Source organism: Protopterus annectens, chromosome 7.part0 (genome assembly GCF_019279795.1).
Source record: "Protopterus annectens isolate FY-2018-M chromosome 7.part0, PAN1.0, whole genome shotgun sequence".
NCBI lineage: Eukaryota > Metazoa > Chordata > Ceratodontiformes > Protopteridae > Protopterus > Protopterus annectens.
This window is the reverse complement of record NC_056739.1, coordinates 1,783,954,564-1,784,098,742: the sequence shown is the minus strand read 5'-3', so window position 1 is coordinate 1,784,098,742 and position 144,179 is coordinate 1,783,954,564. Positions and strand designations below refer to the sequence as shown.

General features: G+C 37.8%; 1 non-coding gene across 1 annotated transcript; it reads right to left on the bottom strand.

Annotated features, from left to right (window-relative positions):
• Positions 1 to 82,062: 82,062 nt before the first annotated feature.
• Positions 82,063 to 82,134, bottom strand: TRNAE-UUC. Its single transcript has one exon. It is a non-coding gene; the product is annotated as a tRNA-Glu (tRNA).
• Positions 82,135 to 144,179: the final 62,045 nt, after the last annotated feature.

Here is a 144,179-nt window from a genome sequence, read left to right as displayed (position 1 = left end):
TTCATGTCTTATTTGTAAGCCATGCAGTTATCCCTCATATCAAGAGTACATCAATACCTAGTTGTTCTAATTTATTGATCAGTGTTGTATGTATGACCCTCTCAAATGCTGAAGTTAATTCTATATAAATTACATCACAGCACAATTTTTCATTCATAGCTGTTATTATATTGTTATAGAACATCATATTATAAGTGGTAATAGATCTATTTTCAACATATGCATGCTGATATATGGTTTCAAGTCTCAACCTATCCAGGTCTGACAATAAATTATCCAATGTAACCTTCTCCATTATATTTCCATGACATGAAAGTAGACTTAAAGGTCTATATGACTGGGTTTTTCCTACTCACCTTTCCCTTAAAGACAGGCTTAATAAGCGCATGTCTCCAATCTTGAGGAATCTCTCCATATTTATATGACCTCATAAAGAATAGATATAATAGCATTTTAAGTTCTTGTTGAAGTGTTCTTAGATCATTATTACTAATTCTGTTTCTTCCCTGTGATTAGTTTGGATTCAGTCTGCACAGTTCTTTTTCAGCATAACCTAATTTGATTCCAGTATCTGAGAATACATAGACGTTACTGGGAGGACTCATCAACCCCATTGTGCAGACAACCTTTTTTACATAAGATTTTGTAAATACATCTATAATGTGTTGTGTCTGAGAATACATTTTAGAATCTACACACAGTTTATCAATTTGTGTGTCTTTAGTCTTTACTCCTTCCAAATCTAACATACCTATAAAAAGGTTTCCTATTATGCATAATGTCTGTATATCAATTTTCTTCAAATTGCTTTTGATCTTATCTCACACTATGCTTAATTTGTTTGTCCAGCTTGTTTATTACTGTTTTCAAAGTTGTAGTTTGACTTCTCTTCCATTTTTTATATTTTTTATCTCTCTTAATCAGGTATCTTGTTCTTATGGAAATATATTCCCCTGATTTTGGATGCCTAGATCCCGCTATTAAACTTTTTTTTTTTTTTTTTTTTTGCACTCATACAATTTCATTTACAAACCTTTCCACATTCCATCTGCACTTTCTCCACTGAACACGTGACTCCAGTTATATTTACATAGCGACTCTTTTGCTTCCATATAATCTGTAATTGATCTTCTGTCCATTGGTTTAGATTTCAGTTCGGCAGCATTATCCAGCAACAAATTAACCTTTATAACCCCATGATCACTGCACATCAATGGTGATAAAACCTGACTTGAAGTAACAGTAATCTCTTTAGAAACATTAACAATGTCTAGTATGTTCCATTCTTTGGTAGTATTTTTTTGGTCTATATTAGAACATTGAAATTTCACAAATTCAAATGTTCTAATATCGACCCCTAGTCAGCGAACGCTGAAAATAGCAAAACGACAGAAAACCAAATTTTTTCCTAGGGAAAGAATTTGGTTGTTCATTTCTGTCATTTTGTTATTTTCATCGCTGTGGTGGAAAGTTACGTATCGGGTTCAGGTAAGTGTGCAATTGGGCGCGGGTTAGGTGAGTTAGGGTTAGGGTGTGAGTTAGGTATGTGTGTGATTGTGTGGACATGAGGGTTAGGGTGGGTTAGGTGAGTTAGGGTTAGGGCACGGGTGAGGTGAGTGTGCAGTAGTGATGGACCTTAGGGTTAGGGTTTGGGTTAAGGTAAGTGGATAGTTTTGAGGCTCATCAAAAAGGAGGATGAAAGGGTGTACAGAGAGGAGGTGGCATCTCTAATCAGTTGGTGCATGGGGAACAACCCTGACCTGAATTTAAGCAAGACCAAAGAGATTGCCATCGACTTCAGGAAAAAACACCTGAAACAAACCACGCAGTTCTCAGGATCAATGTTAAGAGTGTGGAGAGGGTTAAGAGTATGAAAATTCTGGGTGTACACATATCAGAAGATCTGTCGAGGTTGAGAAACATCACACAACTGGTCAAGAAAGTGCACCAATGCCTCCACTTTTTAAGAAGGCTGAAAAAAGCTAAGCTTCCTCCTCATATTCTCTCTACCTTCTATAGAGATGCAATGGAGAGCATCCTCACCTGCAACTTCACAGTGTGGTTTGGAAGCTGCCCAGTTACAGAAAGGAAGGTGCAACAAAGAGTGGTGAAGGTTGGAGAGAAGGTAAAAGGTTCCAGTCTTCCATCAATACATCTTTATTCTGCAAGAAGCATCCAAAAGGCCACCAAAACAATACAGAACAACAAACATCCTGCACATGGACTGCATAAGCATCTGACATTAGGCAGGAGATATGGCAGCATCCACTGCAGGACTAAAAGATTCAGTAACAAGCAGGGATCTGGACACATAATAAGTCCATTTTTTATTTATTTGTGCAATATGTACTTACATATACTCCAAGTAAGTGCAATACTTATTTATTAAATCCGTAGTCAGTATTATTTAACTCACTCAAGTGCAATATTAGACAAATAACAGGCATTTCAAAAGAAGAGGGTATCTTTTCATATATAAGTGCTAGTAAATGTCTCTGCTCTCTCTTGTATTGGGAATAGTATTATATTTGTTAGTTATGTTTATTCTTTTACTTGTATGTGTTGTTTTACTTTCCTTTGTAATCTCAAGAACTGAGCTTATGCATACAATTTCATTTAGAATACACGTGTATAGTTCTAAATAGCAGAGTTTACTTTGAATTTCATAGTTTGCAATCATCAGCAAACTTGTTGTGCCAAAAGCTGTCTACTTTGGCTTGGAATTCTGAGAAGTTGATGCCAAACAGTAAGGGGCCCAGCACAGACTCCTTGTGTTCTCCACTGGTGAAAGGTCTACTGCTGGAGGTGGAGTCACCAGTTTTGAAAGTGTGTGTTCTGCTGATGAGCCAATTGGCTACCCATTTAGTAATTTAAGAATTAATCACTATCTGGGATTGTTTCTTAATGATACCAGAGTGGAGAATTGTATCAAAAGCTTTGGCAAGGTTGAGGTAGGCAGTGTGCACTGTCTTACCTTCATCCGTAGCTTTTTTGACTTTCTCAAAGAAGTCCACCAGGATTAGTAAGCATGATCTACCCTTAATGAAGCCAAACTGGTTTGAGTCCAGTGTTTGGTGGTCATCTAAGTCCTTGATGATAAGGTCCATGATAATTTTTCCATGGCCTTGCAGATGAGGCAGGTTAGATTTATAAGTCTGCAGTTTCGAAGGTCAGTGGATGGCCCCCATTTGTGCAGGGGGATTACTGTTGCTGTAGTTCTCAAGCTATAATTAAAAGGAATGCCAAGTCCTGAACTCCTAATGCAGTAATATCTGCTCCATCAATTGTTACAAAAGCATGGTCTGCATTAGCTAGGCTGGCTTGAATTTCAGAACCAGCTTAAAATCAATCAATTAACCATTGCCCATCAAATTCTGCATCAACCTGACAAAACACCTATACTATCTACCCTTATCCACCCCTACCATAACCTAAAATCCCTAAGATCTGCACACAAACTTCTTGTAAATATTGACAAATCAAACAACAAAGCTGGTGATTCCCTCTTTTCCAACACTGTTGGAAAACATTGGAATCTGCTCCCCTCTGAACTTACCACTATTCCCTCAAAATCTCTCTTCAAAAAGAAAATTAAACTCCACCTCAAATCTCAATGGATGTGCCCCTGCACTAATCCTGACTAACACACTATGCCTTCAGACAATTCCCTTTCATCCTTTATCTTACACACTCTCCCTTTTAACCTCCCCTTCAAACAAAAAAAAAAAAAAAAAAAAAATATTTTTATATTAATCTTTTATATTGTTAACTGGATAACCTTGCTTGTAAATTTGTTTTTTTTCTCTTTTTTTGGCTCACTTTTGTATGTACTCTTTGCATATTGTTTTCCCTTACTTTCTTGTAATATAGTAAATGTACTTCTTAAACTCTGAAGCTTAACTCCTCGGGCCTCTACTGAAAATGGACATGTATCCAGCTAGACTAGCCCGGTCAACAAATGTAAAATAAATAAATAAAATAAATAAAAATTACCATTATTCTTATCATTCCCATTGCTTTCATTGAGCATTACATTTGCAAGCATATAAATGTCATCCATCTAGGTTTGTACAGCCACAGCTTGAGCCATGTAGTCAACATCTGTCTTTTTCTTCCTTTTTCTTACAGTAATGTTCCTCAGTCTTTCTATTTTCAATTTAGATTTCTTCCTTTTCATCTGTCCCTTGCCTCTTTTGTCTACCGTCTCTTATGGAAAACTGATGCCTTTTACTGTAGACTTAAAGTTTTCTGATAGAAATATGTTATCATTCCCTGTAATTTGTGTGTTACATAACAAAGCAGTGTCCTTTTTAGTATATATTCTCTTTACTTTACAGACATTTATCAGTTTCTTTTTCTTTAAGGCACCAGGCTCTGCAGAAATTTACCAGTAACACTGTTTATGGAAAAATGCAGTAATAAATTATTAAGGTGCAAAATGAGTAGCAGTACACAGTTCTGCCACAACTGTGAATTAAAATTTGGTCCACCAGGGTTTAAAATAGAAACAGATAGGTTTTACAAGTAATTCTACTTGTGGAAACAGTTTTCTCCCAACTGCTAATCCCAGAACAAACTAAAAAATGCAGTCAGATGGAAGAGAGTAGAAAAGACTAAAGTAGTATTACCACTCAGGTCACAAGTGCACTTAATATAGCAATAACCCACACCTGGGTGTGGGTAATGCTGGATTTACCCACGGTTGGCGTGGTTTGGTCCCGAGGCGAAGCCCGAGGTACCAAACAAAGCCAACCGTGGGTAAATTCAGCATTACCACACCCAGAAGTGGGTTATTGCTATTATACCATGACATTATTTAAGAAAAGAAACTATTACTTTTCTTAAATAATGGCATAGTATAATGCCTGTTTACTGCCCTTCCGCAGATGTCTGGCATCCGCTGCAGTTCTGATGTACTGCGCACCGCGCAGTACATCAGAGTTGTATAACGGAGAAAGCAAGATCTCCGTTGCTTTTTACTGTTTTGCTATGTTAAATGGGTTTAACATAGCGAGACAGTTTTAAAATAAGCAACGGAGATGTCCATTGCTTATTTTAAACTGTCTCGCTATGTTAAACTCATTTAACATAGCGAACACTAAAAAAGCAATGGAGATCTTGCTTTCTCCGTTGCTTTTTTCTGTCTCGCTATGTTAAAAGGGTTTAGCATAGCGAGACAGCTTTAAAATAAGCAACGGAGATCTCTGTTGCTTATTTTAAAGCTGTCTCGCTATGTTAAACCCATTTAACATAGCGAGACAGTGTTTTAAAAGTAGAGTTATACTAATGGAAAAAAGTCCGGGCAACCGGACCTTTTTCCATTAGTATAACTCGATTTACAATGTGCACGCTGGCCAATCAGCGTGCACGTTTTGGGGGGGGTCATGGTATAATACTTAATAGCTACAGATATATGCAGTTTCATATATTTAGATATAGTTATAAATGTGTGCATGTATTATGTGTATGCATGTCTAATATGTGAAGGAGCATGCTTAGAACTGCATCTGAATTGGATGTGTGCCTGCATGCATGCATGTGTGTGCGTGCGTGTGAGTGTAAGTGAGTGTGTGTGTGTGTGTGTGTGTGTGTGTGTGTGTGTGTGTGTGTGTGTGTGTGTGTGTGTGTGTGTGCATTTGACCATAAATGTGCAAGTGCACAGCATTGACTAGTAGGGAAACACTAGCATGGTTAGGTCTAACAGCATAGTGACATGATAATGAGCTGCTATTGACAGGTTGCTTAATGTAGCTTTGTGTCTCTGAATCACAGATTATCACCATCATGGTATTGGATACTATGGCATTGCCTATACAGTATTGAATGTAATTATTTTTGAATCCTGGCCAGTGCCTAATCTGGAAACTAATGGAATGCCATCAAATTTCCTTAGTATATTAGCTGATAATCTGTCTTAGCCTGTTTATTTGAAAAGTGAAGTTTTAGGAAAAAGTCTATTCTCTTAGTTTGAAAAGAAGTCCTTGCACTTTTCATCCATTATCTTTTTTCTTCTCTCTGCTCTGGCATAGATCAGGGAATTTAATAAATTCATAGATTCATAGTGGTTCTAAGGCTAGTGAGTCTTATGACTATTTATGCACATCTAGTACTCTCTCTCAAGCTACAACTTCTTTCTCCAGGAGGGGTATATTTATCACAGTTCAATTCAGTTTGTAAAAAGACACACAGTTATTCAGGGAATGTTTAAGGGAGATAATGAACTGCACTGCTTAACATGTTGAGAAGTTTATTTCAGAGGTTAACGAGGCATTGTGTTAGAAAATTGTCCCTCCACTGTATTTTATTTTTCTGCTAGAAAAGATTCACGTCCCTGGCACTAATCTTGGTGGAACCATTGGAAGAAGATGGAGGGAGTCCAGGACAACCACATCTCTAATGGCACAGTAAACAAGACAGAGACCTCTCCTCAAAATTCTATAATACTCAGAATAAAGGAATAAAGCTTCCAGCCACTCCTGATAACCTAGGGACTTTAAGTCTGTGATTGTTTTGGTCAGGCACCTTTGGGGTCTTTCTGTTTGATATGTTTACTTAGGTACATCCTGATAGAAACACTATACTTGATAACTTGTCTGATCAATGCTAAATATAAAGACAAGAATACCCATTTAGTTCTTGATAATATTTCTTAGCAAGAAGCTGTATTAAATAAAAGGATTTCCTGTCAAATGCTGTCATATGATGGTAAAAAGAGAGGGAGTTCACAGATTCATGACTAGCTTTTGTTTTGAAGTGATGTGCTGTCTATAAAGTTTGATGATGGAAAGGGCTGTCTGCCAAAAGTGATGATACTACACTTTTTATCATTTAGTTGTAGCCCATTTTAACACATCAAGTATTTGCTAGAGAGATTTCATTTTGGAATTTGTAAGAAGGGGAGAACAGTGTATATTTATCTACATACTTTGTTAGCCAGGGATCTTTGTTACTTGACTGGAAATCTAAGAAGTAAATCATAGGATCATAGGAAGTTACTAGGCTATTGGCCCTGAGGCTCTTATATGCCTAGCCACAAGTTTAGCCCATGTATAGACAAATCAGCATCCAATGCCCCTGTCCAGCTGGGACACAGGTGGAATCCCAGGGATGCATTTTCTGTTTCCCATCCAGTTATCTAGGTTGCTCTTAAAAAGGGGTAAAGAGGCACTCTGCTTGATGGGGAGAGAGAGTCTATTCCACAGATGGGGTGCCTCTGGGACACAAATCTGTCGATGTCACAGATCAGGTTGAGGCCGCATGTGCAGGTTACTTGAGTGAAGCATGACTTGCAGATATGCAGCAGTCACATCAAGGCGGGGTCTGAGATTGCCTATTATGCCAGACAGAGTACAGGGATAGGGCTTTTAGCCTATCTGTGTATGGAAGATTTTTGAAGCCCTGGATTCTCCTGGTGAGAAACATCTGTGGTCTCCCCAGCTGCTGTATGTGCTTTGCGAGGTATATGCTTAATGGGGTGTTGTACTCAGTAATGGGCCTTATAAGGGAAGACTACAGGGATGTTATGACCTCCTTGCCCCTGGATGAGATACCCTTACTTAAACAGATGGGCCATGTAAAAAGCATTCCGTACAATGAAAGCAACATGGTGGTCAAAAGTCAGGTTGCTATTAATCTGGGTGCCCAAATCCCTCACGACTGACTGCATGCTTAGGACATTGTTATTAATGTGATAATTTGTGGGGACATCACTTTCTCCAAAGGGGATGCTGATGCATTTTTTTGTATTCAGCTTGAAGCCATGTTTCTGGCACCAGTAATTTTTGTGGGTGAGACCCTCGCGGAGGATGCCCGTGTCAATAGGGGAACTGATAACAGCACCCAGCTTGCAGTCATCTGCAAACCTGGTCAGCCATAGCGCACTGGTTTTGGCCTGCACCTCAGAAAAGTATATCCCAAATAACAGAGTCTCCAAGACAGAACCCTGGGATATGCCACTCAATACAGGTATACTGCTTGAGGTGGCTTCCCCTATTTTGACCAAGTGTGTTCTGTCATTGAGCCAGTTAGCTACCCATCTGGTAGCATATGATTAATGCCTAGTTGAGAGAGTTTATCTATTATATCTGAGTGGGGAATACTTTTGAAGGCTTTGGCCAGGTCAAGGTAGGTGGAGTGCACTGTCTTCCCTTTGTCCATGGCTTTGGTGACTGTCTCAAAAAAGTCAACCAGATTTAACAGACATGACCTCCACTTGATGAAGCCAAACTGTGTGGGATCGAGTGTTTGGAGGTTGCCAATGTCTTTGCTAATGAGGTCCATGATTGTAAAGAGATTACAGTGGCTGTCCTCCACTCAGCTGGGACAAAGCCAATACTTACGCTTTGGTTGTATAGGATGCTTAATGGTGTTGCAAGTTCCTGCCTGAGTTCATGTAGGATGCAGCCTGGGATGTTATTGGGTCCTATGGAGCCTGTATTTTTTGCCTTTGAGAGACCAGCAAAGACCTGATCCCTAGATATAAGGGGAAGGGGGCAGGTACTGGGAATGTCCTGATTTACTGATGGGGGGGGGGCAAAGGGGTAAAATTTTCACTGAATCTGTCAGCCTGCAAGTTTGCTATATCTATGGCATTCGTATATGTGGTATCCTTGACCACCAGTTCTGAACAGATCTGGGTGCTACCTTTGAGATTATGGACATATGTGAAGATGGCCTTATGATTGCCTATAGTAGATGTGGCCAATTTGGACTCAAGGTTTTCTTTGGAGAATTTCACTAGTGATCTTATTTGCTTGTTTAGGCTAAGGAGAAAGTTCGTCCAATTGAGCACCTGCTCCTTCTTGGTCCTGGACAGCAATTTTTTTATTTTGTTATAGAGTTTATTTATTATAGATGTCCACAAGACAAGCTTACTCTTCCTTGTGGAGGATGATTTAGTCCTGTCAGGTATTCCTGATTCCATGCATCTATAAAAATGTTTCTATAGTAATTTGGTATAGTTTTGTATACTGGTGCCAGTTCCTAGAGGGGGGAGGTGCTGTGAAGCTGTTTATGCCATCCTGCAGGAGGCTGAAATCAGCTTTATAGAAGTTTTTTTGTTGGACCCTAGCTGGGGAGGGGGGGGGCAGGAAGATGGTGACTTTCAACATGACCACTTTATGGTCGGATCTTACAAGGGAGGATGATACTGCGGGAATGCTGCAGTGGTTTCTCATGTTGGTTAATACCAAGTCCGTGGGGATATTGACTAGCTGTTCCAAAGCATTTGCATTGACAAAATCGAGGAATCTCTGTGCATTTGTGTTCTGGCATGAGTAGCTCTTCCAGTCTATGTTTAGGTAGTTAAAGTCACCCAGGATCAGGGCAAAGGGTTGAATCTTGATAGATTTAAAGAGGTCTAGATAGGCAGTTTGGGCATCTTGAGTCAGATTTGGGGGCCGGTAGCTAGCTATGATTTGTATAGGGGTATTGTCAATGGTTAACTGCACCTGGAGTGTCTCCTGTGTGTCATACCATTTGACCAGCTTGGAGGTGTGTATGTCTTTAATATATATTGAAACTCTCCCTCCTTTGACTTTATTACCCAGAGTTTGGGGTCTGAATGTATGATAGGATGAGTAATCAGGTATGGCTGGGGTGCTCTCTGCAGCTTTGAACCAGGTTTCTGTGACTGCTCAGATGTCAGCATTTTCCAGGGTTAAGAATGCTTGCAAGGAGTGCAGTTTCGTGTTTAGACTCCTAGCATTTAGCAGCATGACCTTTAATATGCATTCTGTTGAAATTTTTATGTTAGTAGTTTTAACATCATCACTTTTTCTAAAAAAGGCACTATGGGATAGGCAAGTGCCTTTGCCAGAAGCCTGAAGCCCAAATAGGCAGCAACACATGTACCCAAACTACTAATGAAAGAGCACCATTGTAGATCTCTAAATAACCTATGGAGGACAGGTTTAGTTTATAAGGTAAGTATCACTTATTTAGTATTTGCCCATAAATTGCTCCATACTAGCAATACCCAGTCAATATACAAAGGACTGGATGGTATGAAATGTAAAATTGATCTCACAAACCCTCTCGCTGGAAAACACAGAAGAACGAGATAAGTCAAAGGCTGACTATTATGGCGTATACCTGGGGTTTGGAATTCACTAAGACACTATTAGATTTATTTAAGCCATTCACGAAACTCAAATAGTTTCCATCAGTAAATACAGCTTATTTTGCCAGTTCCACTCAACCTGAAATCAGTTACTCTTCCTGGAACTTTCTTGCTGGTTTCACTTCTTTTCTGACAATATTCTCAGGTACAAGCAAGCCATTTAACATTTTTGTTTGTACTGCTAACCTTCACCATCCTGAAAACTGTCATTTCCCATGCTTTCTTTCCTGTCTTATTATTAGTTACTCATATCGTTACACAGCTGTAATCCTTTTTACCTTTCCAATCCCCTCATTCATGTGCAGATTTCTTAATCTACTGCTACATAATTTTCATTGTGCTCTTTCCCCTTTTTTCCTCCTCTCTCTTCTTTCTACCTCACCTCTTCCACTGAATTCATTTTCTGAAGCACTATATAATTTTCCAAGATTCTTCTTAAACAGACTATGTAATATTCTGAGAATTTGTTGTTCTAATATGATTGTACTGCTGTTTTTCTTTTTTGCTCTTATATATCATAGTCATATAGATGCCACATATGGCAGTGAAAGTACCCATTGTAAATTTTCATAATAGGTTCATAGGTTCATAGGTTCATACTAGGCTATCTGCCCGAGGGCATTTACAAGCCTAGCCCATCGTTTTGTGGCTTACGCCACCCCTTTAGTATGGGGAACTATACCCATTATTTTGCTGTGCCTCTGTCGAGCAGTGACACTGAGGTAATCCCTGGGGTATATCTGCGATCTCCCATCCATTGGTCAAGATTTCTCTTGAACAAGGCCAGCGAGGTGCTCTGCCTCACATGTACCGGGATTTTGTTCCACAGCATAGGGAGTCTTTGGGTGATGAATCTATCCCTCCAGCACGTCCTATTAATAGCCGTGTCAAGGTTTAAGTCTCCCGCCTTGTGGCTCTGATGGATCTAGATTTTTGAGGTGAAGCATATTCATCAAATCTGGGTTTGACATGGCCTTGTATGTTAGGCAAAGGTCACCTCTGAGCAGCGGTAAGTTTACTGAATAGAGCTGGAGTTCTTTCAGTCGGGCAGCATAGGACAGATTTTTGAGACCCTTTATCCTTTTGGTGAGGAACTTTGTGGCCTCCAGCTGCTGCAAGTGTCGGGTCAGATACATTCCGAATGGGGCATTGTACTCAATCATTGGTCTGATGAGTGATGAGTAAAGGGAGACTATGACCTCCCTTGATCTAGATGAGAATCCCTTCATGATAAGGTGGGCAATGTAGAAGGTCTTCCTAACTACTTTAGCTACATGGGTGTCGAATGACAGACTACTATCAACCTGGGTCCCCAGGTCCCTGATAACTTCTTCTGTGCTCAGTGGATTGCCACCTATTTGGTAGCTAGGTAACCTTGTTTTTCCCGAAGGGTATGACTATGCATTTTTGGCATTTAACTTTAGGCCGTGGCTCTGGCACCAGTTATCCGCTTCTGTGAGACCCTTCTGAAGGATATCTGTGTCAGATGTGTTTTCTACTATGGCGCCCAGTTTGCAGTCATCTGCAAACTTTGTCAGCCATAACCCTCCTGTGTTTGCTTGTACTTCGCAAAAGTAGATGCCAAACAAGAGTGGGCCCAGGACTGAGCCCTGTGGGACACCACTTGTGACAGGCTTTGAGTCTGACATGGCGCCAGCAGCTCTGACCCTGTGGGTTCTGTCACTCAGCCAGTTTGCAACCCATCTTGTGATGTATGGGTTGACATTTAAGCTGATGAGTTTTTCAATGATACCCGAATGGGGTATTGTATCAAGGCCTTAGCCAGATCGAGGTAGGCTGTATGGACTGCCTTTCCTCATCAATGGCTTTGGTGACTGTTTCAAAAGTCAACCAAGTTTAAAAGGCATGATCTGCCTTTGACAAAGCCAAACTGGGTTGGATCCAAAGTCTGCAAATTCCCTATGTCTTTATTTATGAGGTCCATTATGATCCTCTCCATGGCTTTGCAGATAAGGCTTGTCAAGCTAATGGGCCGGTAATTTCCAGGGTCGGTGGAGGCACCGCCTTTGTGAAGTGGTACCACAGTTGCAGTGCGCCACCCCTGGGTAATGATCCAGAGGTAAGACTTTGATTAAACAGCTGTCCTAGCTGTGGGTTTAATTCCTCATTGAGTTCATGGAGCACACAGCCGGGGACACCATCAGGTCCCATGGATGCTGTGTTTTTTGCTTTGGAGAGAGCAGTTCTCACTTGGGCGCTGGAGATGTTTGGGGCTGCAATCGCTTGGTATAGATATCTCTCCTTTGGGGAGGGGAGAAGTTTGCACTGAACCTGTCAGCCAGTATGTTGGCAATGTCTGTAGGATCAGTAATCTTCACATCATTTTGAACTAGTTTGAGCATATCTGGGAGTTTCCTCCCAGGTTTCTAACATAGCTAAAGAAGGCCTTATGATTGTCTTTGAGTCTTTAGCTATTTTTCTCTCGAAATTTGCTTTGGATGATTTTATGAGAGCTCTTAGTTTTTACTTATAGTGATCAAGGGTGTCTTACCTTTTAAGGATTTTGCTCTATCTTGTAGTAGCTTCCTCCTTTGTTGTAGAGTTTGTTTATGGCTGGGGTCCACCAGACTGGACGCTTGCCTTTGGTACAAAGAGTCTTTGTTTTGCTTGGGATTGCCTTATCCATGCAGTCCTGCAGGTGCTGGTAGAAGGCATTTGTAAGTGATTCAGCGGCTTGAGTACTGTTTTCCGCTCGGGGCCTTAAAGGAGACCACACTAGTCTTTAGAAGTGTGAAGTCGGCTTTTGAGAAGTTCTTTACTGTGGTCTTTTTATTTCAGGTGGGGTGGGATGAGGACCTCCAGCGAGATTAGTTTGTGGTCTGATCTCACCAGTGAGGGGTACACCTCCGTGTTGAACATTGTGCTCCCATGTTCGTGATGATGAGATCAAGTATGTTATCTCCTCTTGTGGGATGGTGACTAGTTGTTCCATGGCATTTGAGTTTATGAATTCCAGGAACTTTTGGGCTAGGGTGTTTGGGCTTGAGTAGTGTTCCCAGTCTATATTAGGGTAATTGAAGTCACCTAGTATGATGGTGTTTGGTGATACATTTATCCCTCTAGTGTTTTCAGGAAGGCCATGTGAGGTTCCTGAGTTTGTGAGGGTGGCCTGTAACATGCTACAATTTGCAGAGCAGTCTTGCCTATGGTTAATTGCACCTGGATGGTCTCCGATGCATCGTATGTTGCCACCAGTCTTGAGGTGTGGGTGTCCTTGATGAATATGGATACCCTCCTTTCTTGGTATTGTCCAGATTTTGGGGCCGGAACGCATGATATGAGGTAAAACCTGATAGCGCTGGGGTGCTCTCAGGAGCCTTGAACCAGGTTTCTGTCACAGCACAGACATCGATGTTCTCCATACTGAGAAGGGCCTCGAAAAGTGCAGCATTTTGAGATTTAGACTTCTGGCATTGAGCAGCATTACCCTTAGTTTTTTCCTTTTTGTGTTCTAGGGTGGTAGGTTTAGAATTTGAGCCTTGCCTAAAAAGGCACTATGGGGTGGCAAGAGCCTTTGCCAATATCCGAATCCCAGGGTGACAGGTGCAAGCCGCCCCTTGAAGCAGCGTGGCTTGTCCAGCATGTCATCCCAGGCAGACAGACACTGGATCCCCTTTGAATGACACCAGTGTTTAAGCCAATTGTTAAAGCTGATCATCTTATCTCTGTATTGTGGCATCATTCTTGGTGAAGGTAGGATACTGCTCAAGGTCAGGGTCATACCTGTCTGGGCTACATAATCAGAGAGCTCCTCAATGTCTCTTTTCATGTAGTCCAAGGAGGTACGCCTCAGGTCGCTTACACCAGCGTGACAATGACTGAGTCATATTTGTACCTGCTGTTGAGAGACCTGAGTGCTTGGCGTTATGTGGCGGATTCTAGCGCCCGACAGGCAGCTTACTGTGACCTTCTCCTTACTCAGTCTGGTGAGCGGACGCCAGTGTGTCTGACTATGGAGTCACCAATGACTAGTGTGTCTGGCATTGTGTTTGGCCTTAAGGGCTGTGACTGTTTGACACTCTGACTGTGAGGTCTATGTGTTGCAGGTGTTGTGTTCTGAGGTGGTGGTTGTTTGGGTGTCTGCTTTGGTGGCCTCTGCTGTTTTGGTAGATTTTTGATCAGAGCCTCGAGTATGTCTTTGTGTGTTTATGTGTATGATTTGAGGTTGTAATGGTAATATGTGAGACTGGGTCTATAGTGTGTGTGGTAACCTTCTCCTCCTGACTGGTCTTGCCAGTCCTATGTTGAGAGAGCTCAGCCTCCAGTTTGGCCGTGATAGTTGCATCTCTCGCATGTATTTGTGTTTTGTGGGAGGAGGAGAGGGTTGTTCAGGTACATGAGGCAATTGTAACATTGCCTCAATATTCCCAGGTTCACCAGCTGAGCAGGAGAGGACACTAGCAACTGATCCCTCGACATGCTAGAAGGAATAGACAAAAAACTTTAAAAAGATTCCGGGGACGTGGGTGACCGAGAAATGGGGTTGCCTTTTTGGGGCACTATCTATGACAAGCGTGCCGTATTAAGCTAATAAGTACTGTAGGAGCACGTGCTACGCTTAACAGATAGAGAATAGTCTACTTGGAGTCAAGTAGAGATGATCTTTTAATTATAGGATACGCTGATTAGATCAGTAGTATAGTTCGAGGAAGGTAGTTTTAAGGGAAAATTTGAAGAGTGGACTTTAGGTAGCCCGAATAGTTTAAACCTGCTTAACCGGGCGCTGCCCTAGTGTGCAACAGTAGCAACTCCGCTGCTAAATCGGCTAAATCGCTTAAAGCGTGCTTTATAGCAGGGGCTGGAAAAGACAGGAAATGACCCAAAATGGCCAACAAACCACAAGTCACTGCCCTAAACCACTCCTCTGAGGACAAATGAAGGAGTTATGGAAATGACCCCTAGTGGCCAATAAAACTACAGTTTCAAGTCAGTAACCACCTCTCCGGGGCAGGGAAGCCGCCCAATGTTAGTCACCGCCACTGATGAACACAGAGACCCTCCTTCAGCCCAAGCCAAAATGGCCTCACAGAAACTTTCAAACAGTTCAGGAACAGCAAGCCTGTAACTGAACTTTTTTAACTCTCAGAAAAGTGGGAAAAAAAGCAAGATTTTTTTTTTGTTTTTGTTTTTACAGAGATAGCAGAGGTTCACAAGTAATATCAAGTTATAATAGTGCAGTAAATGACCCCACACAAGAGTGCTAGGTCAAGGACAGAAAATATGCAAGTTTTAAGAAAAACGATTTAAAATTAAGTGCAAACAGGAAATTCAGCAAACAGCTTTTGGTTGTGCTCTAAATACAGCTACTAATACAGAAATCAAGTTTAACAAGCCAGAAAATGCTCAAGCTAGGCAGCTATGCAGAAAAACTTAGCAAATAAACAGAGAAAAAATACTTAAAATCTCAAAAGTGGCTCCTTCTTCTCTCAGCGTTTTTTCCTCTTGAGGGTGCTTCACCAACAGCCAACAAGCCTGAAAAGACGCTCAAACCACGAGGCAACTAGGTTTTAAGAGAGGAAGATGAAGGAGTTATGGAAATGACCCCTAGTGGCCAATAAAACTACAGTTTCAAGTCAGTAACCACCTCTCCGGGGCAGGGAAGCTGCTCAATGTTAGTCACTGCCACTGATGAACACAGAGACCCTCCTTCAGCCCAAGCAAAATGGCCTCACAGAAACTTTCAAACAGTTCAGGAACAGCAAGCCTGTAACTGAACTTTTTAACTCTCAGAAAAGTGGGAAAAAGCAAGATTTTTTTTGTTTTTGTTTTTACAGAGATAGCAGAGGTTCACAAGTAATATCAAGTTATAATAGTGCAGTAAATGACCCCACACAAGAGTGCTAGGTCAAGGACAGAAAATATGCAAGTTTTAAGAAAAACGATTTAAAATTAAGTGCAAACAGGAAATTCAGCAAACAGCTTTTGGTTGTGCTCTAAATACAGCTACTAATACAGAAATCAAGTTTAACAAGCCAGAAAATGCTCAAGCTAGGCAGCTATGCAGAAAAACTTAGCAAATAAACAGAGAAAAAATACTTAAAATCTCAAAAGTGGCTCCCTTCTTCTCTCAGCGTTTTTCCTCTTGAGGGTGCTTCACCAACAGCCAACAAGCCTGAAAAGACGCTCAAACCACGAGGCAACTAGGTTTTAAGAGAGGAAGATGAAGGAGTTATGGAAATGACCCCTAGTGGCCAATAAAACTACAGTTTCAAGTCAGTAACCACCTCCGGGGCAGGGAAGCTGCTCAATGTTAGTCACTGCCACTGATGAACACAGAGACCCTCCTTCAGCCCAAGCAAAATGGCCTCACAGAAACTTTCAAACAGTTCAGGAACAGCAAGCCTGTAACTGAACTTTTTAACTCTCAGAAAAGTGGGAAAAAGCAAGATTTTTTTTGTTTTTGTTTTTACAGAGATAGCAGAGGTTCACAAGTAATATCAAGTTATAATAGTGCAGTAAATGACCCCACACAAGAGTGCTAGGTCAAGGACAGAAAATATGCAAGTTTTAAGAAAAACGATTTAAAATTAAGTGCAAACAGGAAATTCAGCAAACAGCTTTTGGTTGTGCTCTAAATACAGCTACTAATACAGAAATCAAGTTTAACAAGCCAGAAAATGCTCAAGCTAGGCAGCTATGCAGAAAAACTTAGCAAATAAACAGAGAAAAAATACTTAAAATCTCAAAAGTGGCTCCCTTCTTCTCTCAGCGTTTTTCCTCTTGAGGGTGCTTCACCAACAGCCAACAAGCCTGAAAAGACGCTCAAACCACGAGGCAACTAGGTTTTAAGAGAGGAAGATGAAGGAGTTATGGAAATGACCCCTAGTGGCCAATAAAACTACAGTTTCAAGTCAGTAACCACCTCTCTGGGGGGCATGGAAGCTGCTCAATGCTAGTCACTGCCACTGATGAACACAGAGACCCTCCTTCAGCACAAGCAAAAATGGCCTCACAGAAACTTTCAAACAGTTCAGGAACAGCAAGCCTGTAACTGACTTTTTTTAACTCAGAAAAGTGGGAAAAAACAAGATTTTTTTTTGTTTTTGTTTTTTACAGAGATAGCAGAGGTTCACAAGTAATATCAAGTTATAACAGTGCAGTAAATGACCCCACACAAGAGTGCTAGGTCAAGGACAGAAAATATGCAAGTTTTAAGAAAAAAACGATTTAAAATTAAGTGCAAACAGGAAATTCAGCAAACAGCTTTTGGTTGTGCTCTAAATACAGCTACTAATACAGAAATCAAGTTTAACAAGCCAGAAAATGCTCAAGCTAGGCAGCTATGCAGAAAAACTTAGCAAATAAACAGAGAAAAAATACTTAAAATCTCAAAAGTGGCTCCCTTCTTCTCTCAGCGTTTTTTCCTCTTGAGGGTGCTTCACCAACAGCCAACAAGCCTGAAAAGACGCTCAAACCACGAGGCAACTAGGTTTTAAGAGAGGAAGATGAAGGAGTTATGGAAATGACCCCTAGTGGCCAATAAAACTACAGTTTCAAGTCAGTAACCACCTCTCCGGGGCAGGGAAGCTGCTCAATGTTAGTCACTGCCACTGATGAACACAGAGACCCTCCTTCAGCCCAAGCAAAATGGCCTCACAGAAACTTTCAAACAGTTCAGGAACAGCAAGCCTGTAACTGAACTTTTTAACTCTCAGAAAAGTGGGAAAAAGCAAGATTTTTTTTTGTTTTTGTTTTTACAGAGATAGCAGAGGTTCACAAGTAATATCAAGTTATAATAGTGCAGTAAATGACCCCACACAAGAGTGCTAGGTCAAGGACAGAAAATATGCAAGTTTTAAGAAAAACGATTTAGAATTAAGTGCAAACAGGAAATTCAGCAAACAGCTTTTGGTTGTGCTCTAAATACAGCTACTAATACAGAAATCAAGTTTAACAAGCCAGAAAATGCTCAAGCTAGGCAGCTATGCAGAAAAACTTAGCAAATAAACAGAGAAAAAATACTTAAAATCTCAAAAGTGGCTCCCTTCTTCTCTCAGCGTTTTTTCCTCTTGAGGGTGCTTCACCAACAGCCAACAAGCCTGAAAAGACGCTCAAACCACGAGGCAACTAGGTTTTAAGAGAGGAAGATGAAGGAGTTATGGAAATGACCCCTAGTGGCCAATAAAACTACAGTTTCAAGTCAGTAACCACCTCCACGGGGGGCAGGGAAGCTGCTCAATGTTAGTCACTGCCACTGATGAACACAGAGACCCTCCTTCAGCCCAAGCAAAATGGCCTCACAGAAACTTTCAAACAGTTCAGGAACAGCAAGCCTGTAACTGAACTTTTTTAACTCTCAGAAAAGTGGGCAAAAAGCAAGATTTTTTTTTGTTTTTGTTTTTACAGAGATAGCAGAGGTTCACAAGTAATATCAAGTTATAATAGTGCAGTAAATGACCCCACACAAGAGTGCTAGGTCAAGGACAGAAAATATGCAAGTTTTAAGAAAAACGATTTAAAATTAAGTGCAAACAGGAAATTCAGCAAACAGCTTTTGGTTGTGCTCTAAATACAGCTACTAATACAGAAATCAAGTTTAACAAGCCAGAAAATGCTCAAGCTAGGCAGCTATGCAGAAAAACTTAGCAAATAAACAGAGAAAAAATACTTAAAATCTCAAAAGTGGCTCCTTCTTCTCTCAGCGTTTTTTCCTCTTGAGGGTGCTTCACCAACAGCCAACAAGCCTGAAAAGACGCTCAAACCACGAGGCAACTAGGTTTTAAGAGAGGAAGATGAAGGAGTTATGGAAATGACCCCTAGTGGCCAATAAAACTACAGTTTCAAGTCAGTAACCACCTCTCCGTCGGGCAGGGAAGCTGCTCAATGTTAGTCACTGCCACTGATGAACACAGAGACCCTCCTTCAGCCCAAGCAAAATGGCCTCACAGAAACTTTCAAACAGTTCAGGAACAGCAAGCCTGTAACTGAACTTTTTAACTCTCAGAAAAGTGGGAAAAAGCAAGATTTTTTTTGTTTTTGTTTTTACAGAGAAAGCAGAGGTTCACATGTAATATCAAGTTATAATAGTGCAGTAAATGATCCCACACAAGAGTGCTATGTTAAGGACAGTAAATATGCTAGTTTTTAGAAAAACGATTTAAAATTAAGTGCAAACAGGAAATTCAGCAAACAGCTTTTGGTTGTGCTCTAAATACAGCTACTAATACAGAAATCAAGTTTAACAAGCCAGAAAATGCTCAAGCTAGGCAGCTATGCAGAAAAACTTAGCAAATAAACAGAGAAAAAATACTTAAAATCTCAAAAGTGGCTCCTTCTTCTCTCAGCGTTTTTTCCTCTTGAGGGTGCTTCACCAACAGCCAACAAGCCTGAAAAGACGCTCAAACCACGAGGCAACTAGGTTTTAAGAGAGGAAGATGAAGGAGTTATGGAAATGACCCCTAGTGGCCAATAAAACTACAGTTTCAAGTCAGTAACCACCTCTCCGGGGCAGGGAAGCTGCTCAATGTTAGTCACTGCCACTGATGAACACAGAGACCCTCCTTCAGCCCAAGCAAAATGGCCTCACAGAAACTTTCAAACAGTTCAGGAACAGCAAGCCTGTAACTGAACTTTTTAACTCTCAGAAAAGTGGGAAAAAGCAAGATTTTTTTTTGTTTTTGTTTTTACAGAGATAGCAGAGGTTCACAAGTAATATCAAGTTATAATAGTGCAGTAAATGACCCCACACAAGAGTGCTAGGTCAAGGACAGAAAATATGCAAGTTTTAAGAAAAACGATTTAAAATTAAGTGCAAACAGGAAATTCAGCAAACAGCTTTTGGTTGTGCTCTAAATACAGCTACTAATACAGAAATCAAGTTTAACAAGCCAGAAAATGCTCAAGCTAGGCAGCTATGCAGAAAAACTTAGCAAATAAACAGAGAAAAAATAATTAAAATCTCAAAAGTGGCTCCTTCTTCTCTCAGCGTTTCTTCCCTCTGGAGGGTGCTTCACCAACAGCCAACAAGCCTGAAAAGACGCTCAAACCACGAGGCAACTAGGTTTTAAGAGAGGAAGATGAAGGAGTTATGGAAATGACCCCTAGTGGCCAATAAAACTACAGTTTCAAGTCAGTAACCACCTCTCCGGGGGGCAGGGAAGCTGCTCAATGTTAGTCACTGCCACTGATGAACACAGAGACCCTCCTTCAGCCCAAGCAAAATGGCCTCACAGAAACTTTCAAACAGTTCAGGAACAGCAAGCCTGTAACTGAACTTTTTAACTCTCAGAAAAGTGGGAAAAAGCAAGATTTTTTTTTGTTTTTGTTTTTACAGAGATAGCAGAGGTTCACAAGTAATATCAAGTTATAATAGTGCAGTAAATGACCCCACACAAGAGTGCTAGGTCAAGGACAGAAAATATGCAAGTTTTAAGAAAAACGATTTAAAATTAAGTGCAAACAGGAAATTCAGCAAACAGCTTTTGGTTGTGCTCTAAATACAGCTACTAATACAGAAATCAAGTTTAACAAGCCAGAAAATGCTCAAGCTAGGCAGCTATGCAGAAAAACTTAGCAAATAAACAGAGAAAAAATACTTAAAATCTCAAAAGTGGCTCCTTCTTCTCTCAGCGTTTTTTCCTCTTGAGGGTGCTTCACCAACAGCCAACAAGCCTGAAAAGACGCTCAAACCACGAGGCAACTAGGTTTTAAGAGAGGAAGATGAAGGAGTTATGGAAATGACCCCTAGTGGCCAATAAAACTACAGTTTCAAGTCAGTAACCACCTCCGGGGCAGGGAAGCTGCTCAATGTTAGTCACTGCCACTGATGAACACAGAGACCCTCCTTCAGCCCAAGCAAAATGGCCTCACAGAAACTTTCAAACAGTTCAGGAACAGCAAGCCTGTAACTGAACTTTTTAACTCTCAGAAAAGTGGGAAAAAGCAAGATTTTTTTTGTTTTTGTTTTTACAGAGATAGCAGAGGTTCACAAGTAATATCAAGTTATAATAGTGCAGTAAATGACCCCACACAAGAGTGCTAGGTCAAGGACAGAAAATATGCAAGTTTTAAGAAAAACGATTTAAAATTAAGTGCAAACAGGAAATTCAGCAAACAGCTTTTGGTTGTGCTCTAAATACAGCTACTAATACAGAAATCAAGTTTAACAAGCCAGAAAATGCTCAAGCTAGGCAGCTATGCAGAAAAACTTAGCAAATAAACAGAGAAAAAATACTTAAAATCTCAAAAGTGGCTCCTTCTTCTCTCAGCGTTTTTTCCTCTTGAGGGTGCTTCACCAACAGCCAACAAGCCTGAAAAGACGCTCAAACCACGAGGCAACTAGGTTTTAAGAGAGGAAGATGAAGGAGTTATGGAAATGACCCCTAGTGGCCAATAAAACTACAGTTTCAAGTCAGTAACCACCTCTCCGGGGCAGGGAAGCTGCTCAATGTTAGTCACTGCCACTGATGAACACAGAGACCCTCCTTCAGCCCAAGCAAAATGGCCTCACAGAAACTTTCAAACAGTTCAGGAACAGCAAGCCTGTAACTGAACTTTTTAACTCTCAGAAAAGTGGGAAAAAGCAAGATTTTTTTTGTTTTTGTTTTTACAGAGATAGCAGAGGTTCACAAGTAATATCAAGTTATAATAGTGCAGTAAATGACCCCACACAAGAGTACTAGGTCAAGGACAGAAAATATGCAAGTTTTAAGAAAAAAACGATTTAAAATTAAGTGCAAACAGGAAATTCAGCAAACAGCTTTTGGTTGTGCTCTAAATACAGCTACTAATACAGAAATCAAGTTTAACAAGCCAGAAAATGCTCAAGCTAGGCAGCTATGCAGAAAAACTTAGCAAATAAACAGAGAAAAAATACTTAAAATCTCAAAAGTGGCTCCCTATTCTCTCAGCGTTTTTTCCTCTTGGAGGGTGCTTCACCAACAGCCAACAAGCCTGAAAAGACGCTCAAACCACGAGGCAACTAGGTTTTAAGAGAGGAAGATGAAGGAGTTATGGAAATGACCCCTAGTGGCCAATAAAACTACAGTTTCAAGTCAGTAACCACCTCTCCGGGGCAGGGAAGCTGCTCAATGTTAGTCACTGCCACTGATGAACACAGAGACCCTCCTTCAGCCCAAGCAAAAATGGCCTCACAGAAACTTTCAAACAGTTCAGGAACAGCAAGCCTGTAACTGAACTTTTTAACTCTCAGAAAAGTGGGAAAAAGCAAGATTTTTTTTGTTTTTGTTTTTACAGAGATAGCAGAGGTTCACAAGTAATATCAAGTTATAATAGTGCAGTAAATGACCCCACACAAGAGTGCTAGGTCAAGGACAGAAAATATGCAAGTTTTAAGAAAAACGATTTAAAATTAAGTGCAAACAGGAAATTCAGCAAACAGCTTTTGGTTGTGCTCTAAATACAGCTACTAATACAGAAATCAAGTTTAACAAGCCAGAAAATGCTCAAGCTAGGCAGCTATGCAGAAAAACTTAGCAAATAAACAGAGAAAAAATACTTAAAATCTCAAAAGTGGCTCCCTTCTTCTCTCAGCGTTTTTCCTCTTGAGGGTGCTTCACCAACAGCCAACAAGCCTGAAAAGACGCTCAAACCACGAGGCAACTAGGTTTTAAGAGAGGAAGATGAAGGAGTTATGGAAATGACCCCTAGTGGCCAATAAAACTACAGTTTCAAGTCAGTAACCACCTCTCCGGGGCAGGGAAGCTGCTCAATGTTAGTCACTGCCACTGATGAACACAGAGACCCTCCTTCAGCCCAAGCAAAATGGCCTCACAGAAACTTTCAAACAGTTCAGGAACAGCAAGCCTGTAACTGAACTTTTTAACTCTCAGAAAAGTGGGAAAAAGCAAGATTTTTTTTTGTTTTGTTTTTTACAGAGATAGCAGAGGTTCACAAGTAATATCAAGTTATAATAGTGCAGTAAATGTCCCCACACAAGAGTGCTAGGTCAAGGACAGAAAATATGCAAGTTTTAAGAAAAAAAAAACGATTTAAAATTAAGTGCAAACAGGAAATTCAGCAAACAGCTTTTGGTTGTGCTCTAAATACAGCTACTAATACAGAAATCAAGTTTAACAAGCCAGAAAATGCTCAAGCTAGGCAGCTATGCAGAAAAACTTAGCAAATAAACAGAGAAAAAATACTTAAAATCTCAAAAGTGGCTCCCTTCTCTCAGCGTTTTTTCCTCTTGAGGGTGCTTCACCAACAGCCAACAAGCCTGAAAAGACGCTCAAACCACGAGGCAACTAGGTTTTAAGAGAGGAAGATGAAGGAGTTATGGAAATGACCCCTAGTGGCCAATAAAACTACAGTTTCAAGTCAGTAACCACCTCTCCGGGGCAGGGAAGCTGCTCAATGTTAGTCACTGCCACTGATGAACACAGAGACCCTCCTTCAGCCCAAGCAAAATGGCCTCACAGAAACTTTCAAACAGTTCAGGAACAGCAAGCCTGTAACTGAACTTTTTAACTCTCAGAAAAGTGGGAAAAAGCAAGATTTTTTTTTGTTTTGTTTTTACAGAGATAGCAGAGGTTCACAAGTAATATCAAGTTATAATAGTGCAGTAAATGACCCCACACAAGAGTGCTAGGTCAAGGACAGAAAATATGCAAGTTTTAAGAAAAACGATTTAAAATTAAGTGCAAACAGGAAATTCAGCAAACAGCTTTTGGTTGTGCTCTAAATACAGCTACTAATACAGAAATCAAGTTTAACAAGCCAGAAAATGCTCAAGCTAGGCAGCTATGCAGAAAAACTTAGCAAATAAACAGAGAAAAAATACTTAAAATCTCAAAAGTGGCTCCTTCTTCTCTCAGCGTTTTTCCTCTTGAGGGTGCTTCACCAACAGCCAACAAGCCTGAAAAGACGCTCAAACCACGAGGCAACTAGGTTTTAAGAGAGGAAGATGAAGGAGTTATGGAAATGACCCCTAGTGGCCAATAAAACTACAGTTTCAAGTCAGTAACCACCTCCGGGGCAGGGAAGCTGCTCAATGTTAGTCACTGCCACTGATGAACACAGAGACCCTCCTTCAGCCCAAGCAAAATGGCCTCACAGAAACTTTCAAACAGTTCAGGAACAGCAAGCCTGTAACTGAACTTTTTAACTCTCAGAAAAGTGGGAAAAAGCAAGATTTTTTTTTGTTTTTGTTTTTACAGAGATAGCAGAGGTTCACAAGTAATATCAAGTTATAATAGTGCAGTAAATGACCCCACACAAGAGTGCTAGGTCAAGGACAGAAAATATGCAAGTTTTAAGAAAAACGATTTAAAATTAAGTGCAAACAGGAAATTCAGCAAACAGCTTTTGGTTGTGCTCTAAATACAGCTACTAATACAGAAATCAAGTTTAACAAGCCAGAAAATGCTCAAGCTAGGCAGCTATGCAGAAAAACTTAGCAAATAAACAGAGAAAAAATACTTAAAATCTCAAAAGTGGCTCCTTCTTCTCTCAGCGTTTTTTCCTCTTGAGGGTGCTTCACCAACAGCCAACAAGCCTGAAAAGACGCTCAAACCACGAGGCAACTAGGTTTTAAGAGAGGAAGATGAAGGAGTTATGGAAATGACCCCTAGTGGCCAATAAAACTACAGTTTCAAGTCAGTAACCACCTCTCCGGGGCAGGGAAGCTGCTCAATGTTAGTCACTGCCACTGATGAACACAGAGACCCTCCTTCAGCCCAAGCAAAATGGCCTCACAGAAACTTTCAAACAGTTCAGGAACAGCAAGCCTGTAACTGAACTTTTTAACTCTCAGAAAAGTGGGAAAAAGCAAGATTTTTTTTGTTTTTGTTTTTACAGAGATAGCAGAGGTTCACAAGTAATATCAAGTTATAACAGTGCAGTAAATGACCCCACACAAGAGTGCTAGGTCAAGGACAGAAAATATGCAAGTTTTAAGAAAAACGATTTAAAATTAAGTGCAAACAGGAAATTCAGCAAACAGCTTTTGGTTGTGCTCTAAATACAGCTACTAATACAGAAATCAAGTTTAACAAGCCAGAAAATGCTCAAGCTAGGCAGCTATGCAGAAAAACTTAGCAAATAAACAGAGAAAAAATACTTAAAATCTCAAAAGTGGCTCCCTTCTTCTCTCAGCGTTTTTTCCTCTTAGAGGGTGCTTCACCAACAGCCAACAAGCCTGAAAAGACGCTCAAACCACGAGGCAACTAGGTTTTAAGAGAGGAAGATGAAGGAGTTATGGAAATGACCCCTAGTGGCCAATAAAACTACAGTTTCAAGTCAGTAACCACCTCTCCGGGGCAGGGAAGCTGCTCAATGTTAGTCACTGCCACTGATGAACACAGAGACCCTCCTTCAGCCCAAGCAAAAATGGCCTCACAGAAACTTTCAAACAGTTCAGGAACAGCAAGCCTGTAACTGAACTTTTTTAACTCTCAGAAAAGTGGGAAAAAAGCAAGATTTTTTTTTGTTTTTGTTTTTTACAGAGATAGCAGAGGTTCACAAGTAATATCAAGTTATAATAGTGCAGTAAATGACCCCACACAAGAGTGCTAGGTCAAGGACAGAAAATATGCAAGTTTTAAGAAAAAAAAATGATTTAAAATTAAGTGCAAACAGGAAATTCAGCAAACAGCTTTTGGTTGTGCTCTAAATACAGCTACTAATACAGAAATCAAGTTTAACAAGCCAGAAAATGCTCAAGCTAGGCAGCTATGCAGAAAAACTTAGCAAATAAACAGAGAAAAAATACTTAAAATCTCAAAAGTGGCTCCCTTCTTCTCTCAGCGTTTTTCCTCTTGAGGGTGCTTCACCAACAGCCAACAAGCCTGAAAAGACGCTCAAACCACGAGGCAACTAGGTTTTAAGAGAGGAAGATGAAGGAGTTATGGAAATGACCCCTAGTGGCCAATAAAACTACAGTTTCAAGTCAGTAACCACCTCCGGGGCAGGGAAGCTGCTCAATGTTAGTCACTGCCACTGATGAACACAGAGACCCTCCTTCAGCCCAAGCAAAATGGCCTCACAGAAACTTTCAAACAGTTCAGGAACAGCAAGCCTGTAACTGAACTTTTTTAACTCTCAGAAAAGTGGGAAAAAGCAAGATTTTTTTTTGTTTTTGTTTTTACAGAGATAGCAGAGGTTCACAAGTAATATCAAGTTATAATAGTGCAGTAAATGACCCCACACAAGAGTGCTAGGTCAAGGACAGAAAATATGCAAGTTTTAAGAAAAACGATTTAAAATTAAGTGCAAACAGGAAATTCAGCAAACAGCTTTTGGTTGTGCTCTAAATACAGCTACTAATACAGAAATCAAGTTTAACAAGCCAGAAAATGCTCAAGCTAGGCAGCTATGCAGAAAAACTTAGCAAATAAACAGAGAAAAAATACTTAAAATCTCAAAAGTGGCTCCCTTCTTCTCTCAGCGTTTTTTCCTCTTGTGGGGTGCTTCACCAACAGCCAACAAGCCTGAAAAGACGCTCAAACCACGAGGCAACTAGGTTTTAAGAGAGGAAGATGAAGGAGTTATGGAAATGACCCCTAGTGGCCAATAAAACTACAGTTTCAAGTCAGTAACCACCTCTCCGGGGGGGCAGGGAAGCTGCTCAATGTTAGTCACTGCCACTGATGAACACAGAGACCCTCCTTCAGCCCAAGCAAAAATGGCCTCACAGAAACTTTCAAACAGTTCAGGAACAGCAAGCCTGTAACTGAACTTTTTAACTCTCAGAAAAGTGGGAAAAAGCAAGATTTTTTTTTTGTTTTTGTTTTTACAGAGATAGCAGAGGTTCACAAGTAATATCAAGTTATAATAGTGCAGTAAATGACCCCACACAAGAGTGCTAGGTCAAGGACAGAAAATATGCAAGTTTTAAGAAAAACGATTTAAAATTAAGTGCAAACAGGAAATTCAGCAAACAGCTTTTGGTTGTGCTCTAAATACAGCTACTAATACAGAAATCAAGTTTAACAAGCCAGAAAATGCTCAAGCTAGGCAGCTATGCAGAAAAACTTAGCAAATAAACAGAGAAAAAATACTTAAAATCTCAAAAGTGGCTCCCTTCTTCTCTCAGCGTTTTTTCCTCTTGACGGTGCTTCACCAACAGCCAACAAGCCTGAAAAGACGCTCAAACCACGAGGCAACTAGGTTTTAAGAGAGGAAGATGAAGGAGTTATGGAAATGACCCCTAGTGGCCAATAAAACTACAGTTTCAAGTCAGTAACCACCTCCGGGGCAGGGAAGCTGCTCAATGTTAGTCACTGCCACTGATGAACACAGAGACCCTCCTTCAGCCCAAGCACAAATGGCCTCACAGAAACTTTCAAACAGTTCAGGAACAGCAAGCCTGTAACTGAACTTTTTAACTCTCAGAAAAGTGGGAAAAAGCAAGATTTTTTTTTGTTTTTGTTTTTACAGAGATAGCAGAGGTTCACAAGTAATAGCAAGTTATAATAGTGCAGTAAATGACCCCACACAAGAGTGCTAGGTCAAGGACAGAAAATATGCAAGTTTTAAGAAAAACGATTTAAAATTAAGTGCAAACAGGAAATTCAGCAAACAGCTTTTGGTTGTGCTCTAAATACAGCTACTAATACAGAAATCAAGTTTAACAAGCCAGAAAATGCTCAAGCTAGGCAGCTATGCAGAAAAACTTAGCAAATAAACAGAGAAAAAATACTTAAAATCTCAAAAGTGGCTCCTTCTTCTCTCAGCGTTTTTTCCTCTTGAGGGTGCTTCACCAACAGCCAACAAGCCTGAAAAGACGCTCAAACCACGAGGCAACTAGGTTTTAAGAGAGGAAGATGAAGGAGTTATGGAAATGACCCCTAGTGGCCAATAAAACTACAGTTTCAAGTCAGTAACCACCTCCGGGGCAGGGAAGCTGCTCAATGTTAGTCACTGCCACTGATGAACACAGAGACCCTCCTTCAGCCCAAGCAAAATGGCCTCACAGAAACTTTCAAACAGTTCAGGAACAGCAAGCCTGTAACTGAACTTTTTAACTCTCAGAAAAGTGGGAAAAAGCAAGATTTTTTTTGTTTTTGTTTTTACAGAGATAGCAGAGGTTCATCTGTAATATCAAGTTATAATAGTGCGGTAAATGACCCCACATCAGAGTCCTAGGTCAAGGACAGAAAATATGCAAGTTTTAAGAAAAACGATTTAAAATTAAGTGCAAACAGGAAATTCAGCAAACAGCTTTTGGTTGTGCTCTAAATACAGCTACTAATACAGAAATCAAGTTTAACAAGCCAGAAAATGCTCAAGCTAGGCAGCTATGCAGAAAAACTTAGCAAATAAACAGAGAAAAAATACTTAAAATCTCAAAAGTGGCTCCTTCTTCTCTCAGCGTTTTTTCCTCTTGAGGGTGCTTCACCAACAGCCAACAAGCCTGAAAAGACGCTCAAACCACGAGGCAACTAGGTTTTAAGAGAGGAAGATGAAGGAGTTATGGAAATGACCCCTAGTGGCCAATAAAACTACAGTTTCAAGTCAGTAACCACCTCTCCGGGGCAGGGAAGCTGCTCAATGTTAGTCACTGCCACTGATGAACACAGAGACCCTCCTTCAGCCCAAGCAAAATGGCCTCACAGAAACTTTCAAACAGTTCAGGAACAGCAAGCCTGTAACTGAACTTTTTAACTCTCAGAAAAGTGGGAAAAAGCAAGATTTTTTTTTGTTTTGTTTTTACAGAGACAGCAGAGGTTCACAAGTAATATCAAGTTATAATAGTGCAGTAAATGACCCCACACAAGAGTGCTAGGTCAAGGAGAGAAAATATGCAAGTTTTAAGAAACGATTTAAAATTAAGTGCAAACAGGAAATTCAGCAAACAGCTTTTGGTTGTGCTCTAAATACAGCTACTAATACAGAAATCAAGTTTAACAAGCCAGAAAATGCTCAAGCTAGGCAGCTATGCAGAAAAACTTAGCAAATAAACAGAGAAAAAATACTTAAAATCTCAAAAGTGGCTTCCTTCTTCTCTCAGCGTTTTTTCCTCTTTGAGGGTGCTTCACCAACAGCCAACAAGCCTGAAAAGACGCTCAAACCACGAGGCAACTAGGTTTTAAGAGAGGAAGATGAAGGAGTTATGGAAATGACCCCTAGTGGCCAATAAAACTACAGTTTCAAGTCAGTAACCACCTCCGGGGCAGGGAAGCTGCTCAATGTTAGTCACTGCCACTGATGAACACAGAGACCCTCCTTCAGCCCAAGCAAAATGGCCTCACAGAAACTTTCAAACAGTTCAGGAACAGCAAGCCTGTAACTGAACTTTTTAACTCTCAGAAAAGTGGGAAAAAGCAAGATTTTTTTTGTTTTTGTTTTTACAGAGATAGCAGAGGTTCACAAGTAATATCAAGTTATAATAGTGCAGTAAATGACCCCACACAAGAGTGCTAGGTCAAGGACAGAAAATATGCAAGTTTTAAGAAAAACGATTTAAAATTAAGTGCAAACAGGAAATTCAGCAAACAGCTTTTGGTTGTGCTCTAAATACAGCTACTAATACAGAAATCAAGTTTAACAAGCCAGAAAATGCTCAAGCTAGGCAGCTATGCAGAAAAACTTAGCAAATAAACAGAGAAAAAATACTTAAAATCTCAAAAGTGGCTCCTTCTTCTCTCAGCGTTTTTTCCTCTTGAGGGTGCTTCACCAACAGCCAACAAGCCTGAAAAGACGCTCAAACCACGAGGCAACTAGGTTTTAAGAGAGGAAGATGAAGGAGTTATGGAAATGACCCCTAGTGGCCAATAAAACTACAGTTTCAAGTCAGTAACCACCTCCGGGGCAGGGAAGCTGCTCAATGTTAGTCACTGCCACTGATGAACACAGAGACCCTCCTTCAGCCCAAGCAAAATGGCCTCACAGAAACTTTCAAACAGTTCAGGAACAGCAAGCCTGTAACTGAACTTTTTTAACTCTCAGAAAAGTGGGAAAAAGCAAGATTTTTTTTTGTTTTTGTTTTTACAGAGATAGCAGAGGTTCACAAGTAATATCAAGTTATAATAGTGCAGTAAATGACCCCACACAAGAGTGCTAGGTCAAGGACAGAAAATATGCAAGTTTTAAGAAAAACGATTTAAAATTAAGTGCAAACAGGAAATTCAGCAAACAGCTTTTGGTTGTGCTCTAAATACAGCTACTAATACAGAAATCAAGTTTAACAAGCCAGAAAATGCTCAAGCTAGGCAGCTATGCAGAAAAACTTAGCAAATAAACAGAGAAAAAATACTTAAAATCTCAAAAGTGGCTCCCTTCTTCTCTCAGCGTTTTTCCTCTTTGAGGGTGCTTCACCAACAGCCAACAAGCCTGAAAAGACGCTCAAACCACGAGGCAACTAGGTTTTAAGAGAGGAAGATGAAGGAGTTATGGAAATGACCCCTAGTGGCCAATAAAACTACAGTTTCAAGTCAGTAACCACCTCCGGGGCAGGGAAGCTGCTCAATGTTAGTCACTGCCACTGATGAACACAGAGACCCTCCTTCAGCCCAAGCAAAATGGCCTCACAGAAACTTTCAAACCGTTCATGAACAGAAAGCCTTTAACTGAACCTTTTTAACTCTCAGAAAAGTGGGAAAAAGCAAGATTTTTTTTGTTTTTGTTTTTACAGAGATAGCAGAGGTTCACAAGTAATATCAAGTTATAATAGTGCAGTAAATGACCCCACACAAGAGTGCTAGGTCAAGGACAGAAAATATGCAAGTTTTAAGAAAAACGATTTAAAATTAAGTGCAAACAGGAAATTCAGCAAACAGCTTTTGGTTGTGCTCTAAATACAGCTACTAATACAGAAATCAAGTTTAACAAGCCAGAAAATGCTCAAGCTAGGCAGCTATGCAGAAAAACTTAGCAAATAAACAGAGAAAAAATACTTAAAATCTCAAAAGTGGCTCCTTCTTCTCTCAGCGTTTTTTCCTCTTGAGGGTGCTTCACCAACAGCCAACAAGCCTGAAAAGACGCTCAAACCACGAGGCAACTAGGTTTTAAGAGAGGAAGATGAAGGAGTTATGGAAATGACCCCTAGTGGCCAATAAAACTACAGTTTCAAGTCAGTAACCACCTCCGGGGCAGGGAAGCTGCTCAATGTTAGTCACTGCCACTGATGAACACAGAGACCCTCCTTCAGCCCAAGCAAAATGGCCTCACAGAAACTTTCAAACAGTTCAGGAACAGCAAGCCTGTAACTGAACTTTTTAACTCTCAGAAAAGTGGGAAAAAGCAAGATTTTTTTTTGTTTTTGTTTTTACAGAGATAGCAGAGGTTCACAAGTAATATCAAGTTATAATAGTGCAGTAAATGACCCCACACAAGAGTGCTAGGTCAAGGACAGAAAATATGCAAGTTTTAAGAAAAACGATTTAAAATTAAGTGCAAACAGGAAATTCAGCAAACAGCTTTTGGTTGTGCTCTAAATACAGCTACTAATACAGAAATCAAGTTTAACAAGCCAGAAAATGCTCAAGCTAGGCAGCTATGCAGAAAAACTTAGCAAATAAACAGAGAAAAAATACTTAAAATCTCAAAAGTGGCTCCCTTCTTCTCTCAGCGTTTTTCCTCTTTGAGGGTGCTACACCAACAGCCAACAAGCCTGAAAAGACGCTCAAACCACGAGGCAACTAGGTTTTAAGAGAGGAAGATGAAGGAGTTATGGAAATGACCCCTAGTGGCCAATAAAACTACAGTTTCAAGTCAGTAACCACCTCTCCGGGGCAGGGAAGCTGCTCAATGTTAGTCACTGCCACTGATGAACACAGAGACCCTCCTTCAGCCCAAGCAAAATGGCCTCACAGAAACTTTCAAACAGTTCAGGAACAGCAAGCCTGTAACTGAACTTTTTTTAACTCTCAAAAAAGTGGGAAAAAGCAAGATTTTTTTTTGTTTTTGTTTTTACAGAGATAGCAGAGGTTCACAAGTAATATCAAGTTATAATAGTGCAGTAAATGACCCCACACAAGAGTGCTAGGTCAAGGACAGAAAATATGCAAGTTTTAAGAAAAACGATTTAAAATTAAGTGCAAACAGGAAATTCAGCAAACAGCTTTTGGTTGTGCTCTAAATACAGCTACTAATACAGAAATCAAGTTTAACAAGCCAGAAAATGCTCAAGCTAGGCAGCTATGCAGAAAAACTTAGCAAATAAACAGAGAAAAAATACTTAAAATCTCAAAAGTGGCTCCTTCTTCTCTCAGCGTTTTTTCCTCTTGAGGGTGCTTCACCAACAGCCAACAAGCCTGAAAAGACGCTCAAACCACGAGGCAACTAGGTTTTAAGAGAGGAAGATGAAGGAGTTATGGAAATGACCCCTAGTGGCCAATAAAACTACAGTTTCAAGTCAGTAACCACCTCTCCGGGGCAGGGAAGCTGCTCAATGTTAGTCACTGCCACTGATGAACACAGAGACCCTCCTTCAGCCCAAGCAAAATGGCCTCACAGAAACTTTCAAACAGTTCAGGAACAGCAAGCCTGTAACTGAACTTTTTAACTCTCAGAAAAGTGGGAAAAAGCAAGATTTTTTTTGTTTTTGTTTTTACACAGATAGCAGAGGTTCACAAGTAATATCAAGTTATAATAGTGCAGTAAATGACCCCACACAAGAGTGCTAGGTCAAGGACAGAAAATATGCAAGTTTTAAGAAAAACGATTTAAAATTAAGTGCAAACAGGAAATTCAGCAAACAGCTTTTGGTTGTGCTCTAAATACAGCTACTAATACAGAAATCAAGTTTAACAAGCCAGAAAATGCTCAAGCTAGGCAGCTATGCAGAAAAACTTAGCAAATAAACAGAGAAAAAATACTTAAAATCTCAAAAGTGGCTCCTTCTTCTCTCAGCGTTTTTTCCTCTTGAGGGTGCTTCACCAACAGCCAACAAGCCTGAAAAGACGCTCAAACCACGAGGCAACTAGGTTTTAAGAGAGGAAGATGAAGGAGTTATGGAAATGACCCCTAGTGGCCAATAAAACTACAGTTTCAAGTCAGTAACCACCTCCGGGGCAGGGAAGCTGCTCAATGTTAGTCACTGCCACTGATGAACACAGAGACCCTCCTTCAGCCCAAGCAAAATGGCCTCACAGAAACTTTCAAACAGTTCAGGAACAGCAAGCCTGTAACTGAACTTTTTAACTCTCAGAAAAGTGGGAAAAAGCAAGATTTTTTTTTTGTTTTGTTTTTACAGAGATAGCAGAGGTTCACAAGTAATATCAAGTTATAATAGTGCAGTAAATGACCCCACACAAGAGTGCTAGGTCAAGGACAGAAAATATGCAAGTTTTAAGAAAAACGATTTAAAATTAAGTGCAAACAGGAAATTCAGCAAACAGCTTTTGGTTGTGCTCTAAATACAGCTACTAATACAGAAATCAAGTTTAACAAGCCAGAAAATGCTCAAGCTAGGCAGCTATGCAGAAAAACTTAGCAAATAAACAGAGAAAAAATACTTAAAATCTCAAAAGTGGCTCCTTCTTCTCTCAGCGTTTTTTCCTCTTGCAGGGTGCTTCACCAACAGCCAACAAGCCTGAAAAGACGCTCAAACCACGAGGCAACTAGGTTTTAAGAGAGGAAGATGAAGGAGTTATGGAAATGACCCCTAGTGGCCAATAAAACTACAGTTTCAAGTCAGTAACCACCTCCGGGGCAGGGAAGCTGCTCAATGTTAGTCACTGCCACTGATGAACACAGAGACCCTCCTTCAGCCCAAGCAAAAATGGCCTCACAGTAACTTTCAAACAGTTCAGGAACAGCAAGCCTGTAACTGAACTTTTTTAACTCTCAGAAAAGTGGGAAAAAGCAAGATTTTTTTTTGGTTTTGTTTTTTCAGAGATAGCAGAGGTTCACAAGTAATATCAAGTTATAATAGTGCAGTAAATGACCCCACACAAGAGTGCTAGGTCAAGGACAGAAAATATGCAAGTTTTAAGAAAAACGATTTAAAATTAAGTGCAAACAGGAAATTCAGCAAACAGCTTTTGGTTGTGCTCTAAATACAGCTACTAATACAGAAATCAAGTTTAACAAGCCAGAAAATGCTCAAGCTAGGCAGCTATGCAGAAAAACTTAGCAAATAAACAGAGAAAAAATACTTAAAATCTCAAAAGTGGCTCCCTTCTCTCAGCGTTTTTTCCTCTTTGAGGGTGCTTCACCAACAGCCAACAAGCCTGAAAAGACGCTCAAACCACGAGGCAACTAGGTTTTAAGAGAGGAAGATGAAGGAGTTATGGAAATGACCCCTAGTGGCCAATAAAACTACAGTTTCAAGTCAGTAACCACCTCTCCGGGGCAGGGAAGCTGCTCAATGTTAGTCACTGCCACTGATGAACACAGAGACCCTCGTTCAGCCCAAGCAAAAATGGCCTCACAGAAACTTTCAAACAGTTCAGGAACAGCAAGCCTGTAACTGAACTTTTTAACTCTCAGAAAAGTGGGAAAAAGCAAGATTTTTTTTGTTTTTGTTTTTACAGAGATAGCAGAGGTTCACAAGTAATATCAAGTTATAATAGTGCAGTAAATGACCCCACACAAGAGTGCTAGGTCAAGGACAGAAAATATGCAAGTTTTAAGAAAAACGATTTAAAATTAAGTGCAAACAGGAAATTCAGCAAACAGCTTTTGGTTGTGCTCTAAATACAGCTACTAATACAGAAATCAAGTTTAACAAGCCAGAAAATGCTCAAGCTAGGCAGCTATGCAGAAAAACTTAGCAAATAAACAGAGAAAAAATACTTAAAATCTCAAAAGTGGCTCCCTTCTTCTCTCAGCGTTTTTTCCTCTTGAAGGGTGCTTCACCAACAGCCAACAAGCCTGAAAAGACGCTCAAACCACGAGGCAACTAGGTTTTAAGAGAGGAAGATGAAGGAGTTATGGAAATGACCCCTAGTGGCCAATAAAACTACAGTTTCAAGTCAGTAACCACCTCCGGGGGGCAGGGAAGCTGCACAATGTTAGTCACTGCCACTGATGAACACAGAGACCCTCCTTCAGCCCAAGCAAAAATGGCCTCACAGAAACTTTCAAACAGTTCAGGAACAGCAAGCCTGTAACTGAACTTTTTAACTCTCAGAAAAGTGGGAAAAAGCAAGATTTTTTTTGTTTTTGTTTTTACAGAGATAGCAGAGGTTCACAAGTAATATCAAGTTATAATAGTGCAGTAAATGACCCCACACAAGAGTGCTAGGTCAAGGACAGAAAATATGCAAGTTTTAAGTAAAAAACGATTTAAAATTAAGTGCAAACAGGAAATTCAGCAAACAGCTTTTGGTTGTGCTCTAAATACAGCTACTAATACAGAAATCAAGTTTAACAAGCCAGAAAATGCTCAAGCTAGGCAGCTATGCAGAAAAACTTAGCAAATAAACAGAGAAAAAATACTTAAAATCTCAAAAGTGGCTCCCTTCTTCTCTCAGCGTTTTTTCCTCTTGCAGGGTGCTTCACCAACAGCCAACAAGCCTGAAAAGACGCTCAAACCACGAGGCAACTAGGTTTTAAGAGAGGAAGATGAAGGAGTTATGGAAATGACCCCTAGTGGCCAATAAAACTACAGTTTCAAGTCAGTAACCACCTCCCCGGGGGGCAGGGAAGCTGCGCAATGTTAGTCACTGGCACTGATGAACACAGAGACCCTCCTTCAGCCCAAGCAAAAATGGCCTCACAGAAACTTTCAAACAGTTCAGGAACAGCAAGCCTGTAACTGAACTTTTTAACTCTCAGAAAAGTGGGAAAAAGCAAGATTTTTTTTTTTGTTTTTGTTTTTTACAGAGATAGCAGAGGTTCACAAGTCATATCAAGTTATAATAGTGCAGTAAATGACCCCACACAAGAGTGCTAGGTCAAGGACAGAAAATATGCAAGTTTTAAGAAAAACGATTTAAAATTAAGTGCAAACAGGAAATTCAGCAAACAGCTTTTGGTTGTGCTCTAAATACAGCTACTAATACAGAAATCAAGTTTAACAAGCCAGAAAATGCTCAAGCTAGGCAGCTATGCAGAAAAACTTAGCAAATAAACAGAGAAAAAATACTTAAAATCTCAAAAGTGGCTCCTTCTTCTCTCAGCGTTTTTCCTCTTGAGGGTGCTTCACCAACAGCCAACAAGCCTGAAAAGACGCTCAAACCACGAGGCAACTAGGTTTTAAGAGAGGAAGATGAAGGAGTTATGGAAATGACCCCTAGTGGCCAATAAAACTACAGTTTCAAGTCAGTAACCACCTCCGGGGCAGGGAAGCTGCTCAATGTTAGTCACTGCCACTGATGAACACAGAGACCCTCCTTCAGCCCAAGCAAAATGGCCTCACAGAAACTTTCAAACAGTTCAGGAACAGCAAGCCTGTAACTGAACTTTTTAACTCTCAGAAAAGTGGGAAAAAGCAAGATTTTTTTTTGTTTTTGGTTTTTACAGAGATAGCAGAGGTTCACAAGTAATATCAAGTTATAATAGTGCAGTAAATGACCCCACACAAGAGTGCTAGGTCAAGGACAGAAAATATGCAAGTTTTAAGAAAAACGATTTAAAATTAAGTGCAAACAGGAAATTCAGCAAACAGCTTTTGGTTGTGCTCTAAATACAGCTACTAATACAGAAATCAAGTTTAACAAGCCAGAAAATGCTCAAGCTAGGCAGCTATGCAGAAAAACTTAGCAAATAAACAGAGAAAAAATACTTAAAATCTCAAAAGTGGCTCCCTTCTTCTCTCAGCGTTTTTTCCTCTTTGAGGGTGCTTCACCAACAGCCAACAAGCCTGAAAAGACGCTCAAACCACGAGGCAACTAGGTTTTAAGAGAGGAAGATGAAGGAGTTATGGAAATGACCCCTAGTGGCCAATAAAACTACAGTTTCAAGTCAGTAACCACCTCCGGGGCAGGAAAGCAGCTCAATGTTAGTCACTGCCACTGATGAACACAGAGACCCTCCTTCAGCCCAAGCAAAATGGCCTCACAGAAACTTTCAAACAGTTCAGGAACAGCAAGCCTGTAACTGAACTTTTTAACTCTCAGAAAAGTGGGAAAAAGCAAGATTTTTTTTTTGTTTTTGTTTTTTTACAGAGATAGCAGAGGTTCACAAGTAATATCAAGTTATAATAGTGCAGTAAATGACCCCACACAAGAGTGCTAGGTCAAGGACAGAAAATATGCAAGTTTTAAGAAAAAAACGATTTAAAATTAAGTGCAAACAGGAAATTCAGCAAACAGCTTTTGGTTGTGCTCTAAATACAGCTACTAATACAGAAATCAAGTTTAACAAGCCAGAAAATGCTCAAGCTAGGCAGCTATGCAGAAAAACTTAGCAAATAAACAGAGAAAAAATACTTAAAATCTCAAAAGTGGCTCCCTTGTCTCAGCGTTTTTTCCTCTTGGAGGGTGCTTCACCAACAGCCAACAAGCCTGAAAAGACGCTCAAACCACGAGGCAACTAGGTTTTAAGAGAGGAAGATGAAGGAGTTATGGAAATGACCCCTAGTGGCCAATAAAACTACAGTTTCAAGTCAGTAACCACCTCCGGGGCAGGGAAGCTGCTCAATGTTAGTCACTGCCACTGATGAACACAGAGACCCTCCTTCAGCCCAAGCAAAAATGGCCTCACAGAAACTTTCAAACAGTTCAGGAACAGCAAGCCTGTAACTGAACTTTTTAACTCTCAGAAAAGTGGGAAAAAGCAAGATTTTTTTTTGTTTTGTTTTTTACAGAGATAGCAGAGGTTCACAAGTAATATCAAGTTATAATAGTGCAGTAAATGACCCCACACAAGAGTGCTAGGTCAAGGACAGAAAATATGCAAGTTTTAAGAAAAACGATTTAAAATTAAGTGCAAACAGGAAATTCAGCAAACAGCTTTTGGTTGTGCTCTAAATACAGCTACTAATACAGAAATCAAGTTTAACAAGCCAGAAAATGCTCAAGCTAGGCAGCTATGCAGAAAAACTTAGCAAATAAACAGAGAAAAAATACTTAAAATCTCAAAAGTGGCTCCTTCTTCTCTCAGCGTTTTTTCCTCTTAGAGGGTGCTTCACCAACAGCCAACAAGCCTGAAAAGACGCTCAAACCACGAGGCAACTAGGTTTTAAGAGAGGAAGATGAAGGAGTTATGGAAATGACCCCTAGTGGCCAATAAAACTACAGTTTCAAGTCAGTAACCACCTCTCCGGGGCAGGGAAGCTGCTCAATGTTAGTCACTGCCACTGATGAACACAGAGACCCTCCTTCAGCCCAAGCAAAATGGCCTCACAGAAACTTTCAAACAGTTCAGGAACAGCAAGCCTGTAACTGAACTTTTTAACTCTCAGAAAAGTGGGAAAAAGCAAGATTTTTTTTGTTTTTGTTTTTACAGAGATAGCAGAGGTTCACAAGTAATATCAAGTTATAATAGTGCAGTAAATGACCCCACACAAGAGTGCTAGGTCAAGGACAGAAAATATGCAAGTTTTAAGAAAAACGATTTAAAATTAAGTGCAAACAGGAAATTCAGCAAACAGCTTTTGGTTGTGCTCTAAATACAGCTACTAATACAGAAATCAAGTTTAACAAGCCAGAAAATGCTCAAGCTAGGCAGCTATGCAGAAAAACTTAGCAAATAAACAGAGAAAAAATACTTAAAATCTCAAAAGTGGCTCCTTCTTCTCTCAGCGTTTTTCCTCTTTGAGGGTGCTTCACCAACAGCCAACAAGCCTGAAAAGACGCTCAAACCACGAGGCAACTAGGTTTTAAGAGAGGAAGATGAAGGAGTTATGGAAATGACCCCTAGTGGCCAATAAAACTACAGTTTCAAGTCAGTAACCACCTCTCCGGGGCAGGGAAGCTGCTCAATGTTAGTCACTGCCACTGATGAACACAGAGACCCTCCTTCAGCCCAAGCAAAATGGCCTCACAGAAACTTTCAAACAGTTCAGGAACAGCAAGCCTGTAACTGAACTTTTTAACTCTCAGAAAAGTGGGAAAAAGCAAGATTTTTTTTTGTTTTGTTTTTACAGAGATAGCAGAGGTTCACAAGTAATATCAAGTTATAATAGTGCAGTAAATGACCCCACACAAGAGTGCTAGGTCAAGGACAGAAAATATGCAAGTTTTAAGAAAAACGATTTAAAATTAAGTGCAAACAGGAAATTCAGCAAACAGCTTTTGGTTGTGCTCTAAATACAGCTACTAATACAGAAATCAAGTTTAACAAGCCAGAAAATGCTCAAGCTAGGCAGCTATGCAGAAAAACTTAGCAAATAAACAGAGAAAAATACTTAAAATCTCAAAAGTGGCTCCTTCTTCTCTCAGCGTTTTTCCTCTTGAGGGTGCTTCACCAACAGCCAACAAGCCTGAAAAGACGCTCAAACCACGAGGCAACTAGGTTTTAAGAGAGGAAGATGAAGGAGTTATGGAAATGACCCCTAGTGGCCAATAAAACTACAGTTTCAAGTCAGTAACCACCTCTCCGGGGCAGGGAAGCTGCTCAATGTTAGTCACTGCCACTGATGAACACAGAGACCCTCCTTCAGCCCAAGCAAAATGGCCTCACAGAAACTTTCAAACAGTTCAGGAACAGCAAGCCTGTAACTGAACTTTTTAACTCTCAGAAAAGTGGGAAAAAGCAAGATTTTTTTTTGTTTTGTTTTTACAGAGATAGCAGAGGTTCACAAGTAATATCAAGTTATAATAGTGCAGTAAATGACCCCACACAAGAGTGCTAGGTCAAGGACAGAAAATATGCAAGTTTTAAGAAAAACGATTTAAAATTAAGTGCAAACAGGAAATTCAGCAAACAGCTTTTGGTTGTGCTCTAAATACAGCTACTAATACAGAAATCAAGTTTAACAAGCCAGAAAATGCTCAAGCTAGGCAGCTATGCAGAAAAACTTAGCAAATAAACAGAGAAAAAATACTTAAAATCTCAAAAGTGGCTCCTTCTTCTCTCAGCGTTTTTCCTCTTGAGGGTGCTTCACCAACAGCCAACAAGCCTGAAAAGACGCTCAAACCACGAGGCAACTAGGTTTTAAGAGAGGAAGATGAAGGAGTTATGGAAATGACCCCTAGTGGCCAATAAAACTACAGTTTCAAGTCAGTAACCACCTCTCCGAGGGCAGGGAAGCTGCTCAATGTTAGTCACTGCCACTGATGAACACAGAGACCCTCCTTCAGCCCAAGCAAAATGGCCTCACAGAAACTTTCAAACAGTTCAGGAACAGCAAGCTTGTAACTTAACTTTTTTAACTATCAGTAAAGTGGGAAAAAGCAAGATTTTTTTTGTTTTTGTTTTTACAGAGATAGCAGAGGTTCACAAGTAATATCAAGTTATAATAGTGCAGTAAATGACCCCACACAAGAGTGCTAGGTCAAGGACAGAAAATATGCAAGTTTTAAGAAAAACGATTTAAAATTAAGTGCAAACAGGAAATTCAGCAAACAGCTTTTGGTTGTGCTCTAAATACAGCTACTAATACAGAAATCAAGTTTAACAAGCCAGAAAATGCTCAAGCTAGGCAGCTATGCAGAAAAACTTAGCAAATAAACAGAGAAAAAATACTTAAAATCTCAAAAGTGGCTCCTTCTTCTCTCAGCGTTTTTTCCTCTTGAGGGTGCTTCACCAACAGCCAACAAGCCTGAAAAGACGCTCAAACCACGAGGCAACTAGGTTTTAAGAGAGGAAGATGAAGGAGTTATGGAAATGACCCCTAGTGGCCAATAAAACTACAGTTTCAAGTCAGTAACCACCTCTCCGGGGCAGGGAAGCTGCTCAATGTTAGTCACTGCCACTGATGAACACAGAGACCCTCCTTCAGCCCAAGCAAAATGGCCTCACAGAAACTTTCAAACAGTTCAGGAACAGCAAGCCTGTAACTGAACTTTTTAACTCTCAGAAAAGTGGGAAAAAGCAAGATTTTTTTTGTTTTTGTTTTTACAGAGATAGCAGAGGTTCACAAGTAATATCAAGTTATAACAGTGCAGTAAATGACCCCACACAAGAGTGCTAGGTCAAGGACAGAAAATATGCAAGTTTTAAGAAAAACGATTTAAAATTAAGTGCAAACAGGAAATTCAGCAAACAGCTTTTGGTTGTGCTCTAAATACAGCTACTAATACAGAAATCAAGTTTAACAAGCCAGAAAATGCTCAAGCTAGGCAGCTATGCAGAAAAACTTAGCAAATAAACAGAGAAAAAATACTTAAAATCTCAAAAGTGGCTCCCTTCTTCTCTCAGCGTTTTTTCCTCTTGCAGGGTGCTTCACCAACAGCCAACAAGCCTGAAAAGACGCTCAAACCACGAGGCAACTAGGTTTTAAGAGAGGAAGATGAAGGAGTTATGGAAATGACCCCTAGTGGCCAATAAAACTACAGTTTCAAGTCAGTAACCACCTCTCCGGGGGGGCAGGGAAGCTGCTCAATGTTAGTCACTGCCACTGATGAACACAGAGACCCTCCTTCAGCCCAAGCAAAAATGGCCTCACAGAAACTTTCAAACAGTTCAGGAACAGCAAGCCTGTAACTGAACTTTTTAACTCTCAGAAAAGTGGGAAAAAGCAAGATTTTTTTTGTTTTTGTTTTTTACAGAGATAGCAGAGGTTCACAAGTAATATCAAGTTATAATAGTGCAGTAAATGACCCCACACAAGAGTGCTAGGTCAAGGACAGAAAATATGCAAGGTCTAAGAAAAACGATTTAAAATTAAGTGCAAACAGGAAATTCAGCAAACAGCTTTTGGTTGTGCTCTAAATACAGCTACTAATACAGAAATCAAGTTTAACAAGCCAGAAAATGCTCAAGCTAGGCAGCTATGCAGAAAAACTTAGCAAATAAACAGAGAAAAAATACTTAAAATCTCAAAAGTGGCTCCTTTCTCTCAGCGTTTTTTCCTCTTGAGGGTGCTTCACCAACAGCCAACAAGCCTGAAAAGACGCTCAAACCACGAGGCAACTAGGTTTTAAGAGAGGAAGATGAAGGAGTTATGGAAATGACCCCTAGTGGCCAATAAAACTACAGTTTCAAGTCAGTAACCACCTCCGGGGCAGGGAAGCTGCTCAATGTTAGTCACTGCCACTGACGAACACAGAGACCCTCCTTCAGCCCAAGCAAAATGGCCTCACAGAAACTTTCAAACAGTTCAGGAACAGCAAGCCTGTAACTGAACTTTTTAACTCTCAGAAAAGTGGGAAAAAGCAAGATTTTTTTTGTTTTTGTTTTTACAGAGATAGCAGAGGTTCACAAGTAATATCAAGTTATAATAGTGCAGTAAATGACCCCACACAAGAGTGCTAGGTCAAGGACAGAAAATATGCAAGTTTTAAGAAAAAAACGATTTAAAATTAAGTGCAAACAGGAAATTCAGCAAACAGCTTTTGGTTGTGCTCTAAATACAGCTACTAATACAGAAATCAAGTTTAACAAGCCAGAAAATGCTCAAGCTAGGCAGCTATGCAGAAAAACTTAGCAAATAAACAGAGAAAAAATACTTAAAATCTCAAAAGTGGCTCCCTTCTTCTCTCAGCGTTTTTTCCTCTTGGAGGGTGCTTCACCAACAGCCAACAAGCCTGAAAAGACCTGAACAGAATATATTGATGCTTTCATAAGTGCAAATGGCTAAATGTGCTTCCCTAATTAATCGAGTAGATCATTTTGACAGGATATCCCCAAAGGTACAGATAATAATGTTTAAGAACAATGCTATATACTAGTATTATAATCGCTGATAATTAGTAGTTTGTTAAGGAACTATAGTGACAACAAACCATTTAACATTTGTATTTTGTCTAAAATAATTCATCAGTAATCATAATTTAAGTGTTATAATATTCATTATTTATTAATGAGTGATTGGTGGTACAGTGTTGCAGAGACTAGAATTGTCAGCTCACATCAAGAGGTTCTCTGGTTCAGTTATTGGCTGGGTGTCCCCTGCATTCATATGTGTTTCCTCCAGGTACTCCAGTTTCCTCCCACATTCCAAAGGCATGCATCTGGAGTGATTCTGCACAGGCCTCCACTGAAAATGGTCTCTATCTCAGTTGGAATTTAGTGGTAAACAAATGTTAAAAAAATATTTGAAACAGAAGTTACTAAAAAATTACACTTATAACATGTATTTCTTTTACTAAAGTTCTTCTTTTAAATGGTAGAATTATGGAAAATACAGTTTGCATATATCACTGGGTATGGATAAACTTACATCAGTATCTACATATCCACCATATTGACAAACTGCAGATAAGCATGGTCCTGCATTCTCAGCAATCATCGACAGACAGAGCTTTTCTCTCTGGCTTCCACGGAAAAGGGGACATGCCATGTTAGTCAAACTGTTAGCAAAATATGCAGTTTTTGCAGTACTCTTGCCATCTTCTCCAGCAGAAAGACATTTTGATAAACACAACATTATTGTATACTAACTCATTACACTTAAATTCTATAGCAATTAAGACTGGATAATCTTCATGCTCACTGTTTTGTTATAGTTTAGTTACTCATGCAAGTTAGACTACATATGTCATGTTCTTTGTAGTACAGGAATGTATAGTTTTAACATGCAATAAGTATTTACATTTAATATGAGGATTTTGATCAGATCTCCAGTCATAACCTTTTATGTGCGTTCTTGACATCAACATCAAGATTCACCTCTTCAGCAAGGGTCTCTGATCATAATGTTTGTATTTTATGACGCTTTCTCTGCTCCTTGTACCACCAGTTAAAGAAAAACAAGTGCAGGATGTTGAGGTGTTTTAACAGCTTTGACAGCTGAAAAACACTTGATGCAGGAGCCCAGACATTGGGCAGATATACACAGTTCATCTGATTACTGGATGCTTTTAAAAACTTTAACATTTCACTTTGCCACACTTTTTTGAGCTAGCACAATGTATAACAACTTTTAAAGTTATCAAAATGGTTTGGACATTGTTTTGAGCCACTGTGGCATCCCCTATACTACCTAACTTTTCTGCAGCACGCATACTTGCATATTTTCTAGAATTACACATTTAATTTTTGGCTCTTCACTCATCTCACTGGAAATACTACATTCCTGATGTTGGCAGCATCAGAGTAAGAGTGTAATATTGTCAATTAACTATTTATTTTTCTGCGGAACTCAATTTATTCAATACCGCAAGGCAGATATTCGGAACATGTTCTGTAGCAATGGGAGATCATGCTAAGCATTTATGTTTAAAGTAATTCTTTTTCAGCATTACATAGACTGTCAGAATAGAAACTGATTTCTTCTAGGGCTCAAATGACAAGGTGAAACAGTGACGGCTACTTGATGCACATTTTTCCGCAGGGTCTTCTGCTGCTGGATAGGAAGTAGTTCACTGCCAGCATATTCCTCAAAGTGTACGGACAGAATACATAACCTGACTGACAGCATCTTTCTCAGTGATGAGCTCACTGGAGCTAGGAAAACATCCATTGCAGGTACAAATTACCCCAGAGCAGGAAAGATAATTCAAACGATGGCCTGAATGGAACTTCCTCTAATGTATAAGTATTGATACTACTTATAATTTTGCATTCACAGTAATAAATTCTATAGGGGGTACACTGTGACATGTGACACTGAGATCAATATGGTATAACTAAAAGAATGGGGTAAGGATTCCAGTCATAGACAGACTATATGACATGTCCCAAATTGATGTTTGTAGGGATTCCAGTCATAGACAGACTATATGACATGTCCCAAATTGATGTTTGTAGGGATTCCAGTCATAGACAGACTATATGACATGTCCCAAATTGATGTTTGTAGGGATTCCAGTCATAGACAGACTATATGACATGTCCCAAATTGATGTTTGTAGGGATTCCAGTCATAGACAGACTATATGACATGTCGCAAATTGATGTTTGTAGGGATTCCAGTCATAGACAGACTATATGACATGTCCCAAATTGATGTTTGTAGGGATTCCAGTCATAGACAGACTATATGACATGTCCCAAATTGATGTTTGTAGGGATTCCAGTTACAGACAGACTATATGACATGTCCCAAATTGATGTTTGTAGGGATTCCAGTCATAGACAGACTATATGACATGTCCCAAATTGATGTTTGTAGTGGAATGGAGGGAATGGCAGGTATGTAGCTGAAGAAGAAACGGAAGTGGCTACATGACAGTGGCTTTGAAGACAATGAACCTGGCAGGATCAGCCAAAGGTATGATACTGTAATGAACTGAAGTAAGCAGTACCTCATATCCCTGTCAGTAGCACTGCATGAGTGTAGGTTGCATGATTTGTGAACATGATGAAGGAGGAAGAAAGAGCACAGTGAGGGCAATCCTAGTACTTTATCCACGTCACAAGAAATACGTTAAGTCCTGTATAGGCAATTTGTCACAAGAAGAAGCTGCCAATGCCTCTCATTAAATTCAGTACCAAACCACTGCTATGACTGTGTTCTGCTGATAAGTAATACCTTCTCTTGCCATCAAATTCAAGTTTCAAGTAATACCAAAATTCTGCACTAGGTTCAGAGAAACCTACATACTAAGTAGGTTGAAAAGGGTGCTATGAACAGCATGCCAGGAGCCACAGAAAGTGACTCATTATTCATCCCTGCATTTTGTCCACTAACTATCTAGAAATTGAGAACCTACCAAGGACTAAGAAGAACAAACAGGCATGATGATGTATTACTATTACATGATAAATATTTAGTTTTCAAGTAATTATTTTGGGGATTTCACTTCTTAGCAGAAGAAAAGGACCAAATGTGATATATGTTCAACAGTATTGTGCTGAATATTTTAAATAAATGATAAGCAACTGCATTTAAAATAATTTAATGTTTCACACTACATTGTTAGAATTATGTATTTTGTGCTGTAGTAGTCACAGTCAAAACTAATTAATTCTTCATACTCTTTAGACTGACAACATTTCTTCTGCAGTAATACACCATTTAGTAAAGAACCCATATTACACACATTTTGAAGATTAAAGTTATACTTCTAATCCATTCAAAGCATTTCAGTTTAATGCAACTGCACTACGTTAGTTTGCCTGGCAGAACAGAAATGCTCTAGCGGTATACCTTTTTCTTCAGCACCTAGCTGTATACTTTAATGTTAACTGCTTATTTTTGCAGGTACCCTGTCGTGTGAGGCTCTACAATTAAAACATGCAGCACACTTTTATTACTCTGCAATGCCCTGCACCTGCTATCTGTTTGGTATGCGGAGCAGAAGCTATTCATATTTAATATGATTCTTCTGTGACACTTTGCACATTTAATTTTTGTCCCTGACTTTCAGCAATGGAGATAATATTTGCATAAAGTCTGTAGTTTGCAGTGCAGACACTGGTTCCTAAACACTTACTGTTTTTTTTTTTTTTGGAAATCTTGGGAATCTAACCTAATTCTGCTAGAAGTAATCTTTACATGTTCAGAATTGTGTTATCATTATACTAGTCTCCACAGAGAACTAATTAATTAATATCTGTGTGTTTATACATGCCAGGAGTACAACTGTCAACTGTTAAAGGTGTATGAACATATCACAAAGGAGAAGCCTAATGCTTGTTTTTTGTATATTGACAGCTTCTCCAGTTCTTGTTATTTACATTACACTAACAGGGTGTGCGTAATAAGATTGTCAGTCACTATTTTAATTTAATTTAATTCCTTCCTGTCAGCTTTATCAGGATATTATTTTCTATAACTCACAATGCAGTTAATGATGCTTTATTCTACATATTTATTTCTGCAGTGCACACTACTTTTCAATATAAAAACATTATGCTGTATGAATTATTATTTTCTTATTATTTTCTTTTGTGCAGCAAACTACACATCTAATTTAGTTTTAACAGCTTTCATTAAAAAAAAACACACTTTGTCCTGCCTGCAATTTGTCTCTCCTACTCCCTCACTCTTTTTCTGTCACTCTGCCCCCCCTTTTGTTACCCTCTTCACCTCCCTCTTGTTCTGCCACATTGCTGCAGACTATTTTTAATACAAGTTGTCTTAACAGCATGTGAAATACCTGCTTGCACATTATATATGAAATATAAAGTGATTAGAAGTGCAATGGCTATTTTATCATTTAGAGTTGCATCACATACGACTCTCTCACTATTGTTATTTCTATTTCTGATGCTTCTTGCATAGCTACCCACTGAATATATGCATATATGCATATTTCTTTTTGACAATAAATTACCTAAGGATATATTTACACTGTTTGATATTACACTGTGCTCATGTCACATAAAACTGCAGATACTTAGCAGGATTCAGAAGTAAACTACATCATACTCAAGCTATATTTCTGTAGCTGTCAGATACAGGCAAGGTACTAGGGATTTAAAGACATGCCTCGTAGGGGAATGTCCAGTGCAGTATGCAGCAGAATTTAACTGGATGTCAATATATACAAATGAGAAAAAGAAAAGAGGTACTGTAATTCAGAGATATTGCAGATATAATACACTGAAATAAAACAAACACATTTGAACATTATGCATGAGAAAAATAGCAGCATGTAGAGCAGAAAGTGAAACATTATGATAAGGCCTGGCATTGATTAGCAATATCTTTTCCTACATGCAGTAGAGAGACCCGTGTTGATAAGAAGTGCTGTAGAAAAATAGCTGTAACTCACACAGCTACCTAAAATGCACAAAGCTAACAATAAATTGTGCAGCACAGCCTGCTGAACATTGAACTACTAAAAAGTCTGCAACCCATGACCGCCAAATGCAGAGATATGGTATAGAAAAAAATGCATAACCAACAGAACCAAAGGGAACAAAGTCACACTTTCTATGTAGTACTCGCTAGGAAAACAAACATTGCAATTCATTGCTTGTACTGTGGTAGCTGCACAGCAGAGCAAAATACATGGAAACATGTCACATGAGCTAGTAGTCATCATACGCGTAGATGACTAGGGACATCACACTGGCAAGTAAAACAGTGAAGTGATTGTGACACACATGAAGTGTGACAAAATATCTGACATCAATGGGGACTGTACAGCCATAAAATAACAAACACAGTGTACCATACATTTCAAAGAACAATCCACAGAATGTACATCATTCTGCTCCACAGGGTGTACAGGCATGTTCTATGGGTTTTTCTTACAGAGTTTTATGGGAGTTCCCTACTGTCCTATTGGTTGCTTTTAATGATATTTCTGGAATATTCTGCTCAGAAATAATATGATATGAATCACTTTACTGGCTGGATATCTGCAGCTCAAGGTCTTGTATTATTAATAGATTAATGAAATACTTCACTTCTGAATACTGCATGGTGTCCTAGACTGGAGCTGTTTGTGATTGTGCAGAATGCAGATGCAAAGGTGCTACACTGGGCACGTCATGGAATGACAGGTCTCATAGCTCAAGAAACAGCCACTCTTCCTTGTCTACCATCAGAATTTGCAGATGTATTTACCACAATTTCACATCCATTAGCACCTACCTCTGCCAAGTCTGGCAGAAATTACTTTACTACCTTCATGATGATGTACTTCCTAGTAGCCAACTAATGAATGACATTCATGGTAGCAAAATAGATTTGAATGGCATTCTTCTCTGTCTCTTCATTTATTTTTAATTACCTCTGTACTTCTGGATGGAAGTTTGCAATTCAGTTCTGGGTTGTAATATACAGTCACTAATGGATAGTAAGTAAAGTCCCTACACTAATTCCTGGCACCACAATATGGCCAATATTATCAGACACTTTTGTAGTGCTTATGTCAGCCAAATAGACTACATCCCAAGCAATGGAAGATGCAAAAACCTAGTTACTATTAGTGCTTCCTGAGCAAAAATACTAAGTAATTACATACACGGTAAGATTCCATAAGACGTTAACATGTGAAAATGCTGTATTCAGTGCAACATTTAAAACAATTTGAGCAATATAGCTAAAATAATCATATCTGGAATAGATACACAGACCTGCTGCAATCCTGATGTACATTGATAGGCAACAATAAGGATAAAATACACATAACCAACATAACTCTCAACTCTAGTGCAAGAAATCTTGACAAAGACTAAATAATGGGAGGACAAAGGACCAAAATAGGGGCAATTTTTTCAAATTGCCCTTATAAGCTTAGAAAGTTGTTAGAGTAATAGGTTTTGTGTTAGCATGCATTTTCTGATGGATGTAAAAACTGATACTCAAATCTGTGTCATTATTTAGTGACCTCAGTGATTTGTCAGAAAACCACAAATATTATGATAAACAGATAAAAAAATGAGGCAAAAATCAGGATATTCTGAAAATCTGGACAGTTGAGGGGTATGATAACCAAAGAATAGTAATTGACCACAGCTCTTCTGTAGGATTCCCTATGAATGACAGAGACATGGTGATTCAAAAGGAAACTTCAATCACACCTGATCAGGAAAACAGATGACCCCAAACCAGCACCATCATCAACATATACTAATCAAAACATTCAATTTGCACACAAACAGCAACCTACTGTGCCTACAGATCAACAAGAACACTTATAATCAAAGTCAGATTTAATTATTGTGATCAGGCAGTAAATGCTGATCTGCTAGTCACTAAGGACATATATAGTGAGCATTCTGCACATATATTTGTAAAACATGCATACACTACATAGACTCAACTGATTATCCTGGTAGACACAGGTCCTTTGATCACCACCCGTATCAACAGAATACCACCACCACTATCACCATTCTACATCCATCAGGATGGATTCTTGATACCTTAGTCTTAGGCAGAGAGATAAAAGGCCTCTACATCAGTCTGCTGCCTTGAAGGCCTTTTGCAGGCATGAACAATACTGTAACCAATCCTGCTATGCTACTGCAGGAAAGTACTACCATTGTCATAACATGTGGCAGCAAGCCATGCAACCATATCTGAGATGGTCCACCTTTGTCCAATAATAGCTCACAATCCCAATGGGACTGTAGAAGGACTGAATGTTCAAAACAGTGAAGTTTTTCTGCCTTTGGTACTGTTTGCCATTTTACAGTTAGTAACCTTCAGAAAGTAAAAGGCCAAAGAAACACCTAACTATGTGTTGTGTAACACACATTTTTTCAGTTTGCCACAGCCACCAAACATTTGTATCATAGCAGTTTTGTGCTAAAAGTCATAGGCTGCCTAGAGCAGCATAGCTGATTAAATAGGCAATGATACAACATGTCTAACAGTATAATAGGAGGCATGCTGTACACAATCAACAGCAAAGTAAGCAGAACTCAAATACTGACCAGTCCATTACAATGTTAATGTAGCGATTACAATTTATTTTACTCAGTCTCAGAATGCCAGCTTTAATATCACTAATGTTTCCAAAGAAACCAAAGAAAAACTGAACACAGTTATTCAAAATGGTTATCAATCATTTTTTTCATGCATTTTATACTAAGCAGCTACATACATACATAGTTCATAAGTATGCTTGCTGTGAATAGAGTCATTGCTGGAGTGTTGTGCTAATGAGATAGGAAGGTATTTCAGCAGACAAAGCTATCAAAGTTCTGACTACTTTTTAAAGTAATATTTCTTTTTGGTATTGTTTATTCTATTTCATAATTATTGTTAGCAAAGTGTAAGAGTGGAAAAAAATAGAATCAAAAGCAATAAAACTGGAAAGTACTGTCGATGCATGTGACTCAGTAATTCATCTTGTAACGTACATATTACAAGGTGAGTTCACTCTGGACTAGGCACTAAGTTTTAAGTCTCTGCAGAAAATAGATTTCCTCACTTAAGTCTTTCCTTAAGTTCCATAAGTCTCTGGTCTGCATTCAATAAACCCTACATGACTTGCTAAAAACATGTGTATGTTGTGGTACAACACATACACCGAAGCTCACTGATTGTATCCAGTAAGAGGCTCTATACAGTATGAACAGCTGCACAAACATGGTAAACATCATGGAATGCTTATTACAGCATAAGCAGCTGAATTGTATGCTAATCAACCAATCCAAGATGGAGGAGCTATTCAACAAGCTATAATGCAATCATATATACTCAGTGTAGGTTTTGGTCTTGAGTTCCAAAACCTGTTGGAATACAGCCATGGTACATTACACGGAAAGAATGTTAGGGGCTGCTGATGCTCTTCTGCATGTGTATGTTCAACAGACTCAACTCTGTGCTGCTGCTGCTGCTAATAGACCTCAGCCAAGAAGGAGAGGGGTGTTTAGACCCTGTTCAATGTTTCATGGTCTGCATAAGTTGAAAATAGCAGACCACTACAGGGTCTGTAGAGACATATTATGACAACTCTGCTTCCTCAGTTGTTCTTAACTGAGAGCAAGTCGAAACTGAGGAGAATCAATACCGCTAGAGACTAAGGTATGTGTAGCACTTAGAATTTTAGCTATGAGAACCTTTCAGAGACCAGCAGGGGACACACTGGGAGTGTCACATGGATTGGTATCCTGGATCCTACATCAATTCCAAAATGCTAGACCATTCCATTGACTACATACATTCCCCCCAAGCACAGAGCTACAACTGTGCAGGATTTCTACCCTGTAGCACACTTTCCTGAAGTCCTGGATGCCAGAGACTGCATGCACATTGAAATCAAAGCACCAGCCAGGGAACAGGGAAAGGTCTACATAAACACAGGATCATAGGAGGTTACTAGGCTAGTGGCCCTAGGGCCCTTACAAGCCTAGCCAAGTACAATCCAACCTCTGTTCCTTAGTATATCAATGTATTGAGTAGAGCTAAGTCAGCAACTATTTCTTCTATCCAAGAGGGACACAGGTGAAACTTCTACGGTGAATTTTTGGTCTCCCATCCAGTCATCCAAATTACTCTTAAATAGGGTCAACAAGGGTCTCTGTCTCACCCGAATTGGAAGTATATTTAAAAGGAGTGGCAGCAAGTCCTGTTGATGTCACATACTAGGTTGAGGTCCCTATAGTGAGTGTATTATGTACCCTTTGACGCATGAATGTGCAACATTTCCATTAGAGCAGGATCTGCAACTAGCTTATGTGCATGGCACAGGTTGCCTCTGAGCAGTCTGTATGACACAGATTACAGCGATAATGATTTCAGTCTGTCTACATAAGACATATGCTGAAGACCCTGAATTTTCTTTGCAAGAAACCTTTGAGGTCTCTGTAGTTGCTGTAGGTGTCTGGCAAGGTGCATACCAAAGTGATCATTGTACTCTATTACTGAATTGATGAATGAAGAGTACAGGGGGGTTATTACTTCTTTGTTCTGGAAGCGATACCCTTACTTATGAGATGAGCAATGTAAAAAGCCACCTGCAATCCGCCTGATAATATATGGTTTGTTCTCCAGCTGGGTGAGTTTATCAGTGATGCCTGAGAGGGAAATAGTGCCAAAGGCCTTGGCCAAGTACAGGTAGGCTGTGTGCATTGCTTTGTCTCCATCCAGGACTTTGGTGACTATCTCAAAAAAGTCAACTAAGTTCAACAAGCAGGATCTCCCTTTGATGAAGCCAGAATGGGTCAGGTTGAGTGTTTGGAGGTTCCCTATTTCTTTGTTGATAAGCTGCACAATGATTCTCTTCATAGCCTTGCAGATAAGGCTGGTCAGTTTTATGGGTCTATAGGTCCCAGGGTCAGTGAAGATGCCTCCCTTATGTAATGGGATGACAGTTGCTGTTTTCCATTTAGCAGGGCAAAATCAGTGCTTAGGCTGTGGTTGAAGAGAGTACCCAGCGGTACAACTAATCCCTGTCTTAATCCATTTAGAATGCAGCCTGGGATATTACCAGGTCCCACAGAGGCCGTGTTTTTGTCTTTGTCGAGAGTGTTTAAAACCTGCTTCTTAGATACTAGGTGGAGGGCAGGTGGTAAGGATGCTTTTGGGAATACATGGCTGGGACAGCAGGGAAAAGCTTTCACTGAACCTGTCAGCTAGCAGATTTTCTATTTCTGTGGGTTCTGTGTATGTGATGCTCTTTACAACCAACTCTGTGCTGCTCTGGGTTTTTACCTTAAGGTTTTGGACATAGCTAAAGAAGGCCTTGGTTAGCCTTGGCAAAGGAGACTAATTTGGATTCATAGTTGGCTTTGGACTGCTTTACAAGGTGTCTTATTTGCTTGTTTAAGTTGAGGAAGGAGTGCGTCCAATTAGGAGAACATTCCTTCTTAATCTTGGACAGCAATTTCTTTCTCTTGTTGAATAGCCTGCTAATGGTGGCTGTCAACCAGGCAGGTTTGTTCTTTTCTGAGGATCTTGCTTTGGTCCTATCAGGCATGGCTGAGTCAATGCTTTTGTATAGATTTTTACACAAGGCATTGGTGTAAATCTCAGTATAAGTGTCTTTGCCATCATTGAGGGCAGGGGCTAGGAAGCTATTAATGCTATCACATAATAGGTTGTAGATGGCTTTAGAAAAGTTTTTCAGTTTAGCTGCAGCTAATGGGAGGGCAGATGTTATTAATACTTCTAAAGAGACTGATTTATGATGAGGTCTCACCAGGGAGGGCCGCATACATGGGATGGAGCAACGATCACACATGTTAGTGAGCACCAGACACAGAATGTTTGGGCCCCTTGTTGGGGTGTCAACCAACTGGTCCAGGGCATTTGAGCTGATAAAGTTTAACAATCTTTGGGCAAGTGTGTGTGAGTACATATATAATTTCCCAATCTATGGATGGGTAGTTAAGGTCACACATAATCATGGTGTTTGTTGTATCTTGAGCGATTCAAGTAGATCCAAGAATGGGTGTCTTGGTTCATAGAGGGGGTCCTATAGTTAGCAATAACTTGGAGAGTGGGTCTTACCTACAGTCAACTGAACCTACAGTAGGTTGAGGGAATCATTCTGTTTGACCAACCTGGAGGTGTATTTATCCTTCATGTATGTTGATACTCCAACTCCTTTAGAGCTCATACTTTCAGTATGTGGTCTGAATGTGTGAAATGCATTATAACCTGGTATGGCCAGGGTACTTTTCACAGCCTTAAACCAAGCCTCTGTGACTGTACCAGATGTCAGCATCTTCTAAGATAGGAGCTGCTTCCAGTGAGTGCAGTTTCAAATTTAGACTCCTAGTGCTGAGCAGCATAACCCGGAGGTTGTTTCCACTCCATTAACTGCCTGATCATGTGTAATGCTAAAGGGGTATCATCCTGAATGAGTGTGATGTCAGTTACCACAACTCCCATATCTGGAGCAACTCTCAGCTCTTCCAGAGGTTTTCCTCAGGGGATATCCCACAAGGACATTTAGTAGGGGATGCAGGGGAGGCACTTGAACCATGGTTGATGACGCCCAACAGAAATGCACACATGCATCTACTGAAGAATGTTATAATAACGCACATGTTCAAACAAAAAATATCATAGAGTGTGTGTTTGGGCTGCAGTTCCATTCACTAGATACATCGGGGGGGGGCTGCAATATGATTCCCAGTACTTGTGCTGAAATTTTCATTGTCTGTGCAATTCTTCACAATATTATCCTGAGAAAACAGCTTCAAAAGGGAAACCATGGGGAAGGAGTACACACCCCACCACCACTGGCAAGGTTGCCACACAATACAAAAACCTGTAAGAAAGAATTACAATTTTCAAAATAGCATCACAAACACATTTATACTAAACTCCCAGTCAGCTATGCACCCTGTGCATCAGAAAAAAGACATATGTATACCTGAATCCAAAATATAGAAACAAGGAGATAGCACAGTTACCATCATTTGTATATGGTGTTTTTTTTAATGGAGGGGTGCAAAAACAGGCAGTCAGAAATGTAGCTAATTATCAAAAGGCCAATGATACAGAATGAGCTGCAAACCTCAAAAATGGCTCATGTACCTGGTGTGTGTGTGTGTGTGTGTGTGTGTGTGTGTGTGTGTGTGTGTGTGTGTGTGTGTGTGTGTGTGTGTGTGCATGCATGTGTGTGTGAGTGTGTATGTGTGTGACTGAATGTGTGTAATGTACACAACAAATGAGAAACAGGTGGATGTATACATGCATTCATGACAGCTTATAGTTTAAGAAGCTATATTTTAAAGTTATATCTGAACATTGCCAGCAAAGAAGGAAATCCCAAGTCCACACTTTGCACACCAGTCTCATAACAGTATATGTTGCCTGCATCATATAATGATGATGCCATCCTCTATAAAGACCACTATGACAAGGAAAACTTCAGTGATGGCACATATATTAACTAATGTGTTATGTAGATGGGAAAATAGTTAACTAAGGGTTCAGTTTCCACAACAGCCCAATTGTGTATGAGTCTGTATGTGTAAGCATGTGTGTGCACAGTCAAAAGAACATGAATCTGTGTCCTATTGTCAGCAATCAAGTCTCACAGAGAACAAAAAGATTTGCAGTCGTACATGACTTTACAGCCATTTCATACAGACCTCCCATCATCTTCATCCAAGCATACACTGATGATGTCATCTGCATTAAAGTATTCTGCAGCAGATGAAAAGTCAGACTTGTGCTGTAGCACTTGCATTAAGTACTAGGTTCTGTGTTCAATTAGGCAGGAGTTATAATCTCACTGCAATAAACCTCTGTGTGTTTGTGTTCCATTAGCTGTCATTGCAGAGGCAATTTCAGAGCAGCTTGTGAGACACTCCTCCTAACATATTTTTCTCAACACACACTGATGATGTCAGCTGCTATAAAGTGTCATCTGATACTGTCAAAGTCAGACCTGCTATTCACTTGCATTAAAAACTGTGTGTTTTAGATAGGTAGGTAGGGGCTGTAATCTCACTACAGTCAACTTGTTTTTGTGTGTGCATTTGTGTTCAATTAGCTGACATTGTGGAGGCAATTTTAGAGCAGCATGTATAACACTCCTAACATCTTCTCAACACACACTGATGATGTCTCCTCTAAAAAATGCACTCTGACACTATTTAAGTCAAACTTGTGCTCTGTTGCTAATGTTAAGTACTGTGTTCTCCAGCTTCAGTAACTAGATAGGGGTTCTAATATCATAGCAGTCTACTTCACAGAGACAATTTTACATCAAGATGTGACTCCACATCTGTGTCAGGCACTCTTCCAAACATCTTCTTCTTAGCATACAGTGATGCTATCAGCTTCTATAAAATCCACCATGACACTATTAAAGTCAGACATATTACATTGTATTGAATCCAGCTTCTATACCTACGTAGGCTTAATGTTCACATCTGACCTCCGTCAATTGTTGTGTGTGTGTGGTTGGTGGTATATTACAGTCATTGTATGATCTTTTGAGTCTTTTTTTATTTGAATCCCACTCCAGTAAACTTTTAACATAGCCTCATGAATCTAAGATCCCATTTTCACTCTGCTCATGTAACATCCTTTCTACAGAAGTCTGGATGATGCAATCCCCTCAAAAATGTAAGCACACATCATGAAGCAGATTCCTTCCATAACCTACTACAAGCCAGCTCCAGACTACTAGATGTGTAATTGTTAATTCTGTCATGGGGTGGCGCACAAGTCACATATGGACAGACTCAGTATGTAATACAATCAAACACGTACACAAATATGCAAGTTACCTTATTATCTTCCATCATATAGATATAGCAATTGTTTAAATCCCATAAAAATACCTATATTTTGTGTGGTGTTGGTCATTAGCCTAGTAATGTACTATGACCCTATGAACATTGCACATGTCAAAGCTGCTGTCATTCACATGTGCTATATTGAGATGTGTATGTACAGTAGCCTTACAACAGTCTATTCCAATCTGTGATTTGAGATAATATATTTTTGGCAGCTGCTGCCATTTGATTGCATGTTCCTTCCATAATAGTTGTATTTATATACCCCCTGAGAACTGGTGACATGGAAAGATGCTATGTATGCTGTTGCCTTACTAAGGCATGAGTTTTTGCAGTGCAATATAGCAACATTCTACCCAGTTCTCATTCAACCAAAAAAGTGACACATGCTGTATGTTACAGGTGTCTATGTGTATACCTACCATCATTAAATGCTGTGTGAAATACATCCGTATAACATCATACTTATTACATTGGCACAAACATCTTGCTTCATCCAGATGTTGTAATTCTGTTATATGAACAGACATATAAGTAATTCAGATTCAATTGCAACCTTGGTGAATTAATTGCATGTTTTGTGCTAAGCCTACATGGAGTTTATTGAATCCACATATTTGTTTAGTTATGAATATTCATTTTTGAAAAATTGGTTCTATTAGAAGTAACAAAATTAAGTTATAATTTGACATATACAATTACCTTCTATTTTCCAGCACAAGTAAACATAGCCTCATCTAAAATTTATCTTGGTTATGAGACAGAATATGGTGGTTCTTCAAGATGAAAACATTGGCAGCAATTACAGTGTCTCTGACAGGTGGATGAACACATTCTCATTTAGTGAATAGTCAAGCCTTTTATTCTCATACACTTTTCCTAATTTGCAAAGATGACCCTGGTTTTACCTGAAAAATCTTTTAAATGTGATTTTGCAGCAAAGTGATGAGGAATTAAGTCACTAAAATCAGCAAAACTATATTTAGAGACATATTATTTAGAAAATAACTCTTAATATAAATATATTTATTGTAACAGCTTTCTAAGTGAATACAATTAATAAATAATAACTGTCTATGGTTTGGGGTCATGCCTCTAATTACTGTTGGCTTTATCCTTGATTAAGTAAACACATAAAACAATATGTTCATTTGTAAAAATTGTATGAATTAAAGAAGCATTTTATTCATTTTGCTGTATTTCAATATTTTTTTTTCAGTATCCAGCTATTGATCTGTTTTGAACTTTACTCTTTTTGTATGAATTAAATCATTCTCTATAGCAAGGAATCATTACTAAACTGTACTTTAAAAAATTAAAGTTATAAATGCACGTGCATTTTTTTTAAATTAATTCATATTGCTGAATCTCCAATATAAAAAATACAACTAACTTTGTATTTTGGAATATGTCAGAACTTTTATTTCTTAATATATGAACTTGTAGCAATAATTAACAAATGGCAATGAAACATGCTCATAGCACAAGAGTGTTACAGAATTAATATAATGAACCACGCTACTGCAACTTTCATATACCAATAAGCATTTCTTTTATTTTTTTCTGTTTAAAAATAGATGAATATAGGTGTAAACAAAGAGGAAATTTTTAAACAACTAGAAATATAAACATAAACACATCTGGGGAAAAGTAGGATATCTTTGAATAAGTATTTAATTTAGAATATTTCATCTGCCTTTGCATTTATATGGTGAATATGACATACAAGAAATTTGCTGCAGGCTGCATTTATATTGCTGTTTTCATTACTGTTAAAGGTTATTAGGCTTAGCTAACCAGGGTTGTTGTGAACTTTAGTAAGTTGGGCTAGTATAATACATTGTTCTGATTGTCCTTTTTGAAGAAAGTGAAATATGGAGATCATCTGTCAAGAGCTTTTTCCACTGTCACTCATCTTTATGCAACTTCTGATTCTGACTTATAAACCAAATTCATAATGTGCGAGCATTCAGATATAGAGGGTGAGGTAGTTCTTTTCCAGTGTTACCTGATAGACTGCTTGGCTGTTATGGATGTTACATGAAGAAAGAGAATTGTTAACCTGTTTTCTAATTATTTTTATTTAAATATTTACAGAGTGTCACATTGCAGTCTTTCCTCTAATATTAGGGAACTTTTTATATTTTGACTAGTTTTGCACAGGAACATTTATTTAGTTGGATAACAGATTAATGGTAGGAGAAAGTTATATATTACATATAATATAGTTTGATAAATAGTACATTCTTTGAGGTAGTAGCGTTAGTAAGTAGTGGGTAGTTTTAGAATGATGGTTGAGGGTGGTTTGTATGATTATCTCATCAAACCAGGAATATTTTATTCCATGATAGGTTTAGTAAACAGTTTTATACTTACACTGTTGTTAGCTAGTTTTTTTATTTTTGTCTACAACAAAACATTTGAAAATTGATTTTAGTTCTTTGTTTGTCAAAATCATTATTTAACCTTTTTAAAAAAATACACACTAAAATAACCAAATAGCAAAAGAAGAACTTAAACTTATAACTAAAAAAAACTTTAAAGGCTATGAGGAATAAAACAGAGGCCACACAGGTATTGAGCACTTTCATTCTTTAATGGTACAACAAACTTAATCAGAAATAAAACACTTTGTAAAATGCAATACTTTAAAATAAGGTGCAAAACAAAAACTGTAGCATAGTAGCCAACAAAAGTAATCATTTGGAGAATTTAAAAGTCAACTTTAGAATAGCCTATGAGAAAAAGGCAGATAAAGTTTGTAGGATGTATAGCAGTGCAAAGCACATTTAACATTAAGATTTTCATTTATACCTGGTGCAGCTTCAGTGTTTAGAAGCTGCCATTTAAGTTCTCTTAATTTAAGGAAGGAGTCACAGTCACCAAAAATACATCTACCTGTCCTAACACAATAAATTTGAAATAGGAAAAACTTGTGCAAAGGGTTCAGTGTTTTCCTAAAGCATTTCTATCATATCTGAAATGTATGGCCACATTATGCTCCTTAATGCAGTCCAACAATTGTCTACATCTCTTTCCAATGAAAAAGGGATTACAAGTCTCACAAATGCCCATGTAAACAACATTACTACTAAATGTTATTTTCATGAACATTTTAGAGCATAAATTTATTTCTTTGAATGCTAATGGATTAAATAATCCCATGAATAGAGGCAGCTTATTTAAATATCTTAAAATTAATAAAGTAAATATTTTTTGCAAGAAATGCATTTATTGAAATAAGAATCACAGTATAAATCCAAAAGGAAAGACACTATGACACTTTGGAAGAAATCTTCAACTATGCCTATAATAGTTGACTCTTATTCAATTATCTTATTCAATATCAATGGTAGTTCTTAAGATTGATAAGAATCTGTATACATTTGTAGATGTGTATTGGATTCTGGGAATTGTTTCTAAAGTGGCAAAGAAATATTTGAATATCCTAACGTCATATGCAAAAGGAGAAAATTTACTGGCTGGTGATTTTAACTGTATTTTATCAGAAAGTGATACCCCTATGGACACAAAAATTTAAATTTCTGGAACCACAAAATAAACTATTTCACTAGCTTAATGAATTTAAGAGATATAGCACATGAATTAAAATTAGTAAATTCCCTTAATTATACTCATTATTCTTACCAACTTGTTACTCAAAGAAATACAACATTTTGGAGCTAGTAGATTACATTGAAAATTAATGAAGCAGCAATAATTTTATGCCCATTGTCAGATCATAATGCCATTATTTTTAAATTTTCTGTAAAAAATCTAATGATTTAGATTGCTGGCAAAGAATTTCAGCATATATAATAAAAATTAAAGGTTTTAAAGAGTGTTTTTAAAGGGAAAAAAACTTGTTTATGGATTTTAATAATAATATGGGGATAACAGATGATATTTCTGTTGCACTTTAAAAAACTATTTATATAGTAAGGTTAAGAGTTGGTTCCATTATTAAAAAAATAAATGGGGTAATGAATTAATTCATCTACAACCAAAGTTTGATAATTTTAAAGATGAATTTAAAATCCCATGATAAAAATAAAAATTTAGAATTTAAGGAGTTGAATCAGAAATACATATAAATATTAAATCATAAAGTCTCAATAAATATAGAAAGGTGTAAATTACAGTCTTACTCTGTTAATCCTAAAAATTGCATAGGTTAGCTATTAGAAAAAATAAATAACATAAACCATATTAAAGACATTTCTTATAAATTAACAAAACTAAAAAAGCAATAGATATAAAAGATATATTAGAAGGTTTTAGGAAACATTATGAAATAATCAAAAATAGTAAATCAACTTCGGATAATAGTGATATTACTGATAGTTTTTGAAGGATAATATAAAACATAAACTATCAAAAGAAGAAAAGACTAGTTTAGGTAAATCAATTTATTTTAGGGTGTTGAAGGAACTAATTAAGAATTTAAAAAGTTACAAAGCCTCTCGTTTGGATGGAATAATTTCTGAGTTTTATAAAGCATTCCCTGATTATATTTTAAAGGTACTATTAAATCCATTTGATGAGATCAAAAACACATTGATGTTTCCTCTTTCTTGGAAATACTCACTGATATTCCTTATCTTAAAGCAAGAAAAGGATATTAAGTTATGTTTATCATATCAACCCATTTCTCTTTTAAATGTTGATTGCAAAATGTTTATGTCCATAAAAGCAAAAATATTAAATCATATAATATCAAATCTAGTTGAAGATGATCAGACTGGTTTTATCTTAAATAGGAAAGCATGATATAACATCATTAGATTCTTATCTTTGATAGATGCTGGCAATAAGAATAAAAAATAACTCTCAATAATACATTTAGATGTTGCCAAAGCTTTTGCCTCAATAAATTGGATATCCTTGCATAAAGTGCTTAAAGAATATAACATTGCCTTAGATTTTATGGAGGCAATAATGACACTATATGATAACACACTCTCTCTCTCTTTTTTTAATGTGATCATTTTTATCTAGTTCTTTCAAAATATTAAAAGGAACTAAACAAGAATGACCATTATCACCTTTACTGTTTGCTTTGTCAATAGACGCCTTTGTATCTACATCAGAAATAATAGACAGAGGGTGTTTCCATTAATGATAATTATACTTCAAAAATGCAGTTATTTGTGGATAATATTTTACTAACAAGTGGCAATATTGAATCTTTAGTAGAACACATTCTTAATTCAATAAAATACTTTGAAAAGGTTTCATGTCTAAAATGTAATCATAATAAAACAGAAACTTTGCTGTTAATAAGACAATAAATTTCCTTTTAAGGAGTAATAAGAAATTCAGCTGCGAAAATAACCAGCTTAAATATTTGGGAATCATCATAACACCTAGTTGGGATGAATTGTTTGTTTCTTTTAGCTTTTTCCCGGTTACGAGTTGCCACAGCGGAACTCCGGTCCACTAATGATTGGCATTAGATGTTTATGTGCTGGCTTGCCGGGCCTAAGGCACAACCTTCAATGAAGGAACGCCCATTCATGCATGTCACCACACAGAAGATGCTCTAACTGAGAATCGAATGGGCAACATCTAACTGTGAAGCGACAACACTACCACAGCATCACCACCGCAGCACCTACCTAGTTGAGATGAATTAATATGTATAAATTATAGAATTTTAATTAATGCATTATTAAAATTAATTAAAATCTTGAATAAAATGTTATTTTCAATTGAAGATAGACTGCCGCTGATAACAATGATAATTCTGCCAAAAATGTTATTTTTTTATTCTGTCATTGATTCTTCTTCATCTTAAAAAAAACTATTAAATAGTTAAAATCTTTGTTACTTAAGTTTTTATGGTATCCCAAAAAACAAAAATAGCTTTTGATTGGCCTGTAAAAAGTTGGGAGGAGAATGGGATTGGATTTTCCAATATTGAATTATATGCTAAAGCTACTGTTATAGATTTAGTAAGTCACTGGTTAAATTATTCTTATACTTCAAATTGGCAATTAAAAAACAAAACTATTTTAATCTCAAATACAATTGCTGAATTGAATACAAGTTTTCCTGCAGGCATTAATACAATTTATTGGGTTTTAAAAGACTATTGTATGAATTCCAGAAGTTTATCTGTTTGTCTGTCTAGTATTAATTACATTTTAAATATGTTTAAAAAAGAGATGGACAGTACAGTAATTATTTTGTCAAACATTTACTAATTCTGATGTTTCTTATAGCTTATACTAATGGATGTTTGGATTCTTTTAATGATAATAAATTAATATATCTTGAAGAAAATAATTAAAAATTTTGGTTTCAATTCATGGATGGAAAAATATGTACAGTTGATCAGCTTTTGGCTAGTTATAGTATAAACAAAAACAACTGGCTAAACATACAAAGTTTAAGGGAATTTCTTTATAATAATTTAAAAAATTACATTAAATTTGAATTCTAAACCTATTCCAAAAATGTTTTTTTTTTTTTTTTTATTTAACATTTGCTTACCTGGAAAGTCTGACTATGTTCCACAGAGCCTGTTTTCAGCATAGGCCCAGGGAGAAATGCTCCATTTTGGAATGTTGGAATTCTTTTTTAAAATTGGTAGTGATGGAATTAAAACATGTCTCATTTAATTTAATTTACAGGATATTAAGAACAGAATTTGTAGTTTTTGATACATCTTTGGGGAATATTCAACTAAAATTAATAATGAAATCTTTTCAGAAGCCAATAATTCTTGGCTAGCATGCCTTCTGTGTGGAGTCTGCATGTCCTCTCTGCATTCATGTGGGTATTTTCCAGCTACTCTAGTTTCCTCCCACATTTCTCCCTGGGCCTCTACTGAAAATTGACTTTGTTCTACGTTGGACTTTCCTGGTAGACAAACATTAAATAAACAAATAAATAAATAATAGAAAATTATACTTGAAATCCATAAGTACCACAACTTTGTCACTCTATTGGAGAATTTTTACTTGGAGATTTTTGCATAGATGTTTTCTAATACCTCATAAAGTAAGCGTGATTTATAAGAAAGAACATTTAAAATGGAGGTAGGATGAAGTTTTAGAGGCAAATTGGTTGCATATGTTTGTAGAGTGTCAAATGAATATTCCATTCTAGGCAGAATTTTAAAACTTTTGTCAAAGCTATATGGTTTGACAATGGCACCATTACAAACTCTTTGATTTTGTTTAATGTTCAAATCCCAGATTCTGTATCAAAAACTCAAGTGCCTCTCCTTTAGGCTACTCTTGGTTATTGCTCAGAAAGTCATCATGATGAATTAGAAAAGTAAAAATATCTCACTTTCTGAGTTTATTTCCTTAGCAAACAATGTATGTAATAAAGAATTACAGACTATGTATAACCAAACATCAAATGTCACACATAGGCAGTTATCATGGAATAAAACTTAGAGACTTATTGGAAAAGTCTTGATGGTTTTGTTTAATGTTAAATTGAGTTGTGGAGCCTGTATATATTTTATGTATTTTTAGCTGTTAATTTTTTGCTATAAATTTGTTTCCTGTTCATTAAAAATTCAGTAAAAATTTTAAAAAAAGAACATGGAGTATTTTAGAACTTCTGAAAAAACCCACTATGATGATTTTTTTATCTGAATCAGTGCCCTGAATAAATTCCTGTTTTGCATTCCAAAAGTCAACTCAGAATTGTTTAATTGAATGATATTACTATATTATATGTACCCAGTATGTCACAGAGCCAGGTGCTTCACATTGCCAGCAGGAGAATTCTGAGTCTAGGAATCATTTACAGAGTTTATATAGTTTTAAAAGTAATTTGTGGAGGCATTTTCAAGTGAAAACATTTTTATTTTAGAGAGGATGTAGTATTTATAGGAATGTTTATAATTTGCTGGATGTGGCCTATTCTCAGTTCATTTCTGGTGTCTTCCTAATATGATTGTTTAAACTCCTTGGAGACATTAAAATAAATTATTGTTAATATAGCTGTGAAATCTCAGATTCCTCCCTTATTAACTGATGTTCCCATAAAAATATTAATCAGCCGTTTCAGGAGACGGATTTAATATGAAGGATAGAATGTTGAGCATGACTTGCAAGACAGATTTAAGTGGATGATAATGCATTATGTGTGTTTGATGGATATTATATTCTTCACTCAAATCTAATACTAGAGTTGGTATTCAACTGAAAAGTAAAGATTAGGTCATTCTTTCATCATTGTGTCCATTTGGAAACTGTGAGATGTGAATAGGAATTTTGTGTGTGCTTATATTGGAAAAGGAAAGGTTATCACAGTGCCAATAGATCCAAACTTCTGAAAAATAATGCTAAGGACTTGATAGAAAACATTTAGTACTAGGCCTTACCATGTTTTGCTGACTTCATATGATAGCCCAATTTAATTGCAGACAGCAGTGAATGACTTGAACATTTTTCAGTGGATGGTTTGGATAAAAGTGTCCCGTAGTGAGATGAGTATATGCCACTAGCCATATATGTTGCCCCAAATTGTGTAAGATGGGTATATATCACTAGCCATATCTGTTGCACAAAATTGTGTATCTGTCGTATCATAGAGATCTTTAAGAATTCTCAGGATACTCACTTTATAGGCCATTGCTAAGTTATGCATGGGCAAATCTCCTAGGATTTTAGACACATAATGCATAGAATAGGACCCTCTGGGTGGAAATGGAGACAATAAAAACATTAAGAATTTGCCTATCCATTCCCTTACCTTTGAGTATGAAATCCTTAAAGGCAATACATGCAAATAGGTAGCAATTAAGAGTTCAAAAAAAGGATTTTTAGCTTAAAAGGTAGTACCCTGTTTTCACATCCATGCAAACAATCTTCAATTATCTTTTGTATAATTTCAACATTTGCCTCTTTAATTTCTGGCAGTGTGGGTACTTTTAAAAACAGGAATGCAGACAAGAGGGTTTGAGGCATGCACACAGTAGTAGTTTCCAAAGTTTATTCTTCAGACTTTGCTTTAAACAAATGATAAAAACAATAAAAAACAGTAACCATAAAGCACATTTCGTCTCACCCCTTAGTGAGACTTCATCAGACAGTTGCAACAAGAATGTTTCAAACAGTAAATACAAATTCAAACCACATCAACTTCCTCCAAGCAAAAGACAAACCCGCCCCCAAGGTAAGCAGGAAAGAACAATTAACCCATTGTATGCTTCTTTAAAAATCCAGCTTCTTGTAAAACAAGTATGTATGCAGTAAATATATCTGTATATGTGTAAATATAAATATAGCTCATCAGTTCAAAAACACTCTTAAAAGACCTTTTAAAAGTATATTCAGAAATATTTAAAAACCATGCTAACATTAAAACCAATAGTTAAGATAACAGTAAAAATTGAGGTCAAGAATTAAGTGTACAATTGAAAACAGTATAAAATAAAATACTTTACCATTATTTGAAAAAGTATTAAAATCTTAAATAACTTTCAGTAGTAGTTAATAATGAAAGTTCTAAAAAGTAGGATGAAAAAATATATATAAAAAATTATATTAGCCCCATATTGTCTGAATTTAAACCATCAAGCTAAAAAGTTATAAAGACTGGAGCAGAGAAAATAATTCTGTAAAGGACGTCCGGTGAATATGATAAAAAGTAGAGTAAGAGTGTACACATTCACATAAACAACTCTAAATGCAGCCACATTCATGTATAGGTAACAACTAAGTGAATGTGAAAAACCATGTGTATATATAAACGTATATACATAACTAAACAAATAAGTAAATGTTTGACTATTTAGATAAATATTTAAGATACCCTATTTAAGCAAAAATGTGAAACCTTTCTTGCAGGCTGAAGTGAATAAGGTATATATATTCACCTTATTAAACTCTTTAGTTTACGGATGCAAGATATGGAATAAACTTTATTCAGTCCTGGCGGGTAGCAGGCCCTGGTACGAAGTTGCCATATTAATTCCAGTTTTTCTAGGAATAATGAACTAGGGCCACCCCTTCCATCACTCATAGCCTGGTCAATCACTCTAAATTTAAAGAGTTTAATGGAAAAGCACTCACATGTCTAGCCAGAGCATTTTCCTGCTTTGCTGTTCTAATGCTTTAAAGGTGTTTGTAAACCCTTTCTTTTAGTTTCCTGTCCGACTTCCCAGTATAAAAAGCTGGGCAGGATTGACATTGGGCCAAATAGACTATACTTTTAGTATTACAGTCAAATTTTCCCTTTGACATATAGGACACTCCTCTGATCGAGAAGTTGACCCCAATCTCCATGAAGGGGCATTGGGGGCACATGCTACACTTAATCATCCCTTTCCTCTTGCTTCCTAAACTATCTTCCTTCCTAGTCTGTAATAAGCTTTTTAAATTCCTACCATGTCTAAAAACTACTCTAGGGCAGTCCTTCAATTTAGCATATAAATTGTGGTCAAGGACAATTAAATCCCAGTTCTTATTAATGATGTCTTTGATATCGTAACTATTGCTAATAAAAGTAGTAATAAAAGTGGACCCTATTAAAGAAGCATCATCATGAACCATCCAAACTTGGTTGATTTCCATTTGTTCCTCATTAATTTTAACCCCCAGTATAGGTTGCTACATGCCCCTATACCTCTTGTTTTGTACTTCTCTTACCAGTTCCCTAACCATAGGTATAGGGTATCCCCTCTTGATAAACATATCCTGAAGATGATTACATTCTAGGAAAAACTCCTCTTGTGTGGAAACCATCCGAGCTGCTCATACCAGTTGGCCTTTTACCACTGAACGCTTTTGAGATAGTGGATGACAACTGTCAAAATGTAAAAAAAAGCATTCGAGTAGGTATCTTTCCTGAAAATACGTGCTGTATAGCAACCATGAATTAGGTTCTTTTTTAAGTCAACATCTAAATAAGCTATTCTTTCCATGTGAAAAGTATGTGTGAACTGTAAAAAAAACCTGTGGTATTACTGAGGTATGTCACTAGAGTGATAGCTTCCACCTCATCACCCTTGAACAACATAAATATATCATCCAGGTATCTTGTATAAAAGTGTATTTCACTTCTAATTTCAGGTACATTTAAAATAAACTCCCTTTCCCAAGAAGCCATCACTAGCTTGGCGAAGCTGGCTCCACACAGGGAGCCCATTGCTACACCAATGGACTGGACGAAAAACCTGTTGTTGAAGGTAATATAATTATTAGACAACACTATGTCCAACAGTTCAGTGAGCAGATAAATTAAACTTCTAGGGGCCTCCAGTTCTAGCCGTAACAGGCTGAGCTGTTCTACACCCTCAACATGTGGGATTTACGTGTACAAATCTTTAATGTCTATAGTGAGGAAATTGAAGCCCTTATTAAACTGTAAATCCTGTATACTCCTTAAAAAGAACCATGAGTCCTTATAGATCTGTTTTTGTAATTTTACATATTTCTGCAAAAAATGGTCAATATATTTGGCTAATGGGTAAGTGATGCTATTCCTGGAATCCACAAGAGGTCTCATTGGTGGGGGCGAGACACTCTTGTGGATCTTTGGGATGCCAAACAAAGTTGGAATTCTAGGTGCTGGCATACATAAAAAACTGTATATATTCATGTCAATCCTTGCCTCAATAAACAGTACTTCTAAGTTAGCACGAATTCTCCCGTAAGAAATATTTAATTAGTTACGGGACACCTCAGTGTATGCTTCTGTCATTACTATCCTTTCCATTCTATTGACATATCCATCATTATTCATTATAACCAGTCCTCCACCCTTGTCAGGTTGCATCACCCTCACCCGTGCCTGTTGAACCAAATTAAGTGCTAGTTCTTCTTCCTTAGTAACGTTGTGATCCTTCCCTTTACTTTGATTTTGTACAGAAATGCAATTGAATAAGTCCACTTCACAAACATGTTCAAACATTGTTAATGTCGGGCATAGTGGGGGGCAATATGTACTACTTAACTAGAACAAATTCTGAGGTTGATGTCTAGCCCTAAACAAGTAACTAAAGTTAAGCTTCCTTGTGAATAATTTTAAGTCAATTATAGTTTCAGCAAAGGAGGCTTCGTGAGATGGAACAAAGATTAATCCTTTCGCTAATAAATCCGTTAGCTTAATGCTCACTTTCAGTGTGGAAAAATTAAAAAATTTAAACTCATCTTGGCTATTGTATACCAGTTCAAAGTTGTTCTCCACACTGGGTTGTTATGGGTCAGATACTAATACCGGTTCAAGTTCCTGTAGTAAAACCTTGGAAAACCCTGCCTCAGGTTGCACCGCGAGGCTTGTGACCGAAAATTCTGCTGCTTTCCAAAGTTGTTGTTATTATTCCTATATTGGTTACCAGTTTCATTCCGGCCTAATGTAGTTTCCCTTGAGGTGCCTATGGACTGCTCACATAGGGACAGACCTTGGCCCCTGTTACCATCTAACCCAGGGTTGACCCCAGTTTGATAACTGGTACCGTTCGTTGATCCAAAACTTCGCCCAAGGGCCTTACCAGTTTGTGATGGTGGGGGGTTAGGATAAGCAGAGCCAGATGCATATGCTTCCCTGTCCCTGTCCAGTTTCTTTATTTTAGTGACTTTTAGTTTGGTAATATGCTGGTCTATACTAGTTAGGCATCTTTCATATTCAGATTTGTACCTCGAAAAATCAGCATTCCTTCTTATTTTTTCATCTAATGCAGTCGCCTCTTTTAAAAGGGCTTCAGTCATGATTCTATAGTGTTTACTCATCAAGTCCAATAATTCCAAACCATGTCTATTAAACAACTTCAACAACTACTTATGGAATTGTGAACCTTGAATGAGGCCATTCGGGTATTGGCAGGATCTCAGTCTTTTAGGGACAATACCTTCACTAGTACATTCTTTAAAATATGAAATTTCTAACTGTAATTTTTTATACTTCACTGACATTCCATCCAAGTTCTTCAAGTCAGTGATGATATCCACAGGAGAGTTCTGTATCCCTTCAGCCAGGTCTCCCCTCTGAGTACTACTCGTCGGTTCAAACAATGTTGGCCACTCATGTAGCCAACCTGTAACCCAGAGTTGGAAGTCCTAATAAGCCCCAAGGGTTCAGTCTCTACTGGGTCTGCTGCTTGTTCAACCACTGTATTTCCACCAACCAGTTCTGTTGAAGTAGCATGCATGCTTACATCAAGTAATGGTTCATCATTATCATTTGCACATCCATCCACAATGTTGAACCCGGGTTCATCAAGGTTAGCGTCTATGCCAGGTCTTCAGAAGGAAGACGTGGTAGTAACCAGTGATTCCACTCTAGCTGTTAAACAATCCACTCGTTCCAGTAGTTTGCCCATCAGTAACATTAGGGGGTCTGTACTCCCCTACTGTGAGTTCAATACTCTATCCTCTAGTGTCCCCTCCATGCCAGCCAACACACTAGACAGACTTGGAATACTGAAACAGATAACTGCAAATACAGGAATGCAGGCAAGAGGGCCTGAGGCACGCACACCAGGGCCTGCTACCCACCAGGACTGAATAAAGTTTATTCCATATCTTCCATCCTTAAACTAAAGAGTTTAATAAGGTGAATATATGGGTCTACGACTAATGACCGAAACAACGATTCCCCGACAGGATATTCACCGACGCGAGATGACCGACAGGTAAGTTTACCGACAGGGTTATTTGCCGACAGCGGAAAGACCGACAAGGGAATGTGCGATCGCGACCCGGTAAGTGTGCGATGGTGACGGAGTTAGGAGCGGTCAGGTAAGTGCTCAAGATTGTGGGATGTCGGGTTAGGCTGTGGGAAAGGTGAGTGTGTGTTTGTGTCGGAGGTATGGTTCGGGTAAGGTAAGTGTGTGTTAGTGAGGGACTGTAGTTTAGGGACGGGTTAAGTGGGTTAGGGTGCAGGTAGGTGATGTGTGCGTTAGTGTCGGAGCTTGGGCTAGGGGTGGGTTAAGTGAGTTAGGGTTAGGGTGCAGGTAGGTGATGTGTGCGTTAGTGTCGGAGCTTGGACTAGGGGTGGGTTAAGTGAGTTAGGGTTAGGGTGCAGGTAGGTGATGTGTGCGTTAGTGTCGGAGCTTGGGCTAGGGGTGGGTTAAGTGAGTTAGGGTTAGGGTGCAGGTAGGTGATGTGTGCGTTAGTGTCGGAGCTTGGGCTAGGGGTGGGTTAAGTGAGTTAGGGTTAGGGTGCAGGTAGGTGAAGTGTGCGATAGTGTCGGACCTTAGGGTTAGGGTTTGGGTCAGGGCTAGTGTGTATGCTATGTAGTGTAGTGTGTTGTTTACTTTCCGTGTGTCGGTGTAATGATGTTCGGTGTTTTGCGTTGTCGGGTTTGTGTGATGTCGGTTATTTGGCGTCGGTGAGTTTTGTGTCGGGGAATCGTCGTGTCGGTGTTTAGTAGTAGACCCGAATATATATACCTTCAGCCTGCAAGAAAGGTTTCACACTTTTGCTTAAACAGGGTATGTTAAATATTTATCTAAATAGTCAAACATGTACTTATTTGTTTAGTTATGTATATACATGTTTATATATACACATGGTTTTTCACATTCACTTAGTTGTTACCTATACATGAATGTGTCTGCATTTAGAGTTGTTTATGTGAATGTGTACACTGTTACTCTACTTTTTATCATATTCACCGGACGTCCTTTACAGGATTGTTTTATCTACTCCAGTCTTTATAGCTTTTAAGCTTGATGGTTTTAAATTCAGACAACATGGGGCTAATACATGTTTTATTATATATTTTTTTCATCCTACTTTTTAGAACTTTCATTATTAACTACTACTGAAAGTTATTTAAGATTTTAATACTTTTTCAAATAATGGTAAAGTATTTTATTTTATACTGTTTTCAATTTTACACTTCATTCTTGTCTTCTCACTTTTTACTGTTATCTTAACTATTGGTTTTAATGTTAGCATGGCTTTTAAATATTTCTGAATATACTTTTAAAGGGTCTTTTAAGAGTGTTTTCAAACTGATGAGCTATATTTATATTTACACATATACAAATATATTTACTGCATACATACTTGTTTTACAAGAAGTTGGATTTTTAAAGAAGCATACAATGGGTTAATTGTTCTTTCATGCTTACCTTGGGGGTGGGTTTGTCTTTTGCTTGGAGGAAGTTGATGTGGTTTGAATTTGTATTTACTGTTTGAAACATTCTTGTTGCAACTGTCTGATGAAGTCTCAGTAAGGGATGAGACGAAATGCGCTTTATAGTTACTGTTTTTTATTGTTTTTATCGTTTGTTTGAAGCAAAGTCTGAAGAATAAACTTTGGAAACTACTACTGTGTGCGTGCCTCAAGCCGTCTTGCCTGCATTCCTGTTTTTGCAGTTACCTGTTTCAGTATTCCAAGTCTGTCTAATGTGGGCATTTTTATTATACTAAGATGTTTAAAATGGGGTTAAATTTAACTCTAATTTGCCAAATACCTCACTGCCAAAAACTCTCAGTGACCACCTACCAACATTTACCACTAGAACTAATGTACGTACTAATGACACATACTCTAAAATACATTTGGGAACTAACCAATTTTACTCAAGAAAAGTTTAATGAACTACTCAACAAATAAATTTATCTCCTGTAAAACCTCCCATTAGACAAAGCTGTGCATTACTTTAACGCCACCTTCATAAAAATACTAGGCATTCAAGCTCCAGTCCACACAAAAGGAATCAAAAACCCATCTGCACCTCGGTTATCCAAGGCTTGTAAACATATAATGAAAAAGAAATTAAGCCTGAACTCTCTGGAGGCATAGTAAAAATGATGCAGACCTAATACGCTTCAAACAACTGAGAAATCGTGTAACTACACACACCTACAACAAAACCAAGAAAAACAATCCCAAACAATTCTGGACCTCCACAGTAACCTTACTCAACCCTGGCGCAAAAATAAAGCCTTGCCTATCACTCAAAGCCCCGTCATTCCAAATGGCTAAACTTTTAACAAACATTTCATGCAATCCATAATCAAGTTAATCTCTAATACTCTTAACTCCAGCACCCCCTCCAGCTCCTAAAATCCCCCAATTAATTCCCCTAATGCTAGCACAGATCATCTCTAGCACATCACCGCTAAACTTCATTCAGAAAACTTTTTAATTGCAACCTATTCCTACAAGCCTTATAAGAAAACTCCTACTGAAACTAAAAACTTGTTCTACCGCTGCTGACAACCTCCCTTCTAATTACTTTAAATTAGCGCATTTTTATCACATTATCGAAAGATGAAAATAGCGAATGCTATTTCATCGAACCTAAAATATCTAAACCACATAATATTGAACATTCAGAACAGCAAATATTTTCCTTGGGAAAAAATTTGCTATTCTGAAACACATACACACAACACAAGCACACCTAAAAAACATCAATATACACACATACACTTATAATCCTATAACTAACCCTACACTAAGCTATACATACACTACTATCTATCCACTTACCTTAACCCAAGCCTAACCCTAAGGTCTGTCACTATAGCACACTCACCTAACCCCTGCCCTAACCCTAACTCACTTAACCCGCCCCTAAACCTAATTCACCTAACCCGTGCCCTAACCCTAACTCACCTAACCTGCGCCCTAACCCTAACTCACCTGACCCGTGCCCTAATCCTAACAACCAATCGCACACTTACCTGAACCTGACCTGTAAATCTCCACCACAGCGCTGAAAATAGTGAAGCCACAGAACCGGCCAACTGAATTGTTTCCTTAGGAAAGAATTTGGTGTTCAGCAGCTTTGCTATTTTTAGTGTTCAATTATAAATGGTCAATATTAGAACATTTGAAGTTTTAAAACTTCGATGTACTGATATAGACCCAAATTAGCAGCCAGCTCTATACCTTATGCTATCAGCATCTTGCTCAATAGAGTCATCTCAGAATCTGTATTACCACAGATATGGAAAATGTCCTATATCATCCCTAGCCACAAACGTGAAAAATCCACTCATAAAGGTGGAAAATGCATCGATCTGACCAACTTTTAAACCACAGCTATTCTATCTCCCATCTCAAAAATATTAGAAAAATGTATACACCAACAGTTATTGAAATATTTGCTACAAAACTACGTTCTTACACATACTCAACATGGTTTTCGCCCTGGCCACAGTACTTCTACAGCCTTATTATCTTTCACTGAATCTATTAACAGCGCTTGAGACACAGGATACTTGGTATCTTTTATATTTCTTGACTTTTCTAAGGCATTTGATACTGTCTGTCACTCCTGATTCTTACACAAGCTTTCAAATATTGGCTTTTCCTCTCCTACCTTACAATGGTTCTATAGCTACTTGCACATGCTAAAACAAGTAGCAAAATGGATAGATAAAATCAATCCCTTCTTACAGAACACCACTCACAAGGTTCTATACTTAGTCCCTGCTCTTCAACATATTTACAAATGATCATCACACTGCCTCACACACTGGAACACTCATACAGTATGCAGATGACTCCACCATCATCTGCACCTCTTCTACACTACCCCAACTCCTCTCAATCACACAACATACATTTTCAGTCTTTGAATTCTGGCTATCTGTCAATTATTCCTAAACCCAAAGAAAGCTAAACTCATACTATTTCTACCAAAACATTACTCTATTGACACAAGCCAATTCAAAATACACACTGCCAATAATACCATTTTGAAATAGTCCTTCACACAAACCTGCTAGCTGTAACTATTGATGACCAGTTAAAGTTTAACCTCCATGTCCAGCAAAAGCTAAAAAAAAAAAAAAAACACCAGAAACTTGGCATCTTGTACAGAAACAAAAGCTCTTTGACAGCATCAAGCAAGATCACCCTTTCGAACACCTTCCATCTTCCCTCCCTTCTATATGGTGCCTCTGTTCTCTTCAACCTACACACTTACATAAAAATTAAAATGGAACAGTGCTATAACAAAGTAATAAAGTTTTCTTCAAACTCTAAAACCAGTACTCACCATTGTATACCTCTGCAAAAGCTAGACTGGCTAGAATTCCCCAACCACCTCCTCTATATTCAACTCACAACACTACACAACATAATCAATAAACCTCTTGCCTGCCCTGCCCCAAACAATATAATCAAACACTACAACCCCAGTAGAACCCTCATATTTGAAGACAAGAAGATCCTTATTATTACTAAAGTTTAAAAATTACCTGGACAGAGCCTATACTCTCACAGTATTGCTAAAGCATGGCACTCCCTCCCACTATCAATCAGAAGCATTCCTGAACTAGTAGTTTTCAAAAAATCTCTAAAGCACCATCTTTGCAATTCTTGGTTGTGCTCATGTTTTTAACAACCCATCTAACATTCCTTATACCTCTTCATTCACCTCTATTTCCTATAACTATCCGCTCATGGCATCACTAACGCTTTTTGTGCATACATTTTGCAATAACTACTACCGCTACTGAATACATCATAAACATCCTCCTGTACTTTGTTATTATATCCTGACACCAAGAAAATGCAGGTTTCATAAGTATATATGATCATCTCTTCTGCTAATATCTGAATATTTTTCTAACACCTATAACTACTTACTATCCATTGAGTTACCTTTATAGACCATATAGAGCTCCTAAGATCAGGTCATTTAGCATAAATTATACATATATATGTTTGACTTCCTCTAATAATTAGGAAACTCAATTTATTTTTTTCTTAGTTAAATTTATTGTTTATATGGCTCTAGGCATTTGAAAGATTTTACGTAGTTACTGTCTTCATATGTAATTATAATAATTTCCTTTCTATATTATGTATCTATTGTTGAAGCTTTTCTCCCCAGGGCTCAGCTGACATGTTTTTTTTTTTGGACCCAAATGGACCATCCCAGTAAACAAATGTCAGATAAATAAATAATAAACAAGTTTGTGCTGATCGAGTCGTATTATAAATGAGCAGGGTAGACTTTATTAAATTCACATTCTATCAGGAAACATAGTATCTTTCAGATAGAATATTCCATTGGAGAGTTGATTAGGGATTTTCTTGAAGGACTACAACATCATCAGCATATTGGACAACACCACTGCCCAGCAATTCATCTGAAGGCTTGTTGTTCTCTTCAGCCAGTGACCACAATAAACCTATTGGCAACGGTTCTATGGCCAAGAGTAAGAGAAAATTGGCCAAGGGGTTACTCTTCCTAACTACTTTTGAAATGCTGAGAGATCTAGACAAACATGGGCATACTTGGACAGCCATAAAGGGGCCCTGGTATAATTTTAGAAGAATAATAACAAAGCATTCTCTGGAAAATAGTAGGTTTCTAGTACCTTAGATAGATATGTCCATTTAACTTTCTTGAATGCCTTTTCAGCATCCACAAAAAGTAGAGCTCTTAGGGAGTGTGTAATGCAACCTCCTTTTATGCATGTGCAGCTCTTAATGTGTTATGCCAAAATTCTCTGCCTTTAACAAAATCCATCTGATATGAATGTATCAGAAAAATGAGTAAAGGAGTTAGTCCAGATGCCCATACACCTGTATATAGACTTTGTTGTCTACGTTAAGTAAAATAATCAGCCTATAATTGGAAGGTAAGGATGCGTCTTTGCCTTTTTTTTCAAAACAGGAAGTATAAGTGACTGTTTCAGTAGATAAGTACTTCTAAACCTTCAGAAGTTGACTGGTATGTTTTCCAAAGATGATTTTATTGGGGGTGGAGGATAGCTGATTATATAGTTCTGGGAGCAGACCATCACTTTCTGGAGTTTTATTTGAAATTAACTTTTTGATAACTAACCATACTTCATGCTCAGTAGTAGGGATACTAAAGGCTTGGATCTGTTCTTGTTTCAGAACAGGCAAGATGAAAAGGGTCGAAGTTATAAATATGCCTTCTAGGGAAGGAGGACTAAATGACCCAGTATCTGCATACAGTTCCTGAAAATAAGCAAAGAACTTGTTAATCATATTAGTAATAGTGGGAAAATAAAAGACATCACCAGTCCCTTTATGACCTTGGGGAAATGAAAGTTTGCCATTTTTCTTAGCTTTTCTTGTTAACCTGAAGTATACCAGTGCAGATAATTCATTGGGTCGTAGCCCAAGTTTATCCATGTCAGTCTCTGTCTTTTTGGTGATGATGTCTTGAATTGTATGTATTAATGATCCTTAACTAAGTATCTCTTGTTATTAGATCTGCATTATACTCTTTCCATAGCCATTAGCCCAAGAACACAGTTTAGCATGCATAAAATCCTTGTTCATATCCCATAAAAGGGTTGGAGAATATTCCTTGGCATTATGGGCTCTTGTCAGAGTATAGGCATGGTATTAAATTGTATGTAAGGTGGAAATCATAAAGAACTTTATCTACATATACCCTGTCTTTTTTGGCAGAAGTGCCGAATCTCAGGGAAGAATAAGTAAACTGCCTAGAATTTGAGTGAATGGAACTGACCAGATCCACTAAAGACATTTCTTCTGCCCAGATGTTCAAATATCTAGCACTAGGAGACCTACATACGAGTCTGTCTGCTGAGGCATGTTGTGGGTGTGACAGAACTAAAATTACCATTTTAATATCAATGAACCCTTGGTATTTTGTTGTATTTATTGCAAAATTCTACTTATTGTCCTGTTCTCTGTGGTTGGTGAAGACTGACACTTACCAGTGTAAGAATCATGCAAATCACATTGCTAACTGCCTCTGCTACACCAGGGGGGAGCTTTCCAACACTTGTAGACAAGGAATCTGGCATTTGGCTATTAATGCCACTCCCTTATGTTTCATGGAAACACATGAAGAACAGAATATTAAATCATAACCCTGGGAAGACAGTTTTTATGCTCATCTTCAAAGAGATGTGTCTCCTGTAATGCTACAACATCTGGAGACTTTTTTTCTGACCTAGGTTCGTAGGTGAGATTACTTGACAGGGGAATTTATTTATTCCATTAATGTCAATGCTAAGTAATTTCATCATAATACCTTAATTGAAAGGAATGTTTCTACCTTGTTTGAAAGCTGTGTGGAACTGTGCCTTCTCCAAAGCCAACTTCATGCTACTCAAGTCAGAAGTTACAAACTTCATGACACCCATGCAGACGGGAACTGAAAGTTTGACTGCTGAGTCCTACACTAAGGCACTGTACGAGCACATCCACTTATGCATGAATCGTGCCATCCCAAATAGAACCAAGATGCTCTCCTCCAACAAAAGGAAGCCAATCTGGTGGCCCCCTGCCATAAACAAACTTTACAACAAAAGGCAGAAACTGTTGCAGAAAAGAGGAAAATCCCAGGATGCAAAAAACTCCCTTACCAGCTTCAGTAAGAAGCTGAGATCCCTCATAAAATCCTCCAAAGCTAGTTACAAAAATAAAATTGCCAAAGATTTCAAAGACAACCACAAGGCATTCTATGTCTATGTCAAGAATCTAAATGGCAATGCTCAGATCTGCTCTGAGCTACAACAGAATAGCATTAAATATACTGATCAAAAGGATATTGCCAATATACTGGCAGATTGATTCAGTGCCAACTTCACCCCCTCTCACCCCCTAAATGGCCCATCTCAATACCGGAAGATTGTCAAATTCTGGTAATAATGGCCACACAGGTAAAAATTACACTCTCCAATGCTAAGAATACAGCATCCATGGGACCAGATGACATCCCGGGCTGTGTACTACATGAACTACAATATGAACTGGCACCTCACCTAAGTGTCATGTTTAATCATAGCCTCCCCTCAGGCTTCATGCCCACTGAGTGGTGCACAGCTACAGTTATCCCACTCCACAAGGGGGGCTCCACCTTGGATTGCGGGAACTACTGCCCCATCAGTCTGACGAGCCTGATCTGCAAGGCCATGGAATGCATTATCATGGAATTTATAAACAAAGACATTGGCAACCTTAAAACACTGGACCCCACCCAATTTGTGTTCATGAAGGGCTGATCTTGTTTCCTGAACCTGATTGACTTTTTCTAATCAGTCTCCAGAGCTGTGGATGAGGGTAAGGCAGTCCACACAGCCTATCTGGACCTTGCCAAGGCCTTTGACACCATCCCCCACTCTGAAATCATAGACAAACTTACTAAGCTGGGCATTAATCCCTATGTCACTTGATGGGTTGCCAACTGGCTAACTGACAGAACCCACACTGTAAAAGTAGCTGATTCCAAATCCAGTTACAGACAAGTGACAAGTGGAGTACCTCAGGGTTCAGTCCTGGGACCTCTCTTGTTTGGCATCTACTTCTCTGAAGTACAGGCCAACACTAAGGGACGCTGGCTAACAAAGTTCACAGATGACTGCAAACTGGGAGCCATTATTGAATCCCCAAATGATGTAAATACTCTACAAAAGGGCCTTACAGAATCAGATGCTTGGTGCCAGAGCCATGGGCTCAAGCTCAATGCCAAGAAATGTATAGTTATCCCGTTTGGGAAAAAACATATATCCGTGAATTACCACATATGTGGCAGTACACTAAACACCGAAAGTGTGATAAGAGACTTAGGGACACAGGTGGACAGTGGTCTCACCTTCAATAACCACATCACCACAACAGTCAGGAAATCCTTCTATGTGGTACATCTCATCACTAAGGGCTTTTCATCCAGAAAAAATGAGGTTATTGTCCCACTGTACTCATCCCTCATTAGACCCATTATAGAATACATACAGAATTATAGAATACATACAAAATACAGAATTATAGAATACAACGCCTCATTTGGTATGTAGCTCTCAAGACATCTGCAACAACTGGAAAGGCAGCAGAAATATCTCACTAAAAGAATCACAGCAGATGCCTTATGCTAACCACCTTAAAAAGCTCCAGCTATACTCTGTCGCATACCGTTTACTCCGAGGCGATCTCTGCTTAACATACAAGGCCATGTCAAATCCAGAGCTGTTGGACATGCTACACTTAAAGAAATCACAATCCCTCAGAGCCACACACTCCAGGGATCTAAATCTTGTCATCACAATAAACAAAACATGCTGGAGGGATAGGTGCCTGACCCAGAGACTCCCCAGACTCTAGAATAGACTGCCCATACATGTCAAGCAGAGCACCTCTTTGGCCCTCTTCAAAAGGAACCTTGATGACTGGATGGGAGAAATGAAATTCACCCCAGGGATCATGTCAGTCGCCATGCTAGACAGGGGTCCAGGGAAGTAAATAGTGTGGGAATAAATAGCCAGGGAATTGTTATGGCTAGGCTTGTATAGGCCCTAGGGCCAATAGCCTAGTACCAGCCTATGAACCTATGAACCTACAAACTGCATCCTGTATAGCCTGAACATGGTATAATCAAGATAATAAAACTTTCCCATGGATAAAAATACTAAAGAGTAGAAGCAGTAATGTAATCTAAAATATTGTTACATAGAAAAAACTGTATGCAAGAAACCAATGAAATAGAATATACATATGAAAAACACATGAAGAAAACAGATGTCCATACAAACACTATGTACAAACAATTTTGATATATCCTAGGTATCCTGGTAGGGAAATACCCCTGAATCCCACACTGCTGCAAATTGAAGGAAGGCATAATTTTGCTTACCAGGTAAACCATCATGCAACTATGATTTGGGATGTACAGCAATTAAACTTTATCAGTAGAACCATTAAACCACCAGTACATTTTGTTGAAAAGTTCAGTGGTAGATTCTACCCAACAAATATGGTCATCACACATTTATATGTATATTTATTATTACATGCATGAAAATGCACAGCATTCTCCTGAGTTTGTTAATGATCTACGATACCTCTTTCCTCAGGTTACCAGAAAGATAAGGATGTCAGTCACTGAATTCTCTAGGTGGTGTTAGGTTGTAGCTGCTATCTCATCAGCTTCTTTCATGTTGCTTATTTTATGCTGTCTCTTGGGATCTGGGGATGACAGGACTGTGCCATTAGTTGTTCTTCTTCTTTTAGTTATTATAGGAGTCCAGTCTGTGTTGTCTAAGATGGTTAGGATTGTATGCTCCTACAGGTAGGTAACAGCTCGAACTGATGGGAAATCTTTGGCCCATCTATAAGAAGAATCTAAAGTTGTGTAAGACAGAGTATTGTAGACTTCATATCTTTCTCATTTAACAAGTGAACAAAAGGAAGTTATATTTTCCTTTTGGCCAGAACATGTTTTGAAAAGTCATTGCAAAATCTTATTTTGCTGCCTAGCAAGATAATATCTTTCTTTTCCAGGTAGCACAAAGTAAGCTTTCCTTTTGTTGAAAGGAAAGGAAGTGCTTTACATCTGTGTGAGGGGGTGCTCCAGTTCTTGATTCAGAATTAGAGAGGATTGTGCTCTTTGGTCGTAGAATCAAACCCCTAGAACATTTGGGATCCATGCTTGCAAAAAATTAAGCCTGTCTTTTTGTTCTGTGCCTTCTGCTAACTTAATATATGTATATTGTTTTTCCGGTCCTTCTTCCCTTGATGTTTTAGTCTATCATTTAGGACAAGTGTGAAATCTGAAAGAAATGTAACCTGAAGCTCAATTTCCTCCATTCTAACTTTGAGGTCTCATGAGACTTCTTCTAACTAGCCTGTATGATCAATTAACTCCAGTGCAGTGCATTTCATTTCTTTCATCACTGAGTGCAGCAATGCCTGGAATTGGAAAGATTCCATCAACACCTGGAGTCGATAAATGGGAGGAGTAAGTGATACAGTCCTTTTTAGTGGATTCTCCCACTGTTCCTATGATACTGTATTAATAATTATTATCTGTTGAATAGCAAACAGTGGAGATAGATTTTTTACAGCAAGGTTTCATTGTCTAACACAACCAATCCCTATTACCCCTGAATAATTTTGCTGGCAGAGCTTGAAGTTCCTGAAACTAGCATTGCTTGAGAAGTTATTAAGGCAGGATACGTTTGACTATTTTGAATGTCTGACTGAGCTCTAACTACATTAATATCTAGATTTATTCCTGGCAAATGTCAGCAAGTGCTGGATTATTTCTAAGGATAACATTTCTAATTACCTTATCCACATAGGCTTCAGTGTATATCCATGATCTCTGCAGGTCTAGCTCCCATCTATTAACTATCTTGGTAATTACGTACTTCATGGAAATGCTAACCATTCTCTGGAGGTTGCTACTGAAAAATATCTACTTTTACAAAGGGCTTTCATCCCAATTTATTAAAAATCACTTTTGAATGACAGAGCTTTTCTTTTCAGAAGGATTTTACTTCCACTTTTGTAACTACCTCAGGGTGAGTGGTATTTTCTCAAGACCCTCTGTATCACTATACAGACACATGATACACAGGCATATGATGTCTTCCTATTCTTACATTGTCAACAAGCATCATAGGTTCATTTATTTATTAATTTTTACAGGGTAGGCACTGATCCATCTGGACTGATTTCAGTCCTTGCTGTTACATTGATGGCAAAAGGATACTTTCACAGGTTCATAGATTAGTATTAGGCTAAGTGCCCTTGTGGGCCATTTTAAGCCTAGCCAATTACCCCATATCAGAATCAAACCCTGCACCTTTTGTTTGTAAAGCAGACACCTTAACCGTTATGCCAATTTCCTACAAAAGTGTAACCCATTCCCATACTGGGAGTTGAACTCAGGCCACCTGGGTGAAAATCAGGAATCCTAACCGCTAGACCATATGGGACAGCCCTAAATGCATTGCTCCCTACACAAACATAGACACACATACAAAACACCCACATCTACCATGTGTGGGGATAGAACCCCTCCCTACCAGAGGTCTATATCACACTACAGCATGATGCTGTTATAGGACACACCACATATGGTAAACCCACCCTGTAGCATGGTCATCCACAGAAGGTAAAAATAAAATCAAGTAATCTCCGTAGTATCCTCAAAGTCTCAAAACAACCCACTAAAGTGTAGTGGGTCCAAAAACAAAAAAGTGTAAGAAACTTCTCTGTGTGGAAGATTTTCAGTCCACATATTTATAGTTAATCACTGTATATTAATCAAATCAGACAATAGCAATAGAAGTAGCAAATTTAAACTCGTCTTAAGTCAAAACAAAAAAAAAAAATAATAAAAAATATATAATTGTACAGCATTACTAAGTATTCAAAAGTAATCCAAGAAAGGCAGGCAGTCTGTTTCCAGTTGAAAATCATTTATTAAGTACACAGACAAGCAATCCAAGTAAATAAGTCTTACATAAGAGATCCAATGGATACATATACAGACTCATACAAACTTACCTGCACTTACATCCATTCATACACCGCAACACCAGAAGCTCCGAACTTCGGTATTTCAAATTTCAAGCATCTGGTGTTTTGCGATTCCAAGCATTCAGCATTATAATCTCGGTATTTTGAAATTCGGTATTTCAGAATATCGAGATTATAAAGTGAACCCATTATGTTGCAAGTGACTTCTTACAAATATGATTGTGGTTTTCATATTATTTCTTGTATTGCTGCAGAATTCATACAGATCACTTTTGGCCACACTGAGTGTGCATGCAGTATGACTGAGAACAATAAATTTTAGAATGATCTCTGCCAATGCAGATATGCTGCCATGGTGAAAATTCCAGTTCTGAGGATACACGGACGGTACATGATGTGTATTGAGTCATCTGGCATGTTCTGTGCTTCTCCTTAACCCTTCAAATTATGTGTCAGTGTCAGTCACTACATAAAACATCATTTGTGTTGATCAATTATACTTCTCATGAATAATGTCAGATATTCCTTAGTATACTTTGACTGGGATTACTATTATAAAATCCCACTGTGTATGACCTTATTTATTAATGCCACTAAGCTGCCATGTTGTCATTAAATATTACACAAATGTAATCACTGCTGATAGGAATACTGAAGATCAAAAACACACGAACACAGTTGAGTAAAAAGCAGAACACCTTTATCCAACACAAAGCTTTCGGGACAACTCCCTTTTTCAATGATTAACACAAGGTGCAGTTAGTATCAGATTTAAACACACCCACCACACATCACATGACCTGCAGCCAAGGTCACATGATTAACTGCATCAACATTCAATATACAACCTTTTTACTAAGTAAAATACAATGTTCTAACTTATGTATATACACATATACAAATACCCATGTTCTTATAAAAAATTCTTATAAAACATTCTTATAAAATATGCTATACCCCAATGTTCACAATTCCTCTTCTCAACAATCATATCTTACATAATATACCTAAAATTAATTATTTATTCATTACTGTAGACTTTCCACAGCAATATTTAAAATGCATGGCATAAGCCATGTTACCAAACATTAATCATTTCAAACAATTGTGCTGCAACCTTACTAAAATTGGTTTTAATGACACAGATGCATTTAGACCAGGTTCAGTGTCTGCTGACAGTCGCACTATCCACTCATATTCCTTCACTTCAAGTTGGTTGCATATATCACCCCCTCTTAATGTTTTGGACAACATGTCTATAACCCTAAACTTGAACATGTGTCCATTGCCACATTCTTTTACATGTTTATATAAAGCATTTGTTTCACATTGTCTCCTTATGTTGGACTTATGTTCAATTATACGGTCCCTGAGCTTTCTGGTTGTCATCCCCACATAAAAAGATGAACATGCTACGCAGGTTGCTATATAAACAACGTAGCAAGAAGCACATGTTGCTAACCCATTAAAATTGTAGCATTTATTAGTGACAGGATGTTTAAATATATTGTTATGTAGTGAATTATCATCTTGAACTGGAGCTATATCAGTACAGCAACTACAATTGTAGCAACATATAGTGCCTCTAGTGCTTCTATCCAATTGGTGAGTGGAGGTGTGTAAGAAGTCTTTGTAACATAAAATCGACTTCAATGATCTCTTATTCCTATACGCAAATGAAGGTGTATTCCCTACTACTGCTTTTACATCATCTTGTGCTAAGAGTATTTTCCAATATTTATTTACAACCCTCCTAACTATGTGTGTTTTCATATTGTATGACGTTATGAATCTTAATTTAACATCATCTCTCACGTTTTCAAACCCATTACTAATATTACTACTATCAGGTGATAATATAGGTTTATAATATGTCAACCTATTATTCTTAACTAAGTCTTTCATACTATCTACTAGCTTCTGTGGATACCCACTAGCTATAAACTCACCACATGTCTCATCTATTTGTTTTGAAAAGAATTCTTCGGTATTGTTAAGTCTACTAATTCTTATCAACTGGGCCTTCACTATGCCTTTAAAGACGTGAGGAGCATGCATACTTGATGCTTCCAGATAGCGTCCAGATGAAACCTCTTTCTTATATACAGTGGTTACAAATTTGTTATCATTCACTTTTAAATTTATATCCAAAAAATTCACATTACTTTGCGAACATTCCATCTTGAAGTTCAAAAAGGATGTTGTATTATTTATGTAGTTATTGAAATCTAACAGGTCCATATGTGTACCTTTCCAAATAAGAAAGCAGTCATCCACAAACCTTTGGTAAAATTGGATTCCATTATTTATAAAACCATCATCATTAAATAAATGTGTCCTTTCCCATTGATATAGGACTATGTTAGCAAATGTGTTAGCTATGGGAGTACCCATAGCAACACCTGTTAACTGCACATAATGTTGTTCATTAAAAATAAATACATTATTCCGCAACACTACATCTAGTAACATACAGATGTTATCAGAATGTCTGGATGTAAAACCTGAATATTGTGTAAGGAAATCACGTACTGACTCTACACCATAATCAATGGGAATCACAGTAAATAATGAGGCTATGTCTAGCACAGCCATATACATTTCTCCATTTTCCCAGGGAACATCTTTCGTACTCATTTGCCACCTATTTAATTTCATCAAAAAATCTGCTGTATCTTTAATAACAGTGGTACAAATAGACAACAAAGGTTGCAGTTGTTTTTGCAAATACAGAGAAATAGGTTCCGTGACCCATCCTTTGCCTGAAACAATAGGCCTCATAGGTGGATCCTCCTTGTTTTTATGCACCTTGGGAATCCCATATAGTTGTGGTATTATGGGGCAGGACACAGTAAAAAAATGGAATAAATCTAATGTAATATCACCTGCTAATTGAATATCATATACACACATATTAACATAAGATATATATTTCTTGACTTCTAGGTTAGATATCAGTTTAAAGGCTGTCTCATCCCTAAGTAAACATAGGACAGATTCTACATACTTGGTTCTATCCATAATGACCACGGAGCCCCCTTTGTCTGCTTGTTTTATGATTATACTAGGTTCATCTTTTAATTCTTTAAGGGATACACGTTCCGCATATGTAAGATTAAAAGTACTATTGTCCCTTGTTTTTACATCATATATCTTTCTAAGTTCCAACTCACACAAGTCATGAAAGGCTACTAATATTGGTATACTATTTGGAATGAATGTGCTGCGTCTTTTACAACCCCTTTCATTCACCACTTCATTACCAAAAATAAGTTTTTGTGATACATTCCTCACAAACATTTTTAAATCCGTTAATACATTTACAATGTCCTCACCACTTGTAGGAATAAATCCCATAACTCTATGTAATACTGAGCAATGTCCATTTCCAATGTTAAAGGATGATAAATTCAGGATACCTGCCTTCACTTTCTGGCTATTTTCATTTGTTTTGGTGAAGTAGACAGTTTTCGTTTGTTATCCAATGTCGCTACTTCTTTCACTGCCAACCTTCCCCTCGAAACGGATCTGGAAACTGTCCGTTGCTCAACAACTCTTTCTGGTTGTTGTAACTGGAACGGTTTGTTAGATTTCAATAACTACATAAATAATACAACATCCTTTTTGAACTTCAAGATGGAATGTTCGCAAAGTAATGTGAATTTTTTGGATATAAATTTAAAAGTGAATGATAACAAATTTGTAACCACTGTATATAAGAAAGAGGTTTCATCTGGACGCTATCTGGAAGCATCAAGTATGCATGCTCCTCACGTCTTTAAAGGCATAGTGAAGGCCCAGTTGATAAGAATTAGTAGACTTAACAATACCGAAGAATTCTTTTCAAAACAAATAGATGAGACATGTGGTGAGTTTATAGCTAGTGGGTATCCACAGAAGCTAGTAGATAGTATGAGAGACTTAGTTAAGAATAATAGGTTGACACATTATAAACCTATATTATCACCTGATAGTAGTAATATTAGTAATGGGTTTGAAAACGTGAGAGATGATGTTAAATTAAGATTCATAACATCATACAATATGAAAACACACATAGTTAGGAGGGTTGTAAATAAATATTGGAAAATACTCTTAGCACAAGATGATGTAAAAGCAGTAGTAGGGAATACACCTTCATTTATGATAGGAATAAGAGATCATTGAAGTCGATTTTATGTTACAAAGACTTCTTACACACCTCCACTCATCAATTGGATAGAAGCACTAGAGGCACTATATGTTGCTACAACTGTAGTTGCTGTACTGATATAGCTCCAGTTCAAGATGATAATTCACTACATAACAATATATTTAAACATCCCGTCACTAATAAATGCTGCAATTTTAATGGGTTAGCAACATGTGCTTCTTGCTACGTTGTTTATATAGCAACCTGCGTAGCATGTTCATCTTTTTATGTGGGGATGACAACCAGAAAGCTCAGGGACCGTATAATTGAACATAAGTCCAACATAAGGAGACAATGTGAAACAAATGCTTTATATAAACATGTAAAAGAATGTGGCAATGGACACATGTTCAAGTTTAGGGTTATAGACATGTTGTCCAAAACATTAAGAGGGGGTGATATATGCAACCAACTTGAAGTGAAGGAATATGAGTGGATAGTGCGACTGTCAGCAGACACTGAACCTGGTCTAAATGCATCTGTGTCATTAAAACCAATTTTAGTAAGGTTGCAGCACAATTGTTTGAAATGATTAATGTTTGGTAACATGGCTTATGCCATGCATTTTAAATATTGCTGTGGAAAGTCTACAGTAATGAATAAATAATTAATTTTAGGTATATTATGTTCATAGGTTCATAGGTTCATAGGTTCATACTAGGCTATCTGCCCGAGGGCATTTACAAGCCTAGCCCATTGTTTTGTGGCTTAGGCCACCCCTTTAGTATGGGGAACTATACCCATTATTTTTCTGTGCCTCTGTCGAGCAGTGACACTGAGGTAATCCCTGGGGTATATCTGCGATCTCCCATCCATTGGTCAAGATTTCTCTTGAACAAGGCCAGCGAGGTGCTCTGCCTCACATGTACCGGGATTTTGTTCCACAGCATAGGGAGTCTTTGGGTGATGAATCTATCCCTCCAGCACGTCCTATTAATAGCCGTGTCAAGGTTTAAGTCTCCGCCCTTGTGGCTCTGATGGATCTAGATTTTTGAGGTGAAGCATATTCATCAAATCTGGGTTTGACATGGCCTTGTATGTTAGGCAAAGGTCACCTCTGAGCAAGCGGTGGCGACTGAATAGAGCTGGAGTTCTTTCAGTCGGGCAGCATAGGACAGATTTTTGAGACCCTTTATCCTTTTGGTGAGGAACTTTGTGGCCTCTCCAGCTGCTGCAAGTGTCGGGTCAGATACATTCCGAATGGGGCATTGTACTCAATCATTGGTCTGATGAGTGATGAGTAAAGGGAGACTATGACCTCCCTTGATCTAGATGAGAATCCCTTCATGATAAGGTGGGCAATGTAGAAGGTCTTCCTAACTACTTTAGCTACATGGGTGTCGAATGACAGACTACTATCAACCTGGGTCCCCAGGTCCCTGATAACTTCTTCTGTGCTCAGTGGATTGCCACCTATTTGGTAGCTAGGGGTAACCTTGTTTTTCCCGAAGGGTATGACTATGCATTTTTGGCATTTAACTTTAGGCCGTGGCTCTGGCACCAGTTATCCGTTTCTGTGAGACCCTTCTGAAGGATATCTGTGTCAGATGTGTTTTCTACTATGGCCCAGTTTGCAGTCATCTGCAAACTTTGTCAGCCATAACCCTCCTGTGTTTGCTTGTACTTCGGAAAAGTAGATGCCAAACAAGAGTGGGCCCAGGACTGAGCCCTGTGGGACACCACTTGTGACAGGCTTTGAGTCTGACATGGCGCCAGCAGCTCTGACCCTGTGGGTTCTGTCACTCAGCCAGTTTGCAACCCATCTTGTGATGTATGGGTTGACATTTAAGCTGATGAGTTTTTCAATGATACCGAATGGGGTATTGTATCGAAGGCCTTAGCCAGATCGAGGTAGGCTGTATGGACTGCCTTTCCCTCATCAATGGCTTTGGTGACTGTTTGAAAAAGTCAACCAAGTTTAAAAGGCATGATCTGCCTTTGACAAAGCCAAACTGGGTTGGATCCAAAGTCTGCAAATTCCCTATGTCTTTATTTATGAGGTCCATTATGATCCTCTCCATGGCTTTGCAGATAAGGCTTGTCAAGCTAATGGGCGGTAATTTCCAGGGTCGGTGGAGGCACCGCCTTTGTGAAGTGGTACCACAGTTGCAGTGCGCCACTCCTGGAGTGCGTATCCAGAGGTAAGACTTTGATTAAACAGCTGTCCTAGCTGTGGGTTTAATTCCTCATTGAGTTCATGGAGCACACAGCCGGGGACACCATCAGGTCCCATGGATGCTGTGTTTTTGCTTTGGAGAGAGCAGTTCTCACTTGGGCTGGAGATGTTTGGGGGCTGCAATCGTTTGGTATAGATATCTCTCCTTTTGGGGAGGGGAGAAGTTTGCACTGAACCTGTCAGCCAGTATGTTGGCAATGTCTGTAGGATCAGTAATCTTCACATCATTTTGAACTAGCTCTGAGCATATCTGGGAGTTTCCTCCCAGGTTTCTAACATAGCTAAAGAAGGCCTTATGATTGTCTTTTGAGTCTTTAGCTATTTTTCTCTCGAAATTTGCTTTGGATGATTTTATGAGAGCTCTTAGTTTTTACTTATAGTGATCAAGGGTGTCTTACCTTTTAAGGATTTTGCTCTATCTTGTAGTAGCTTCCTCCTTTTGTTGTAGAGTTTGTTTATGGCTGGGGTCCACCAGACTGGACGCTTGCCTTTGGTACAAAGAGTCTTTGTTTTGCTTGGGATTGCCTTATCCATGCAGTCCTGCAGGTGCTGGTAGAAGGCATTTGTAAGTGATTCAGCGGCTTGAGTACTGTTTTCTGCCGGCTCGGGGCCTTAAAGGAGACCACACTAGTCTTTAGAAGTGTGAAGTCGGCTTTTGAGAAGTTCTTTACTGTGGTCTTTTTATTTCAGGTGGGGGTGGGATGAGGACCTCCAGCGAGATTAGTTTGTGGTCTGATCTCACCAGTGAGGGTACACCTCCGGTGTTGAACATTGTGCTCCCATGTTCGTGATGATGAGATCAAGTATGTTATCTCCTCTTGTGGGGATGGTGACTAGTTGTTCCATGGCATTTGAGTTTATGAATTCCAGGAACTTTTGGACTAGGGTGTTTGGGCTTGAGTAGTGTTCCCAGTCTATATTAGGGTAATTGAAGTCACCTAGTATGATGGTGTTTGGTGATACATTTATCCCCTCTAGTGTTTTCAGGAAGGCCATGTGAGGTTCCTGAGTTTGTGAGGGTGGCCTGTAACATGCTACAATTTGCAGAGCAGTCCTGTCTATGGTTAATTGCACCTGGATGGTCTCCGATGAATCGTGCGTTGCCACCAGTCTTGAGGTGTGGGTGTCCTTGATGAATATGGATACCCCTCCTTTCTTGGTATTGTCCAGATTTTGGGGCCGGAACGCATGATATGAGGTAAAACCTGATAGCGCCGGGGTGCTCTCAGGAGCCTTGAACCAGGTTTCTGTCACAGCACAGACATCGATGTTCTCCATACTGAGAAGGGCCTCGAGTGCGTGCATTTTGAGATTTAGACTTCTGGCATTGAGCAGCATTACCCTTAGTTTTTTCCTTTTTGTGTTCTAGGGTGGTAGGTTTAGAATTTGAGCCTTGCCTAAAAAGGCACTATGGGGTGGCAAGAGCCTTTGCCAATATCCGAATCCCAGGGTGACAGGTGCAAGCCGTCCCTTGCGAGCAGCGTGGCTTGTCCAGCATGTCATCCCAGGCAGACAGACACTGGATCCCCTTTGAATGACACCAGTGTTTAAGCCAATTGTTAAAGCTGATCATCTTATCTCTGTATTGTGGCATCATTCTTGGTGAAGGTAGGATACTGCTCAAGGTCAGGGTCATACCTGTCTGGGCTACATAATCAGAGAGCTCCTCAATGTCTCTTTCATGTAGTCCAAGGAGGTACGTCTCAGGTCGTTTACACCAGCGTGGACAATGACTGAATCATATTTGTACCTGCTGTTGAGAGACCTGAGTGCTTGCGTTATGTGGCGGATTCTAGCGCCCGACAGGCAGCTTACTGTGACCTTCTCCTTACTCAGTCTGGTGGTCGGGACGTCAGTGTGTCTGACTATGGAGTCACCAATGACTAGTGTGTCTGGCATTGTGTTTGGCCTTAAGGGCTGTGACTGTTTGACACTCAGACTGTGAGGTCTATGTGTTGCAGGTGTTGTGTTCTGAGGTGGTGGTTGTTTGGGTGTCTGCTTTGGTGGCCTCTGCTGTTTTGGTAGATTTTTGATCAGAGCCTCCGAGTATGTCTTTGTGTGTTTATGTGTATGATTTGAGGTTGTAATGGTAATATGTGAGACTGGGTCTATAGTGTGTGTGGTAACCTTCTCCTCCTGACTGGTCTTGCCAGTCCTATGTTGAGAGAGCTCAGCCTCCAGTTTGGCCGTGTAGTTGCATCTCTCGCATGTATTTGTGTTTTGTGGGAGGAGGAGAGGGTTGTCTGTGTACATGAGGCAATTGTAACATTGCCTCAATATTCCCAGGTTCACCAGCTGAGCAGGAGAGGACACTAGCAACTGATCCCTCGACATGCTAGAAGGAATAGACAAAAAACTTTAAAAAGATTCGGGGACGTGGGTGACCGAGAAATGGGGGATTGCCTTTTGGGGTACTATCTATGACAAGAGTGCCGTATCAAGGTAATAAGTACTGTAGGAGCAAGTGCTACGTTTAACAGATAGAGAATAGTCTACTTGGAGTCAAGTAGAGATGATCTTTTAATTATAGGATACGCTGATTAGATCAGTAGTATAGTTCGAGGAAGGTAGTTTTAAGGGAAAATTTGAAGAGTGGACTTTAGGTAGCCGAATAGTTTAAACCTGCTTAACCGGCTGGCCTAGTGTGCAACAGTAGCAACTCAGCGCTAAATCGGGGCTAAATCGCGCTAAAGCGTGCTTTATAGCAGGGGCTGGAAAAGACAGGAAATGACCCAAATTGGCCAACAAACCACAAGTCACTGCCCTAAACCACTCCTCCGAGGACAAATGAAGGAGTTATGGAAATGACCCCTAGTGGCCAATAAAACTACAGTTTCAAGTCAGTAACCACCTCTCCGGGGCAGGAAGCTGCTCAATGTTAGTCACTGCCACTGATAAACACAGAGACCCTCCTTCAGCCCAAGCAAAATGGCCTCACAGAAACTTTCAAACAGTTCAGGAACAGCAAGCCTGTAACTGAACTTTTTAACTCTCAGAAAAGTGGGAAAAAGCAAGATTTTTTTTTGTTTTTGTTTTTACAGAGATAGCAGAGGTTCACAAGTAATATCAAGTTATAACAGTGCAGTAAATGACCCCACACAAGAGTGCTAGGTCAAGGACAGAAAATATGCAAGTTTTAAGAAAAAACGATTTAAAATTAAGTGCAAACAGGAAATTCAGCAAACAGCTTTTGGTTGTGCTCTAAATACAGCTACTAATACAGAAATCAAGTTTAACAAGCCAGAAAATGCTCAAGCTAGGCAGCTATGCAGAAAAACTTAGCAAATAAACAGAGAAAAATACTTAAAATCTCAAAAGTGGCTCCTTCTTCTCTCAGCGTTTTTCCTCTTGGAGGGTGCTTCACCAACAGCCAACAAGCCTGAAAAGACGCTCAAACCACGAGGCAACTAGGTTTTAAGAGAGGAAGATGAAGGAGTTATGGAAATGACCCTAGTGGCCAATAAAACGACAGTCTCAAGTCAGTAACCACCTCTCCGGGGCAGGAAGCTGCTCAGTGTTAGTCACTGCCACTGATAAACACAGAGACCCTCCTTCAGCCCAAGCAAAATGGCCTCACAGAAACTTTCAAACAGTTCAGGAACAGCAAGCCTGTAACTGAACTTTTTTAACTCTCAGAAAAGTCGGAAAAAAGCAAGGTTTTTTTTTGTTTTTGTTTTTTTACAGAGATAGCAGAGGTTCACAAGTAATATCAAGTTATAACAGTGCAGTAAGTGACCCCACACAAGAGTGCTAGGTCAAGGACAGAAAATATGCAAGTTTTAAGAAAAAAACGATTTAAAATTAAGTGCAAACAGGAAATTCAGCAAACAGCTTTTGGTTGTGCTCTAAATACAGCTACTAATACAGAAATCAAGTTTAACAAGCCAGAAAATGCTCAAGCTAGGCAGCTATGCAGAAAAACTTAGCAAATAAACAGAGAAAAATACTTAAAATCTCAAAAGTGGCTCCTTCTTCTCTCAGCGTTTTTCCTCTTGGAGGGTGCTTCACCAACAGCCAACAAGCCTGAAAAGACGCTCAAACCACGAGGCAACTAGGTTTTAAGAGAGGAAGATGAAGGAGTTATGGAAATGACCCTAGTGGCCAATAAAACTACAGTTTCAAGTCAGTAACCACCTCTCCAGGGGCAGGGAAGCTGCTCAATGTTAGTCACTGCCACTGATAAACACAGAGACCCTCCTTCAGCCCAAGCAAAATGGCCTCACAGAAACTTTCAAACAGTTCAGGAACAGCAAGCCTGTAACTGAACTTTTTAACTCTCAGAAAAGTGGGAAAAAGCAAGATTTTTTTTTTTGTTTTTTACAGAGATAGCAGAGGTTCACAAGTAATATCAAGTTATAACAGTGCAGTAAATGACCCCACACAAGAGTGCTAGGTCAAGGACAGAAAATATGCAAGTTTTAAGAAAAACGATTTAAAATTAAGTGCAAACAGGAAATTCAGCAAACAGCTTTTGGTTGTGCTCTAAATACAGCTACTAATACAGAAATCAAGTTTAACAAGCCAGAAAATGCTCAAGCTAGGCAGCTATGCAGAAAAACTTAGCAAATAAACAGAGAAAAATACTTAAAATCTCAAAAGTGGCTCCTTCTTCTCTCAGCGTTTTTTCCTCTTGGAGGGTGCTTCACCAACAGCCAACAAGCCTGAAAAGACGCTCAAACCACGAGGCAACTAGGTTTTAAGAGAGGAAGATGAAGGAGTTATGGAAATGACCCTAGTGGCCAATAAAACTACAGTTTCAAGTCAGTAACCACCTCTCCGGGGCAGGAAGCTGCTCAATGTTAGTCACTGCCACTGATAAACACAGAGACCCTCCTTCAGCCCAAGCAAAATGGCCTCACAGAAACTTTCAAACAGTTCAGGAACAGCAAGCCTGTAACTGAACTTTTTTAACTCTCAGAAAAGTGGGGAAAAAGCAAGATTTTTTTTTGTTTTTTTACAGAGATAGCAGAGGTTCACAAGTAATATCAAGTTATAACAGTGCAGTAAATGACCCCACACAAGAGTGCTAGGTCAAGGACAGAAAATATGCAAGTTTTAAGAAAAAACGATTTAAAATTAAGTGCAAACAGGAAATTCAGCAAACAGCTTTTGGTTGTGCTCTAAATACAGCTACTAATACAGAAATCAAGTTTAACAAGCCAGAAAATGCTCAAGCTAGGCAGCTATGCAGAAAAACTTAGCAAATAAACAGAGAAAAACTTAAAATCTCAAAAGTGGCTCCTTCTTCTCTCAGCGTTTTTCCTCTTGGAGGGTGCTTCACCAACAGCCAACAAGCCTGAAAAGACTCAAACCACAAGGCAACTAGGTTTTAAGAGAGGAAGATGAAGGAGTTATGGAAATGACCCCTAGTGGCCAATAAAACTACAGTTTCAAGTCAGTAACCACCTCTCCGGGGCAGGAAGCTGCTCAATGTTAGTCACTGCCACTGATAAACACAGAGACCCTCCTTCAGCCCAAGCAAAAATGGCCTCACAGAAACTTTCAAACAGTTCAGGAACAGCAAGCCTGTAACTGAACTTTTTTAACTCTCAGAAAAGTGGGAAAAAAGCAAGATTTTTTTTGTTTTTGTTTTTTACAGAGATAGCAGAGGTTCACAAGTAATATCAAGTTATAACAGTGCAGTAAATGACCCCACACAAGAGTGAATATGATATGATTGTTGAGAAGAGGAATTGTGAACATTGGGGTATAGCATATTTTATAAGAATGTGTTATAAGAATTTTTTGTAAGAACATGGGTATTTGTATATGTGTGTATACATAAGTTAGAACATTGTATTTTACTTAGTAAAAAGGTTGTATATTGAATGTTGATGCAGTTAATCATGTGACCTTGGCTGCAGGTCATGTGATGTGTGGTGGGTGTATTTAAATCTGATACTAACTGCACCTTGTGTTAATCATTGAAAAAGGGAGTTGTCCCGAAAGCTTTGTGTTGGATAAAGGTGTTCTGCTTTTTACTCAACTGTGTTCGTGTGTTTTTGATTAAATATTACACTTCATAGTATTTGCTTCCTTTTCTCTTTTATTCTTTATGTTAGAACAATTTTCACGGATAATTCTACAGTATCCATAATGGGGTGCATATCTACTGTTTCTTTCTGTTTGAGTTCATCAGGCTTTTACTACAGCAGTCAAAGCAGTCTGCTACAAGTACCATGTAGCCTTATTTCATTATATTTGATCTCATGCAGGCACCCCTTTAAAAGGGAGGCCACCAATATTGTGACATAACTGTAGCTAGCATGGATACTAAATTTCTCAATTTTGGAACAGATAATATTGACATATTTAAACAGTTTTGTCACTTTTGACCACTAACCCCATCCTGTGACAGTAGAAATTATTGCATACCACTAATTATTTCCATCTGTTGGTCAGTGGATACAGAGAATTGCCTGCTACATTGCTCACATAACAAAACATGCTTCAATACTCTTTCTTTGACTGCTTAGACTGGGATAATGTCAGTTTCTGGGATAACTTCACCAAGACCAGCTTTTAATGCATAGGCATTTAAGGCCTCTCCTGTATGGCATCTCTAAATTGTGACATGCATTTGGACAAGATTGGGGAAGACTGGAATCAATTGTTATAAGTGGAACTTGATATCACCATTAGGAGACTATTTATTTGTTGCTGAAACATGCTAAAAATCACAATAGTTTTGAATATTGGAAAGGAATTGTCTCCACAAATATCTACATGCTCTCTATAGGTTAAGAACGATATTTGCAAATGTAGATGCCCGCTGTTAGAGATGAGAGCAAGGTGTGCTGTGTTTGTTGTAACATATGTTTGGGTCGTGTTCACATTTAGATACATTCAGTAATGAACTGCTGCATCTGTTGCATAGGTTGTTACAAAAGGATGTGCAGATTAGTGAAGAATTTGTGATAGACACATGAGATAAAGATATTCAGTGTGATAACAATGAATATGTCATGTTAATTTATTTACTATTATCACAAATCCCTTCTTTCTCTAAGAATGGAGAGGTTGATGTTAGTTTTAATAAATCAGGTAAGAAAACAGTAATTCAAAGACAGGCGTTTAGGACAGGTCCAATAGTTAAAGATGTCATAGTGATCGAAATGAGTTAAACACTGACAACAGTCAAATTGCAAAGATGAACTTGTGGCAAAAGGTTGTATCTAAATGGTTGCCTTGAAAAAGTGGGATATGCACCAACACCTCCCCTTGGATGAGTTAGCTGGCACCAATCACTTATTCCCATATGACTTTGGCCAGCTCATAAATGCCAAGACAACTAATACAATTTGGGTTTCCTGGAGCATAGTCAGTTACATATCTTCGGCATTCTAGAGCATATTCAGATATGCATCTTGAGCATTCTGGAACCTAATAGTTAGCAGTGCCTTATGATTCATAATCCTTAAGTACAAATACCGATGAAACAACCATATTTTTCATATCAAGATATGGCATATTTTCACATTTATCATAATATTTCCCATTCAGCTTCAGTAAAAGTGTAAAACAACCAAAATTGCTGTGCTTCTGTACCATTATAGAGTTTATATAATAAAAGAGTTCCAGTATGATAACAGGAAGAAACATCTTGTGATATCTTAAAAAGATGATAGATCAAAGTAGGCAAGCACCTTCACGTGCAAAGAATTCCTTGGAGAACTACAAAGTAAATTAGCAGTCTGTTGCACATTTCTGTTCAGACCCACACTGAATCTACATCTCTAATGGGTACAGTAATAATGGGAGTTTCCACAGAACATTTTTGCAGTACCTCAACAAATCTAGATATGACCTCAAGGCCAACATATAGACAATGCCTTCGACATAAATTTCCACCTTATAAAAGTTACATACTGTTTATTTAGTATGCAGTTATGTTTTGATAACTTGGTTGTCCATGGTGTTGAGATCCATTCTCAGAGGAATCATATAGCTTTGTATAAGTAAAGAAAAGAAAATACAGCCACATAGCTTCAAGTAATTTCAAATGTACAACATGAAAAAGGTGTCAATGAAATTATTTACAAGAGTGATGTAATTCAGAAGAAGAAGAAAAAAATTTATAAATGTAGATTGAGTATGTGGCATTTTTGAAGACTAAAGACTGACGATAGTGTGTTGATACCAGTAAATAGACTGGGAGTGTTAATTACCTATAGACAATAATGCCAATATTTACTATTATGATATATATATATAACAATACCTCATTTACTACAACATTTCATTTGCTCATTTAACAACTGGGTAGATTACATCTATATGTAATACCTCATTTGATTAACCGCTTATAAACTTATTGAAATAGGAGCTAAGTCTTTTTTTTTTATTATTTTTTAACATTTGTTTACATAAGGGAAAGTCCATCTGGGTCAGAAAGTCTCAATTTTCAGTAGATGCCCATGGAGGAAAGCTTTACAAACCCAATTTTTCAGAACTCATTTACAAGTATTTTAAATCACAAAGTATCATGTTAGACTACAAAACACAGCAGTGAAAAAATGTTGCAATGGGAATAACATAGAACATATGTTTCATTGTAGAGTACACTGAAAACAATAACATGAGTTGGAGAAAATATGTCAGGAAATAGTCATTAGTCATATTATTTGTTATATAGATTAGTATACGATAAATAAGACCTGAGACAAATCTTACAAGAAATTTAAAAGAGGTATTAGAGATTACATGATTACAGATACTGAGGGGAAATTGAGTGATGTCTTAGTATGAGAGATGGTGTCCATGTTATGGTTTTAGAAGGAATAAGGATCGAAAGGAAAGGAGATTATAAGAGTGCAGAATAGAGTGTCTGTTGATAGCTTAGGTGAGTAGTGAGAAAAGATAAAGAGATAGAGGAAAGGTCTGCAGAGATGAAGTGGATGAAGTAAGGTAGTGGGAAAAACAAAAGAAAGGAGTGGAGTAGGAAGTTGGAGAGGTCTGTGACGTGTGACTTAGGCTGAAAGGTTGAGTGAAGTATAACAAGTTCAGCCAGCCAGCCAGCCAGGATTAGTACAGGACCAGGTCCTTGATTTTGTAAAGTATTATTTTAGGGAGCATGTAAAACTTGTCCAGGGGATTATTTTTGGTTTATTTATGGCCTGATCTGAGTTCTTTTATGGAAACATATCTTTATTAAAGGGGTAAGAGATGAGCATCAAATGCAAGTTTCCTGTTTCCTTAATTCTAAATGGTACATGATTCTAAGTATGGTTTACAAAGCTTCAGAAAACTTAATCATGGGGGGCGTGGCTAGGATGTAGACTGGTTGGCAGCATCTTTTCTCAGCTCTGCACTCAAAAGATATTTCTGACAGGAATTTTTAAAAACTAGATATTGTAGACAAACCTATTTTGTTGAATTACTTCTACTAATATCACTAGAAGTCTATAGTGCAAAAAATTTGGCTTTAAACATTATTTTTCCTGTCAAAAACAAGAAGGAAGGTATCTGAATCTACTGAAAATGAGCTTTTCTAAGCATACCACACAGGACCAGACGATGAAAAAGGAGATACAGTCTTTATTAAATGCTATACAAGACTTGTCAGTGAAATTTGACAAAATGAATACCAAACTGGACACTTTTGAGGAGAGATCTACAAAACAAATACAGCAACTACAAGAAATAATGATGCAACAGAAGTCTCAAATAGCTGACATAGAGAGATCCTTAAATGATACTGAGGGCAGACTCTCAGAACAAGATCTTCAGCTACATTTTTATCACAACAAAATGCTTCATTACAAAATAAAATAGAGGATCTAGAGAACAGGTCCAGATGAAATAACCTTCGCATCTATGGGCTACCAGAGAAAACAGAGGGAGATAACATGGTGTCTTTCCTTACTACCTGGTTACCAGAAGTTTTAAAATTGCCTGAAGCTCTTTCTTATGGAATTGAAAGAGCCCACAGATCCTTAAGAGCTGCTTCATCAACCATCAAATCAAAAAATCACCCGAGATCAATAATAGTAAAGTTTTTTCATCACAGGACAAGGAACTTATTTTAAAAACAGCATGGTCAACTTCTCCAGTTAAATACAAAGACAACATAATCAGATTTGATAATGATTATTCTGCTGGAGTTATAACTGCAAGAAAAGAATGTCTCCCTCTGATAAAGGAATTGAAAAAAAGACAACTTAAAGTCCACTTGCTGTTCCCTGCAAGAATAAAAATATTTTTTACTGAAGGTCCTAATACTTTTGACACTCTGCAAGCAACATTTTCTTATCTTTCAGCTAATAAAACCTTGGATAATGTGGAAGAAATGGATTTCTCCTAATTTGGGGTTAAGCGTCACTTAGAAAAAAATGAATGGAGCACTGCTGACAAAAAGAAGAAGAAACGATAAAAGACATATGAAAACACAAACATTATTGTCTTCTATTTGCTCTGTAAGGCAAAAAAGTTATTTGAAAGCATTAATGCTTTACACATGTGTCAGTCTTTGAAACAATATAAATACAAGATAAGCAGGACATTTTATAACTAAAGAAAACAACCCTAAAGAAAGCAAGGTAACATATCTTTCTCTATTACAGTATAAATACTTACAGTCATGATTTTTCTAACTCTAAATGATGTTTAGATAGTTCATTTATAAATTACCTGCCTTTTACTGCTAGTATAGAATATGATGTATTTACACTGGCATATTAATGTGGTGTGTTTAAATGAGCATGATTCCTTTTTATATTATTTACACTAAGCTGCATGAAATATCTAAACTGATGTATTTAATACACATAATAATATATAAAAACTGATAGTAATAACTGTCAAAAAGTGCCTTGAAAAGTAATTATCTATTCTTTGATGCTAAAAGTGCCTTTTTGACTAACAAACAACTGTTTGGCTTGTATATCTGCCCTTAATGCTAAGAAAACTAATAGAAGTTTAATGAGCTGGTGTTCAGTTTAAAAAAGCCCTAAAAGCTTCACTTACTTTGTTTTTGTCTTCCCGCCATGGTCACATGCTGGGAACTCTTATTTTACCACCCCTGAATGAAGGTTCTTCAGTTAGAATCCATTACAGTGTGTTAAACTTTCTAACAGCACAAAATGAAAGTAAACAGTCATGAGTGATGTCAGCACTAAAACAAGACAGTATGGGTGTGGTGTCAGCTCCTAAGCTACGTAAAGTAACCAGCACACTATTTATGAGATGGCAAAGTGCTTTTACAGTTTTAACAAATATTAAAAGTACACTGAAGTACCTAATTAATTTAGAAGGTATCAACACATACATGACATTTTATTTATTGTAATATTTGTTATTCATTTTGAATTGTACACATAAACAGCACACAAAGCTTAAAAAGAAGTATATCACTTGGAAGAAACTGTATGAATAGTTAACACATACAGACTTTACTATAATCTTTTCTGATAAGACCACCCACGTAAATTACTATAATTTAACTTAATTTTATAAAAATTTAATATATTTAAGTCCTTGACTGGAACTATATAACATATTTGTAAACACACTGCAGCTAGTGTACTCAACATTAAGGATAGTAAGTCAATTAAGGTTCATGAATGCAGCTATGTGTTATTAGGCATTTTAAGGGTAAAAAGGAGTTGCTGTTTAATTATCAAGATACTCTGTAAATATTAAATTGTTCAAGTAGCACAATCATTAAGCAGTAATGAGCAAGAAAAAATCTCAGTCTTGCTTATGATATTGTTTTATATATATATATATATATATATATATATATATATATATATATATATATATAGGAAAGAACTGCTGAATTATAAGTATGCTTTTATTAAAGGCAAGTTATATTAATATTGAACATCCTCACTGAAAATGAATGGTTGTGTAGAGACACAGTAACTCCCATTATATAACCAAGGCTAAAGAGATTGTCTTGTATGTCTAAATTGATCAGCCTTGAACCTTAGATTGCAAATAGAAATGCAACATACTTTTACTTATAATACATAATATATATTATATAACATCACAAACGCTAAAGCCATTGTCAGCTACATCTCATATCAATCAGCATTAAAATATAATTTGAATAGCATAGGCATTTACTAACATATTGCTGTTGGTACCTGATATGCATATAAGTAACAGGTCTAATTTCTGTCTATGAAAGTAAATACCAGGCTGTGTGCATTTGTTAATTATGAAACAAGAGCATTCTATCTATTCTTTTTAATATCCTATAGGTATGTACTTGTTAGAGACACACACATGCTGCAAAGCTGCTAGTTATTGCATATTCATTAGTATATTTCTGACTGCAGTGTTATAAATATATGGTGTGGACCACTTGAGTTGAGAATATGTCTCTATATTGGGTATGTTCTCTGTTTGAACGTTGTATATTATCTATAATATGATATGGAGTACCCTCACTAAATTCAAAGAAGCCACAATAGAAACAAATATTTATTAAAAATGGAGAATAGAAGGATGAAGAGAAAAATGAAGGAAAATGGTTGATGGTCATATAAGGTTATCTTTTCCTGTATATGTAGAAGAGTTGACAGTAATAAGTACCAAACAATTGTGTTATAGCATATTTAAAGCTTACTTTGCTTCTCATATTTTCCAACCTTACAGTTATAATGCTGCAGATAAATCCTGTAATATCATAAGGAGTATGAGTTGCTATTTGACATATGACATATGTGGTACACTAGCGATGAAATATGCCAGTGGCACTAATAAATATATAGGAATTGCTAAGAAATATAGTTTTAAACTATATAATACCAATGCCAAAAACAAATTAGTAGCATTCATACCACTAAAATATGACTTTTTGAATTAAAAGAAAACTATAAGATTACTGATAAATGACAATACAAATGTAATGTTATATTCATTGTTACGGATACTTTCTGATTTAATCAACTTGTGGCATGGTTGACTGATGCATATAATGCTTAACATTTTTTTTTTATGTATGTATGCATATATGTGTGTATGTATGTATGTGTGTATATATATATATATATATATGTGTGTGTGTGTATGTGTATGTATGTATATGTATATATATGTATATATATGTATATATATATATATATATATATATATATATATATATATATATATATATATATATATATAGGTAGACCATTATAATAAATTTGATACCTATGAATGCCACTCACACTATAAGGGAGATAGACAGCAAGCATATTATTTTTAAGATGCATAACCGTTATTGCTACACAAAATATATATTAAAATAAAAGATTTTCCTTTACAATTTAAACAAAACCAAATAGTTAAGTATTAAATCTATGTATAGTTGTGTTGCCTTAGTGTTTTATAAAATATTAAAAATAGATAAAGACTGTATTTAAGTAATCTGTAAAGACAGATACATGTATACTTAAAAGATATATAAGATACTTTTCATTATAAAACTACCATATGGCGGGGCCGGGGGAGGATGCTGAAATGTAGACTTAGAGAGATCGCTTGAATGTTTAGATCATTCAAGGATGAGATGTTTTTTCTCATGGAGGGGTTTGGTGGTTGTTTATCTTATATTGTTCTCAGTTATGATCTTGTAATTTACTTTTATTGGGTGTCTATAATCTATTGTAATACTGTTGGAAGAAGAAAGAACAAGTCATTCTCTTCATATACACACATCTACACATTGTTACGAGTATATGAATATGGATAAAAGCAAAGCTAATATAAATCCAATTGCAAAATGTATATCTCTTAATGTAAATGGTTTAAATAATAGCTGCAAAAGGGGAAGTCTTTATAGATATTTAAAGCTATGTGAAGCGCAACTAGTATTTTTACAGGAAACACACCTTACACAGGAAGACATAAATAAAATAAACAATAAAAATTATACAATACTAGTAAGTTCCACCTATAATCAGAAGCGAAGGGGAGTAGCAATTTTGTGGAAAAACACTACTTTAATGCCTAAAATCATAAACACATTCCATGACAACTCAGGAATGTTTTGTCTAGTGACAATATCTATCAATGAAATGATATATACATTAGTGAATATTTATTGGATACCAGGACTAGGTGTTAGAGTGGCCAAACAACACTTAGAAGACATTGTGCAACATACCAAAGGCAATTTAATCATAGCTGGAGATTTCAATTGCATTATAAAAGAAACTGACACAAATACTAAAACTACACGTAAGAGATCACCTTTAACAAAGTTGTTATCTGAGTTTGTTGAAACTTTTAATATAGTTGACATAAATGAGTATGCTATCCCAGATTCACTATTCTTTACACATTTTTCCCATAGACATAATACATACTCTAGAATAGATAGAGTGTACATAACAAAGGATTTAACCTCTAAATTAAATAAAGTCAAGACAATTTCATGTCCATTTTCGGACCATAACACCATAACGTTTGAGATAGACTTATGTTTCAAGAGAAGGATATCAGTAACAAGAATACCATCTTACATAACAAATCTCAAAGATTTTAAGGAATTTTATATTAAAGAGACACAAACATTCCTAGATATCAATTTTACAAAAGATGTATCTGAAATATATATATATGGGATGCATTGAAAGCATACCTATATGGAAGAGCGGTGGGATGGTATAAAATAAACAAAAACAGTGGAATAAGGAATTAATGGAATTACAGTCAAAAGTAGATAATTTAAAGCTTGATATTCAAAATGGAAACACCAACTTAATAAAAGAACTACAAGATACTAATAAAAAATACTCAGAGACGCTACACCACAAAACAATGATCAACTTAGAAAAAATTAAACTATGTTACTATTCAATGAACCCTAAAAACAACGAAGAATAGCAAATAGGACTAAAAAGATTATTAAAACAAATCAAATCAAGGAAATACATAATATAGAAACCAAAAAGAAAGTATCTGATTTAGAAGGAATACTAGAAGCTTTTAGGCTATTTTTTCATAAACTTAATAATCAAAATGAGAAAACAGAAACACATTCAGCATTGAAAGCTTTTCTCAAAAACAATGTTAAAGTTAGGTTATTAGAGGAGCAGGTACAACTAATAGATAAACAAATAACAATGACAGAACTTAAAGCTAAAGTAAATAAGCTAAAATTAAACAAAGCTCCAGGTATAGATAATATCAACCCAGAAATGTTTAAATTACTATCAAATGAGGCTTTGCTGTTGTTATTGAATATCTTTACATCAGTTAAAAATGGTAAAGACATTTCTCCTTCTTGGAAGTACACATTAATATCACCAATTCTGAAACAAAATAAAGATCCCAGTGAATGTTCATCATACAGACCCATTTCACTTCTTAATATAGATTATAAAATTTTTATGGCAATACATGCTGCTCGAATAAAACAATTACTACCACTTTTGACAGAGGAGGATCAAACAGGTTTTATAAAAGATAGGAACACTTATGGCAACATTAAAAGAATTCTTTCCTTAATTGATTATATAAATGTCACAAAAAACAAAATGAATGTTATTAGCTTAGACATAAATAGCGCATTTGATTCAGTGAACTGGGATTATCTGTGGTTAGTTTTAGAAGAATATGGCTTCTCAAACAACGTCACTTTGTTAATAAAATCATATGAAAAATCATTGGCTTATATAAAACTGGGATCTTGCCTGCCTAAATCTATTAAAATAATTAAGGGCGCAAAACAAGGCTGCCCTCTTTCTCCGTTATTGTTTGCACTAGTCATTGAACCCTTAGCAAATAATATATGTATGGATAAAAATATTGAAGGAATACAACTAGACAACAGCCTAGAGCTTAAAATTCAACTTTTTGCTGATGATATTTTAATTACCTTAAAAAATAATAATAGCAGTTTAAAAGCATTATGGGACTCAATTCAAAACTTTAACAATTTTCAAGTCTTAAATTTAATGAGAACAAAACAAATGTATTGCTTATAAATACTAATAAAAAAGATCTAAATAAAAAATACCATAAATATATCTCTACCAATAATATAATTAAATACTTGGGAAATATAATAACTAACAACCTAGATACTACAATTGAAACAAATTATAAAGAGACCTTAAATAATATTAAAAATCTAATACAAAGATGGAATAAATTCTTCTTTTCAATGGAAGAAAGGCTTTATATAATTAAAATGATCATATTTCCAAAAATTCTTTATGTCATACAAGCTTGTTCTTTGCCACCAGCTAAATCGCACCTAAAACAATTAAATGATTTAATGGTAAGATTCCTATGGTATCCAAAAAAACAAGGATAGCTATAACGTATCATCTAGATGATTGGGATATAGGTGGCATAGGTTTACCAGACATAGAAATATATTTGCATTCATCCATTACTAAAACAATATCATTATGGCTAAATACAAAATATACATCAAAATGGAAGCTAGTTCATGAGAGAATCTGGTTAAAATCAGGATTTGTAGTAGCAAATAAGTATACAGATTTCATACCAAACAATTTTCTATGGCTGATGAAGGAATATATGATGATACATAAGAATAAAAATATAAGTTCCAAATACATTACTTATACATTAAAAATTTTCCAAAATCTTATTAATAGCAATCCTGATATTAAAGCATGGTCATTTCTTTAATATCCAGTAGCGTACACACAAGGTAATATAATAACATTTAATATGGAAGTAGTCAACATGCTTAAAGAAAAGGGATTAATATATTGGCATCAATTGCTAAACTCTGGAAAACCTCTGACAATAGACCAGATTAAACAGAAATTAAATATGGAAGATAGTTCGTGGTTACATGTACAAGAATTAAGACAGTATATATTAAGCAAACAAGAAACAATGCAACCATCAATAAGACAAAATGTTCCTAACCTTATAGAACATATAATATTACTAACGAATCAACCCATTACTGGAAAGGGATACGTATCATCTATTTATAAAACAAACAAAAAAATAAAAATGCATAATAATGACAAAATATGGAATTATTATAGATCAGTTAATGGACATGTGCCAAATGACAGAGATAAAAAACTAATTCTTCTCTCTCCAAAGCAGACATCACTTTCATTACATTGGAGACTTTTTACATGGCAATTCATACACAGATCTTATGTAACCCCTCATAAAATGGAACTTATGTTTAAGAAAAATATTGGCTGCTGGAGATGTGATTTATCAATAAAAGCAGACTGGCAACATATGTTCTACAAATGCCATTTGATTAAACCATATTGGGATAAAATAAATTATTTTCTGCAAATGGTATTCAATGATAAATTCCAGATTTCTAAATCTATTATTTTGTTTAATGCACCTGTACCTGACTGTGTGCCAAGAACAAAATATGTAATCTTATGGACTCTCCTAGCTATTGCAAGGAAGAACATTACATCAAACTGGAAATCCAAAGCTTCTCCAACTTTTAAGCAATTCATGAATATGGTGTCAGCAGTATCACAATTGGAAATGAACACTATTAAAGGAAGAACTGAAAGAACTACATCATTATATGTAGCATGGCAAAAAGTAACTGAAATACTGGAGAATAATGACTGCAGCAGATTATAATCAGGAAACAATTGTATAGAAAGTCAATTATATGTCAACAATAGAAACCCTTGTAAATACTTTATTTTGGTTTTAATGTTTGATATCTGTTTAGAGGTTTTAGCCTACCTTTTTAAATAATTTGTAAATACTTCATTGTCATAAATAACCTGCATTCATGTTTTCTTGTTTTTGGAAATTAATAAAAATATTTAAAAAAAAAAAAAAAAAAGAAAACTTAATCATGATGAGAGCTGTTAATTCTAGATTTTTACTATTAGGGAGAACACCCTTATCCCTAAGGTTTCTAGACAGATTATATTATTAAAAAAAATGTGAGATGTATGAATGGGTGGGAACTGTAGTGTATAAGATTATATAATTTTATCATAAACTTTTGAGATGTGAAAGTAGGAAGTAATGAATGGATTATGAAATAGTAAACATGATTCTGTAGATAATATTCCAATGTGTGCTTAAATATTGACCAGTTAAGGGACATAAGCAAGCCACAGTGACAGACTGTTGGTGCAGATCTGTGCATACATTGGCTGATTTATTTTTCATTTGTTCCAGTTTAAACCTGAAAGCTGACATAACTTTGTGTGTTATTTAAGCATTAGTCCACTACTGTGTATGGGTACATCCGGATTTACCAACAGTTGTTGTGGTTTGATCAAAAGAGTGACACCTAAGTGATTAAGCAAAGCCAACAGTGAGTAAATTTTATATACCCACAGACAAGAGCTTGGTGTGTCACTTACTAAGCTAAGGATGAATATTAACCAAATTTGGTACAAGGTTTGACCCCCCCACCCAAACATGGCAAGAGTTATTACAACTAGCAGATGATTTTTTTCTTCATGTTGCTATGTTGAACTAGAAGTTATTGGCTCCACTGGCATAGACTAGATGTGTATTGATTATAGGAACTTTTGAGATCATTGTTATTTGCAGGCAACAGATCAGTGTTTCTAAGTTCCAGAAAATATTCTGTATTAAAGAAAACATTTTTAAGACTATATGGAAAATAAAGTAAAATATAATAGTGATCGCCATTAACATCTCTGTAATCTGGGACAAAGGACCATTGTATTGTGTGGAAGAAGAAGAAGAAGAAAAGATAGAAATTACCTTAGTCACCAGTTCCTTAGATGGACTCAAAGTGCTTATCATAGGATCATAGGAGGTTACTAGGACATAGGCTAAAGACCTTTACAAGCCTAGCCATGATATACCCTTGTTCCCTTATAGATCAACATATATAGTCTGTATTTACAACATGAATCTAAGATCAGCACCAGCTGCCCCTGTCCAAGAGGGACATAGGAGAAACCCCTGGGGTAAATTTGTTTTCCATCCAGTTGTCCAAGTTACACTTAAATAGGGTCACTGAGGAGTTCAGTTTAATGTGAATTGGGAGTTTGTTCCAGAGGACTGGCAACTTCTGGGAGATATATCTGTCTCTCTGGCATGTCCTGTTAATGTTAGAAGATAGGTTAACTCCCTAGGGTGAGTGAATCTTGTCCCATCTGATTTGCAAATGTGCAGCATATTCATTAAGGCAGGGTCTTAGAGTGCTGTATAGGCCAGGCACAAGTTGGGTCTAAGCAGTCTATATGATATAGAGAACAGTTACAGGCCTTCAATCTATCCAGATAGGTCATGTGTTGAAGGCCATGAATTTTCTTGATGAGAAACCTCTGAGGTCTCTTCAGCTGCTGCAGGTGTCTTGTGAGATACAAACAGAAGGTAGCATTGTACTCTATTATCGGTTTGATGAGGAATTAGTACAAGGGAGTTGTAACCTTTAGCTTTGGATGCCATACCCTTACTAATGAGGTGTGCAATGCAGAAGGCCTTCCTTACTACTTTGGACATGTGATGATCAAAGTTAAGGTTGCTATCAACCTGTGTTTCCAGATCTCTCACTACTGGGTTTGAACATATGGGGTATTATTAATATTGTAATTTGCAGAGACTTCTCCTTTGGCAAAAGGGAAGAAAAATAATTTTTTGCATTAAGTTTAAGTTTAAGTTTAAGTCCATGGCTTTGGCACCAACCATTTATCATGGTAAGCCCATTTTGTAGTATAAATCCACAAAAATGAGTGTAGAGGAGGCAGACCACTTCTTAAAACCACCAAGCACGTTTTTTATTTAATAAACAATAAAATATATAAGCGCTTTCGTCTCAATATTCCAAAACTACAGAGACTTTATCAGATACAAATTTTAAAACAGCCCAGTTTGTTTTAAACCCTGTAAGGATGACATCATATCCTGAAACAGACTTTAAAAGTTTAAAGCAACAGCATGTTCTAAAACAAAATCAGATAGCAGCAGTATTCAAGTTCAAAAGTATATTATATATCATGGATATTTAAAAAAATTTAAAACAATATAATAAAACCAATCCATTTAATATAATATAATTAAATATAGCATTCTGTTACCCCAGTAAATGTGCTTAATAAAAGATAAACAAATGAAATTGTAAAATAGTAAAAGTAATGAAAAGCTTCCAACTAGAAATTGAACCCAGGACCTTCTACGTATGAAGCAAATGTAATAACCACTACACTATCACCTTCACTTAACCTATTACTACAAGTTCAATGTCTTATAAGGGCTTTTAATTTTAAAAGGCTACTAACAGACAGGTTGTCATTCAGTCCTGGCCAATACATTGAATTCAGTCTCAAGTGCCACGTGAGTTCCAATTTTTCTAATACGTAGGGCCATGCCCCCCACGAATTCTAGGTACCACACATTCCAATATAATGAACTTAAATTCATGTTGTGGAAACCCTGTAATATGTCTCCCTAAGGCATTCACTTCCCAGCTATCTCGTATGTGTCTAAGATGTTCACTAATTCTGGTTTTAAATTTTCTTTCAGTCTTGCACACGTAGAAACATGGGCAGGAAACAAAAATAGCACAATAAACGACCCTCTCTGTAGAACATTTAAATTTGCCTTTAACCCTGTTATTTGTTCCGTTAATTTCCACACCTTTGTCTGTTTCAATAATGTTGCTACAAAATTTACACCTACCACATCTGTACATAAGCCCTTTATAGTCCTCACCTTTCTGTGTCTCGAATATATTTTTTAAGCATTGTCCTTTCTTGTATACACAAATGGGAGCCTCTCCTAAAATGTCCCTCATAACTTTGTCATTCCTAATAAACTCCCAGTTTTTAGTCAAAATATTCTTTATGTAATTTGCTTCCCTATTAAATGTTGTTAAAAAACTATCCTCGCAGGACTTTGGCGTAGCTGATACACATATTGTGGTTTTGCTGTTATTATTATTAATAGTGTTGAAACCTGTAGTTGTTAAACAGACATTTTCTAATGTTTGTACTACATTAGTGTTTTTCATGTTTAAAATAGGGGCAAAATGCCCAGACCTTCTCTTACTGTTCACTTCATTAGCAATTTAGTCTATTAGCGAACATGGATAACCTCTCTTGAGAAACATTTGTTTCAGCAAATTACACTCCTCAATATATGTGTCCCATACAGTTGACATACAGACAGCACGGACAAACTGCCCCTTTACAATTGCCTGTTTTTGTTTGAATGGGTGACAACTACTAAAATGTAAAAAACTATTGGAATATGTATTTTTACGGAAATTCTTTGCTAGGAACCTGTTCCCAACATCATCCTTTGTTAAAAGGACGTCCAAGTATGCTATACTCGTATCATTTATTGAATACGTGAATTTTAGAAAACTAGTTGTGATGTTAATATTTTCCAGGAAAGCATTCAATGTATCTCTAGGTCCTTTCCACAATATAAACATATCATCCAAATAAGTCATGTATGTCTTACAAAATTGAAAATATTCAGATGTCTTTAAATATTGTTTTTCCCATTCAAGCATGACAATATTGGCATATAGGCCCCCACAAGCAGAGCCCAATTCCACTCCCTCTTTCTGAAGAAAATATTGTCCTTCAAATAATATAAAGTTGTTCCTTAATATTAAATCCAGCATCTGTTCAAAAAGATTAACCCTATCCTGTGCTAGATTTTTAGAATGGAGATATTCACAAAACCACTGTGAACCAATGTCATGTGGTATCACACTGTACAGGTTAACCACATCAATAGTGACCAACAGGTATTCTTTACTATAACTGATGTCATTAATTTTCCTTAGAAAGTCCCACTAATCTACACAAACACTAGGCTCATCCCATACAAGTTTACTTAATTCCTTGTCCAAATACTTTGCCAAGGGGTAGGTAATAGAGCCTCCGGCATCCACAATAGGCCACATAGGTGGTTGGTACATATCCTTATGTATTTTTGGAATACCAAAAATACATGGGATAGTGGGAAAATCTATCGTGAGGTAGTGCAACTCATTAACAGTGATTAGACCATCAATAAACATGTATTGGATGAAACCTTTAATTCTCCTATAAGCTGCATTCTTTTCATTCAAGGAGCTCATAGTGTATGTGCCAGTGTTCAAGATCGTATGCATCTTATTATTATAATCCACTTTATTCATAATTACTACCCCCCCCCCCCGACCTTTGTCTGGATTCATTATTCTCACTCCATTGTTGTGGAGCAGGAATTCAAGCTCAAAATTCTCTTCCAAATTCACGTTCATATGTATCCTGTTCCCATTCCAGACTTTTTTGTGTAACTCTCTTAAATCGAGTTCACAAACCCTTTCATAAAAAATTAAGGTGGGGTGTAGTGGTGGATTATATGTGCTTGAAATCCTGAAAGGGTCACTAACTGATTCAATTTTATTAAACAAAACATTTAAATTTAATTTCCTGATATAAAGCTTTAAGTCCATTAATGTATGGACTAAATCAAAAGATCTATCAGGAACAAAAGTAAATCCTTTTGCAAAAATGTCACACATAGTTTCTTTGAAAATCAAGTCTGAAAAATTGTACACTTTGAAATCATTCTCTGAATTGTTACATAATTTTAATGGTGGTAAGGCATAATGCCCCCTCCATTGTTCTCAGATATTAATGTCACTATCTCCCTCTCCAGGAGTTCCTGATCATTCCCAATTATTGGACATACTTCTCCTCGACTGGTAGTTGTTGAAATGACCCCTCCCCCAAGTTTGTTGGAATGTCTTCTGGTTTTTTATTCGTTCCGACCGTCTCGGGGGGGGGGTGTTCTTTCTCTAAAAAAATCTTCGTCAAATGTATCTAGGTTGTTGATTTCATCATTATTAGCCATATCATCATTATTGTCAGACCCTTCCTGCCCTCTTTTGTTGTGTTGCCATTCTTGGGAAAGGGGGGTCTAGGGTATGCTGTATGGTTAGCATACTCTTTCTTATCCCTGACAAGCTTTTTCAATTTTCTATTTTTAATTATTAACATTTGTTCATCTATACTCCGAAATATATGACAATATTCAAACTTGTTAGTAGAAAAAGCTGGGTTTTAGGTAATTGACTTGTCCAGTAATGTCACTTCATTATTTAAAGTCTCAATAACAGTACTATTGTAGTCAATTACCATTTGCATATACTCTAACCCAACTTTGTCAAAAAATTCAATAAGTTCTTTGTGAAAATCTGAGCCTGCAACAAGTCCAGTCAGATAACGCCACATACGAACACCGTTAGGAACAATTCTTTGTTGTATACATTCCTTAAAAAACATGTTGCCCATTTGCAATTTCTTTATCTTAAGTAGGCAATGATCTAGCTCGCTCAACTGGTCATATAGACTTGTTTTACTATTTTTACTCTTGTTAGTTAAGCAACCATCATTCTTTAACCAGTCTGTTAGTGATGGCATATTAGATACATTTGTATTCACTACTACGTTAGTTCTAAAATTGTCATTTACTTCTATTTGTCCATCTTCCATTTGTGTAGATGGAACAGTCAACCCAACTGCTGAAGGTTGCCTTTCTGCTCTCTCAGTAGACTTGTTTAACACTGCTGCTGTATTATGTTAAATAGAAGTACCAGATAAGTTACAAGCTTCGCTCAAACCCCCTGGGGTGGGGTGAATAGTAACTTGAGACAAACCCTGCTGCTCCAAACGATCCATCCTTTCCATAAGTTGCTGGATTAAAATAGTTAAATCCAGTGTTGCATTGTTCGATGTCGCACTCGACTGCTGCTGTGAACCAGCAAGTGAAGTGCTGCTCTGTCCTGCCTCCATACTCAACCAAAACCACGAAAAAATTCAAAACCAAATCAATGAATAAATTCACAAAAATGAGTGTAGAGGAAGCAGACCACTTCTTAAAACCACCAAGCACATTTTTTATTTAATAAACATTAAAATATATAAGTGCTTTCATCTCAATATTCCAAAATTACAGAGACTTCATCAGATACAAATTTTAAAACAGCCCTGTTTGTTTTAAACCCTGTAAGGATGACATCATATCCTGAAACAGACTTAAAAAGTTTAAAGCAACAGTATGTCCTAAAATAAAATCAGATAGCAGCAGTATTCAAGTTCAAAAGTATATTATATTTCATGGATATTTTAAAAGAAATTAAACAATATAATAAAACCAATCCATTTAATGTAATATAATTAAATATAGCATTCTATTACCTCAGTAAATATGCTAATAAAAGACAAACAAATGAAATTGTAAAACAGTAAAAGTAATGAAAAGCTTCCACTAGGAATTGAACCCAGGATCTACTACGTATGAAGCAGATGCAATGACCACTACACTATTACCTTCACATAACCTATTGCTCCAAGCGCAATGTCTTATAAGGGCTTTGAATTTTATGTGGGCAAGACTGAAAGAAAATTTAAAACCAGAATTAGTGAACATCTTAGACACATACAAGGTGGCTGGGAAGGGAATGCCTTAACGAGTCATATTACAGGGTTTCCACAACATGAATTTAAGTTCATTATATTGGAATGTGTGGTACCTAGAATTTGTGGGGGGGCATGACCCTACCTATTAGAAACATTGGAACTCACATGGCAGTTGAGACTGAATTCCATGCACTAGCCAGGACTAAATGACAACCTGTCTATTAGTAGCCTTTTAAAATTAAAAGCCCTATAAGACATTGAACTTGTAGCACTAGGTTATGTGAAGGTAATAGTGTAGTGGTTATTACAGCTGCCTCATATGTAGAAGGTCATAGGTTCAGTTCCTAGTGGACGCTGTTCATTTACTTTTCATTACTTTTACTGTCTTACAATTTCATTTGTTTATCTTTTATTAGCATATTTACTGGGGTAATAGAATGCTATATTTAATTATATTATATTAAATGGATTGGTTTTATTATATTGTTTAAATTTTTTTTAAATATCCATGATATATAATATACTTTTGAACTCAAATACTGCTGCTATCTGATTTTGTTTTAGGACATACTGTTGCTTTAAACTTTTTAAGTCTGTTTCAGGATATGATGTCATCCTTACAGGGTTTAAAACAAACTGGGCTGTTTTAAAATTTGTATCTGATGAAGTTTCTGTATTTTTGGAATATTGAGATGTAAGCGCTTATATATTTTATTGTTTATTAAATAAAAAACGTGATTGGTGGTTTTAAGAAGTGGTCTGCCTCCTCTACACTCATTTTTGTGGATTTATTCGTTGATTTGGTTTTGAATTTTTCCATTTTGTAGTATGTTGACATAATTGGGGAATTCAATGATTGCACCCAGTTTGCAGTCTTCTACAAACTTGGTAAGTCACAGGCCATGTATTTTTGCCTGGATTTCTGAAAACTAGATTCCAAACTGTAGGGGGGTCCAGCACAGATCCTTGGGGAACACCACTGGTAACAGGTCTGCTGGTAGAGGTGGAATCGCCAGCTTTGATTGTATGCATTATGTCTGTGAGCCAATTAGCTACCCATCTAATGATGTATGAGTTAATCCCCAGCTGGGTGAGTTTCTCAAAGATGCCTGAGTGGCGGATTGTGTCAAAGGTCATGGCTAAGTTGAGATAGGCAGTTTCTACTGTTTTTCCTTCATCCAGGGCTTTGGTGACTTTCTTAAAGAAGTTCACCAGGCCAAAGTGGGTCATGTCAAGAGTTTAAAGGTCTCCTATATCCTTGCTTATATGGTTCATGATGATTCTTTCCATGGCCTTACAGATGAGGCTGGTTAGGCTTATGGGACTATAGTTTCTAAGGTTGGTTGAAGGACCCCATTTGTGCAAGGAGATTATGGTTGCTGTTTTCCACTCTGCTGGAACAAAGCCAATACTGTGGTTCAAGATACTGTCCAGTGGTTCTGCTAACTCCTGTTTTAGATCATTTAGTAAGCATCCTGGGATGTTACTTTGTCCCAGAGAGGCTGTGTTTTTGGCCTGGGAGAGTGCAGTTATGACCTGCTCTTTGGAGATACTAGATGGAGGACTGATGACAGGTATGCTTTGGGGTATGATTGGTGGGGACAGGGGAGGGTGAAGTTTTCACCAAACCTGATGCTAGTAGGTTTACGATGTCCTCACATTCAGTATGAGTGGTACCGTCCACTACTAATTCTGCGTAAAGCTGCCCTTCCCATGTTGGATTTCAGATGTAGCTAAATTATTCCTTGTGATGATGCTTAGTTAGGAATGCTAATTTAATTTCATAATTAGCTTTAGAAGACTTTACAAGATGTCTAATTTGCTTGTTCAAGCTGTGGAGGGTGTGCATTCTCTGCTGACACTGTTCCCTCTTATTCTTTGGCAGCAATTTCTTTCTACTGCTGTATAACCTATTTATGCTAAATGTCCACAGGGGTGGCTTGTTTTTTTGAGACGACCTTGTTTTGATCTGTTGTGGTACGGCTGAGTCCATGCATTTGTATATGTGTTTAAGCGGTTCCCCTTTAGAATCTCGAATTGCTGAAAGCTCAAAATTCATAAGCTCGGACCCAGAATCTCGAGTTTTCAGCAACTCAAAATTCTAAAGCGGACGTAGAAGACATTCAAAAATGTCTTTACAATGTTTTTCCCCTGCACCCCCACACCCCCCCTACTTAAATATATCAACTCCGCGATCGCACTGCAATGGTAATGAAGGAAATCTCCCGTTCCGCTCTGTATACAGAAGTGCACACTGGGAGAATTTCCATTCCTCCGCTATAGTGCAGTCACGCAGCTGGTATATTTAAGCAGGGAGAGTGCAGGGGGACTTGGCTCCCTGCATACATGTAACTAAACTTCCTTTTTTTTTGCTTGTCTCCCCTTCACAATTTTGAGTTACTGAAACTCGAGATTCTGGGCTCTGGCTTATGAATTTTGAGCTTTCAGTAACTCGAGCTTTTGAAGGGGAATCGTTTAAGCAGGGCATTTGTGTACCCCTCCATATAGGACTCATTGCTGTCAGTGGTGGCATGGGGTTCAAACTATTTATGACTTCACTTAGGAGGCTATAGTTTGCTTTAGAGAAAATTTTCAACCTTTTTGCACTGAAGGGGGGTCAGGAACGATTGTTACTTTGAAAAAGACTGATTTATGATCAGACTTTACCAGGGAGGATCCCACAAAAGATGTGGTGCAGAGATCCCCCATGTTGGTGAGTACCAGGTCAAAGATATTAGAGCCCCTTGTGGGGGTGCAGACTATCTGTTCTAGAGCATTTGTGTTAACAAAATCAAGGACTCTTAGGGAGAGCATGTTAGTGCTCATATATGTTTTTCAATTGATGAAAGGAGAATTAAAGTCACCCATGACCAGGATGTTCAGCTGTATTGTGAGTGACTCAAGTAGGTCCAGATAGACGGAGTGGTCTTCTTAATTCATAGTGGGGGAACTATAGCTAGCAATGATGTGGAGGGGAGGTCTTTCCTACAGTCAGTTGAACTTGGAGTAACTCTAGGGAGTTGTACTGTTTAACCAGTCTTAATGTGTATTTGTCTTTATTGAAGATGGATACACCTCCTCCTTTGGTTCTTCCACATTCATTTTGTGGTCTGAATGTATGGAAGGTATTGTAGCCTTGCATGGCCGGAGTACTCTCTTCAGCCTTGAACCATGTCAATGTGACTGGACAGATATCTAAGGAGTGCTTCCAGTGAATGCAGTTTCTGATTTAGATTCCTAGCACTAAGCAGCATAACCCTGAGTTTATCTCTAAAGGTTATTTTTGCATCAAGAATTTTGTTCTTATGACTTTGCCAAAAAAGGCAGTATGGGGGAGGCAAGTACCCTTGCCAGTAACTGAAAGCTAAGAGGTGACAGGTGAAGACCATTTCTGACAAAGCAGGGTGGTCTGTCTACCATATCATCCTAGTCTAACATATACTAGATCCCCGTGGACTGACAGCAGAAGCTAAGCCAATTGTTGAACTCAATCATTTTTTGTTTGCATTGAGGCATCATCCTGGGTGAAGATAGAATGCTGCTTACAGTTAAGGAAATACCTGTCTGGGACACATAATCTGAATATTCAGTCATGTCTCTCTTCATATAGTCCAGTGAGGTACATCTCAGGTCATTCACTCCAACATGGACTAAGACAGAGTCATAACAGTGCTTGTTGTTGAGAGACTTGAGTGCATGAGTGATTTGATGGATCCTGGCACCTGACAGGCAGCTGACCATGACCTTCTCCTTGTCCAGCCTGATGAAGGGGGCATCTGTGTGTCTCACTATGCAGTCACCTATCTTCAAGACATTTCATTCTGAGGTGTTTAACCTTAGGGGCTTATTGAGTGAGACACTGATATGCATGTTTTTATGTGTAGTGGATTCTGTTGGGACTGTATTGTGTGCTGAAGATTTGCGCTTGCAATGTCTCTGCTCTTTTGGTAAACTTCTAGTGAGTTACTCCATGTATGTGGGTTTATGTGTTCTGCTCTTAGCTTGTGTAAGAGGTGACGTGTGTGTGCTGACAACCTGTTTAATATCTGGTTTGTTGTTATGTTGGAAAGAGAGCATTGATTCCAGATTCTTAGTACAGATACATCTCTCACATAATAAGTAGAGGAGAATGGGCTGGATGGACCAGGTTCTGTCATAGGACTAGTAAAATCAGGTAATTGATGGGGAGGTTTAGGAGTAGAAACCTGCATCATTGCCTTAAAATGCACAGCTGGTTTGTTCTCCGGGAAGCAGTGCACAACTATGTTGTATGACAAGAAGCAGGGAAGCTTAGGAGGGTTACCTAGAAGTTATCTAGGGAAAATTTGTCTTTGTAAACATTTGAGTCTATACACAGCAGTGCTAAACCCTGTTGCAACATGGTGCTTAAATACAAGCAAATTTAAACAGCTCTAACACAGTCTACTAATACAAAAGCCTCTCACTATGGTCTTATTCCATCACTCTCCAACTCAGATGGATCCTGAGACACAAACGTCTTCCACAAGGGTGCAGAGGGCCTTCCTAATGTAAGATAGCTGGTTTTAGTGCTCCAGTGATATCAAACAGTATAGATTCAGCAAGTCAGCATCTAACCTATGCTAATAAAGGCAGATGTATCAAAAAACAAGTGCAAACTAAAACAGTCACAGCAGCAAAAAGAATATCCACAGAGAAGGAACAACAGTTCACACAAATAGCTTTATTGAAACAGTTGAGCGCTTTCTTCCCTTATGTGATAAGGGACTTCTTCAGAACAAAATTACAAAATACCCACACACACTACTAACCCAGCCTTAAATAATGAACCACTAATTACATGTCAATTAATTCTTAAAATTACATACCATATATTGAAAAACATATTATATAACATGTATCCAATATAATTTAAAATATATATGTATTTACCTAAAATATTATGTTAGATAAATTATATTATAAAAACAATGTACCAATCCACTGAATAAGAGATTTTACCCTAATATATGTCTTAGTATGCTAGATAAGCTGATAGCCACATTAATACCTGGATACTTTGTGGCATCAAGCCTAAGTTGCCATCTTAGCTCACAGATATCGAAGTGGACATCTAGGCATCTACCTTCTGGATCTTTAAACAAATGTTGGATCACAAAAAATCTGAACACGTGGTCTCTACATCCGTTGATATGCCTTGCTAATGCATTGGTTTGCCTAATATGTCTGATGTCCAATAAATGTTCACTTATTCTGTTCTTAAAAGATCTAGCAGTCTTACCCACATAAAAATAGGGCACATCAAACACTTAGCTACATAAACCACATAAGTGGTACTACAATTAAAATGAAGACAGTAGAAAACAAATGTAATGGTGTATATAAACCATTCCTCCAATAAATCAAACATACAAGAAACAAAAGCAAAGGAGGCAGCAGAACACGGCAATAAAATCCAAAAGTATTTATTCCAAAGCAAATAAGTGTGAGCGCTTTCGCAGCCAAAGCCACTTCATCAGACAAATAGAATGCAAAACTGCAGTACTTTTAAATATCTACGCCAACCTGGTAATGGCCAAATGGGAAGAGGCACATGTTTTTCCACAGATTAGAATGAACAGAGTTGTTTTTTATAGGAGGTTTGTGGATGATCTGTTCCTTCTTTGGGAGGGAGGTGGAGATGAGTTTACCTGTTTCCTGGACATTCTTAATAGTAGTACTGACTTCCTTAAATTATTAGCCAATAGGTCCACTAACTCTATTGATCTCTTGGATGTTAAGATTAAGAGGAAGCCCACTGGGGAATTCACCCCTGAGGTGTTTAGAAAGGATTGCCACAGAAACACCTTTGTTCATAGGCAGAGTATGCATCCTGAGCATATTTTAAAAAATATTATAACAGGGCAGATGTTGAGAATATCAAGATTGACAGCAGATGACACTACCTTCTCTAGTGAGTTAGATCAATTGGAACAAAGATTTTTGGATAGGGGTTATAAGAAGAGAGAAGTTGGAATAGCAACAGCATATGCATCTGGACTAAGAACCTGTGAAGGTAAACCATACTTTTCTGCACAGCCTCAGTCTTATAAGCAGAGAACAGACAGGAATAGTGGACTGAGGATACCTGTGACCTATGCCAGTAACATCAGGCTTTTGCAGGATATTTATTCTAGGCATTGGGATATACTCATGTCCAATGAGAGAGTGGGTACGATAGTAGGGGAGGTCCCTAGATACACATACAAGAATAAAAGGTCAATTAAGAAGATGTTGTGCTATCCCAAGTATGATTTAGGTGTTGACATACAGTCACCTATAGGCACACATCCTTGTCAATCATGTAATTACTGCCACTTAATAGATAATGGAGCCAGTTTTGAGCATCCAGATACAGGGAGAAAATTGTGTTTTAAATCCAGTGCAAGTTGCAACACTATGAACCTTGTTTATTTAGCCTATTGCATATTACGTCACTCTTTTTATATTGGGATGACCACAAGCAGGTTGCGGGATAGGATGAGAGAGCACATGTATGATATTTCTAGAAAAGCTGAGACCAATGCACTATCTAAACATGCCATGATGTTAGGCCACTTGCATACCTTTAAGTTTATGGTCATAGAAGTTGTCAGAGTGGGTAATGGTTGGGGGCTCTAGAAGGAACAAGGTAGAGAGTAAAGAACTTCACTGGATAATAAGGATGAGGGCAAATATGGGGAAGGGTCTTAATAATAAGATCTCCATTAGACCCACCCTGGTCAACAGACCTTTAGCTAGGTAGGATATTTATATATACACATGTTAGTGTTTTTAATGACATTGAAGAATTGCTTTTTAATGTTTTATATCTTTAAACAGCTTTTAACTAGTTTTGATTTAAGATTGACTGTTATTTATTTAAAAGTACTGCAGTTTTGCATTCTATTTGTCTGATGAAGCAGCTTTGGCTGTGAAAGCACTCACAATTAAAATGTCCATTGATCTTCAATGTTTTTCCATTTAACACAAAACTGCCCCCAGTTTCTAGAATATGGGAGCAAAAATTACAGTGCTGATACAAAATTCCCTTTTCTTCTATTCGTGCTGGTGACCCTATTTATCTTAGTTCCTTCGATTATATTTTTAAAAGACCTATCTTTTTTATAAATAATCCTGGGTTTTCGCCCCACTTTCTGTGCTACATTGACATCAAATTGTAAAATGTTCCAATTATTACAAATAATATCTACAATGTTCTGAATATCTTGATTAAAACATATAATAAACCCAAGACCAATGTTTGATTCCATGTTACCCTTATTTACATTATTGCCATCTTTACCAAATTAGGGTTACCACCTGTCCCACATTGCGAGGGACAGTCCCTCTTTGGGCAGTTGTGTCCTGACAAAAAATTGTAAAAATGGCAAATGTCCTGAGATTTTAGGACAAAATTATTTCCTATATTTTATGTAATAGTTGCATAAAACAGTTATTCTGTATCTAAAATATATAAGAAACAGAATAAGCAACTAAAATGCTACAAGAATAAGCTTTTATTTAGGCAAAAAAAGTTAAGTTCTATCCTTTGTAGTGACCGTGGGTATATGTCGGCCTGTAAAATCTGATGTTTGTACAGAAAATGTCCCACTTTGGCCATTTGAAAAAGTGGCAACCCTATACCAAATACCAAAACTGGTTTATAAAAAAACATTTTTTCATGTATGCACCACTTCCTGACTAATCTCTTCAAGTAGGGCATCTGGATATCCTCTAGCCTTAAACATATTTAAAATAAACTTTATCTCATCAATAAATACTATGTCCAAGCTCACCATTCTGGCTACTCGAACCAATTGCCCTTTGACTATAGGCTTTTTCTGAAAGGATGGGTGTGCACTGGTAAACTCTAAATAAGAGTTTGAAAAAGTTGGTTTTCTATAAATTTTTGATTCCACTACATTGCCTGCACTAATAAACAACTCTACATCTAAATAAGCAATGTTATTTCTATTATGGTGATGTATAATTTAAAAAAAAAAAACAACAGTATTGTTTATGTATGCATAAAACTGCTCTAGTTCCTGCTCAGTGCCTTTCCACAAAATAAACAAGTCATCTAAAAACCTTGTGTAAAAAAAAAATATTGGGTTGGAATGTACTCTACATTACATACTGTTGTTCCCAAGAAGACATAATGTAGTTTGCAAAAACGGGGGTGCAGGCTTCACCCATAGCAACCCCCGTTTTTTGCCTGTAATACTGACCTTCAAAATATAAATAATTATTATAAAGCACCACTTCCATCAGTGTTATACATACATTGATATTGTCCTGATCATATAGGCCAGTATTAAACAATTGGGTCTTCTGTGTGTGGGATGATGGTAAACAGGCTAACCACATCAATGGTGGCCATGATTACACTTTCATCAAACTTTATTCTACCCACTTTGTCTAAAAATTCCCAAGAATCTTTACATATGTATGGAAATGTTTTTACTCCTACCTGTAATTTTATATCCAAAAATTTGCTTATAAAACAAATTTTTGATAATTTACCATCAACTATAGGTCTAAACTGTGGGTTCCTACGTCCCTTATGGACCTTGGGAATTCCAAATATATTTGGTACCCTAGGATACTTATTATACATGCATGCATGCTCATCCTCATTGATTTGCCCCTGGTACAATATGTCATCCATTAACAAGTCAAATTTCTTATACATAACATGTATCTCATTAAGGGAACTCTCTATATAAGACCCATCTAGCAACAAGGTATTAATCCCATTCAGATAATCAGCCTTATTCATAATAACAATTCCATTTCCTTTATCCAGTTTCATTAACCATATATTAGTGTCCTGAATCAAATCATTTAGCAATTTTTCTTCTCCCACAGTCATATTTGTTTGAACATGTTCTGTTTTAACTGATAGAACCCTACTTATATCCTTTTCACATTTGTTTTCAAACAACCTTATTACATTATTTAGAGGTGGATTAAATGTACTGGGTCTCCTTAAACACCCATTACCATCCCAATAACCTTCACTTTGGGAGTTAAACCAGACCTTAAAATTCATTTTCCTAGTGCAACTTTTAAGGTCTATCAAAGTGTTATCTATCCTTGCCTTTCTAAAGGGCACAAAAGTGAACCATTTTGCCAATATATTTACATGTTCAGTTCTAATTTCTTTTGTAGAATAGTTATAAACTTTAAAATCATTTCTTTCATTTTGAATGACAACAGGTTCAAATGCATTTTCAAGGTTCATTATATCACAACTTTGTATCATGTCACCATTGTTGCCTACAAATTAATGGACTGAATTGTCCACATTAAGTTGAAAATTCAGCAAAAATTCAATTTTGAAGTTCCATCCGAAACATCTTCTTCCTAACCAAAAACATTCAAATTAGTATTGCTCACAGCCATCCCATTGTCATTATAGCATTTGTTTTCATTAATAGTCAATACGCTATGACCACCAACTAGACCAAAAGAATTAACAGGAAAAGTACTTACAGACCCCAATAAGCCCAAGGCCATATCCATCAAGTCCTCCGCTCTCGACTCTTGTTCCTGCTGTTGTTATTTTTCGGCCGCACCCCCTGCACAACATAATCCCGATAAGTTTTTGGCAAAAAATGAGGCTGTTGCTCTTTTTCCTTCAGTCTCTCTGAATGCCTTACACTCTCCTCATTCTGAAAAGGCTGTGAGGGATTCCTTGTTGCTTTATAGCCTACTGCATTTGACATCATTCCCTTATCTGAATCTGTTCCCTGATTGGCCTGATCTTCCTCATTAATGACACTTTATGCAGAAAGTGGATACATCCTCTGTTTGGCGTATTCATTCAAGTCTCTTTTTATTTTGTTGGTTTTACATGTATAAATTACATTGCAAGCAGATGTTACATTAGAAAAAACATTATTGTAAACTGTAAGACTTTGCATAAAGTTAACATAATTTTGTATGGTTTTGCCATTTTATCAGCTGCTTGCAAATTGTACTTAACCATAAGCCTTATCATTTGAAGCCCCAATTTATCAAATAAACTGTGTAATTCATTTAATACTTCAACATTTCCTTTGGACCCATTGGGGTATTTCCACAATCTCAACTCCTGTGGGACCAGTTCCATTTCAATATTTTTTTGTAAATATGATATTTCCAATTGCATTTTCTTATATGATAACAATTTTTTTTCAAATATCTTAATTGTATCAACAGTGGTGGTAGTTTCAAGTTGAGTCACACTTCCTTGCCTTCTTTTAACCACAAATACAAAAGTATTATTCTTCCACTGTAAAGTCTCTTGGACATTACCATTCAACTCTTCAGTCCTAATGGATGTATCACCAAGCATATTCTCTTGCTGCATTTCAGGGCCATTTGGACAACTGTTATTAGGTGGTGGGTGAGTTGGTGGGTAGCTGAGGCTACCAAACAAATCATTATTTCCCTGTTTTTCTGTTAAAGTTTGTATTTGGGCTGTATGGGCAGCCAGTTGTTGTTTAGTTTGCTGTAATAACTCTAAAATATCACCATTCATTGTACCTGCCCCCTCCATCTCTGCAGAAAGACCAAACTACTGCCAAATGTATTCCAATAAACTCCAGAACAAAACCACAGCAAAGGAACAACAGCTCTCACAAACAGCTTTATTGATACAGTTGAGCGCTTTCTTTCCTTCTGTGATAAGGGACTTCTTCAGAACAAAATTACAAAATACCCCCACAGACTACTAACCCAGCCTTAAATAATGAACCACTAATTACATGTCAATTAATTCTTAACATAACATACCATATAATGAAAAACAAATTATATAAAACATGTATCCAATATAATTAAAAAAAAAACAGATAATATGTAACATTACCTAAAATATTATGTTAGATAAATTATATTATAAAAAAATGTACCAATCCCCTGAATATGAGATTTGACCCACTTTACCACACATTTTTGTCCACTTGGATATCTGTGAGCTAAGATGGCAACTTAGGCTTGATGCCACAAAGTATCCAGGTATTAAGGAGGCTATCAGCTTATCTAGCATACTAAAATTAAGACATATATTAGGGTAAAATATCTTATTTAGGGGATTGGCACATTGTTTTTTATAATATAATGTATCTAACATAATATTTTAGGTAATGTTAGGTATTATCTGTTTAAATATATATATTTTTTATTATATTGGATACATGTTTTATATAATATGTTTTTCAATATATGGTATGTCATTTTAAGAATTAATTATCCCTTATCACAGAAGGGAAGAAAGTGCTCAACTGTTTCAATAAAGCTGTTCGTGTGAGCTTTTGTTCTTTCACTGTGGTTTTTCTTCTGGAGTTTATTGGAATACATTTGGCAGCAAAAACAATATAAAATGAAACAAAAGAACAATAAATAAACAGTGCACAAATGCAAGAAAAAGACTTAAATTATATTTAGGTTTTGATGATTTTAGTGGATGCCTTAGATTCTCTTGGATACACTTCAGATTTCTGCCTTAGAGTGCCAAACTCTGAGTAGCCCAGCCAAACTGAGCACAGACCTGTGCAAACAGTATGCTTAAATACAAGCATATTTAAGCAGCTCTAACAGAGTCTACCAATAGAAAAGCCTCTCATTGAGCCTTTATTCCAGCAGTCTCCAGCTCGCATGGGTCCTAAGCCACACACTTCTGCCACAAGGGTGCAGAGGGTTCTCGTAATGTAAGATAGCTGGTTTATTGTTTTAGTGATATCAAACAGTCTAGATTCAGAAAATCTGAATCTAGCCTATGCTATTAAAGGCAGATGAATAAAAAAAAAAAAAAAAAAAAACAAGTGCAGAATAAATTAGTCACAGCAGCAAAAACAGTATAAAATGAAGCAACAGAACAATGAAAAATAGTACACTAGTAAAAGTAAAAGGCTTATGTTTTGAAATTTCAGGGAATGCCTTGGATTCTCTTGGATGCACTTCAGATTTTTGGCTTACAATGCCAAACTCTGAGCAGCCCCATCAAGCTGAACCTTAGATTCCTGCATGCCTTACCTTCATTTCTAACATACATCTACATGGGTTCCCTTTACATGGTTGATATTCCAAACTGTCGAAGACCATATGGCTGAGACTATATGATCGACATTTTAAATGCCAACCATGCAGAACTGGCATTTCTGTACAGTGCAGAATGGAAAGATTTCCATCTTCCGCACTGCAGTGCGATCTCGGGGTTGTTATATTTAAGCAATGGGGGTGGAGGGGTGTAGAGGGGCCTGCCCCCCTTTGCTAGCAGTGTTAAGGCAAGTGTTTGTTGTTTTGTTTTTTTAACATGTTCGACATTTCAGATGTCGATCATATGGTCTCAGCCCTATGGTCTTTGACATTTTGGAAATGTTGACCATGTAAAGTAGACCCATGTACACACGTTCCTGTTCAGACATTATATGTATTCCCATATCCTACACCAAAAGGCTGACATCTCAAAAGGTTTCCCTGCCAAAACCCAGGATTAAACCAGAGTCCTTTAGTCTAACGATCTCCAAGCTGAGCTATTTTAAAGTTCATGGAGTGAAGCTGATCAATATGGGTTCGTAGATTAATACTAGGCTAACTGCTCTTGTGGGCCATTTTAAGCCTAGTAAATTACCCCAGGTGATAAGCAACCAATGCACCTTGTATATGTAAGGTAAACACCTTAACCCTTTTACCATTTTACTGTGGAGACTTTATGGGCTAAATTGTTGCAGATGCTGGGATCCAGTTGCTTAAAATGCACATATGGCAGCTGGATCTTACTGCACATAAAGGACAACAATGAAAATAGTTATCCTCTAATACAAAAATTGAAAATGTAATACGTTGCATGGATGCAGCTATCCTAGATTGTAATGGGAAGATATCTCTGCAATACAAGCAGTGAAGCTGCTTCAAAGAAAACAATGACATGGCAGCATTATGTGGTTATACTTTTCATGAAATTAATGATTTTAGCTAAATGCTTTCCTATGTGGGATGGGGAAATAAGTGCAAGAATCTAACAGAATTAGCCTGGGAGTTGAAGACATTCAGTGCACATCCCAAGAGATACAGACTTGATATTATTCTGCTATAATACTCCTTTTGTTTGTGCAAATTCCTTTGTAAGTTTTGTTCTTGTTATTCATCATTCATTCATGTCACTAAGATAACATGGAGATAAATAATGTATGTTAACAATTCCTTTGAGTGCCTGCACTTTTGCTTGCTGTCAGACAGCAGTTACTTATGCCACATTATTACTGAAATAATTATACAGAATCAAACCCTCAAGTATACTATTTGTGAGGATTTTCCAAGGTGACACTTCTGTTTTCAACTCCACATATATACTTAGCATGCTAATTTTTGAAAACTGCTTCCTTATCAAGGATGGAAAAAAGTGCGACTGCTTCTTTCAAGGGGACTTGCAAAACCTAAAAGAGTAGGTGATCCTATCACTATTGACAAGTAACAGCTCAGGACATTTCGACAGTACTGTAATTCAATAATTGTGAACTTTATTGATAGTTTTGTAATGTTATATACTCTTGCCTTAAGAAATGAATATTACTGTTAGTCTAAACTGTTACATAATATTCTAATATGCATTGTCATTGTTGTACTCTGGAACATTTTTTCCAGACATCAGCTGAAAAGGGGGTACAGTCAGACAAATAAGTAAACATTTGAGACTCCTTTCATCATTTCCTGCTTTAAAATGTAAGGTAATGCCTCAGTTTCTTTTGTGATAGTTTTTTCTTTCTTTTTTATTTCCATTCTTGCTTCTTTTATTTCTTTGTTTTTCATTGTACAAATATACATATGGCTTCTTCAAATGAGTGCCACATTTTTTCATCTTCAGTGCATTTAATATTGCACTTAGAGCCCATCTGCAACACCAATTTTGCAAGCTAGTCTTTTCCTTATGATGTTTTTCCCAGCATTACATTTATATATATCTTCTGTTGTGCTTACCTCTATTTGTGAGCGATACATTAAATTTGTCAAACGAGAAAAGCTTTTCATGTACATAAATCTTCACTAGCATTTGAAAGTTAAAAAACAACATATGGATGTAGAGTTGTTTATATTCTACTACAGAAATCACTGACATAGCATTTTCAAGATTTTCTTTTAGAGTGACTCAGATGTTATATCAATTTTATTTATTCTAAGCAACTCAATACATTCAGTCAAAATACCAATTTTCCATTCATAGCTACATTTTTCATTGCAGGTTCGTCACTTCCTCCACCTTCTGTTTTATACACATGCTGAGTCATGCTTGCTGTCTTACATCCTATATTTGCCATTCATTTTCTTTCTGTTACTTCTCCATTTGTACATTCCATATCTGTACCACTTTTATGGCATTTCCTATAAACTGTAATTTATTAGATTGTGTGTTTGTCTGCTACATGTAAAACATGCCAGCTTCATAAAGTGCTGTATCCATTCTTTTTGCTATATGTGATTTTTTTCAGTTCCATTTGCTTTATATCATTTTATTTACGTTTACTACAGTGGATCACTGATCAAGCATGATCAACTACTGGAAGCCCAGCTTTATAGCACATCTATCCATCTACTTTTTAATCAACTTGTTCTGGTGAGGGTCACAAAAGCTAGCATGCTGAATAGGACAGAACAGGCTTCTCTATCCCCAGCAACAGCATTCAACTCATCATTGGGGATCCACAAACATCCCCACCATATCAGACATATAACTTTCCTCATGACTTCTTTGAGGCAGTCACCAAAGCCGTGGATGAGGGTAAGGTGGTTCACACAGCCTATCTTGACCTCGCCAAGGCTTTCGACACCATCCTCCATTCTGGAATTATAGCTAAACTCAATAAGCTAGGCATAAATCCCTATGTCACAAGATGGGTTGCCAACTGGCTCACTGACAGAACCCACACTGTAAAAGTTGCAGACTCCAAATCTGACCTCAAACCAGTAACAAGTGAAGTACCACAGGGTTCCGTCCTGGGGCCGGTCCTGTTTGGTATCTACTTCTCTGAAGTACAGGCTAACACAGAAGGCCTCTGGCTAATGAAGTTCGCAGATGACTGCAAACTAGGAGCCATAGTCAAGTCCCCAAATGATGTGAACATCCTACAGAAGGGCCTCTCTGAGACAGATGCCTGTTGTCAGAGCCATGGCCTCAAGCTCAATGCCAAAAAGTGCAGTGTCATCCCCTTTGGTAAAAATATGTACCCATGAACTACCACATAGGCAGCAATCTACTTAACACCGAATGTGTGATAAGAGACCTTGGGATCCAGGTGGACAGTAGTCTCTCCTTTGATAGTCACATCGCCACAGTAGTCAGGAAGTCCTTCTACATGGCACACCTCATCATAAAAGGGTTCTCATCCAGGTAAAAAGAGGTCATCGTTCCCCTCTACTCAACACTCATTAGACCCATTATAGAGTACAACGCCCCTTTTGGAATGTACCTCACAAGACATCTGCAGCAGCTGGAAAGGCCACAGAAGTACCTCACAAAGAGGATTACTGGACTCAAACAAATGCCCTACGCTGACCGTCTCAAAAAACTCCAGCTTTACTCCGTAGCATATCGCCTACTCCGAGGTGATCTCTGTCTAACATATAAAGCTGTGTCAAACCCAGAGCTGTTGGACATGTTACACCTAAAGAAGTTACTTCTGTAACGAAAACAAGTGTCATAGTGTTTTACTTGCGTTAACTGGAGATATTAAACCTGAGTTTTCAACATATTTGAATTTTTCTGGATATTCATTGGCACCTTTCTCCACCTGGTGTTGGTTTTGTTTTTCGTGACACCTAAAGAAATCCCAATACCTCTGAGCTACATGCTCTAGGGACCTAAACCTTGTCACCGCAATAAACAGGACATGCTGAAGGGATAGATTCCTATCCCAGAGACTTCCCATACTCTGGAACAGGCTACCCATCTATGTCAAGCAAAGTTCTTCATTAGAACTCTTCAAGAAAAATCTTGATGAGTGGATGGGAAATAGGAAATACACCCCGGGAATCACTTCTGTGTCTCTGCTCGACAGTGGCACAGGAAAATAACTTTCTTGGGTGGCGTAAGCCAGGGAACCTTGTTGGCTAGGCTTATGTAGGCCCTTGGGCCGATAGTCTAGTACCTACCTATGAACCTATGAAACTATGGTCTGGGTCAGTCATGCCTCTTGGCTGCCATCCGTCCTTCATAAGATGAACAGAAGGCTAAGTATCCACACCACATCAATTGTCTCTTCTTAGTTAGGAGGCACAACAGAGCTACTGAAATAATCTGAGAATGCTTATCTTCTCACTCTCCTATGGTGAGCTTTGAAAACTTGTAAAATAATGTTTTTTTCTGCTGTATATATCCACATATATACCTTTGCAGTCAATATCCAAAGTTTGAGACCTGAAGAGAGGTAGACACATACTTCAATCTGACAATTGAGAGTTTCATCTTGGATTTTGGCTTACACTTTATGGCTTGTGACAATATCTGTAGGTGTTCTTCATATTGATCACTGCTGCAGTATTCTTAGCTATATGGGTTATATCCTGCCAAGAAAATAACAGTCAACCAGCAGTTTGAAGAGATCTTCCACGCACCCAAACTGTTATGCAGCTTGAGCTAAGCTGATTAAAAGACAAATCTGGGCATGAAGCCCTTCAATGCTTTCCCGATGCCAAAGATTACACTCCTCCGAGGCTCATGAGGATTAATGGCCAGCTTGTGCTTTCCTTTGCTGAGTATATGAGTTCTCTTTGGGGAAAAAACTTCCATTTTCATATTTTTTACTGATATTTTATTACTTTTTTCTTCAAGAAAGTTATTTTAAAGCTAGGGATGTTGTTTTTTAACAGATTACCTTGAGACTATAATGTACATTTAAATGGAGTACTCATTTCTGTCATTTTAAAAGTTATGTTAACTAACTGATAAAATATTTTCTGTGGAGAAATTGTGTTTGTTTTATCATTGTGGGAATGTTGGGTCCCTATCAGTTCAGCGAAAAATCAGTTAATCGAATGTCATTTTCAGTGCAATTACATTGAACATGCCATTCATCGAACTGATCATACTTAGATCTCAGTACATTGAGGACTGGGAAATTTGCCCTTTCCCCACTGCAGTGTGATCTTGGAGTTGGTGTATATAATTAGCGGGGAGGTGTAGGGGGTGCAGCCCCCCCCCCACATGAGGGGAATTCGATGAACGGCATTCCCTGATACTAAGCCAGCTGTCCCTAAAAAGGTTGATAGGGTGTTTAACGTTCCTCAGTTTTTCATCCACTCTTCCCAAACCTGACCCAGCTGCTATAGCATTAACTAATCTTACTGCTGCTAAACATTTGGTTAATTCCAGTCCTACTCTTAAGGATGAAAAAAGTGCATGCTTCTACAACTTTGATTTTCAGAATTTTGAATTGTCAGGATCATACATTAAAGTTTATTCTAATTGTAAACATTCGAGGAATGGTTTTTCTGCAGTTTCTTCTTGTGAGGAAAATCTGCTTTGAATAATTTAGTTTCTTCTATAGTACAAGTCATATCTTATTCTTTGATTTGTGAGTGTGACTCTGTTGATACTTCTTCTAGGGCTATGGCCATTGATAGTTTTTAAGGAGGTTTTCTTGGCTACATTATCAGAACATCACAGATGATGCAAAAAATAAGATTTTAAATCCTTCCTTGGACAAACATTTAGTGTTTGCCCACTTTGCTACAGAGGTGATCTGAAAGCGCAATGAAAGGGACAAAATGATACAGGGAATCTGTAAGATTTGTCATCCCTCCATTTCCAAATTGCAGAAGGGAATTTCTTTATCCTCATCTTATTTCAGGAAAAAAAAAGAATAAACACTCTCAACAGAATTCAGGTAAACAAAGATTTAAGAGGAAGTGGCATTGAGGTTCCAAAATAGAAGTCTCAAACTTTTCAAGACCAAGGACAGGTTCTGATGAAGTCTTGTTCTTGATACAGATGAAAGCGCTTAACTAATGCAATAAACTTTTTTTTGGAGCATCTTGGTCATCCTTCTGGTGGTTCATAGTATATACTGTTTGTTTGCTTCTGGTCACTACATTCCAACAAGTCTGAATGACTGTTCAAGGCCCTTATGACCCTCTCCTACACTGACCTTTTTATCTTCCAGAAAGTTTGAATCTCCATTTTTCTCTTTGGCAACAGATTGATTCAGAGAAATGGATACTGAAAATCGTTCATCAAGATTACATATACCAGTGGAAGGAAATTCCTCTTTACTAGGCTTTCATTTCTCATCATGTAGATCACTGTTTTGTTTCCACCTATTCTTTATCACATGCTGTCCCAAGAAGTGATATAACCAATTCCTCCTTTGCAGGTTGGCAAGGGTTTTTTTCAATGATGTTTTAGTTCCAAAGAAAGAAAATGCTTGGAGACCAGTTCTTTATCTTTCTTTCCTAAACCTGCTCGTGATAGTGGCCAAATTCAAAATTATGTCTCTTCCTGTTGCCTCTTTTTCCTCTTTCTAGTCTCCTGATAACACTGAACTTAAGAGAAACTTAACATCACATTACTGTTCAGCAAGATTTCAGGCATTTCTTAATGTTTTGTGTGTGTGGATCAAATTATCAGTTCTTTGTCTTACCGTTTGGACTATTTTCTACACCAATTGCCCTCAAAGTGTCTAACTCTAGCATAAAAAGCGGCTTCCAGCAAAAAGAGAGGATAAAATTCTTCTTTAATAAAATGCAGTTCTTAAAAACATTCAAAAATGTCTCAGGCCAAAAATGGATAAGTGCATTCAGTGTATAACCTTTATCAGATCCTTAGTTTTTCATTCTCTGAGTTACTTGTATTTAAATTGAAAGCAACCAAAAACTTCAATTAAGTAATTAACACATCCTTGTGTCTTGCATCCCAATAAGGAAACATGCAGGCCAATAGCAATGTCCATATCAAACAAACCTTCCTTTAAGTCAAACAAAGATGCCACTAGTATTTCCTATTGAGACTGTGCTCTTTTAATATCAGTTTTAGTAGTACAATATGGTTCAGTCCTGGTGGAAAGTTAGCTCTTAGGTTCATAATCCACCAAAATTTCTTCTTTTTCAGTTCTATTGAAAAGATCTCCTTTACAAACTCCATCATTTACTTGGGAAAATCACCATAAAAGTAAACTTATGCCCATTATACTCCTGTATGTGTCCGTACAAAACATTAGTGTCTATTTTGTTTGTTATTTTTTTTTTATGTTCAGCTGGTGTCGCAGAATGCACTCTTTAAACTTCCTATTCATCTTGCCTACATAGTAGGTTTGGCAGGAATCACACAGGGCCACATAAATCACGTTTTTGGTATTACAGTTATCAAAGCCATAATATCTATAAATTTTGTGTGTGTTAGGTTGTTCAGAAATATTTGTGGTGTTAATGACTTTGCATGCCTTACAAAAGCCACATTTTCGTGTACCTGTCATCTTATTTCTTCTTGTTGTATTTGTATTCAATTGCCCACCACGGTTGCACAGCAGACTTTTTAAATTCTTCTTATTCTTGAAAGTAAAGTAGGGATAATCCCCTACAATATTCTTAATCTTAGTATCTGCTGTAAGGACAGGCCAATATTTTCTAATGATGTTGCAAATTTCAGAACAATCAGTACTGAATATAAGCATACATCTTAGGATATTGTTGTTGTTCCTATTAGTACGTTTGGCCATGTGTGTTCTCTTAGAGTACAAAGGTATTCCTCTTTGTTGGCGTAGGGTCCCTCAAATAATGGATCTACACACACAAGAATGGGGGTGTTTGATACACTCCTTTATCAGTCATCTTTAACTGACTGCCTGGATGATATAATGATTATAAATGATTTTTATTTAATAGCGTACAGAAATGCTTACCATTGCTCAAATCATTCCTTAAGCTCCAGAAATTAGCTCTTTTCAATCATTTCACTATTTGATCATTAAAATAATATCATATTTCATTGGGCCTTTTTTATCATCATTGAATTGTTTTCTTGCATTGTTAGAAATTGTTCAAAACTTTTGTACTCCCTTTATTTATTTATTTGCATTTGTTTATTGGGAAAGTTCACTGGGCAGAAGTGAGCAGTTTTTCAGTGGAGGCCTGAGGAGAAAAGTTCCACATCAATATGTACATATAATAGAAAATTCACAGTCACAGTTAAGCAAACAAAACATCGTTCAATACATTACTTAAAGTACATAAAAGGTATGCAGATACAGTTAAGCAAAGGTAAATATTAGCAACTATGTTAATTGCAGTACAATATAAAAAATAGAGTTAAATATACATATAATTTGTCACCGTTAGGTATGCTAAGAAACATATCGATAACTTAATATTCTTACTACATTACTAAAAGTTAACACTAATCAAGATTTGTTCTGTAGGATGTATCATAAAACATGCGGCATGAGAGCACGAGTCAGTCATATAAGTCTGTAGTATAACTTAGGAGTGCATGTCCAATACATAGGGTCAATATTGTTATCAGGTAAGTATAGCAAAAAGCTGGGCCTAGATGATCATTCTTGTAATATTCATATTAGTAGGAAGAAAATATTAGGCTGAAAGGAGGAAGTCAATAAAAGTGAAAGAAGTTGTGAATCTGGGGAATCAGGTTTTGGGACCTTGAGAGCTGGATCATGTGCAGGGCCATAGAGTGGAGAGGTGTTGCCGTAGAGACTTTTTGAAGGAAGAAGCATTTATCTTGACAGTATAAATGTTCAATATGTAAAAATTTGTAAGGAACCCTGACAAATAAAAACTGTTTTAGATTTCAAAGTAATTTACAGTTGGTTGACTTCTAAAGCATGATAATTAATGTGCTTCTGCTATGAAACTCCAACTTCCGTAAAATCAATGAGTCTAAAAGATGAAAAATATGCCCTAAATACAGAAGGGCAAAAAATCAATTTTAATTGTTTTCAGCAAGGAGGTAAGCCCGCCTGCATACCCCCTCACCTCCGCATCAATTTGAAGAAGGGAGAAATTTCCCAAAACAAGTGAATCATTGTAGGAGGATACTTAAAAACCGCACCAGCAATTATTTTCTATTGGAAAAAGCATTCTGCATTATGTCTTTCATCTTTTTTTTTTATATGCTACTGATGATCAATCAATTTCACCTCAAGCCACTGTAGGGAAGCCAATTAAGGGTATTTATTTATTTCATAGTTAATAATTACACTCAAAAATCATAATGTGTCTTCACTTATGTAAGCTGATTCTCTCCCAGACTCATGCATTCAGTCCACATTTATCATTTTACAAAATAAATGCTTCCAAAATTCTTTACTATACATAGTCATTTTTAACCAGCTTAGTAAGTTTTATTCAGTCAGTTGTCATCTGTCATTTTGATTTTTTTGCCTGCTCTCTAGGATGTCATGACATCATTTTACACATTTCACTAGTTTCTACAGCATTTCAAGATAGATCTCTGTTTCACAAAAGTGAGAACCCCACTTTCATTTACTCTTAATTTGTCCTAAGCACATTTATGGACATACATTAATAAAAACACAGAGAATGAGATTTTTATAGGTGAACATTACTAATGTTGTGGGGGCTCACTGAACAAAACACCTGTAAACTAATTAGGGATGTAAAAAGCAAGGAACAGTGCTGGCATATCATGTGAAAGCGCACACAGTGATGCAGAAGAGCAATGATAACAGGGATGGGCCTCCTTGCAGTTGATTACATGTATAGATCTGCCATCGTGGGACTCCACACATATCTACTGACCTCACAAAGTCCAAATGTGGTGAAAGTTCTGAAACATGAGAAGAATAAATCTAAGATGACATCTCTGCTTAATTTAGCAGAAGCATCAAGCAGGAATGGAAATCAAACCAGAAGTGGATAAAAATCAAGCAGCAACTGAATGTGCTTAAAAACAAAAGAAAGAATATAAGGTGAAGGATCAGATGAGAAGGCAAGAAATGTGGAAAAAATATAAATATAGTTGCAAGTATAGAAAACTTTGGGAAGAGACTCATGTTGATCAAGAATGAATGCAGGAATGGTTTAGGAGAGGTGAATTTAAATCAAGAAATGAAAGGTAAATATTGGCAGCCCAAGCTAGTGGGCTACGTACACGCTGGTTTACTAAGTCCATTGAACATGTGGGAGAAACAGATATATGTAGGTTTTGTGCAACCAAATTGGAAACAGTCACACACCTTATTGCTGGTTGCAACTCTGTAATGGAAGAGGGACTGAATACTGAAAGGCATAATAATGTGGCGAGATTGTTACACTACAGATTATGCAAACATTATTGTATCAAAGTGGCTGAAAAATACTGGAAACATGAGCCACAGATAATCATAGAAAATGATGAAGTTTACATCACATGAGATCACCCAATGCCAACAGTCCAAAAGATAGATGCTAGAAAACTGAATATAGTGGTCCAAGAAAAGAAGACAAAAGTAGCATTGATCATTGAAATCACCACACCTAGTGACTACAGTGTCTTGCGTACAGGGAGACACAAAGTCATAAAATACCTCGATCTGTAGGCAGAAACAAGAGCCATGTGGAAGAAAGTTACCCAGACAGTTCCAATAGTAGTAGAAGCAACTGGTCTTATAAAAAGGAATTTACAGTCATATTTAGATATGTTGTCAGTTCATGTAACACCATATGATTTGCAGAAGGAGTCATTACTGGGCACATTGCGGGTGCTGTGAAGAGCACTTTTGGCTAACATCAAAGAGTGAAACAATACTAATTTCATGAACTTTAATCGTACTTTGACTTAGGAATCGGGTCCATTCCCGTCATGGTATTAGAAACCCAAAAGACTTGGAGAAATTAAAAAAAGACAGATAATGCAGAAGAGCAATGGTAACAGGGAGCACAGCCCTACAGAAGTATACTGGAAAGAAGAATTACTATAGCAATGTAAATAATATCATAACAAAGCTGCACCTCTGTACCTGAAACAGCACAAGTGGCTGCATGCAGTGTGTCATGGCGGACAGTGGCAGCCAGTAGCGTGCATCAACATGTATGGCAGCATAGCCAACACAGCACCTAAAAGGAATAGAAATGAGGGCATGCACCTCAAAATGGCTGACCTGTTCATTATAGAAATGGAAAAGAAAGGGGCTAGATAGAAAATGTTGAAAGAGATGTTCATCAAAAGCAAGGAAATCACAAGAGTAAACAATATGGAAGAGATGGTGAGGTAGGAGGTGGTATTATATTTTTGATGGATAGATCTCACTCTCATTATTAAAAGAGAGGAGTAAATGGGAAGGTTGTGAGGTAAGGCTCTTCATGTGATAGCAGCAGGAGGGCAGGCAGCAGATGCAGATAGACAAGTTTGGAACACACAGTTGGAAAACTATGGTACACACACACACACACACAAAAGATGGGGAGGACAGTAAATGGACACAGTCAGAATGGTGACAAGTGGAGATGGGGGGGTTGGGCAACAAGAAAGGTATGGGCTGAGACACAGAAGGGAGGAATAACACTGTGAAGGAGACAAGGTTAAACAGTCAAGGTAGGTCACCAATTCTGCACAGGGGCAAGCATTCCAAGGCATTGTACACTGGCTTGGCATATGTTTCTTCTGAAGTCTAGTGTATGTAGCCCACCCGTCAAATGATTCAAAACATCACTGCAAAATGACCGTCATTTAGCCAATGCAAGCATCTAGCTACTACTTCAAAGGACCGAAATTTCACAACATCGAATCACTGATCTGTGAAGACCACATGATTGAAATTGTGAAATATCAAACCTTGTGAATGGAGATCACCGTACAGTGCAGAATGGGAAATTTTCCATTCTTTTTACTGTAGTGCAGTCTCGAAGTTGGTATATTTAAGTCACAGGGTGTGTGGGGGGTGCAGGGGGGGGGTTGCCCTGCAAAAATGTGAAATGAAAAATTTTCACTTGCTAGGTATATATATATATATATATATATATATATATATATATATATATATATATATATGTGTGTCCCTATCAGATCGTCGAAATTTCAATTCACCTAACTGTCATTTCGTCTAAACTTCATTACATCGACAAGCATTTTAGGTGGGGGGCTTCGCCCCCCACACCCCCCTAACTATATATATCAACTCCAGGGTCGCACAACATTGGGGACGGGGGCAAATGCTTGTCGATGTAATGAAGTTTAGACGAAATGACAGTTAGGTGAATTGAAATTTCGACGATCTGATAGGGACCCATATATACATATATATATATATATATATATATATATATATATATATATATATATATATATACATATACACACACACACACACACACACAGATATATATTATATTTTATTTTCGGAAACTGGAAATTCATATGGATGAAACCATATGATCAAGTTTCTGAAACTCAAACTTCCAAAAAAAAACATATAAAACACAAAAATCTACTTTTCTTTTATGTTTTTGCAGGGGACAAGCCCCTTGCACCCCTGCACCCCCTGCAATACTAACTCAAAGATCTCACTACAGTGAAGAAAATGATAAACTTCCCAATCATCACTGTACCACGATCTCCATTCAAAACGTTTGAGTGTTCAGAAACTCGATCATATGGTTGTGACCATATGAATTTCGAGTTTCTGAAAACTTAATCAACTGATAGGGATCCATATATAACTTTGGCGACATTTTCTGAACATCTGCCTTCCACTGATTAAGCAGATCCAGGCTGCAATTTGTGTCTGCATCATGTCAATGTCTGCATATTCCCTGTACCAGGAATGCTCATGGCATCATACAGCACACCTGCTGGGTCAAACCAGGTGTCACCTTTTTAAAGAGGCCCTCATCCCACCCCAGCAAGTGCTAGCTGAAATACTTGTGCAAGAGCACCAAGAATATCCCGCTCTTCTTAGTACATCATGCAGGATCCATGTAATTCACGACAGAGTAAGCTCTTCCGTCGGTCTACTTAAATTGTGTTATGCTATAGCCATGCACATAGACTCATGTTTTGTAATCACATATTATGCACCACAGAGCTACACTGCAGTCTTACATGCATTATTTCGTCTGCCAGATGAGAATACATTTCACATGTGCCCTGCTAAACAGTATGAGCATGGCTCACATCAGTGAGTATGGTTAGTGCAGTGCAACAAGTAAATGGTTTACAGATACTGGAGGCACCTGAACTCATTAGCATTCTTACTTTGTTAAGGGGACGGATTAAAACAAAATAAATCGCCAGCTCCATGTTGCACAAGAGTAGTTTCAAAGATATGAATGGAATTTATTTGAATTGATATAAAAGTATTGTGGATGTACAGCATTAAACAGAAAAGGAAGAAGGTGTGGGCTAGGAATGCAACTGCTGCACTTCTGCAATGTGCTCAGACATACACAAGGATGAGCCACATATGGGTGTTCTACCTTAAATATAACATGCATAGGGCTTATAACACAGCATACATGCACATGTGAAGGCATGGAGATGCAGAGGTATAAAGATGTGAATAAATGTCACATAGAAGTTCACCACGAAGTCACACGACAAAGTTGTCTATGAATGTGGAGGGAGATGCTGTTGACATAGCATATTGCAAGAGGCACTAAGGCATATATGGTGGAGGATTATCATGGCCTAATTAGACCCCTCAACTATTCTTATTCTGGAGGAACATTCCTATTTTCAGACCTTATTTACCCCTGCGCATGATGTACCTATTCTTTGTGGTTTTCCCTTATTTTCAGGGTTGATTTACCCCCTCACAAAATATTTTGAATCTGCCATCACACATGATTTTTGAAGCTGTCTAGTACGCAAAAGGCATACTCCATGACCAGCATAGCAGTGGCACCAATAATTTAAAGGAAATACCACAAATCTTACATCTCCCTTTCTGAAAAGCAAAAATAAATGACCTTGTGTGGTACAATTTTGCAAAACAGTTCTTTAAAGTGTAAATATTTTACACTCTCTCTGATTATGAGCTTATGTTTTTCCATCATATCTGTTCCTTTCTGTTTTTAAGCAAGTGTTTCTGAGTAGTATTCCACATTCCTAGCAGAAGCAGAAAGACATATTACTTGGTATTCCGATTTTATGCTAAGTAGATGCCTAGACATTTAGGTTCATAGGTAGGTACTAGGCTATCAGTCCTGAGGCCTATACAGGCCCAGCCAAAAAGGTACCCTGGCTTTTGCCACCCAAGAAAATTATTTTCCTGTGCCACTGTCGAGCAGAGCCCCAGAAGTGATCCCCGAGGTGAATTTCCTATTTCCCATCCAATCATCAAGATTTTTCTTGAAGAGTGCTAGTGAGGAGCTTTGTTTGATATAGATAGGTAGTTTATTCCAGAGTATGGGAAGTCTCTGGGACAGGAATCCATCCCTCTGGCATGTTCTGTTTATTGTGGTGACAAGGTTTAGGTCCCTAGAGTATGTAACTCGGTGGGATTGGGATTTCATTAAGTGGAGCATGTCCAACAGCTCTGAGTTTGACATAGCTTTGTATGTTAGGCAGAGATCACCTCTGATTAGGCCATATGCGATGGAGTAAAGCTGGAGTTTTTTGAGACGGTCTGCGTAGGGTATCTGTTTTAGGCCGGTAATCCTCTTTGTGCGGTATTTCTGCGGCCTTTTCAGTTGTTGTAGATGTCTTGTGAGGTACATACCAAAAGGGGCGTTGTACTCTATAATAGGTCTAATGAGTGATGAGTAGAGGTGAACAATGACCTCTTTTTTTCTGGATGAGAAACGTTTTCTGATGAGGTGTGCTGCGTAGAAGGATTTCCTGACTGCTGTGGTGATGTGATTATCAAAGGAGAGACTACCTTCCACCTGTGTCCCAAGGTCTCTTATCACACTTTCGGTGTTAAGTATACTACCGCCTATGTTGTAGTTCATGGGTACAGAGTTTTTACCAAAAGGGATGACAATGCACATTTTGGCATTGAGCTTAAGGCCATGGCTTTGACACCAGGCATCTGTCTCAGTCAGGCCCTTTTGTAGGATGTCCACATCATTAGGAGTTTTGATTATTGCTCCTAATTTGAAGTCATCTGCGAACTTCATTAGCCAAAGACCTTCTGTGTTAGCCTGTACTTCAGAGAAGTAAACACCAAACAGGAGAGGACCCAGGACTGAACCCTGTGGTACTCACTTGCCACTGGTCTGATGTCGGATTTGGAGTCTGCTACTTTCACAGTGTGGGTCCTGTCAGTGAGCCAGTTGGCAACCCATCTTGTGACATAGGGGTTTATACCTAGTTTAGCGAATTTATCTATAATTCCAGAGTGGGGGATGGTGTCGAAAGCCTTGGCAAGATCTAGATAGGCTGTGTGAACCACCTTACCCATTTACGGCTTTGGTGACTGCTTCAAAGAAGTCTATCAGGTTTAGGAGACATGATCTGCCTTTTACAAACCCGAACTTGGTGGGGTCCAGAGATTGGAGATTACCAATGTCTTTGTTTATAATTTCCATGATGATACATTCCATGGCCTTTCAGACCATGCTCGTCAGGCTAATGTGGCAGTAGTTCCCGGGGTCCATGGTGGCTCCTCCCTTGTGGAGTGGGATAACCATCGCTGTGTGCCATTCAGCAGTCACAAAGCATGAGGTGAGGCTGTGATTGAACATGGTAGATGGTGGGATGCCAGTTCGTTCTGTAGTTCATGTAGAATGCAGCCTGGGATGTTGTCTGGTCCCATGGATGCTATGTTCTTGGCTTTGGAGAGTGTGTTTTTTACCTGTACAGCTGTGATTATTGGAACTTTGCATTCTTCCGGTACAGAGATGGGCTCTTTAGGGGGTGAGAGGGGAGTAAAGATAGCACTGAACCTATCTGCCAGGATCTGGCAATATCAGTTGGGTCTGTATATTTAGTGCCATTGTGCTGTAACTCAGAGTAGATCTGAGTGTTGCCATTGAGATTCTTGACATAGTTATAGAATGATTTGGGTTCATAGTTTCATAGGTAGGTTCATAGGTAGGTGCTAGGCTATCTGCCCAAGGGCATTTATAAGCCTAGCCAGAGTGTGTCGGCTGTCGCCACCCCATTGATTAATTTACTGAGCCTCTGTCAAGCAGAGCCAATGAAATGATCCCAGGGGTGTATTTTCTGTTACCAATCCACTCTTCAAGGCTTCTCTTGAAGCTTGTTAGTGAGGGGCTCAGCCTAATGTAGTTAGAAATTTTGTTCCAAAGCATGGGGAGTCTCTGTGACAGGAATCTATCCCTCCAGCATGTTCTATTTATTGTTGTGATGAGGTTTAGCTCACTAGAGCGGGTGGCTCGCAGTGACTTGGATTTCTTTAGGTGGAGCATGTCCATCAATTCTGAGTTGGACATGGCTTTGTAAGTCAGGCAGAGATCATCTCTGAGTAAGCGATATGCCACTGAGTACAGCCGGAGTTTTTTTAATCGGGCTGCATAGAACATATGTTTGAGGCCAGTAATCCTCTTGGTGAGGTGCTTTTGTGGTCTTTCCAGCTGTTGGAAGTGTCTTGTGAGGTACATCCCAAATGGGGCATTGTACTCTATGATGGGTCTGATGAGTGATGAGTAGAGGGGCACTATAACCTCTTTATTTCTAGATGCAAACTCCTTAGTAATTAGATGGGCCACATAGAAGGATTTCCTAACTACTTTGCTAATATGATTGTCAGAGGAGAGATTACTATCTACCTGGGTCCCCAGATCTCTTATTACCTCTTCTGTATTAAGGGGGCTGCCGCATATGTGGTAATTTTTGGGTGTTTTGTTTTTCCCAAATGGGATGACTATGCATTTTTTGGCATTTAGTTTGAGGCCATAACTTTGACACCAGGTGTCTGTCTCAGTAAGGCCTTTTTGAAGGATGTCCATGTCAGCTGGAGAGTCAATTATGGCTCCCAGTTTGCATTCATCAGTAAACATGGTTATCCATAGTCCTCCTGTGTTTGCCTGTACTTCTGAGAAATATATGCCGAACATTAGGGGTCCCAGAACTGAGCCTTGCAGGACACCACTTGTGATTGGTTTAGAATCGGACCTGGAGCCTGCTATTCTTACTGTGTGAGTTCTGTCTGTAAGCAAGTTGGCAACCCATCTTGTGATGTAGGGGTTTATGTTCAGGCTGGTGAGTTTTTCTATAATTACCGAGTGAGGAATGGTGTTGAACGCCTTGGTGAGATCAAGGTAGGCTGTGTGAACCACCTTTCCTTCATCTAGGTCCTTGGTAACTGTCTTGAAGAAGTCAACCAGGTTTAGTAGGCATGATCTTCCCTTAACAAAGCCAAACTGGGTCGGGTCAAGTGTTTGGAGGTTCCCAATGTCTTTGTTAATGAGTTCCATGATGATGCGCTCCCTAGCCTTGCAGACCAGGCTAGTCAGGCTTATGGGGCAATAGTTACCAGGGTCAGTTGTGGCCCCCTCCTTTGTGGAGTGGAATAACCATTGCTGTGTGCCATTCTATGGGCACATAGCCTGTGGAGAGGTGAGGTTGAACAACGTGTATAGGTGGGGGGTTAGTTTGTTCTGTAGTTCGTGCAAGACACAGCCTAGGACACCTTCTGGCCCCATTGATGTTGTGTGTTTTTGGCTTTTGAAAGGGCTGTTTTCACCTGTGCTTCTGTGATTTCTGGGACACTATACTTTTCCGGTATTGTTGTGGGCCCTTTTGAAGGTGAGAAGGAGGTGAAATTTACACTGAATCTATCTGCCAGGATGTTGGCAATATCAGTAGGTTCAGTATATTTTGTGCTATTTTGCACTAGCTCAGAGCATATCTGTGATTTGCCACTTAGATTCTTGACATAGCTAAAGAAGGCTTTGTGGTTATCTTTTGAATCCTTGGCTATTTTTTTTTTAAAGTTAGCCTTGGATGATTTTATGAAGGACCTTAGTTTCTTAATGATACTGATCAGGGATGTCTTTCCTTCCTGGGATTTATCTTTTTTCTGAACTAGTTTCCTCCTTCTTTTGTATAACCTGTTTATGGCAGGGTTCCACCAGACTGGTTTCCTTCTCTTAGTGGAGTGAGTCTTGGTTTTTCTAGGGATGGCACGATCCATGCATCCTTGTAGGTGCTTATAGAGTGCAACTGTAAAGGATTCTGCATCTTGGGCAGTGTTATGCTTTAGCATGGGGGCTGTGAAATGTACCACCTCTGCCTTAAGTAAGGTGAAGTTTGCTTTAGAAAAGTTTTTCACTGTGGTTTCCTTGGTTGGGAGTGGTGGTGGGTGTGGACATCCAGGGCGATTAGTTTATGGTCTGATCTAACCAGTGATGGGATGACCTCTGGTACGGAATCCCTGCCGCCCATGTTGGTGATGACCAGGTCCAATATGTTGTGGCCTCTGGTAGGGGAGTTTACCAGCTGATCCAGGGCATTTGAGTTGATAAATTCCAGGAAGCACTGAGCCTGGGAGTTTGTACTCAAGTTGTTTTTCCAGTTAATGGTAGGGTAAGTGAAATCGCCCAATATCAGGATGTTTGGCAGGACCTTCATGTTTTCCAGTGTCTTCAGAAAGGCAGAGTGGTGGTCCTGGGTCATGGAGGGTGATCTGTAGCAGGCCACAATTTGCATTGCAGATTTGCCCGATGTTAGTTGCACATGGATGATCTCAGAGGTATCATGCTGCGCCACTAACTGGGAGGTGTGGGTATCCTTGATGAATATGGATACACCCCCTCCTTTTGTGTTTCAGTTCGCGTTTTGTGGCCAAAATGTGTGGTATGAGTTGTAGCCCAGTAGTGCTGGAGTGCTGTCTGGAGCCTTGAACCAGGTTTAAGTTACTGCACAGATGTCGATGTTCTCCATACTTAGGAGTGCTTTGAGCA